The 106,572-nt window shown below is 50.1% G+C and overlaps 2 protein-coding genes across 5 annotated transcripts in view; both read right to left on the reverse strand.

Moving 5' to 3' along the window:
• ASB1 (ankyrin repeat and SOCS box containing 1) overlaps positions 1-15,339 on the reverse strand; it is a 15,676-nt gene extending 337 nt beyond the window's left edge. The window contains exons 1-5 of one of the 2 annotated variants that reach the window (XM_080798930.1): positions 15,173-15,339; positions 11,437-11,578; positions 9,102-9,404; positions 1,483-1,868; positions 1-247 (exon numbers count right to left, since the gene is read on the reverse strand). The exon at positions 1-247 is cut by the window's left edge and continues 337 nt beyond it. In XM_080798930.1, the coding sequence (XP_080655056.1) occupies positions 120-247; positions 1,483-1,868; positions 9,102-9,404; positions 11,437-11,578; positions 15,173-15,221 (1,008 nt within the window). In that variant the 5' untranslated portion in view covers positions 15,222-15,339 and the 3' untranslated portion in view covers positions 1-119. Of the gene's footprint in view, positions 248-1,482; positions 1,869-9,101; positions 9,561-11,436; positions 11,579-15,172 lie in introns of both variants that reach the window. The other variant, XM_080798931.1, reaches the window with a different exon arrangement.
• A 17,965-nt stretch (positions 15,340-33,304) lies between these two features.
• On the reverse strand, positions 33,305-91,538 carry TRAF3IP1 (TRAF3 interacting protein 1). 3 transcript variants are annotated; one of them, XM_080798766.1, is made up of 18 exons: positions 91,342-91,538; positions 88,045-88,113; positions 87,511-87,672; positions 85,551-85,694; positions 85,037-85,453; positions 83,558-83,629; positions 82,596-82,671; positions 80,210-80,311; positions 78,737-78,832; positions 73,674-73,775; positions 71,376-71,396; positions 70,095-70,179; positions 69,554-69,637; positions 66,832-66,955; positions 66,591-66,627; positions 63,928-64,004; positions 37,162-37,385; positions 33,305-35,170 (listed from the first exon to the last, which is right to left on the reverse strand). In XM_080798766.1, exons 1-18 carry the CDS (start codon positions 91,462-91,464, stop codon positions 35,005-35,007), a joined length of 2,181 nt encoding a protein of 726 aa, XP_080654892.1. In that variant the 5' UTR covers positions 91,465-91,538; the 3' UTR covers positions 33,305-35,004. The 3 variants fall into 3 exon arrangements, with proteins under 3 accessions (XP_080654892.1, XP_080654890.1, XP_080654891.1); XM_080798764.1 differs by lacking the exons at positions 78,737-78,832; positions 80,210-80,311; XM_080798765.1 differs by lacking the exons at positions 73,674-73,775; positions 78,737-78,832; positions 80,210-80,311.
• Positions 91,539-106,572: the final 15,034 nt, after the last annotated feature.

Genomic DNA, 106,572 nt, shown 5'->3' on the forward strand with positions numbered 1-106,572 from the left:
GCCAAATGGGATTCCGTCAGCAGCACAGACAGGATGTGGTTCACAGGGGCAAGAATCGGTGTCAACTTTCACTGCAGATCACCTTCCTCCTCACTGCAAGCAACTGCCACGCTTGAATTCTACTCATAAAGCAGAAACTTTTTTATGGGGTCTGGCAGAGGCAGCGAGGGAATCAGATGGAGTCGGTATTTGCCAAGAGCTCTTCTCACGGCCACACGGCACAGACTCAGCAAGGTCCTGGGGACACCTGGAATGCCATGGGAAGAAAAGGAGACAGAGGGAGGGAGGTTAACCAAAGGCTCGCTGAGATGGACAGACAGACAGAACCACACTGAATGCCCATGGCCAACTTCCCAATTTCACAGTGGAGAGAGAGGTGCCTGGGGAGGAAGGTCTTGTCGTCTGCTCCTCCTGTCTGCGGAAGGAGTGCGATCTTCACCTGGGGCACCTGCTCACCAGAACAGCACCACCTTGACCGAGTTTAATTTCCTAGACAGAAACAAGAGCTGACCACTGAAGACCCTAGCAGGTGTGAATGACGGACCCTCACCTCCTGTCAGCCTCTGCTCTTGTCAGTCCCAGAAACTCCAGGGGGATCCAGAAGAGACATGCCAAGCAGTCTACGAGGAGAGCAGGCTGACAATTCTGCTCTGGGTCAGAACAGCCCGGCCGGGCCTCTGCCTTGTGAAGCAGGCACGACACAGGCAGCTTCTCTCAGCAGGACTCCAAGTGACCATTAACCAGCCCCTTTGGGGGAGGCTCAATGGGAGCGTGTCTTAATGACTGGCTTAGGAAACTCCAACAACAAAAACATAATAAACTCAAGTTCTGTGAGAGGCAAGGGTTAGGGAAAGGTTTTCAACTTAGATGCCCTAGAGACCCAGACAAGGAGGAGGCAGGGTGCAGGCAGGTCACAGACGGCCCACAGCAGCCAGCAGGAGGCACACAAGGTCCACCTCTGAGCCCCAGAGAGGGCCTTGGACAAGAAGACCCAGACCAGATCAACTGCAAACAACCTGGCCATCGACTGATTAATTCATTAGCAAAATCTTCCTTCATAAATAAGTAAGCTATGGAGTTTATTCTAACAAAAACCAGAGTTATCACACAATAAAAGTAACGGTAATTTGAGTGGAACTGAAGAAAGGGAATGAGGACCCCTAGAGGAGGAAGGGCCTGCCACCTGTTGTCAGGCAACCATTTAAAAACCATGTGTAAGTGAAGGGCTTTGGGGTCACAAAGCAGAGTACAGAGGTAAAGAGACTATAATTCCAGGAACTTCCAATGTGTACTTTTATATACTTCTTTGTATCGATTCTTGGTGTCTAGGAATTTGAAAAGACCACTCTGGAAGTATTCTGGAAACGGCCTAGCCCTAACTGCACATTCTAAGTGCTTCGTTAGAAGAGGGTTTTTTAAATCACAACAGCTTGATTCATTCAACTGACCCACACAAACCAGAAGGGAACTCAGGCCACTTACTTCTGGCCTCTTTAAAGACCTGCAACGCCTCGGGGTCCACCTTCCTTCTGCCTCTTGACTCTGGGCCCAAGGATTCCCACTTCACCAGGTTCAGGTTGGCTCCAAACTCAACAAGCAGGCTCACGAAGGCCGCCTCACAGCCATGACGCAGGACAGCATCCATGACACACCCAGGGGAGCCCCGGTAGAAGCCCTGCGTGTTGACGGGACCATTGCAGTTGAAGTCGGGGTTCGCCCCCGCCTGGAGAAGCAGCTTGAAGCACTGGAGGTTGTGGTAGGCCGCGCTGATATACAAGGGGCAGACCACCAGGGAGGTGAGGCGCCGGGAGAAAGGGGGCTGGATGTCAGGAGTCAGGTGGTGGTTGACGTCGACGTCAGCCCCATACCTACAGGGGAGACACAGGGACAGTGAGACCTCGCTGTGGAACGACCGAAGCCACCAGACCCCCATAGCACAGGAGACAGGCCTGACCTCTGTGAGCACTGGGACGCCGCTGAGGAGACGCCACCGATCACAGCGGCCTCCTGACTTGCAGAACTGAGACCATTCCGAACAACTCGGAACCCACTCACACAAACACTCGTCAGGGAAACTCTTCAGAGCCTCTGAAGAGCGGACAATCTTATGGCTAGTCAAACTACTTCAAAACAAAGGATAAAAAAGGAAAATTTCCAAATTCATCTTATGAAATTAGCAGAACAATCCCAAAACCTGACAAAAGCCACACCATTAAAAAAAAACAAAACAAAAACAAAAACACCTACCAACTAATTTCACTTATGAGTATCGACTTACCCACCTTCAATAACATGTTGGCAAAGCAAATGCAAAGTATAAACCAGGACTTCATGCAGGTTATTCCAAGAATGCAAGGGTGGTTTCAATATTAGAAATTCTAAGAACGCTGTCCATCATATTCACAGAACTAAGGGAAAAATCATGACTACCCTTATAGATGGAAAAAAACACGGCATGGGACAAAACCCAACACTAATGCAGGTTTATAAGTACTCAATAAAATAAGAAGTGATAGACATTTCCTTCACAAGATAGAACCCAGATGTTGGTGTCTCACCTAATAGGGCAAGCCTCCATAGGAGGCTGGGGCAAGCCACCTACACCCACTCTCCAGCCCATTCTTATTCAGGCATTTTTTAAAGACTTATTTATTTACTTGAGAGAGAGAGAGAGTGCACAGCTTGATCTCAAGACCCTGAGGATCATGACCTGAGCCGAAATCAAGTCAGACAACCACTCAGGCACTCCTAATTCAGGCATTTTAAATAAGGGTATTAGGGCAATCTGACAAGAGAAAGCAATTAGCTGATGAAGAACATAAATGATGAAGATCATAAAGGAAGAAAAAAAAAGCTTTCCCTATTTTCAAAGGATATAACTATGTCTGGAAAGCCCTAATTAATGAAAATACAATAAGCAATGAATTTATTAAATACTTTAGTAAAGTTACATAACCAACAGCCTTCATACATACAAAAATAAGTTCAAATACAAAATGGAAAACACCTCACTTATGAAAGCTAAATAAATTTTAGAATGAGAGATCTAAGCATAAACTTAACAGTACATATCCAAAATTTGCATAAGGGAAGTTAAAAAATACTCCTAAAGTCAAACAAGTGGAACTCGGAAATGGGGAGCCCCACCTCCGCCTTGGAGAGGAGGCTCAACACTAGTAAGAGCTCAATTTTCCTTAAGTCTATTGTATAAGTGAAAATCCCATTCTTGGAGCTAAATAACTTGTTTATAAATATAAGCAAAAGTAACATCTCTGCAATTCTAGAAGCTGATGATAAAGTTCATTTGGAAGATCGAAGAAGAAAAGATGTAAAAGCAAAGCTTTTTAACATGAAAATTAAACAAAGAAAAACCTGTGTATGGCAAACAGCAAAGCAGTAAGTGAAAAGCTGGGGGGATGTTACAAGGGATTAATAGCCTTATCACAGAGAGAGCCAACAAAAGGGAATGATGGGGGCGGGCGCGGGCCGGGGTGGCACAGTCAGTTAAGCATCTGACTCCTGGTTTCAGCTCTGGTTGTGACCTCAGGGTTGTGATCCAAGGGGTCAGTGATCCTGGGATCGAGCCCCAAGCTGGGCTCTCTGCTGTGCACCCAGTCTGCCTGAGACTCTCCTCTCCCTCTGCGCCTCCCCTCTGCTTGCTCACGCTCTCTCTCTCTCTCTCTCTCTCAAATAAATAAGTAAATCTTTAAAAAAAAAAAAAAAAGCTCAACTGTTCTACAGGAAAATGAGCTAGAGACGCTGACAGCAGCATCTCTCAGTCATCTGAAAAGATACTCAGCCTCATCATAACACAAACACAAATTAAAACCACCTTTACAAAGAAAAAAAACCCACCTTTACACCTGAAACTAATGTAACATTTTACTTTTTTAATTAAAAAAAAAAAAAAACCACTACCCTGAGATACTCCTTCTCACCTATCACACTGGGGAAAATCAAAATTTTATTAACCAAGCTTTAAAGAAACAAGAAGTTTCATTCAGTTCTGGGACAATGCAAAATGGAACAATCCCACTAGCAGGAAATTTGGCAAGAACTGGGAAAACTACATATCCATTTACCTTTGACCCACCAATCACACCCTTAGAATCTCTTCCCAAGATGCATCTGCAAAATTCCAGAAAGATGCACATACGCAGCAATTCATTAAAATGTTATGTGTAACAGCTGAAGGCAAGAAACAACCCACAGGTCCCTCAAGAGGAGACTAGGTGAACAAACCGTGGCCCATCCACATAAAGCAGCACTGAACCGCCGTGAAAAGGTGTGAGGAGTGTCACCACTGCTCCAGAATGACCTCAGAACATACTCAGGCAGGACAGTCAAAGTGTGTACTATGCTACTGTTTATCGGAGGGAAAGTGGTTACAATACATTTGTGTATCTGATACACACCTAGACATATGCAAGTTATGCTTATTCAACAATGGAGGGATCAACCATGAAAGCTTAAAAATGGTCATCTACAGGGAAGCTGAAGGAGACTGACCCAGAAGCTAGACCTCTTTTAATATATGTTGTTTTACAGACTTGACTTTGGAACCACATAAATATGTCATAAAACAAATTAAATAAAAGGCAATCCCCAAAAACTAAAAGCAAAAAGAAAACCACTTTAGCCCAACTGTGTATCCAGATGGTGCCATGCAGTCCTGACTGCTGGCGGCCTCCTCTTTCTGAGTGTACTAAACCGCCAGACCCAGCGGCAGAGTCCCCCAGAAGGCCCTGAGACAGGAAGCACAGCTCGCCGGCCTCATGCTCACAGCTGTCCCCGCGATGATCCCTGCCCAGACGTTAGGAAATCATCTCTTAGGGGACAGGTGCGGGAGCAGCCTGACCTGCCAGCTACATTCTTCAGCAGAGCCAATCTCTAAATGACTCTAAAAAGGCAGGGGCTTTGGGTCCCCACAAGGGACCTGCCCTTGTCCCTGCCCTCAAGGGAGTCTAAATATATGACTTACTATCAGGAGTTTGGAGTTCTCCAGCCCAAGTGCAAACTACCAATCTCAGTCCCTTTCATCTAAGCAGAGGCCATGGACTCAAGCACAGAGGGCAGCCCAGCTCAGGGTATCAGAATCCTTGCAAAGTCGAGAGTGTGCTTGCTACAAATGCTGCCTGGCATGGGGTGTGAGAGCCCACATCAGGTGAGGAGTCATGTGTGAGAGGCGGCAGCAACATCAGACTGGTTACAGATCAGGATTGACAAAATAAATAAATGTGTTAAGGAGAAGGGGAACCAGGTCTCTGCTGGAAAAGCAAATAATAAAGTCAGAAATGGAGAAGTAGGATGTACCAGACTAGATTAGAAGTATCAGGGTGAACTCAACTGTCAATGTACGTAGATAAAGAAATATAGACAGAAATGTACATGTAACCTTAGCCCTGTCCAATTGGAGGGCCTGAAAACAACAACAGCCCATAACCAAAAAACACTATCGGTATCCAGATCTTGGCCTCTAAGCACTACTCTCCACTAAAAGAAACCAGGATGCTTTGAAGAAATGACTCATTCCAGGGCTAAGACAGGCACAGTACTAGATGAGCCTAGACTATGTTGTTACAAGAGAAAGTAAGAAACTGGTCAAAGGCTGCAGGGGACATGTCCTAAGGACAGAGCTAGGCTCCAGTTTAAAGACTCTGTGCAGCCAAATCGGAGACAATCTGAGCAATAAGTAATAACTACTATGGGATTATAACTCCCTGGATAATAAACAAAACTGTAAGTCTAACACAAATAAATTAAAAATCTGATGAGAAATACGATATATATGTGTTGCATGGTCCCTTGCCACAAAATACGAATTAAATAATTACAGAGGGGAAAAAGAGTAGCTTTACAGTGGAGAAACCCAACAGACACCACCTTAATCAAAAGATCACACTGACATCAGCAGTGACGGGCCCAAGGACAACCCTGTGCAACCGGAGAGGACGTGAAGAGCGCAGCCTTGCTCCTGGGAGAGCCCGGCCAGGCGCGCATTACGGGCTCCCCCGAGTCACCACTAGACAGACAGCACCAGCTTCCCTGAGCTTCCATCACGCCAGACAGCCCTCCAATGCCACCCAGGTTTCGTCGACAGCCCTCCAATGCCACCCAGGTTTCGTCGGCACGTGTTTCATGGAATTAGGAAATGCCAGCATGGAGAAGCAGAGAAGACGGGCGGGCAGGCAGGCGCCTAGGGCACAGGAAACAGCCCCATTTTCCAGGCCATGCTTTAAATGGCCAGCCAGCTGTCCTGTTCTCTGGACTGTCTCTTCAACACATTTGGAGTGTACGAAGGAACTTCTCCTTGAAACCCAAAGCCTGCTTGCAGGCAGCACAGGCCTAAGGAGGAGAAGGGAGGGGCACACAGACCAATGTGTTCCCAGGATAGTCCTTTCCCCACTGAAGACGCCATCAGACACCACAAACGTAAACCTTGCCCAGCCTCCTAGACACTCCAGCAGGGACAGGAGAAACGCTCCACACCACACACCAAACCAAGCAGAACTGCCATTTCATACACTTCATACACTCAACCAATAAAGAAAGAGAGAACTAAATTTTAAGCAGTGATTTTTTTTCCTTCTCTTGTTAAGGATAGGTCTTCCAAAATGTTTGTAATTTTGGGCAATATGACAATCTGGTATTAGCTGGGCTATGGGAAAGACAGCCCTTCATCCACTCATAAAAATACGCTGGATAGGATCCAGTTAATTTTAATCCTGACTATTTTCCAAAATTCCCCTCCTGTTTTTAATATCTTTGGCAAGGAACCACTGGGACAACTCAGTGAATCAATATAAATTTTTCACATACAGAAACATCACTCCTTTACCTTTTTTTAAAAAACACCAGCAACATTTATCAAGGGAATTTACAAGTAACAAAATGGAATTCACTTGCAGAGAAATAGCAAATCACGGCATGACAGCAGAGAACGCTGCGCGTAAGCACAATGACCTAGGAAGGCAGCTGCTGACATCAGATTTAGGTTGTAGTATTTGCTCAGTAACTCAACCATATCTCTCTCATTTTCCAACAGTCAACTAACTCAGTTACCTGGTAATTTAAAAAAAGAGAAACCTTTCTGACATGTGTTCTCACTACCTCATTATAATAGTAACGTTCTAGCTCCACGAGGGAATGTGATGTCTTCGTAACGGTAACACTTTCTCAAATAGGGCATCTGTACATGCACTTCTCAAAGTCAAGCCTGCAGTTAATCCAAAGCAGTTGTGCATCATGAACTGACTGAAAGGCCAGAAAGGGATTTCTGGAACCAAGATAAAATTTCATTGATTGATCCTATTCAAAAATATTTCCAAATTAATGACTTACATTCTCTAAGATGCAAAGATATGGGACTAAGGTGGCTTAGATGATCAGGCTAAAATTTTTTAAAGAGAAGGGAAATACCATAATACCCTCATCTGTCTTGCCAAAAGCCAATCCCACAGTCATTTAAAAAAAATAAATAAAAACCTTTTAATGTAATAAGTATATCCTCAGTACCTAATTCAAAAACCACGTGCAGCCCTAGGCAAGGGGACGCCAGGTCTCTTGCTCCTCAGAACCACGCCCACTGCCGCCTGTAACAACAGGACCCTCACCCAATCCTTTCCACACTGAAAATTGTCTACCTAAACTGTACTCTGTCCAACCACAAGAAATGCCTCCAGAGCAAAGCAGGGGAAAAAAGCATCTTTGGTAGAAAGAAGTCATTGGAGACACGGAAAATGAAAATGTAGTCTGGTTCAAATTCTTTAAAAATGTAACGACTGGTACAACTAAAATAAGACCATAAACCATCTAAAATAACAGAAAGGGAAAGCAAACAAATACAGATCATGGAACAAAGATACAAAATAAAGAACAGCTAAGAAACCGAGAGAGAGACATAAACCTAACATCAGCTGTGGCAATTAGGTTAACCATACTTAAAAAACAAAGAATCCTATATAGTCAAATAAGAAAGGTGAGCACCCAAAGAACTACTTAAGCCCATGAAGATTAAAATCTGAATGTGACGGAACGTGGAAACGGGTCTTCAATGAGACCTACAGTTCCCTTTTGGTTTGATAGTGAGCATAACTGACAGGAAACAACTTTTAGCATCAAAACATAGGAAGCAAAAAACACTAGAAATAAAAGGGAAAAATGACAAATCACAACAGCAATTAGAGACTAACAGACTTCTGTGAACTTGGGGCAGAGCTGATGGCTAAAAATGTAAAAAAAGAAAGGGACCATGAGTAAGGCGACTGAGGCTACCACACTGCCTGCTGCAAATAAACACCCGTGGTCACGTGCTGTGTTACAAGCATCCACAACATCGTGTGACAGTAAAAAAAATAAAAATAAAAAAATAAAAACTCAAAAGAAGCCCCAAAATGCAAATTATTTGTTCCACATTACCTGAGCACAACAAGATAAAAGTAGTTCATAAAAATGTGCATTAAATTTTTCTCCTCCATAACCACAAGAACAAATCAACTTCAATACCTAACTTAAATATGGGAGAAAAGCTTAGCAGGTAAGAACAAAGCTACAGGTGAAAGTAATAATAACCTTGAAAACAGACACTCTGAGAAGAGTAATGAATAATCTGTCCATCATTCAACTGAAAAAGGAGAAAAATAAAGTAAAATTAAGGAAAATGGGAAAAAATAAACTAGAAATTAGTAAGCAGAAAAAGAAGAGAACTGACAAGAGCGAAGAAGTAGCTCTTTAAAAAGACTAACAGACGGGGCGCCTGGGTGGTTCAGTGGGTTAAAGCCTCTGCCTTCGGCTCAGGTCATGATCTCAGGGTCCTGGGATCGAGCCCCACATCAGGCTCTCTGCTCAGTGGAGAACCTGTTTCCCCCTCCCTCTCTGCCTGCCTCTCTGCCTACTTGTGATCTCTGTCAAATTAATTAATTAATTAATTTTTTAAAAAGACTAAGAGACAATTCTTCCAACACATCTAAGTCTCCAGAGAGAGGGGGGTAAATACAGACAACAGGGAAAGAGACAGCCGCCATGGGAGGTAGTGGCATGGGGCCACGTCCCCCACAAGGGCCCGAGCCAGGTGACGGTGGCCAGGTGTCCACAGCACTGACCTGATGAGGGCCTGCAGAAGGTCAGCCCGGCCCACACGCGAGGCATGGTACACGGGGGTGCTGCGGTGGTGCCGGCTGCCGTTGGGGTCAGCGCCAGCTTCCAGGAGGATCTGAGCGCTCTCCAGGTGTCCGTTCACCACAGCCACGTACAGGGCGGTCTGTCCTTTCACGTCCACGAGATCCACCTCGGCCCCTTTCCGGATGAGGAAGTCCACACAGTTGCCGTGGCCTGCGGTGGCCGCGATTCTCAGCGGTGTGCAGGGGAGCCAGCCACAACACCAGACAGACTTCTCATTGATGCGGCTGAGAAAGAGCACAGGGGAGCCAGGCTGTGGGGGCAGCTGGGAACCCCACACACCGCTCTGCTTCCTTGCGGACTGGTCCATGCCGGGAACAGAGCGCAGGAGGGCAACCTCTTCAGACAGACACGGCGGTGCTTCAAGAATGCCTCCGCATGTGCTGTTTTATGAAACGCTGGCTCCATCTGTGGGGCAGAGCGGATCTGCAGAGCCCATTCCACAGCGGAGGGCCCTGAGGCACAGGCAGACTGATGGGTCCAGAGCTAAGACCTCAGACCTCCCGACTCCAGCTCCACAAAGGATGGAAGGGTCTCCCCAGGGAGGCAGCGCAGGATGAACGGCAGACAGTCGCTAGCAATCTGCCAGGGTCCCGAGGCCCCTTCTCACCAACCACTCGCTGTGGTGGCCTGAGGTTGGCCTTGGCACCCTCACCAGGACCCGGTGACCCCTGTGGTCCCCCTACCTGTGGCATAGCACAAATGCCAGCCTGTGGGAACTGCAAAGGTCACGCAGAGCTCCACTCCCAGCCAATATCAGCTGAAGAAAATAGGCTACGCTCAGCCCTCATCAAAAGTGACCATCAGACTGGGAATCCCTGTCAAGGAATGCCACGGCCATGCAGCCCACTGACCCACCATGTCACCAACTGAGACACAGTTCACTTCAAGCTCCCAGGGAAGCTGTGAACAAGCGTGGCCATCCAGCTCACGGCAGAGTGACACAAAAGGATGCAGTGGGTCAGGGGCTCCTCCTTCAGCTGAGCCCTGGCTCCCACTACCCCAGAAGACCAAAGTACTCACGGTCACAGTACAGAGCAACAAAAATCCATCAGCAAGAAACAGATTTACTAAAGCCAAATATAAGAAGAAAGGGAAAAAAAGTACTTGGAAAAGCAATATGAAAATACCTAGTTGAACTCTATTTTATTCTATTGTTTTTATTGTACTGTTGCATCTGCAAACTTAAGGCTTCCTTTGGGCTTGAGTCATCTGCATTAACTATTCATGCAGAATCCGTCTGCTGTCTTTGTATGACCATTCCTTTCTGGATATTTAGAGCTTTTTTTAAAAAAATACTGATATCTATTCTAATGAAATAATGCTAGGGCATCAGAAGTAAAAAAAAAAAAAGAAAGAAAGAAAGAAACCTATTCTTGAATTGTTAGGAATCCCTCCCTTGGGAGCTATTCACAAAAAGCGGCATTAATTTCAATATTGACATGCAGACATTTCTTCCATCAATTCACTACTATCTTAACCCCGAAGGGAAAAGAAACACAAAGCAGGAAGGAGTTTTGGGTGGCAGGTCAGCTGCTAATCTAGCTAGGGCTCCAATCTCCGACCCACAAAGCAATCAGAGAACACCTGGAGGGAAGGCAGACTCTGTGCTCTGCCAGGGGTCCCTGGCGGGGAAAAAAGGAGTACCAACACCCGCTGCTGTGAAGGAAGAGCCCGAGCCAGTGTGGAGGAGCAGGGAGGAGCGGTTAGGCTCTGGTGGGCAGCAGGCCGGGCACTACAGACAAGGGGAAGAAGAAGGTCAGCATACTGCATATCCCTAGGTGATGAGACAGCTGGTCTGAGGCTGAGCACCAGGCCCACGGAGGGCAGACACCTGGGGACCAGAGACACCAGAGGAGGGTACATCAGGAAGTCTGCACCCACAGTGGGGTAAGCACATGAAAACAACAAAGTCAGGTGAACTCATGTATACAGCTTAGGGTAAAGAGCCACAAGAGACTTGGAAGGAGGCAGGACCACTCTTGAAGAGAGTAACAGTGCTGCCATCAGGACTAATAGCAAGAAAGCTGACATCAGAGAGGGCCGGAAGTTTCCAGAAAATACCACGGTCAATGACCGAGCAGGACTCGAATTCAGGTCTCCCTATCCTCACCACTGGCTATCTCCTACTAGTCTGACCATTCTCCATCTCCTCCTCCACCCGTCTTCATCTGCTCACCAGGGAGACACAGCGCCCTCACGGATCACACCCCTCAGCTTCCAGCAGCAGCGGGCCCGCCCCAGGACAGCGATGCTCACCTCCGGTAGCTCTCCTCCTGCAGCAGGCTCCTGAGGGTCTGGAGGTCCCCCACGTAGGCTGCATCATGGAGTCTCGTGTCCTCACAGTGCTCCAATGGATGGTCACAAAACTGCTCCCTCAGCCACTCCTTCAAATTAGGACCTGCACTGAAGAGAGGGGCTCCTGTCAGCCAAGGGAAACCTTGCTGACACCAAACGGGGCAGGGCAGAGGGGTGCCATCTGCCTCAAGCCCTTTGTCTTCAGGCTGCAGGTCTAACTAAGCTCAAACGTTCCAGAATAAACCATTCCCATCCTCTAGAAATGCCCAGAGCTGAAAAAAATACAGAATGTCTCCCTTAGTGAAACAAGCACATTCCTGACACCAAACCTGACAAGGGCGATAATTTTTAAAACGGTGGTGGGACAGGAGGCAAGGAGTCAATCCTACTAAAGAATACGGAAGATCCTACATAAAATAGCAAGGTGCAACTTAAAATACATACCAAAAACCCACCACAATATTACTCTGCTTATCCCAAGGATGTAACAGTGCCTTGATATTGGGGGGAAACAAATAATCATCGCCTGTATTACAAGAAGACACTTGCATCTGGCAAAATTCAACAGGCACACAAATGCTGCTGCTTGTAACATGAATGACTATAGTGAGCCGGCCTGGGCCATGACCCCACAGGAGTCTCCATGCACAACAAATGAGACCGTAACCTAAGATGGGTGTACTGTACTGAATGTAAGTTACACCTCAGTAAGAGGGAAAATGTTAAAATATATGCATATGAACAGAAAGCCAACTTCACATAATGAAGACTAAACAACTGGAAAACAGTAAAGATAACTAGAGTCAACCATACCATGTGCTTGGACAGGGTGAGTCAATGCTAGAAAAATTTTAAATGATAAGAAATAAATTAAGTGGTTTAACAAATCTCTTCGGGGTTTTTATGTGAGATGTGACAAAAATATTACAAAAGTCTATCTGGAAGGGCACCTGGATGGCTCAGTCGGTTAAGCATCTGACTTTTTTTTTTTTAAAGATTTTATTTATTTATTTGACAGACAGAGATCACAAGTAGGCAGAAAGGCAGGCAGAGAGAGAGAGGAGGAAGCAGGATCTCTGCTGAGCAGAGAGCCCGATATGGGGCTCGATCCCAGGACCCTGGGATCATGACCTGAGCTGAAGGCAGAGGCTTTAACCCACTGAGCCACCCAGGAGCCCCAAGCATCTGACTCTTGATCTCAGCTCAGGTCTTGATGTCAGGGTCCTGAGCCCAAGCCCCACTTTGGGCTCCATGCTGGGTGTGGAGCTTACTTAAAAAAAAAGTTTATGTGGAAACATGACTGAAAAAATCACGTTTTTTAGTACATATGAGAAAAAAAGACCCAACCCATTAACAGAACGTATTATCTCTTATCAGAATAAAAAATTAAACAGAATCAGTTGCCCAAAAAAGACCTTAGTATAAAGATAAACGGGTATCAAAATCTGAGGAATAGAAAGAGTAGTTGCTATAGACTGAATGTTTGTCTCCCCCAAAATATGCTGGAATCTTAACCTGCCCAAAGTGATGGCATTAAGAGGCAGTGACTGTGGTAAGCGATTGCAGAGATCATGAGAGAAGAGCCTTCGTGAATGGGATTAGCATCCATATAAGAGAGACCCCAGAGAGCTCCACACACCCTCCACAGGGGAGGACAAAGTAAGAACACTGCCCCCTCGAACCAGGAAGCAGGCCCCTGGCAGACAAAGAACATGCTGGGCCTTGGTCTTGGGGCTTCCCAGCCTCCGGAGCTATGAAAAATAAGTGGTCAACAGATCTGTAAAATCAGACCCCTGTTTACAAATTATCGAGTTCTTCCCCTCACATTGGAGCCCAGAAATCAAGAGTTCTGCAGACATCGTTACAGACAGGGGCCTAAGGAAAGAGCGCGACCGCAGACTCCCAGCCCGTGACCAGGCACCAGTGGAAAGCACACCCCTCCATTGCGACTCCTCCCAATGATGAAGTTACTTTTACATTCACATCAAATCTCTGAAATACCTACTGCAGACAAGGCCTGACCGCTGTACAAGAGGGGTGATAAGAAGGCTTCCTTGCCCTTCAGGACTCAACAGAACACTGGCAGGTGTTCACACACACGCGCGCACACACACACACACACACACACACGGGTCACTCAAGCTGATCCCACACCCACGCCTGCAGCCGATCAACAGGCAGTCTCAAGGAACCCTCAGGGAACCCCCCAACTGATCTTCCTCCACAGCAGTTATTCTGCAGTTTCACCCGCCTGAGTGAAAAGGCTCAAAGCAGGGGCGAGTAAGATTCAGGAAGTATAGCGCCAGATGGACAGGTAAGTGGGAGCCACAGACGTTTGCTAAGTTTTTCTCTGGGCCTCCCTCTGCCGGCCTCTTTTCAACCCACTCCCTGGCCCAGCTAGGCAGTTTCCTCTACACCCAGCTCCAGATCCAAGGACAACTTCAAGTGAGCGTTTCTCTGATCAGCATCTCCACTGTCAACGCAATTACTCCACACAGGACTCAGACCTTACCTGGAAATCTGTGCCCCTCCACTCCCAGGCCTGCAACACTTACTGCAACACTGTAAATAACGAAACAGTACTGCTCAGACAGGATAGGTGCTGCATACTGGCCAGAGCAGCCTGTGTTCCACACGACTCCCCTCTGTACTGGGAAGCCGCCATCCATCCTCCTCTCGGTCCATCTCTCTCTCACGTTCAAATGACCTCCCAGACACTAAGGTCCTCATTCCTGCGGTCAAAGTATCAACCAAATTCTAGGAGAGAAGGGGCTTTGTCTGAACTGCCCTTGTTCACTTGGGTGTCCCCACCCAGAGCAAGGTCTGGTCCATAGCAGTTCCTCAAGGAAGGTCTGCTGAAAGCACGGATGGAGGGATGAAAAGCGCTAGTTACACCAGTCCCCAAGTGTCAACTCCTTGGAGGGGTAGCTTGCAAACACCCAGAGGAACGTGTGAAGTCCAGAGCACAGAAAAGCATTTGGTACATAGGGCCAATTCAGCAAGGAGCACAGAGGAAATCCCACCACAGGTTAAGAAGGAACCTCCCCTGAACACAGCAAAGAACACACTTGGCCTGCAACTTCACATCTGCTTAGTAGTAGGGTCTCAGGGTGAAAACCCTGCATCTGATGGCTATTCTGAGTGGCGAGCGTGAGCATTTCCAGCTGCCGGCTCTGCTGGTGGGCCACAGGCCCCTGGACATGCTGTGTCACGGACAGCTCGCTGAGGGTGCCGTTATCGCTGTCCCTTGCCTGTGCGTGTGCGGTAGCAGCCCAGGCAAGCCGTGGGTGGCGGCGCGGAGAAAAAGACACCTGCCATCCCGAGGGACGGGCCTCTGGGGGCTTCCCCGACCCTTGCGCTCTGAGCTGGATGACGACCCCTGTCCTGTTCTTAGGGTCCTATCACATCCCCACCGGCTCACAGACCGGCAGTTAGAAAGCAAGTTCCCAGCGCGACGACGTCCCCGCGAGGCCGAGGAGCGGGCACACGCAGCAGCCGGGGCCGCCCCGTCCGGCGTGCTGCGCTGATCCGACCCCGGCGGCAGGGCGCAGCTCCGTGGGCCTGGCCCTCCGGGGACGGAAAGGCACGGCCCCGGCCCCGGCCCAGGCGCAGCCATCGGGGCCCCTCAGCCAGGGCGCTGGCCCCTGTCCTCTGCCGCCCCGCCCCCGCCGCGGCCCGGCGGCTGCACGCACGTTACCTGCGGGCCCCGGCCCGGCCCGCCCGTGGGGGCCGCCGCCCTCCGCCATGGGTGCCCCGGACTCGCCCCGTCGGTGGCCCTGGCCCTGGCCCGAGCGCGCCCCGCCGACCGGAAGCAGAGCGGCAGCGGCCACTTCCGGCGCCGAGGGCAGGTGGGCCGCGTCAGGGACGCGGCTTCCGACGGGCGCGCCCCTCCCTCAAGGGCTTACGGGGTCGGCGAAGGGAGCCAGCGCCTCCGCCTCCGGGCTCCAGTCGGAAAGTAAGACCCAGCGAGGCGGGGCGCGCGCTGCCGGGAGGCGCGCCGTGTCGGGGGCGCGCGCCGGCAGCCCGGTGGTTTCTCTGCGGGAGTGGAGGAGTCTGGGAAAACACGCTCACCTGGGGGGCGGAGCCTAACTCATCCCCGGGAGCTTTGGATGGCCGAACCCGTCCCGCCCCCGCGAGGGAGGCGTGGCCTTGTGCCTCGCGGTTGTGGGCGGGGCTGCGGGCGGGTCGCGCGGTGGTTTGGGACCTGACCCGGTCCCGCGCCGGGCGTAGTTCGCGGTTCAGGTGATCTCCGCGCTCCTCTGTGGGTTGGAGCAGCCCCTCGAGCGCGTGGATGCGAAGGTGCCGGACGTCCAGCCCTAGTCACCGCAGCAGGTTGTGCGGGCTGGGCGCCGCTGCGGTGAGCATATTATCTACGTGCTGAGAGAGAAGTGCGTTCCCGGTATCCCATGAGGGGGGCCTCGTCTATTAAATACTGCCCAGTGCCTCACACTAAGCATTTATTGAATAAATTAGGGAACAAAGGAATGCATCTTCCCGCACTCTCGCGCTTAAACGTTGTCAAACGGTGTGTATAGAGTTTGCATTCTTGAGCGCGATTCCCTTGGCTGCAGAGCTGGCCGGCCCCTGCGAGGGTGTCTGATGCGGGAAGAGGGCTCCCTGCAATGCGTTCGCACTCGATAAGGGCAGAGAGCACCCCTGTCAGAGGCTTGGGGGTGACGCCCTCTGTGCCACAGGGCAGGGAGCCAGGGGCGTGCCCAGCCCACCGGCCCTCCACCACAGCTGCCACGGGGAACACCCGGGAGCTTCCAAAACACCCCAGCATGAAAACAAGCCAAGCCTCCGTCAGCAGTGCAGTCGGTAAACAGAGTGTGGTCTGGCCATCGTGGAATGATACTCAGCCTTCAAAAGGAACGGGCATCGGGTGGCTCAGTCCCTTAAGTGTCTGACTTCAGCTGGGGTCGTGACCTCAGGGTCCTGGGATGGAGCCCCTTGTTGGCCTCCCTGCTCAGTGGGGAGTCTGCTTGTGCCTCTCACTCTGCCCTCCGCCTGCTTGTGCTCTCATGCTCTCTCTCTCTCAAATAAATAAAATCTTTAAAAAAAAAAAAAAAGAGGAAGAATATTCTGACACCTTTTACAACATGGATGAACCTTGAGGACATCATGCTAAGTGAAATAAGCCTGTCACAAAAGGACAAATACTGTATGATGCAACTTATATGCGGCACCTGAAGGAGTCAAATTCATAGAGACAGAAAATAGCGTGGGTGCCCCAGACTGGGGAAGGGGAGAAAGGGGAGCTGTTTAAAGGACACAGAGTTTCAGTCTGAGAAGATGATAAAGTTCAGGAGATTGACCAATGTACAACAGTGTGAAGCTCCTTAACTGTACGCTTTTAAAAGGTTAAAATTATAAATAATAAAAAGGTTAAAGGAGTAAAGTTTATTATGTATATCTTACAACAATTGAAAAATAAATAAATAAAGGAAGTAAAGAAGCTAGCAAGCCTGGCCCCACCCCACCCCCACTGCAGAGGTCCTGACACAGCTGGTTTGGGGTGTGGCCTGGGAGCCCTGTCCCACTGGCTTCTGCTATGCTAGCTTCCCCAGCCACGGGCGGGCATCAGTGCCTTCCCACTGAGGAGTACATGGCCCAAGCAGAGCATCACTCTGTGCCGAGTCCTGGCCCTGAGGTTGCCCTCAGAACCCTGTTTCTTCATGAGAAAGATCAGAGGCCCCACTTGTATGCACAGCCTCCCACCCTCCTCCAAAATGCCTGCCAACGGGGATCAATGCTGTCTATACTGGACGTGGCACTAACCCTCCTCCATGAGCCTGAGGTTAAGAGGCTGGTGCTGTGCCCAAAACACACAGTGGCAGAGATGGGACTCAGACCCCAGGCTGTCATGTCTCACCTGTCTCCAGGGTCCCCTTTCTCTAGGCCTGTTAAGCCCCAAATACCTACCAACAAAAGGGTGCTCAGTGAACACTGAGGATGGAATTAATTCCACTTGCATAATCTACAAGCAACCACAGTTCATCCTCACAGCCCTGGGCACACGGGGCATGCCAGCCCACGGACACAGGGCTGGTGCCACCTCAGGCAAAGTGGGGGCTGTCTCTGCCCCCCGAAGTCCCAGCGGCACCCTCTCATTTTCCCACACCCATCAGTTCCTCCCACCCTAAAATTACCCACAGCCTTCCGCTGCCATCTGACAGCTCGGGTCGCCCACTCGTCGATGTCCCCAGAATCAAAGGCCCTGTGTCCCCAGATGATAACCTCCCTGAAGTCTAGCCCTCTTTCTGGAGGATAGATAGCTTGGCATAAAAGGTTCCTAATCCTTGATCAGAAATACCCCTTTGAGGCATTTATTCTAAGAAAGTAATCAGATGCGTGAGAGGTTTTGCCATAGTGGTGCTCAAGAGGCATAATTTTTATAACAAAAATCTCCAACAATAGCTTTCTGGCTCAGGAGGTCTGAGATGGGGCCCCTTGCCCTGTTCCCTTCCCTTGATGGGAACCAGAGGCCTCCTCTGGAAACACCAACTGGCGTGCCTAGTGGCCAAAAGCCAGAGCCCCACATGTATCGAGGACCCCTGCCCTGGGCGTGGGGTACTGGCAGCTCAGTCCCCGAGTGAGCTCTGGGAATGATCAGTAGATCCCCCACCCAAGAGGGTGGGAAAGAGCGGCTTTCCTGGTCCTGGGGCCCTTGGGCCTGCATCTGGAATGTCTCTTGCTAGGACTCTTGGGCCAGGTCCCCCTCCTCCCACAGCCCATCCTAGATTGGGGACCCACCTTCCTTCTCTGCTTCTCTGGAGAGAAGCAAGGGTCAAGTCCAGAGGCAGTGTCCAAGTAGGCCTCCAGCTGGGGCTGGGACAGGAAAAGATAGAGAAGGGGGGTGAGCAGTCAGTGAGGCCCACAAAGTCCCCTCGGACACACCCTTCCCTGGCCAGAAATGGCTGAAGACAGCGTGGACCCCTGGGCTGACCTGCTGAGCTGCCACGAGAGCCTGTCCAAGCGTGCTTCCCCACAGGGGTCAGAGACCAGATACCCCCTAGCCTCTCCTTTCAACACCCGTGTTAGGGATCTGCTGTGCCCCCACCACAGGGAGGGGGAGAGTCCCTGGCGTGGAAATCTCAGCCCTTATGCCTGAGTTGTGGGGGCAGGTAGTGACTCACAGCAGAAGCGGCAGACTCTTAGGGAACAACTCACCTGCTCCCGGGAGACCAACCTTACAGCTTTGCCCCAGACTCAGCGGGTTCCCGAACATAGGACTCCCAGTTTTAAAACCAGAGTGGGTTGGGAACCCTCCCCCCACCCCTCAGATTGCTCCCTACCAGCCTGCCTCCCACTGCCTCCCTCCCTCCCCACCAAGTTAATTTTTCCTGCTGAGCCACTCGCTGAGATCAGCCTCTGTCCCCTGGGGCTGACAATTCCTAAGCGATCCTCGGAAGTCCCACATGTTCCTTAGCTGGACACGTGGGGCCCTTCGTACACACTCTCCAACGTCCTCCCTCCTGCAGCTCCCAAGACACATCCAGCACCCGGGGTCTGCCCACCGCAGGCCCTCCTGTCCCCACATCAGCAGCCCAGGGGACCATGTCCCTCCGGCTCCCCAGATGCCTCCCCGTCCCACCCACCAGGCAGCTGATGCCTGGGCTCTCTGCCAGCCTCCGCCCGCACATGGCCACATCTATCTCTCCGCACCTGGGCTTACAGCCCCGCATGGCTGACGCTATCTCTGCCAGCAGACCCGTGCGTTCCTCGAAAGCTGCCTCTGGTCGGATGGGTACTTTGACTCTCTCGCAGGACTTGTTATTGAACAGATGGATAAAGCCATTTATTGGCCAGAACTGACAGGGTGCCTTGTCCAGGCACTGTGCCTGGACCCTCGGGCAGGCGTGAGCCCACCCGGACCCTGCCCACAGAGCCCATGGTCCAAGGCAGCAGGGGGCATGGTGGATCCCCAGGAGGACAAGTCCACCCCCTAACCCCTGAAACCTGTGAGCGTGATCTTGTTGGGAAAGGGGTCTTTTTTTTTTTTTAAGATTGTATTTATTTATTTGACAGAGATCACAAGTAGACAGAGAGAGAGAGGAGGAAGCAGGCTCCCCACTGAGCAGAGAGCCTGATGTGGGGCTCGATTCCAGGACCCTAGGATCATGACCTGAGCCAAAGGCAGAGGCTTTAACCCACTGAGCCACCCAGGCACCCAAGGGGTCTTTTTTTTAAAGATTTTATATATTTGACACAGAGAGACACAGCAAGAGAGGGAACACAAGCAGTGGGAGAGGGAGAGGGAGAAGCAGGCTCCCTGTTCAGCAGGGGGGCTTGATCCTGCCCGGGACCCCGGGACATGGGGCTTGAACCTGGGACCCCGGGACCATGACCCAAGCTGAAGGCAGACACCCAATGACTGAGCCACCCACGTGCCCCTGGGAAAGGGGTCTTGCAGATGTAATTATAATGTAATGATCTCAGGCACCCTGGACTCAGGCCCTAAATCCAAAGACAGGTGTGTTGATAAGAGAAAGGCATGATTTGAGACTGAGACACCCAAGGAGAAGCCACGTGAGGCAGAGACTGGAGGATGAGGCCCCAGCTAGGGGAGCCAGGGGCCATGGGGACCAGGAAGAGACTGGAAGGACGTGCAGAACCCAGCAGGGCACACGCCTCGATCAGTCCCAGACCTCTGCCCCCTAAAGTGTGTGAGAATACATTTCTGTGTTTAAGCCAAGTGCACGGTAACTTTGGGGGCAGCCACAAGAAACGCATTCACCCAGGCATGGAACCAGAATCACGGACCACCGGCTGAGCCAGGGCTGTGAGCGGAGTTGGGGGGCATGGAGTCAGAGAAGGGTGTGAAGTTCACCACAAAGAGACAGGAAACGTCGGAGCCCAGGGGACAGACAGTTGGATGGTTGGCAAAGGCCACTCCCTGGACCACGGAGGAGAGACTGACCGAACCTGTCCCCATGTTGCAGGGAATTCGTCAGGGTGCAGTGATGGGATCAGGTTTGGAAAGGGGCACGCTGTCTGCTGTGTGCAGGGAGAAGAGAAGGAAAGGATGCTGACTCCAAGGAGACCCAGGGTGACCCCTTGGCCCACACACCAGCCAAGGGGGTGCCCAGAGGACAAGAAACACCCACCTCCCAGCAGCATCAGGCACGTGAACGTTATATTTGTTCCTGTGAGGCCAGACCCACAGAAGCTGGTTTCAGTCAAAAAGAGTCTTCAGGGGCACCTGGGGGGCTCAGTTGCTGAAGTGTCTGCCTTCGGCTCGGGTCATGATCTCAGGGTCCTGGGATCGAGCCCCGCATCGGGCTCTCTGCTCAGGGGGTAGTCTGCTTCTCCCTCTCCCTCTGCCTCTGAGGCCCCCCTCTGCTGTTCTCTCTCTTGCTCCCTCTCTCTGAAAATAAAATTTTTAAAAATCTTTAAGTAAAAAGTCTTCAGTTTGGTTCAGGGACAGAAAGACAGGCCACCCTGGACCCAGAAGCTTCTCTGACTCTTGCGCTGTCTCTCTCACCCTGCTCAGGTACAGTGTCTCTGTCTCTGCCTCTGAGGCACTGTGTCTTTCTCTCTGTGTCTCCCGCTCCCTGTCTCTCCTCATCGATGACTGGTGGTGAACAAGAACTCATCAGCTTCCAAGGACAGTGATCACGTGTCCTCTCCCAGGGGCTATGGACGGGGCCCAGCAGGAAAGGCTTGTCTGTGCCTCAGGACAGCTGAGTTCGGCTGGCCCACAGGCTGGGGCTGTCAGTCAGGGCACCACATGTGGCCTCCCTGCAGGCTGGGGTTCCTCACAACGTGGCAGCTGGCTTCCCAGGCGAGTGTCCGAGAGAGGGAGAGGGCCAGGTGGGAGCCACTGCACTCCAGTGGTCAGAGAAGTCCCCCGGTTCTGCAGCTCAAGGGGTGCACAGAGCTTGCCCACCTCTCCGTCAGGACCGTCAATGTCACCTCCAGGATTGCAGTGGACAATGGACACACATTGCTGGAGCTAACTTTGGACGATTCAGTCTCTGCCTTTCCACTGACCCTTCCCTGTCACTTTGTCCGTCCATCTCTGCCTCTCACCGTCTCCCTGAGCCTTGGTCTGGCCCTGTCCCGATGGCTCACTCTCTCTTTGGCACCTAGACCGTCCTGCTCTCCCTCTCGCAGCTCACCAGTCTCTCCTCTGCCTGTGCCCCTTGGCCCTCTCTGAGCGTCAGCCCCTCTGAGCGTGAGACCCTTGGTCTCACAGAGTCAGAAAGTCCAGCCTGACCCCACGTGGCCATCAGCTCGGGCAGTCATCTCCACCACAGGGCTCTCAGTTTACGTTCTCGTGACAGAATCCTGGCTGGCCAGTCAGCCAGGGTCAGGTTTCTCTGGCCCAGGGACCCCTGCTCCAAGGCCTGTATTGACTGGCAGAGACCGACCACTTGGATAATTAAGAGCCTTGGCCGTGGTCCGTGGAAGAGGAGGTTTCCCTCACTCATACAGTGGGTGCATGATTTGTCAGGACTTGCCATTGCAAAGGAGAGTCTCAACTCAAAGCTGCAGACAAAAAGCATCATTACCTGCGAAGCAGATGCTGCTGGTGTCCTCAGGCTTTAGAACCACCACGCAAGGAGGCAAGAGAGGAAGAAGTACCTGGGCATTCCATCCCTCACCTGAGGCAGGAGTTACATAGTCATTTAGGGTTCCCCAGGGACACGGAACCAACAGGATGTGTGTGTGTGTGTGTGTGTGTGTGTGTGCGCCTGTGTCTGTGTGTGCATTTCTATGTGTATGTACGTGATATATCAAGACATACACATAACGCACACACATTTATATACTATACACATATACACATATGCAAAGAGATTTATTTTGAGGAATTGGCTCAGATGACAGTGAAGGCTGGCAAGTCTGAAATCCAGGCTGGCAGGCTGGAAACTCAGACAGGAGCTGATGTTGTAGTCTTGAGTCCAAAATTCACAGAGCAGGCTGGCAGCCTAGAGACTCAAACAGAGTTTGTATGCTGCAGTCTTGAGGGAGAACTGCTTTTTCTCAGAGAAACCGATTTTTGCCAGTGAGGCCTTCAACTGATGAGATGAGGCCCACCCCGATTATTAAGGGTAATCGTCACGTAAAGTCCACTGTTTATAGATGCAATCCCATTTACAAAATATCTTCCCTGCAACTCTAGACTGGCATCGCACCACATAACTTGGGGACCACAGACTAGCCGAGTCGACATAAAATGGAACCATCACACCCAAGAAGACATCTGTAGAACAGGGATGTCCAGGACGGGCTGGTGTTTGGGCATAGCTGGCTGCTGGAACTCCAAGTTTCGCCCTCGGTCTCATCCACCTTCAGGCTTGCTTTCCTCCATGTGCAGCCTCCACAGTGACACTTTCCTGCACGTGGCAACATCACACACACCATCGGGCACCTAGCTCAGCAGCTGCGGGAGAGACCACCTCTCGGCTCACATGCTGTATCCATGCCCAGGAGAGCTGTGAGTGCCCTGCTGTGGGTCTCGAGCCACCATGGGGGCTCCCACCAGAGCCTGGTGGTTCCCCCCACCCAAAGAACTGGACCAAGGGGAACAAGAAGAGGGCCAGAGAAGCCAACACGCCCACAGAGCTCCTCTCTGCCATGTTGCTCACAAGTGCAACTTGGTAACTTTTTCTCAGAAATCTATTTTTCTGCTGTTTGAAGACAAGATGAATTTATTTTATTTTCTCAAAGGTCACAGCCAAAAAACATAGTCTTGATCCAGGGGACCCAGGGCCACCCCTGGACATCTCCCCGCAGCAGTGGCCGCGCTGGGGTCATGGCCCAGGGCATGTGTTGGCTGCTTCTGAATCCATAAAGTAACAGAATGCCCTGGGTTACAATTAATAAGGATCATTGTTCCTGGACGTGAACAAAGCCGGCCTTCATTTCTTTATTTGGTGGCCCATTTGGTGAAGCAATTAAGAAGCGCCCAGGCCAACATACACACAGAGTGGTTTTCATTACATCCTGCGCATTTATTTTTCCAGAGAGAAATAGTTCTTGGGGAAATGTCCATAAAAGCAACCTTAGCGGCCGTGTGATCGTGTGTGTGCGTTTCCTGTAGGAAGTCTGTTGAGTTTAAGGCCCAGCTTTAGTACCACGTCTTAGAGAGGGAGGGGGACAGTGAAGGCCGCCCACAGCCTGGGGGATGGGGATGTCGGACGTCGTGGCCCCGGGCACGGGGGCAAGGGGGGGGGCGCCCCTGAAGGCAGGCAGCCTGGCTGAGGGCGGGACAGTCTCCATGGACTCCAGCAGCCCTCGGGAGCCCTTGGGACCTATGCCCACCCAACTGTGTTTGCTGCTTCATGTGTTCCTTAGAGACAATTCTAAGGGATCACTTTTACAAGGAACAATCGGACCCCAGATGGAAGGTCTGAGATGCAGGACAGAGTGATGAGCAGATATCAGTGAATATGTGAATAAATTTGGACAAAACGTAGCTGCCTAAGCAACAACAAAGCAAATCGTGAGCTGAAAAAAAGCAAGGTAAGATTAAAAGACCAGCTACTACAGCCTATCAGCTGGGGTTGTGCTTGTATTGTTGGAAGAAAGCTAAAGATACAGATAAATCATAGGCTTTGTAAGCTATAAGGAGTTCAAAGCAGCTAAGGTAACCATTAAAATAACAACTGTATGTTGGGCACCTGAGTGGCTCAGTTAGGTGAGCATCTGCCTTCAGCTCAGGTCATGATCCTGGGGTGCTGGGGTCGAGTCCTGCATCAGGCTCCCCGCTGAGAGGGGAGTCTGCTTCTCCCTCTCCGTCTGCCCCTCCCCCCATGCATGCACATGCTCTCTCTCTCTCTCTCTCAAATAAATAAAACCTTTTTTAAAAATAACAACCATAATTTGAAAGTTATGCTTTCAAACTAGACATATCTAGGAAAATGGAATACAAAAAAATAGGATAAAACCCTTTCTTTTTCCAAAACAAGGCAAAAAAAAAAAAAGTGAAGCTGAGAAAACGCGAAAAGTGGGAAAAATAGAGCCCACGTAATAAGACCGTATGGTACATCAAAATGGAATACACTCTGCAGGTGAAAACAGACTGCCTGACAGAATGCTTACAAGAGACACAATTAAAATATGAAAATTCAGAGAGATTTAAAGGCAAAGGATGAAAACACGTCCCAAGGAGAACTCCATTAACTATCACAGTGGGTGAGAGACTTTAAAATACATCCCTCAGGAAGTGAAGACTCAGCAGGAAAAGCATCTCCAAGAATCTGACTTCGGATAGGACAACCAACAGGCTTGAGGGAACGGGCATATTACCTACAACACGTTGCCCGGGATTCCTTTCCAAAGTATATAGAACATGACAATAAGCAGTGTGGGCAAGGACGTGGGGAGATTGGACCCTGTGCCCTGCTGGCCGGACCACAAAAAGGTGCAGCTGCTGTGGAAAACAGAGCAGAGTTTCCGCAAACAGACTCCCCATATGATCCAGCAACTCCAATGCCATGCGTGTCTCCAAAAGAATAGACACAAGCAGATTTTGCACACCCACATTCACAGCAGCTGTATTTCAAGAGCCAAAGGTGAGAGCAGCCTGGGTGTTCATGGATGGATGAAGAGTTAAACGAAATGCGGTCCATCGGCACGAAGAAATATTTGTGAGCCTTAGGAAGTGAGACCCTGACCCACGGGGAGACCTGAAGCTGAAGACACCATGCGCCCTGAAACAGGCCAGCCACGGAAGGATAAGAACTGCACGTTTGCAGTTACACGACGAACCTAGAGCCGTCACACTCATGGAGACAGAGAGCAGAAGGGTGGGCGCCGGGGGCTGCAGGTGGGCTGGGGAGTCAGGGTTTCACGGGGACATGAAAACATTCTGGAGACGGACTGTGATGAGGATTGTACAGCACAAACGTAGTTAATGCCACTGCACTAGACACATAAAAATGATGAAAATGTGCATTTTATGTGTATTTGGCCACAATAAAAAAAGGGGGATAATAACATGTCAGATGTTGTTTGTTACACCCTAGAAAGTGAAAAATTGTTGAAAAAAACTACTTGGAGCTTTTATGAACTGGAGTATGTGTGAGGCTCAGAGGGTGGGGACCAGGCAGGGAACCTTCTCTCACAGCGACGCAGCCAAACCAGAAGTCAAGTCAAGAATAGGTCGACCCGGGTCGGTGGGGGCGGTAATCTGTCAAAGGGCCAGAGGATAAATTACTATGGGCTGAGAAAATATTTGCAATGGAACCACGATAAGGTCTCCATTCAATGAAATAGTATGCAGCCATTCAAACTGTGGCGAAGAGAAGACCTGGGAAAAATGGGGAAATGGAACAAATTGTTTACTCACCATAAGACGTCAAAATGACATTGCAATAGAAAGTGTATGATCCCAAGAGCATGCATGTGTGCTTTTGTGTATGCGTTGTATATGCATAAAAAATAGATGAGATTCAGGGCACCTGGGTGGCTCAGTTGGTTAAGCCGCTGCCTTCGGCTCAGGTCATGATTACAGGGTCCTGGGATCGAGTCCTACATCAGGCTCCTTGCTCAATAGGGAGCCTGCTTCTCTCTGCCTCTGCCCGCTCGTGCGCTCACTCTCTCTCTCTCTCTCTCTGATAAATAAAATCTTTTTAAAAAAATAGACGAGATTGTAAAACACATATTTTAAAGATGAGACAGCAGCAAGCGGCATGTGGGTGGTGGTTGGTTTCAGAAGGCGAGACGATGAGCCATGTCTATTTCCTTGGCGCGGCTTTCTAACTGAACAAGTATCAAGCAAGCGGAAAGCTAGAACCACAAAGGTCTTTGAGATGGAAGCAGCAGTCGCCTGTCAGGGGGTCGGACTGGAAACTGGCGCCCACCCAACTTTTAATCCACTCAGTGCTGCCATTGGCCCAATGCCTGTCACACACGGTCAACGAAGGTATTGGTGGTCAGGGAAGGACACTGGCATCACCGCCCCTGCCCTGCCTCCCCAGGTGGCAGCACCCTGGGTGGGGGCAGCCTGGATCTGCCCTGGAGTTGATGAGGCATGTTCTGTTCAGTCTGCAGTGCCCCCCACCCCTTCCCATATCCCCCCAACCCCAGTCCTCCGGCTCTTTCCGATTCTGGACACACCCCTAGGAGAACCTCAGCAGCCTGGTGCCCGCTCAGTCGAGGGGAAGGCGGCCACATCCGAAGCCCCCCAGTGCACCTGTTCCAGAAAATGGAGCCTGAAGGAGCTGTGACCTCAAGAGGTGGTTTTGCTGGGCTCAGGGGAAATGCCACCTGAAGGACCAGTCATGGCAGAAGCTGGTCTGGGAGGGGAGGAAAACCCCACTCACAAAGGGAGATTTCTGGGGGCTGTCCTGAAGGGGGAGGAGACCCAAACTGGAGACCGTCTCCTCCCCTAGTCCAGGGGAGGCTCATTATAAAGATTAATGGTGATATAATATGGATGTTTTTTAAAAATATGACCGGCATAAAGATGTGTAGCACACAATTCAGAAATCACACACAGTACTGTTTACCATCAGTTCCATACAATCAGCCCCAGAAAAGCCTCTTGTTGATTTTGCTGAACGCCTGTCCCATAGCCAGAGGCTGCGATTCCCAAGTGTGGTTGTGCTGTGAATGTAGGCTGGTGCTTTCATTCATTTCTTTCTTAAGCAAGAGCAAAGCGAGGCCGGAAAGACCCACGGACAGGGACTGCGTACCCTGCGGTGACATGAGCAGGCCCCTTGCTGGGCTGAAAGGTAGTTTTGAATCCAGGAAGGCATCCCTGCGTGTGTGTCTGTGCTGTCCACGGGGCAATAGAGAGGGACAGCATCCCAAGCCAGCACGCACCGTCACCGTCCGTGGGACCAGACTCCCGCCGGGGCTGAAGGGGATGGGACTGGACCAGCCGCAGGACAGAGATGAGCCATCGGGGTACAAAGAGCCTCAGGGGCTCTGACAAGCGGAAAATGTGGAAGGTCACTAAGTGACGCATTTTCAGGATCGACTACCTTTGTTTTTACTATAAGGTCTCCCCAAAATTCCCGAAGGGTAACCCTTGCAGGAACGAACAGCTCCAGCCCGCCCTGTGCGAGCAACCTGGGGTGTCACCATCTGGGGGTCTGTGGGCAGCCCAGAGGGGCAGGAGGCGCCCCATGGCTGAGGGGATAGTGAGGGGAACCCCAACACGCATGGTCCACCTCACCCCAGAGACCACGTTGCCCCTTACAAACTGTGACCTTCCTCATCCCGCCGCAGAGGGGCCCAGGCCCTTTAGCCCCACATGGCTGTCGAGGCAGCTGTAAAGACAGGGACACACAGAAACGGTTTTGCAGGAGGCGAACCAGGCCTGGTGCGCAGGCCCCATGGGGCGGCAGGGGCAATGGGGCCAGGGCAGCTGGGGACACAGTGGAGGGGCGTGCACAGCGCCTCAGGCTGCCCCAGCCAAGTCCATGGCCGAGGCTCTGATTTCACAACGATCTGAACGAGCTGCACACTTAAAATCTGTGGTTTGGGAGTTTCTCTTTGAACGTTCTATTTTTAAACGCATCCCCGTGTTTGTATTGAAACTGCCCCAAAGACACTTGCCTTCAGAGCCATAATCCCTGGAAAGGGAAAACCTGCCAGAAGCAGGCAGCTCTGCTGGGCTCCGGGGGTGTGTACTGGGCAGGGAGGGGAGTGAGGCCAGCTCTGGGGTAGGTCCAGCCACACAGGGGCCACGTGCGAGTCCCAGTGCCCACATTACAACTTGGGCCTTTGTGGGCCCTTCCTCCACAAAAATTACTAAAAATTATATTATACAACTGTGTTGATATATTAATAGCATATATTAAAACATCTACTCTGACCTAGAAGTTCGTTCTATTTTCTGATTATAGAAGAAGTGAAAACACGTTCTTGGGTCCCTACAGTACTGGCGGCACCGTGGGCTCGCCCAGATGTAGCAGTCGGGGCGCTCGCATGGCTGGGCCGAGTGCCAAGGGCCACCCTGGGAATGGGGTCTGGAGCAGGGCATCAGGCAGCAGCCCCTTCCCGAAGGCTCCCCAAGGCCCTGGGGCAGCCACACTCACTGCAGCTCACCCCTGGCCCATTTACCCCAAAGGTGCCCAGGACTCAGAGCTGGCAGAGGCCGGTAACTTGGTTTGGTTTCTCATCTGTAAAGTGGGTAGAAGGGCTGTCTTCCAGCCCTGGAGAGGCTCATGTGGCAAAATGGGAGCGAAGGATCTTTGTACACAGTTCCCCACCAGGAGGGGTCTTTTTTCCTGCAGCCCCCTAAAACAGCAGAGGAGCATCTGGGGCATTTCTAGCCCTGACTGAGGTTCAAAGTGCTGAAAACCTACAGGGCAGCTTCAGCCAACCCAGGCCCCCAGCCAGTGCCGGGCACGTGACCGCAAAGGCCTCCCCCATCCCAGAGTTTAAACGACAATCCCGGAAGGCTCTCCAAAAGGCCGCTTGCGAGGGGGGCAGGAAAACCAGCAAATGCATTTGTCCAGATCAGAACCTGCTCCAGGAGAGGCACATCTGGTCCCAGAACTGCCTGCTATGTCCCCCCGGCTTCCCAGAGCTGAGAAGAGGGCCCCTGAAGGCAGCGTCTGTTCAGGGGCGAACAGGGACAGGAACCTCCTCCAGCTGGAGGAGGGCACACTGTATGCAGTGCGAGGGGCCTCACAGAGGCAGCGACCACAGCCAGGCTAGGCTGGGGGGCTCCTGAAGCTCAAGCCCATGAACATGTTGGGTCAGCCGCTAGGCCAGTAAGGGGCTGGGCGGGAGACCTGGGATGGTGGGGTGGTTTATTCCTTATCGGGGTAGGCAAGGCCAGGTAGTAGCCATGGGGCATCCAGTGGAATCCTCAGCAGCATCCCTGAGAACTGGTTGACCAATTCTGCTTGCACACCTCCTGTGATGGGGAGCTCACTATCTACCTGGACCATCCACATCATCTTAGAACCATCCTGTATGAAAGGAGACTCCTTCCTTATTCAGACCCAAGGTCTATCACTCCGCATTTCTCACCCATGAGTCAGTCCTACAGCCACAGAGTACAGCTTCCTCCTCCCCCTCTCCAGACCTTGTATTTGAAGACAACAGTCACGTCTGTTTCAGCTTTCTCCTGGATCAGGAAAATATTCCCGTCTTTAATTTTGAGAAGGACTTCCAAGATACCCTTTAAAAGAACTGGACAATTCACACCACTACATCCTCAACCACACCGTGTATTAATATAATTTTCTAACTTTCACCAGCTGAAAACTGTGCAGGTGTGGTATGAACAGAGATCAGAACAGCAGGCAGTATCTGTGCAGAGCGTACCGTGGGCCGACTGTCTGTCTTTGTGCTTTACAACTGGTAATGCATCTACCCTCCGACAACACACCATAAAGCAGGCGCCCTGCGGACTGACTCAAACACAGGAAAGTGAGGCAAGAGGTTTCGGCCACTTGCCCAGAGTCACAAGCTAGTACTTGTGGCGTCCACAGGCCGAGGGCAGGGCGCCCTGACCTGCAGGGATTCCCACCCAGGTAACTCCTAGCTGTCTGGATTCCAGACTCCCGGCCACGTTGTTTCCCCACCATAAGGTTAAACACGGGTCTCATGCACTAATTCTGAGAACTCTTTCTTCCGTCATCCAACTGGGACTAAGTATTTTTCTTATTATTAGAAGTCTGTCTACTATGACTATTACCTCCGCAAGAGATGTTGCAAATACTTCTCCCAGTGGAACATCATTTTTTTTTTCTTTTTTAACCTTTGCTTGGCTAAAAACGTTTAATTCTTATGAGCCTATGGTTGATTTTTTTTTCACCTCTGGCTTCTGAAAACTATGTCTATTTTAGAAAGCTCTTCTTCACTCCAAAACACATTTAGCACTTACTCTGCTCTCTCCTAGGTGCTTTGTTCCTATATATTACCTCTCACAAAATAAAAATATAATAAATAATAACATAAATGTATTAGCATGTCAATAAATAAAAATATATCTAAAAATATGATAAATACAAAATGTTCTTCAATCATTCTAGTATTCTCATATTTTTTAAGTTCTTTAATTTGGGGGGAACTTGTTTTTGTATGTGGTATGAGGCAAGGATATAACTTCATTTTTGCCATATGGATGACCATATGCTCCAATACCATATATTTGGACAACAATCTGAAATGCTTCTCCTTTGAAATACCATGTTTATCCGACACTAAATTCCCAATTTATATATCTAGTCAGAAGTTGATTAATGCTGTTTCATTAATGTGCATTTTTTTTCTTAAGATTTTATTTATTTATTTGAGAGACAGTGAGCACAAGTAGACAGAAGGGCAGAAGGAAAAGTAGGCTCCCCGCTCAGCAGGGAGCCCCACACAGGGTTCAATCCTGGGACCCTGGGATCATGACCTGAGCTGAAAGCAGATGCTTAACTTACTGAGCCACTCAGGTGCCCCAGAAAGGGTAAGTTTCTTTAAAAAAAAAACAAAACAAAACCATTCTTATACATAACCTTGCCACCAGGGTGTCTCGCTGGGCTCTAAGGGACCCTGGACTAGCAGGCAGTGGCACAGGGCCAGCCAGACCTCACGTCCTCCAGCGCCTCCCAAGATCGAAGCACCTGGCTTCTTCAGAGAACAACGGTGGCCGTGGCGGGGTGGGGAGGTTTCCACCGATGCTCCCGCCCATCACATCCCAAGTGTGGTGCCGCCTGGACACCCGTCACGGTTCTTCCTGTCATCTTTCACCGAGTCAGGGCTGGCCCAGTTTCATGTTCCCATGTCCTGAGTCGATGCTTCATCGCATGGGGCCTGCCCACTTGTTCACACCCGTTGTGAATTACAGAGCCACTTCCCCTAGCTTCGTCCAGATCACCAGTAAAGACATCAGAGAGAACAGGCCCACCAGGAATTCGCTTCAGGGCAACATCCGTTCACAGACAAGAGCCTTTATGGCAAGGTCCTTTCACCAGCGATGAAGGCAAACTCACTCCCACGTCTGCCCACAGAGAAGCAGAAACCTTGTCAGGTGTCCGAGGTCTTGAGAGCACATCCCCCCAATCCAGCTTACTAACTTCAGCAGTGGACCCCGCTGTGGGCCACAAAGTGCTCCATGGGTACCTGAGCGCCCTTGCTGCCTCCTGGCAGCCACACGCCGCCACCAGGCACAGCAGGTTTCCGATAGGAAGAGGGGCACGTCATTTGCTGTCCAAACCAGGATATGGCTGCAGGTGGCAGGGGGATGCTGTTAAATTCTCACCTCGAGAGAAGCCAGAGCTGCATGTGCCCTGAGCAGATCAGGATGGTGACCACCCTCCAGGGGCCTGCCAGCACCCCTGGATCCCGGGCAGGGACTGTAAGCACCACAAGTGTCCACACCAATGACCTGGCAAGGAGCCCTGCACATACCAGCTGGTGTCATCCAGTAGAATACTGGCCTTGATGGAGGTTTTGATGGGGAAACCTAACTGCTCTATCATGGTGACAGCAGCATCACAGAGCTGTTCCTGAGACCTGCACGGAGATGTGAGAGAACCGCAGAGGCCAGCACAGGCGCTGGGAGGTCCAGTGTGCTGGCCCCGCTGTTCCACCCCTCCCGACAGGCTGGCAGGAGGCACTGGGGTCTCGGGGAAGAGCAGCAGGCACTGGGACCACAGGTGCTTACAGAGCCTGACCACCCCCCACCCTCCCCGCCTACCTCACTGGGCCCAGCTTCCTTCTGGTTCATGGACTGCACTGTCTGAACCCCATTTTCTCACCAGGAAGACCACTTGCCTGGTTTAAGAAGCTGATCATCAATCTGGAACTCAGCTCTAAATACAGCTTGAAAAGGTTACAGTTTAAAAACCATTTACATTTCCCTTCACTAGCCAAATTAAAAAAAAAAAAAAATCCTTCCCAATCTTCCTTCATGAAAACCCCAAAATAAGCAAACAGGGCCTCACTTCTGCTCCACTGCAAGGCCGGTAAAACTAAACTTACCAAGACACCTTTTGGGAAAATAGAAAAGGTTTATATAAAGTGCATCGTGGGACGGTTCAACTCAGAGCCCAAAGGTAGGACACAAGTCCCCTCTGGTCCTGAGGGGGCGCTCCCACCTCCCACTTCCCTCCTCAGCGGATCACATGACTGCCCGGCTCCCTCCAGCCCCCTGCTGCATTGCGGGAAGCCTGCCCACCAGGCTGTGGCTGGCTCCTGGGGAGGCATCGCTGGGTATGCATGGAAGATCCTGGAGCTGGGCGCACCCTTGCAGCAGGCACGCCAACACGTGGTCTTGTTGTGCACGGCCTCCACTGAAGCCGACGCTCGTGGAAGCTCCTGCAGCTGGTCATGCCAAGCCTGTGACCATGGACATCTGCGTGTTCGCACACAGGTTGGTCTAGCCCCGCTGCCCTTGACCCACTCGTGCGCCCTGACCCTGCGCGCCAACAGACAGACGCAGTCAGCTCGGCGCAGCGCAGACAAGGAGGGCAAGCCCGCTCTGGGGCGCCTGTCAGGACGCAGGGTGGGACTCCAGACCACCCAACATCCCAAACACACTCCATGTCACTGAGTGACATCATCTCTCGTCACCAACCTGTCACCAGTATTTGTTTAAATTGCTTATTGAAAAGAAAAATAAGCATGACTATCAAAGCAGAAAGTTCACATTTTAGTCCTGAATTTTTTTCCCAAAGGTTTACACATTTTCTTTGAATATAAATTAATGTCAGCTCTACTTTTAGATTAAAGTTCCACAGTGAGATCCCATACTTCCTGGAAAGGTCCAAGCCAAAGCAGAGCTAAAGGCTTAATAACCCCCTTGCATACTTTCCCAAAGTAACAGATAATATCAGGACTTAACGAGTCTCTGATAAGATACCGTAATCATCACAGAGACTATCTAAAACTTCATGAATGACCTTGAAATTTCTGACAAATGCTTATCAGTTTTATAAAACTTTAATTTATACAGAAGATGGTAAGTGTCATGATAGGAATGAAAAGATAAATTTCCCTGAACTTGCTTCACAAGAAAAATAAAATATACATGTGAAAATACAAAAATCCAAATGCTTATATTTTCTCTAGCTGTGAACTGAATTGTGCAACCCATACACTTATAGAAAAAATATGTGACTGTTTTTAATGATTTATGTATAAAATAAAAATAAATTTTATGATACAATTTGATAAACTACTTCATACAAAATTTTACTCACATAAAATGTATGCAATGCAAAAATCCTATTCGTATGTACAAATTCATAAAAGGCAAACACATCTTGAAGCAAAACAGTCCAGTTAGGGTTATGTCTAAGTCATTCAAATCAGAAGAAGAGAGACAAGTACATGGGGGAACTCGTTAACGGACACCCTCCCGCCTCCAGTAATGCATTTAGTACAATCTGATCAATTTTACCGTGCAGCATAGAAATGACCAAGTTACCAATGTGTCAAAACAGCAGAGTTTCATAATCTGACGTTAAACTGATTCAGCTTGGAAAAATCATATAACCACCTCAGAAAAGGATTTCTTTTGGAAACTGCAGTAAGGAAACCTAATCTGTGCGTTTGTGCTAAGACTTAAAAGAAGCAGAACTTTCTCAGGCAATTCTAACATTTAAATGGCACTGCATGGTTCACACCACAAGTGTCTAGAAATAACAGTATCGGACCCAGACCTTATGAACCATATGCCTCCAAACACTGGAATCCCTTATATACAAACTTCAGACTTTTTTTAGTATTTACAATTATCAAATGTGAGTGAAAAACTTAATATAAACCACATTCTAAAAAAACCTTGCTTTACAAAATAATTTCCAAAAAAATGGTAACATCAAAAAAATGTTGCAAATTGGTATGTCCCCTGAAGTCTTCCTTTAGCTGTTTGCCTCAAGCTACAGGCCTCTCTAGAATGCACATCTACAGGAAGGACCAGGAAAGACATCGAGGCCACAGGCCCAGGCAAGTACAGGCCCAGAGCAGCTCACTGCTACCTACATGGGGAAAACCCTGGGGCTGAATGTCCATGAAGGACATACTGAAATCTCCTAAATATATGAACTTTAAGGCTGCAAACACAAGCAAGAGGCCGTAGGGACGAATGAGAAAATGACAAAGAGGTATACACAGTTGCAAAGAGCTTTAAAAAAAAAAACAAAACTCAGGTGTACCTTATAAAGATACAGACTGAAATGAACCTTTCCAAGGGGAAATGAACTCAAAACAGAGCGGACTCGTGGTCAGGCCCCATTTCTGTTTGTAAGTGCCGTCAGAAGGCAGCCACCCTTCACTCTACTCCCTTCAGGGTCCTGTCACCAGCCCTAAAACCCAAAATCGAGGACACGGCTTCCTCGTGTGCCACCCCCACTCACCTGCTAGCGACTTCTGGCATGGCCCTGAGCACAACGGGCCGCGCGGAGATGCAGAGAACACGTCTGCACGGTAGGCAACACCCCTGCTAGCAGAACATGGCCCTCAACACATGGATGTGCCTGTGTTTTCAGAGCTCTGCACCTCAGAGGGAGGACACGGAAAGCTTCATTTTCTCAGGAAACTGAACTGAGAGAGTAGTGACGTTCTATCTTCCTTTTTATTTTCAGACTGAGGAGGACTTCCAGCTTTGGAAACATGTGAGTTTCACCTTCTCGAGCTCAGGTTGATGCTGTAGACCATTTTCTGAATCTTCTCCTCGTTCTTCAGGATGTTGGCCTTCACGGCACAGATCTTGTCCTGCTGGTCTTTGATCAGCTGCTCCAGCTCCGCCAGCTCCGCCTTCAGGGGCTCGACCGCACCATCTGTGATGCTGGTGGGACACAACACAGGGGCTCATGAGCACCAGGCTCAGCTTAGAGCTGTTTTTTGTTTCGTTTTTTTTTTTTTTTTAAGATTTTATTTATCCAGTGACAGAGAGAGAGAGAATAAAAGGGGAGAAGGTCAGAGGGAGAAGCAGACTCCCCACGGAGCCGGAAGCCTGATGCAGGACTCTATCCTAGGACTCCAGGATCATGACCTGAGCTGAAGGCAGACGCTCAACCAACTGAGCTACCCAGGCACCCTAGAGCGGCTTCTTGATTGAACAATCAAAGATGACAAAAGTAAGTTATTCGCAGCATCCAAAGAAAAAGGGTAAAAATATAAACACACTCAGATAAGGATATAAAGGGATGAGATCCTCACACCTGGGAAAAACATTATTTTACCCTCCCACAGCCAAAAGTAAAGTCAAACATGCCAATCTACTAAGTGGCCTACTTTTTCTAAAGCCTCACATCACATAGAGCAGAGAGCCCTGGGACGGCAGGGAGGGGAGCAGCGCAGCCACCAACAAGGGCCACAGCCCCGGCAGCCTGACACGAACCCCACCTTCCCCTAAGTAGGTTCGTCCAACCACCAGGGCTTCCCTACCCAGCCCCCTCCGACTCACAAGTTCCAGGCATGAGGCCTTTCAGTGCCGAGTTACCTGCCAGTAAAGATCTAGAACATATTTGGGAAAGCAAAGGTCAAACTGGCCTCTCCTTTAGTTTTTTAAGCATGTAAATACAAAATAAGTACAAAAAAGAGTGATGGGGACACCTGGATGGCTCAGTCAGTTGAACATCTGCCTTCGGCTCAGGACATGGTCTCAGGGTCCTGGGATCGAGCCCCGAGTCAGGCTCCCTGCCCAGAGAGAAGTCTGCATCTCACTTTCCCTCTGTCCTTCCCCCTGCTCATGTGCATGCTCTCTCTCTCTCTCTAATTAATAAAAATCTTTAAAAAGACTCTATATAAAAAACAAACAAAATAAATGAAGAGTGATGATTTCCAACCATCCTACCACAAAGCGAACTCAGGTTCTTTAAGGAAGAAGCATCTGGGTGCTACTTCTCAGACCTAAAATCAACTGTAGGAAGGGCCGACAAACCACCATGCTGGGCTCGGCACCAAAAAGTTCTCGGAGATTTCCTAACTCTTCTAATGCTGGACATTTAAACTTTTAAGGGCTTTTTAGGAGTAAGCAGGCTGATAATAAAGACAGCAGCTTTCTTATCACACAGCATTTTATCGCCGGGCTTGCAAATGAGCACTGGGTCCACTCAGGTCGTTTCTGGACAACAAGTAATAAAGCGTCACGCATTCCAGATTCCCTGATTACAAACATAGAACATCAAACATTTCCCCCAAATAAATCTCTTTTTATAGTCATTATATTTCCTTTACGGTAGCTATTTCAAAATGGGCTCACCAGCATTTCTTTCTTTTCAGAGTAAAAAATTAAAATACTTTCAAAGTACAAACAGTTACCAAACTTTGGGGATTTTGGTAAGACACATAAAACAATAATTCCCATACTGCAAAGTTCCCCATATTGTTTACTGCCTGTACCACTTGCGTGTGAACGTTAACGCCATAACTTTCCTCAAGGCTGCAAAGGCGTGCCCTGTGCCATACAAAAGCAGAAAGAAAACACTTCCTTGGGGTGGGGGGTGGGGAGGTGGAGGGGTAGGGGGATTCCTTGGGAGGCAACCCCCTGGGCTCCCTGAGCCTCCACCCCTGCCCACCTCTGCTTCTTCTGCACAGCCTTGCCCCTGGCCCCCCACCAACCTCTGTTCCTTCTGCAGCCCCCAACCCTGGGTCCCAACCCCGCTCCTTCAACAGCACCCCCCGCCCCCAACCCCTCCACCCTGCTCCTTCTGCAACACCATCCCCCCCAGCCCCCACCAACCTCTGCTCCTTCTATAGCATCCACCCCCGCCCCCGACGCCCCCACCTCTGCTCCTTCAGCAGCACCCACCCCCGCCCCCAGCCCCTGCCCACCTCTGCTCCTTTTGCAGGGCCTCGGCATGCTGCTTGTTCTCGCTATGCCACAGCTGCAGCTCATTCTGCATGGCGTCCACATCCTCCTGGATGTAGTCCATGATCTTCCCCAGGGGGAGCGCGCTCTTGCACAGGGTCTGGATGGACACGCGCAGCTTCTCGATCTCCTTGGAAACTATGTCCTTCTCCTTCTTCCATGCAGACTCAAAGACAAGCGACTTCTCCTACAGTCAGTGGGGAAAACGGGCAGAGAAGGAAGCATCCTCACTCCTGAGGCAGGACGGGGACCTGCTGAGGGTAGAGAGTCATGGGAGCCGGGACCGCACTGGCTCGAGCCAGCAGCAGCCCCGAGGTACCAAGTGTGGTGCGGGGACCAACACTGTGCCAAGTGACGGTCCATCCCTTTTCTTCTCAGAGGTACAGGGGTCTTCACTTGGAAGGCTGTCAGAGGGGCACAGTTCTATGTAGCAAGATTTCTTTTCCAACTGGCCAGAAGCTTACTATAGTTACTGTTACCAGAGCTGCGGGACGCTGATGATTTTCCCAGACAGACTGGCAGAAAGTGGCCCTGACCCACTGCGTTTCAGTCCTTGCATAGGCCTCCTTTCCATCTCAAAGGACTCTGCCACCCATCTCCCCAAGAAAGGGGGAAAGGAACCCTTCAGAGAGGAGGAAAACTGCTGGTGTGGGAGTGAAGGGATGGGAGGTTTGCAAAGGAGGACATAATGGACAGCACCAAGCCAGGCAGCGGGCCTGCTGAATAAGAAGGGCTGGACAGAGCGGGCTGGTCAGGGGGCCCAGGCAGACTGGTGCCCTTGGTGGGAACCACAGGTATGGGGGCCAGAGGGGTGCAGGAAAAGAGACAGCAGCAACTGAGAACTTCATTCAGTTCTGGCCAGGAGTTCTCTTCATGTGAGCTTTTATCACAGGCCTCTCTGAATTTCAGAAGCTGATGCAAGTTGATGAGAAGCAATGAGTAGTTTGGCTTCTTGGAAAACCTTTCCTAGGAGATGGACATGATGCTCCCACTCCATCAGGCTGGCTAGGGTGTCATTGCCTCACCCACTCACAGTTTGAGTCAGCCACTGTTAATTCACGTATAACTAATGAACTGGTTTTATTAAGTGACACAACCATCTGCGTTACTGGTAACGCCAGCCTCAGGCTGCAAGCTCCGGGCGGGCAGGAGCCCCCGCCTGCATCCCCCCACAAGAGGTTCTCCTTAGATATTTGTCTGATGAACAAATGGAGTGACTGACTAACCCACCTGCCAAGAGGCCAGCTCCCCTGCCTCCCGGGCTTCGGCAAGCACGCAGAAAGCCCTCACGTGATGCCTGGCACGCACAAACTGTTCAGTAAACAGGGGGAGCAACGAACGGTAAAATTCATAAACCCGTCAGTTCAGTAAGGTGGCAGGAGACAAGATAAAACATACAAATATCAGTTATATTCCTATGTACTGTCAACACATGGACACTGAAATTAAAAATAGTGTCATTCACAACTGTATATGTAAACAAAAGAGAGAAATGCCTAGGTGTAAATCTAACAAAGTATGTACAGAACTTGTGTACTGAAAATTACGTAATGTGGATGAAAGAAATCAAAGCAGACCTAAATATATGGAAAGACATACCATGTTCCTCAACTGAACGATTCAAATATTGTAAAGATGTCAATTCTTCCCCAGTTGATATACAAGTTTAACAAAATTCCTATCAAAATCCCAACCAAATTTTTTGGAAACATAGGCAAGATTATCCTAAAATTTATATGGGAAGGCAAAGGAACTAGAATAGCTAGAACATTTGTTTTAGAAAAGAATAAAGAGGGAGGAATCAGTCCATCCAATTTCGGGATTTTATAGTTATATCAATCAAAACTGTGTGGTACTGGCAGGACAGACACACAGACCAATGGAACAGAATGAAGAACCTAGAAAAAGACCCTTCCAAACATACCCAACAGGTTGTTTTTTTTTTTTTAATTGGTATTTATTTGAAAGAGAGACAGAGCATGAGCACAGCATGGGAGAGGGACAAGGAGAGGGACAAGGAGAGTCCACCCTGAGCAGGGAGCCCAATGTGGGGCTCGGTCTCAGGACCCCAAGATCATGACCTGAGCCGAAGTCAGCCACTTAACGGGGTGAGCCCCCCAGGTGCTCCTGCCCAGCTGATTTTTGACAAAGGTATAAAAAGCAATTCAATGAAGGAAACAGAGTCTTTCAATATGTGGTACTAGAACAACTGGATATCCACAGGGAAAAAGGAACCTTGATCTAAGTCTCCTATGTTACACAAAAATTAACTCAAAATGGATCACTGACTTAAATGTAAAATGTAAAACTACAAAACTTTTAGGAAAAAAACTAGAGGAACATCTTTGGAATTTAGGGCCAAGCAAAGAGTTCTCACACTGTCCCCAAAAAGCATGATTCATTAAAGGAAAAATTGATAAAGTACACTCTATCACAACTAAAAATTTTTGTTGTGCAGAAGATCCTACTGAGAGGTTGAAAGACAAATTAGAGAGTGAGAGTACATATTTTCAAACCAAGTATCTGACAAAGGACTAGTATCTAAATATGTAAACTCTCAAAACTCATCAGCAAAAAGCAAACACTCCAATTAGACATGAACAAAAGACAGACACTGCATCAAAGGGGATACATGATGGCCAATAAACACATGAAAAGAGGGTCAAAGTCATTACTTATCAGGACAATTCAAAATAAAGCCACAGTGAGATACCACTGCCAGGATGGCTTAAAAAACAAAAAATAGGGGCACCTGGGTGGCTCAGTGGGTTAAAGCCTCTGCCTTCAGCTCAGGTCAAGATCCCAGGGTCCTGGGCCCCCTCAACAGGCTCTCTGCTCAGCAGGGAGCCTGCTTCCTCATCTCTCTCTGCCTGCCTCTCTGCCTACTTGTGCTCTCTGTCTGTCAAATAAATAAATAAAATCTTTAAAAAAAAAAATAGTGACAACGTCACATGCTGGTAAGGATGCAGAGAAACACGATTACTCGTATCCGGCTGGTACGAGTGTAAGGTGGTACGGCTCCTATGGAAAAGAGTTCGGTGGTTTCTTTAAAAACTAATATGCAGTTAGCATCAGACCTCACAACCCTTCTCCTGGACACTTAGCCCAGAGGAATGAGAAGTCACGTTCACACACTGCCTGTGCACAAACGTTTATGAAGCTGTATTCAGAGCAGCCCCAAACTGGAAACAACCCAGATGCCCTTCAGCAGGTGAACAGTTAAATGATCTGTGCTCCACTCACACCCCGGAATCTGCTCGGCAATAAAAACGGACGAGCTGCTGAGCCATGCAACCTCCTGGACGGCTCTCCAGATAGTTACACTGAACAAAAGCAGCCAATCTCCAAAGACGTGCTCTGTGATGCATCTGCAGAACCTCCTTGCGATGGCGGTATTACAAAAACAGAGAACAGTTACTGGTTGCCAAAGGTTAAGGAGGGGTGAGGTGGGAGGGAGGGAGGAGGTGTGGTTGTAGAGGGCAAGAAGAAGGACACTTGTGGTGATGGAGCTGTTGTGTATCCCAACTGTGTCAAGGTCAGCATCCTGGGGCTGACGCCGTACTGTGGCTTTACAAGATGCTGCCGGTGGGGAAAACAGAGTACATGGGAAATCCCCATCACGTCTTGCAACTGCACATGAACCTACAGTTACCTCAAGATACGTTCAGCTGAAGAAGAGTTAGTGGCCATAGAAATGACTTTAAATTAAAATGCTAGATGACTAACATGTATTCCAAACAATAAAAAACGATTTCTCAAGGAAAAAAGTGTTGTCTTTACACAGATTAGTAAATCTCTCATTAATTTAGTTGAACACTTTAAAATTCTAAAACCCATTCAAGGGCCCTGGGTGGCTCTGTCGATTGAGCATCCGACTCTGGATTTCAGCTCCAAGTCATGGAATCGAGTCCTGCATCAGGCTCCATGCTCAGCGCGGAGTCTGCTTGAGGTTCTCACTCTCCCTCTGCCCCCCCCACCCTGGCCCTCACGCTCTCTAATAAATAAATAAGCCTTTAAAAAATAAATACATGCAGTTCTACTAAAAGCCGTTCACAATGCTTATTAAGTAGTTCCTACGCGTTTGGCCTTTTGTGTTGAGTCTGATACAGAACAGATCGGGGCACGGAACTTAGGATGGGAGACAAAATCACGAAAAAGTCCAACAAAACTGGTGAGTTACAAGGCAGACCATGACACGGAGGGGTTAAGCAGCGCAGCTCCCTCCTATCCCAGGTCACCTGGTCAAACGCCCTCATTGTTCTGTGTCACAGCACCAAGCAGACTCGGGAATACTAGCCTTAAATTTATCACTTTATTTTTAAGGGATTAAGAATTCAAAACAAAATGCATTTGGGCTAGGGTTATGGCAGTCAGGAGAGACTTTTATTATTGCTGCAAACAGAGAGCCACAAAACACGAAAACTCTGGTATTTAAAAAAAATACTTTCACTTAAATGAACGTGGCAGGGTGGAGTGGATAAGTCAACGATTGTTTGCTTTAACAGCACACCTCTCTGACGATAGGCTGATTTATATGTAGCTCATACAGCTCTATCAGCAAATTTCCAGGCCAACATAACCATTATAAACCCTTGGTTTATAGACTTTTCAATATGTATAGTAAAATATGAGAAGCTACTACCATATTCACCACCCAGGAATGAGTCATATGAAATATGCTTAATTTCTGGAAACAGAAAAGGAAAAAATAATGAAACTACATCATTCCACAAAGTGGGACCTACAACAGCCTGCAGCGCAGGAGGACTCTGGGGAATTGGGGTGTGGGCTCCGGGACACGTGCTCGGCAGGTGCGAAGCTGGTGCCGATCTGGCTTCACCACCTCCTGACTTTACGGCCCTGGGAGCCTGACCTGACCTCTCTGTACCTCGGGTTCATCCTAATAAAATGGAAATCATAATATTTATCCTGCAGGTTGAGATTAAATGGGATAATATAAAACAAGCAGCTCAGTGTCTCGCACATAGTAAACCCTCAGTAAACGTTAACCATTATCGTAAATTCACCTAACACAGGAACCGGAGCGCAAGCCCCACAGGGGGACGCAGGCCCGCTCATCCCTTGGTGCCAGGACATGGCTCCCTTCCCGCGAGCTATCTCATCGGCGACAAACCGATCGGGGTCGGGCACGTTCAGAGAACAAGCTCGTACCGTGTCAGCACCAACCAGAAGCGGTTATGTCCTGCTTCACAGAGTTCTGCCATCGAAAACACCCCCTGCTCACTGCCACGCCCCCTTCCCCAGCTGCACTTCACAAACACAGATAACCCACTCCCACGAAACTCAACCTCAAAACCCCTTTCTGGAAGACCTGAACCTTGGCTCTGAGCCGGGCACGACCCACTGTGCCCCTGCCATGGGCCCCCTTCCCATGGGGGACGCACATAGGGGAGGCAGCAGAGCATGTCTCCTGGGGCCGCCTGCCCCCTACCTGCCTGACCCCTTGTCTGGCGCAGGCTGCAGACTATGGACTCAGCTGCTCTCCGTCTGGATGACCTCTGACAAAGTGTATTCCAGAGGCTGGCTGGCCGCTCACACCTGTGCTTTAGACAAAGTGACTTTCCAAGACTTTTCAGGGGACCAGGTACTTACTTCTGGGACTTAATAGGATTTGCATTTAACACACACACACACACACACACACACACACACATCCCCAGGAATGTGAGCATTTGTGTTTACTGTGAGTTTTAAGTTTACACTGATTTATTCTAAGTCATTTAAATAAAAACTATGAGCTAAAACACTTGTTTCTTTCAAGTTCAGTCGCATTGCTTCATGAGAAGAAAGTACTATTTTTAAGATCACGCCTTACAAGCCTAGCCCTCTGACCCTGCCTGGAGTCTCCCGGAAGCAGGCTCTGGGTACAAGCAGAGGGCCATGGATCCGAGGGGTCACACCCCTGAGCAGCACTCCACCCCACACTCAGCAAACCCAATAAACAAAGGCCTGATTAATGCAGGGGCAGGGAGGGAATCATAAATCACAGAGCGTGAGTATTTGCTTTAAATAACATATGCTCCCATGACCTCAGAAACTGATTTATATACAACCTGCCAAAAGTTCATTTTCCTTACAAACTGAGGAATGCCTGCATCCAAGTTACAAGAGAAACGCAGAGACTGACAGCATAACCACTCTGAGTGTCTCACTCATCCAGAAATATTCGCTCACCCAACTATGTCAACCGCGTCTCTCATGTGGGTCAGACCAGATCCCTTAAGCGCATGGTAAAATAAAAGTCTGCCCTCGAATACTCCAACCCTTCTGCGCACACACAGAAAAGCACGTAAAATGTAAATGTGTGGGACAAGATGGTAGAGTGACCCCGGCAACTTTTGCCTCAATCAAGAAAGCCAACTTGGCCAGGGTCCTGAAAGCCCAAGGCCACCGCCACGCTGCCCGCCGTGTGCTCGAGCAACTGGTCTGCTGGGCTCACCCGCGTGCCTGGCTCATCCGTACGGCATGGACAGAACCACAAAGAGCACAGCCACATGCATCTGCCTCTCCTGCTCAAGCACGTGTACGCCGTTGGTATTTTGTGACAAGAATACACCGTGACTTGTTTACCCACTCCGCTGCTGGACGTCCGGGTGATTCAGGGTCTGGGGCTACTGCAACAGCTGCCCAGAGAAAGTGAGTATTCTGAGCAGTGAAGTCGTCAGTGACAATAAAAATAAAACAAAACAAAAAAACAAACAAAAAACAGCTACGACAGTGGTCAGGAGGCACAACCATGAATAAGCTTCCTTCTGTCCCAGCATACACAAGTGCAGGACTCTGAGGACACGCGTGAGCAGTGGCACTGTGGACCAAAGGCTACATCTCCAACTCTGTGACACGGTATCAAATGGTTTTCCAAAACGGTTGTACCAGTGATGTCAAATAGTTTTCACGCACCAGTATTTTGCTTCTGTGCATAAAATATAAGAAGAGCGACACCTGCGTCATCACCACAATCCGACAGTGGCCGGCAGAGGAGCCACAGGACCAGTTCACGGGCAGCAGAGGGGGACCAGCTGCAACACAGAACCTTCCACAGGAGAGACACGGATCGCCTAAGCGCCTCCAGACCAGCACACAGGTGCAAGCAGGACATGGTCAGCATGCATGCCTATGGAGGGAACGCAGTGTGAGGGCCGCCCGGACCTGGGGAACATCCCACCTCTGCCACTGACGGTCTGCATCAGACAAAGGAACTCCGAGCCTTGGAGATGGGGATGGGGCTCAGCTAAACAATCACCACGGGCAGAGCGATGTTTACCTCTCCTTCGTCCTAAGGAGTGTGCAGAAATGGCAGCTGCTGGGACAACCGTCCACAGCTAAGAACTGGCTGGCAAGCCTCCACAGGAGGAAAATAGCATGCCAGGCACCTCCAAGCATGTGGCACAGGGTGGGTCTCTGGAGAGGTAGGAGTGGGAAGTGTGAGAAAGGCAGCTTAGCCGGCACCCACTGGGGTCACCGGGGCCACAGCCAAAGCTCCGTGCAGGCCAGAGAAGATGTCTCTTCAGACTGGCCTTCTGACTGCCCCGAAAATCCGAAGTAGTTTAAAATCCACCTTTGATAACACGGACATGGGCCAGATGGCCACTAACAGAGCCGGCAGGCAGCAGGGAAACATAGGACTCAAATTTTTAGCCCCAACAGCCCCTTCTCTATTTAAAGTCATGGAAGTGAAGAATACGATCAGACTGGCCTAAAACTGGTCCCGTCAAACATTTTTATGAAAGCCTATTCTCACATATTTATTCTTTCAGAGGAACTTTAGAATATTATTTGCCAAGGTCCAAAATATCCCCTGAATATTTATTGGAATTCCATTAAATTTATAAACTAAGTTGAGGAAAATCACATATCATATCGAGTTTCCCATCCAGAAACACTCTCTCGACTTTTTCCAGGCCTTTTATATTTCTTGGTAAAATTCTGTGGCTTCTCAAAATAGTTGCTATAAATCTCCTATTAAACACGTGGCCCTGTAAGTCACGTTTTTGTTTTCAGTTCCGAGGGGGACTTCATGCACAGTATTTTCAATGGGCTATCGCTGACGTGCAAGAGAAGTACAGACTTCTGAGTGTCTGTTTTGACACTGGGCAGCATACACATTTGTTTCAAACTATCAACCTTTCGGAGATCAACGTGGTCATCGTGGAATGACAGTGATCCCGTGTCCCCCATGAAGACCTACGTGCCTCGCGTGGTCCTGCGCTGGCTGGAGCCCCCAGCAGAGCTGGCAGGACTGTTCCACGGCCTCCATCCCGTGCTCGGGGGGAACACATGCAGCCACTCACTGCTGCTCAGGATGCTGACTGCCCAGGGCACGCGCTCCTCCATCCTCGCCCACTGCACGTGTCCAGTCATATGAGAAGCTGAATCCTACATGTGCCATTTATTCTTGAGAGAAAATGCAGCTCCCAGTGACCCCACTTGGTTCAAGAACAGCTTCTTGGTTAAGCAGAGGAGAAGTAAGCCATGCCTGAAGGGTGCGGCAGCCACTGAGCTGTTTTTAGCTGAGAAGGCCGCGGAGGCAGGGTAACAGGCAGTGCTGACCATCGACGGAAACAGAACCATACTTGGCTAACAGATGCACATCTTTGCTCCTAGGATACATTCTAGTTTACTATTAATTATATAATAAAATACATGCTTTAGGGGGAAAAAATCAGTTATTTTTCTAGTTCCTAACCATGAACTTTTGGTTCTTCTAACCCATTCTAGCTACAGATTTTTAAGGTTCTATACTTCTTTGAAAATAGAGCGAGTAGATTGTGGGCACAATAAGAAAATGGGAACCCAACAGGAAACATAAAGTGGAACCAACCAACCTGAGGGCCTGAGAACGGGCAGGGGCCAGCCCACCCTGGACCTTGCTGGCTGTGGGGGGATGACCTCCTGGCTCTGCTCAGGGTGTCAGGAGGCGGGGACCCTCCTGGGCCAGCTGACAGGCTGGAACCTGCAGACAGGGCGGGCTAGATTCCAGGAGGTCCTGGAAAACCATTTGAGATAATTGCCCACGGTGGAGAGAGCCTGTGCACAGGCCCCAGCGTCCAGAGGGGGAGCTCCAGCACCCCACAGTTCGGAGGCACTGACGAGGGCGAAAGAACAGTGTGACTGTACCTCCATCACCTCTCCCAGGGGGCACTGCGCAGGGCCAGGAGTGACCTCAGCTCCTGATTTCTCCTGAGAGGGTGAGTGACAGTGTGTGGGGAGTCCCTGGCCTCCCCAGCTGTGCAGGACGCTGCCCACGAGACCCCACATCTCTTTTACCCTCTCCAGACGACTGTCTCAGACCACAGGACTTGGGGGCAGGAGCAGTTGGGAGAGAGGCAGACAGGACACTCAGAGGACAACAAAAAGACAAAGGTCCTTTTGCACTGAAGACCCCATCAAGAAATCTGTCCAGGAGCTGCTAGGGACATTTTGCCCATGGATCCGTACCCCCTGCTGGTGCCCAGCACGCAACCCCACCCTATGGCTGGCCCCCTATGTGTGCCCCTGAGGGCGGCAAGAGTAAGCTTTGACAGGCAGCCAGAGAGTACACACAAAGCCAGCCTGAATCTGCGGCCGGGGAGAGGCCACAAACAAGAGCTTTAGCTCGGCCCTTTGGAAAGCAAAAGGGGGAACTGTCAGCACCCACCCTGGCAGGCTGCAGGATCGAGAGAAAGCACACGACCTTAAACATTCTGCCCCAAGAGGGAGCAAGAAACTCGGGGCAGCTATGTCCACCGAAGGTCTGAAAAGCTTTAGAGTCCCCAGCAGGGCGGACAGAAGGCAATGTGTCTCCCAGAGTCAGCGAGTACAGATGGACGAGGTCACTGCTACTTCAAGGCGAACAGAGCAACGCAAGACTCCAAGGAACATGACAACCAGGGAAACACTGGCACCACCAAATATCTCAGTAACTTCCCAGCAACTGACCCCCCAAACACGGAGATCTGCAGTTTATCTGGTGAAGAATTCAGAATGGGCATTTTAAGGAAGCTCAATAAGCTACAAGAAAACACAGAAAGACAACCCAATAAATCAGGGAAATCATATGTGAAAAAGATAAGTAGTTTAACAGAAAGACAAAAATCATACGAAAGTACCACACAGATTCTGGAGCTGAAAATACTATGAACAAAACAAACACCACAACGGAGAGCACCAACGGTATGATGGAAGAAAGAACATGCGAGTTCCGGGACAGACCTTCAGGTTATCCAGCCCCAGGAAAACTAAACAAAATGACAAGAGTGAAGGGGGAAAAGAAAGCCCAGGTGATCCGGGGGCTACCAGCAAATGAAGCAATTGCTGAATTACTGGAACCAGGAGGAGGAGAGGGGCAGAAGGGGCAGAAAGCTTATTTGAAGAAATAACAGTTGAACACGTCCCAAGTCTGGGGAGAGCGTGGGTATCCAAGTTCATGAAGCTCACCAAGTTCACCAAACAAACTCGACTTCGGGAGACCCTCTCCAGACATATTAGAACAGAACTGGAAAATCACAGGCAAAGAGGGGCGCTTGGGGGGCTCAGTGGGCTAAGCCTCTGCCTTCAGCTCAGGTCATGATCCCAGGGTCCTGGGACTAAGTCCCGCATCGGGCTCCCTGCTCAGCAGGGAGTCTGCTTCTCCCTCTGCCTCAGTGCTTTCTATCTCTCTCTTTCTCTTATACTTGCTCTCTCTCAAGTAAACAAATAATGTATTAAAAAAAGAAAAGGAAAAAAAAAAAAAAACACAGGCAATGGGAGACTCTTCAAGGCAGAGGGAGAAGAGTTTGTTTGTCCCAAGGAACTCCACGGGACCACAGTGGACTCCTGGCCAGGAGGGAGTGGGACGATGCACTTGAAGGCTGAGGGAAACTGAGCACTCAGGAGAACACGACCCGGCAAAGCTGTCCTTCAAAAATGAAGGCGAGGGAAAGCCGCTCCCAGACAGAGCTGAGGAGGAGGTGGCCAGCAGAGGCCCTGCCCCCCAGGAAAGCCTGAGAGGAGTCCCCAGGCTGCAGTGAAGGGCACAGATGGGAGCAGGAGCACAGGCACGGCCAGGGAACATGGGGGCAGAGGGGAGCACCTGTCAGAACTGGGGGGATGAGGAGGAAGGGCCGTCAGCCACTCTGTACAAAGGCAAAAAGGACAGAGTCCTGAAAATAACCTCCGTTATGACAGTTTGTTAACGACCACAACCTAAAGAGGTAAACTCCAACTTCAAGAACATGAAAGATGGACTAAAAGGGCAGAGCTTCTGAAATTAGCTTGTTATCAGCATGAACCATCCCTTAACCTATAAGACGTTTCATGTGAGCTTCACGGTAACAACCAAGCAAACACCCGCAGTCGATTCCTAAGAGACAGAGAAGGGAAGCAAAGCGTCCCTGCTGTGGAAAATCCTGATCACAAAGGGCAGAGCAAGAAAAGAAAATGGTAAGATGGAATTAGCAAGTCCTTACCTATCATTAATCACTCTAAATACAAGTGGATTCAAATCTCCAATCAAAAGGCAGAGTTGCTGGACGCCTAAAAAGCAAGACCCAGCCGTATGCTTCGGACAAGACTCCTTCTCCCTTTACAGACACAAAAACTGGCTCAAAGAGATGGAGAAAGATATTCAGTGCACATGGAAACCGAGAGAGAGCAGCAGGGGCTCCACACGTTACGCTGGCCAAAACAGACTTTCAGCCGAAAACTGTGATGAGAGGCAGGGAAGGTCGTGTCATTACCTGTGGATGGGGTTCCCCTCATCAAGAGGACAGGAGCGCTGGCACCATCGAGGGCCAGCGCTGCGCACCTGCACACACCACGGAAATACCGACAGAGGAGGAAGAGCACGTCTGGACTCCCACCGCCCTGAACCAAAGCTTTGTGCACTCAGAAGCCCCAGAGACACCGCACACCCTCCTGAGTGCACACGTGTGGCGAGAAACCCAGTGGCATTTTGCAAACAGGGGGCTGCCCTCGGAAGACCAGCAGACCGGGAAGACTGGAATCAAGTCCTGGCTGGAGCTGAAATCCCATGCCGGCTGCTGCGTTCCCATGGAAGCACCCACCACACGTCCACATGCAGCCCAAGCCCAAGTCCTGGATGTGCTCCTCTCAAGCTCCCATCCCACTGTGCAATGACCTCGTCTCTCTAAAACTGTGTATTTGTCACGCAGGTTTCAGAGGCCCAGAGACCAGCAGGCATGTGCAGGCATCCCTTCCACAGCGCTGCTGAGTGGAGTGCCGGGAGGACAGACGGTTCAGCGAGGGATCCATTCAGGTCCCCTCTCCCATTCATGGGAGCAAGCAGAAGCTGCTGTAACTGGCCTACACTGGGGCCACTGGGCAGGGCAGCAGTGCACACTTCCTACCAGTCGGGAATACACCCCAAGATCTGCCTCAACTGCCCAGCTTCCCCCTCGAATGAGCCGGGTCTACGGGGCACTGCCACCAGCACTGCCACCACCCAGGGACCCAGGTAGGGAGAGGCTCTTTCCTCCCCCGGTCTTCCAAGGGGTTCAAAAGATCAGCCTTTGTGCATAGGAACCAAAGGACAAGGTAGGAAGCCTCCCACCTTGCTCCTCCAGGGTCAGCAACCATCCGGACCAGAAGTTCTGGTTCCCGGCTGTGCGTCAGAATCACCCAGGGAACTTTCTAAAATACCAAGGCCAGGACCCTGCCCAAAGATGGATGTTCTGGGTCTGAGAAAGGGCCCTGGCTCCAGTGTTTCATAAAAACTCTGGATGGTTCTAACGTACCAGCAGCTCTAAGCAGGTGCGCCTTCAAGTAGCTTTCAAAGGACAAAAGGTTCTAAAGATCACTCGCTTTACATTTTTTTTTAAGATTTTATTTATTTATTTCACAGACAGAGATCACAAGTAGGCAGAGAGGCAGGCAGGGAGAGAGGGTGGGGGAAGCAGGCTCTGCACTGAGCAAAGAGTCCGATGCGGGGCTCGATCCCAGGACCCTTGGATCATGACCTGAGCCTTAGGCAGAAGCTTTAACCCACTGAGCCACTCAGGCGCCCCTCGCTTTACATTTTATAACCATTTCCCTGCTACGGGCAGTGACAGCAAAAGAATCTAAGTTTTAAAATATACTTTACTCTGTGCCCCCCTCTCACCCCTGCCACTAATGCTCTCTCTCAAATAAAATATTTTTTTCTAAGATTTTATTTACTTGACAGAGACAGACACAGTGAGAGAGGGAACACAAGCAGGAGGAGTGGAGGGAGAAGCAGGCTCCCCGCTGAGCAGGGAGCCCAATGTGGGGCTCAATCCCAGGACCCAAGGATCATGACCTGAGCCGAAGGAAGATGCTTAACGACTGAGCCACCCACGCGCCCCAAACAAATAAAATTAAAAAAAAAAAAATAGACTTTATTTCCCTTTTCACTATCATCTCCGGAAACATTAGGATTATTAAATTATTTTGCTTTTTATTTCAATCCCTTTATGAACTAATTGGATTTACTACTTTAAATGTCCTGCTAAAATATTCATCATTTTTTACCAAAGCTATTGCTACAATCTTACTTCTAATTCTGGTTCATTTTATTTTTACATATTTAGCCTCCTAAATTCTCTAAAAATACCAGACAAAATAATCACATCCAAATTAACCATCAATCCTACAAGGCAGTTTCTGGGCAACACAAAACCCACCTTCTGGTTGGCATGTGAACTGAAAAAGAGATGCTCAAACCCGTCGTAAAAGTCAGGATGTCAGAGCCTTCCAACGAAAATACATTCCGCAGAATGATGACTAGAAGGCATGACTCCAAAGACTGGAAGAGCAGAGGAAAATTCAAAACTAGGACAGTCAGATCCCAATACCTTGCAAGCAGCGGGGCCAAGATGGCAATGATGCGTTGCAGACGGTGTTCTGACCTGATGCAGATATGGGGCGGAGCTTTCACTACACTTGTGCTCACCATGCCTCGGTCAATCCAAAACCACAAAATTTCAGTGAGCGGTTGAGGTCAGGAAGAAAATGAAGTAGGGTTGGAGCCTGCTGGGCAATGGGGTGGAGGACTAACAAAGCTGGCCGGGGGCAGGGGCTCTCTGGAGAGGTGGCATGTGAGCAGGGACATGCATGGTGACAGGAAGTCTCTGACTAAACAAAATCAGAGTTTTCTCTGATGGGTCCACCAGGCCCAAGGGACCAGCAGCCCGCCTCCAGGTAACTTTGGACTGCCAGCACAAACAAGGGCAAGAAGAGACGTGGCCCGCAGGAAAACAGGCCTGTAATTCTGTACAAACACCTACTCTTCCCTACTGCCCACAGACATCCAAAGAGTAACTGGGGAAGAAACAAACTGCACAAATCTGGGATCCTGCTGAGCCCCTGCCATGGGGTAGCTGGACCCAGTGTTCATCTCATGGCTTCTGGGGTGAGGATGGGATGCAGACAGCACAAGGAGTCACATGAGAGCATGCTAGAGAAGGACCCTCCCAGGGCTCCAGGCCTCAGACCCATGTGCCCTGCAGGCAAGAGTCAAGGAACCTGCGACAAGTCATTAACAGTTGACCATGGAAGCATGTGGGCTCCAAGCTCCTAGGATCTCAAGCCATGGAACAGGATGTGAGCTCCTGCTTCTGACCAGCGGCCCTCGGGAGACAAACCCCCAGAAAGGATCAACTTCTTCCAAGAGGGAGGGAAGGGCATCCAGCCCCAAGGCTCCCCAACTACTGTAAACCAGGTCACTCCTCAGACTTCAACTGTTCTAGGGCACAGGAAGTATTTTTATAAGAATTAACTACATAAAATTAACATAATCTTGATTCTAACACCTAACAACAACAGCACACACACAAAACAGGCTAATGTCAGTTGACCATGGACTTCTGTTTTAAAAGATTTGTAAGTTGGGGTGCCTGGCTGGTTCAGTTGGAAGAGCATGTAACTCTTGATCTTGGGGTTGTAAGTTCGAGCCCCACAATGGATGTGCATATTATTGAAAAATAAATAAAACCTAGGAGTAAATAAATAAATATACTAGTAAACTGAATATTATTTTACATCAGATAAATGATAGACCATGACCAAGCAAAGGTTACTTTAGGAATATAAGAACTGCTCAACATCAGGAATTCTATTAATATGCAATAATCTCAACAGCTGCCAAGAAAATAATGTTTGATAACATTGCACATCCATTTCTTTTCTTTCCTTTTTAAAGATTTCATTTGACAGAGAGAGTGCAAGGAGGGGGCAGTGGCAGAGGGATAGGGAGAGATGTGGCACCGGGATCGCGACCCGAGCCAAAGGCAGAGGCGTAACCAAGTCCCCCAGGCACCCACTGCACAGCCATTTCTGATTATCGTCCTGCAACAGTGCCCACATATGGCAGGTGAGGGATAAATCCTAACTTAAACCACACAGTAACTTGTAATCACAAAATAAGTTTATATAAGGCTTAAAAAAAAAAAAAGGCCAAATAAATACCAGTAACGTAAGAGTCCAACTGAGAAATTAAAAGGACAACAGAATAAACACAAAGAAAGTAGAGGGAAATGAAGAAAACAGGATAAATTGGTGAAAAGAATAAAAATACAAAAGAGAAGGCCAATGACGCCAAAAGCGGGTGGTTTAAAAAGACTGACAAACTTCTGAAAATACTGCTTCAAAAAAAAGGAAGAAAAAGTACAAATAAGTAGTAGTATTAATAAGAACAGAACAAAACTAAATGACAAATAAAGCACATGTTTAAAGAATTCTATCAAGAGCTTTTGCCAGGAAACTTGAAAATTTAAAAGACACTGATGACCAAAACTGACTCAAGAGGAAAGAGAAAGCCTGAATCTTCCCCTAATGTAAAAATAACAGCCATGCCCTAAAAGTTCCCATCATGCTCAGATGGGTCTACACACAAGTCCACAAATTACCGAGAAACACACCATTCCATCATCTACCATTTTTTCTAGAAAAGACAGAAGGAGGGGCGCCTGGGTGGCTCAGGGGGTTAAGCCTCTGCCTTTGGCTCAGGTCATGATCCCAGGGTCCTGGGATCGAGCCCCGCATCGGGCTCTCTGCTCAGCGGGGAGCCTGCTTCCTCCTCTCTCTCTCTCTCTCTGCCTGCCTCTCGGCCTACTTGTGATCTCTGTCTGTCAAATAAATAAATAAATAATCTTAAAAAAAAAAAGACATAAGCTTTAAAAAAAAATTACTAATGAGACATCTTATATGCTTTTTTTTTTTTTTCCTAAGTCTTCAGAATCCACTGCGTATTTTATCCTCACCCTGTGTTCAGTCTGGCCTGGCTGCTTTCCACGTGCTCAACCCCCAGGGGACAAGCAGTGTCATGCTTGCTTTTCCTAGTTATCCAGGTAGGCTCTGTCGTAGGCCATCCTCCCCCAAGAACCCGAGAGTAGTACCTTTTGAGCCCTGGAATTACCCCGATGCATCGTTCCTTATTTCTACATGTGCAATGCCAACTGGACTAAACAACAGGAACCCTGAGTCAACCTGTTCCTCCACAAAGGTTGTGGCTATTGTCCCCTCTTCCTTGGGTGTTTACGGCTGCAGAGCACAGGTACAAGCAAATCCGACTTTTGTTCTTTTGAAAAGAACCCAAGGTTTCTTGCAATATGTTCTTTCCTGGAACATGAAAGCTCCTTTAAGGGTAGACCCACAGCAGGTTCCATTCTTGCTCTCTGTGAAAGTACCAAAGTGCCTCTAAAAAAAAAATCAGACTTCGTTTAACATCCCATTAATTTAGGTCAGGAAGCTTATCACTTTTATCACACTTCACTTTGCAATCTGTCTTGCTGTCTGAACTCCAATCCCCCCACTGGGGCAGAGAGCCACGCGGCAAGAGGGCTGCGCCTGCTCCCAGGGCCTGCGGTCAGGAGTCATGTGAGAGAGGCTGAAGGCAGCACCTGCTGGTCAGCAAGGGGCTCACTGAGGCTACAGGACCCCCGCCACGTCCTCTTCTCCTCCAGAAGCACCGTGAGAACATCCACCGACCTTCCAAATGCAGGTCTGCTTATTTCATTCTGCCAAGTGCTGCCTCATATTTGATCATTTGTTCCTTTCTGCCTCCCTCTGTCTCTTCTAACTTTTGTTCCAGGAGCTGAACTCATCTAGGCAACAAGTTAAAGAGAACTTACGTCTAGCACTGTGCTAGCCACGGAAGAGTCACGGGTCTCCCCGATTAGATTCCATTCCAGAAGAGAGTCAGTGGCTGGTCTTTTCCTCCTGAACCACTCAGTCCTAAAGCCTGTACACAGGCCAAGCACAAAAGCATCTGCACCAGGGTGGGGAGGGGGAGAGCCATGGGGCCCGGAGTAAGGACATCCATGTGGGCAAGAGGAGCAGCAGCCAGCACAGGGCAGAAGGAGTCCTACATGGGCAAATGGCTACCCCAGGGGTAAGCAGGAGCCCACCCACGCGGCAGGATTTGTTGGAGCCTGAGGTGGGTGAAGAGGGCAGGCATGCGGGCCAGGGAATCAGCAGCAATGGGAGAGGGGGTTCATTCACTAAGGCGATCTATCAGGAGAATGACTGTCATGCTCCTCATGAGTGGAGAAGGGAATTATCAATACAGAACGGGAGGAAACTAACACGATCCCGTGGTGTGTGCGAGCACATGGGCATGCGCACGCATACACACACTTTTCCTGCAGCTCTGACTACCAAGAGGGCCCAAGAGCCAAATACCACACAGGGACGAGTGTGCCCAACAGCAGATCCTGCTTTTGAGACACCAACCTCCACTAAAAGGAATGAGAAGAAATGGCTGGTTTTGGGCCTGGGGCAGGGCAAGGCAAGATGAGCCTACAACATCTCCGTGAGCCAAAAAGGAAGGAAGAACTCGAAGAACAACAGGGCAGACTGTGAGGACACAGACGCCAATCTGAAGGAGCCCCCGCAGGACAAATCTGGGGCAATCCGAGCACCAACACATGAGTCAGAGTGTGTCAGCCCCTGAGTAAGACTGGAAAGTGAGCCCACGATGACAGAAAGAGGTGACAAAACGGACAGAAAGTGAAGAATAGGAGACTTACACATCCCAGAACATGCTAGTAATTACAAAGGGAAGCGGAGGCTGGAGATGGTGGAGAAGCCGGCAGAATCCACCCCCACCCCCAACCCCACCCGTCATGGGACAAATGAAAACGCACGCCCGGTGACGGGGTGCAGGTGGAAGGGCCAGCCTCCCCCGAGAGTGACTGCAGCCCAAGAGGCACGAGCACACGTGCCTCCCTGAGGGACCCTCTCCAAAACAGCCTGCGCGGTCTCTGAAGCTAGCAGAGTCAGGAGAGGGAAGGACAGACAATGGCTCTGGCCTGGGAGAGCCTACAGTGCGGTGAGCACTGGGCGCCTGGACAGCGGCCATGGATCACGTCCCTGTCCTCGTCTGACACAGAATGACCCGGTTTGCAGAAATTCCTCACTCAAGTGCTCAGCAGTGAGGTCAGCAATCTGTAGTCAAGTAGTTCGGGGTGGGGGTGGGGGCGGCTTCTCCATATCAGACCCACAACCTCTCTGGCACGTGCCACTGCCCCAGCCCCACATGGCAGCAGCTCACCCTGCGCTGGGGCAGGAGGACTCTGGCTGCCACCCACAGGATGGGCTGTGGGGAGGGCTGGCCTTCCCAGAACCGGAGCCGCGGCGGGCGCTGTCGGCTGAACCCCGACTGAGCCAACAGGACCCTGGCAACAAAGACCCCACGAGGAGGACAGTGCAACGCACTCCCTCTAGACCCTGAACGTGGTGGTCAGGCATCTCTGAAGTAGCTGAGAGGACTCAACCTTCGTAACTTTGAATGTCTGACCTGCTTCTAAACCTGCTTGTCTTCAGAAGTTGTTTTTAACGTTGTATAAAACCATTAACTTTATTCAGTCTGTTTAGTTGTTCCTTTTACAGCATGATTTTCTATCATTTTCCCCTGCAAACGAACTCTCTATAGTACCATAAAGCTTTCATAAGCTACCTGGAAACTTAATCAGTACCAAAAATACAAGTATTTAAAAATTACTCCTGAGTTTCAAAATCTAACTGAACTTTCAGAACGCATCTTATGAGTAACACGGAGTGTGCACATCACAGCATAATTCAGACATGTCCACACACAGTGTGCTTTATTTACAATGCCTAAATAACTTCATATCTAAAATAAACACATTTCTGTTTTATTTTAATATCTTTTTTTTCCTGTAAGGGATTGAAGAATATTCTGTAAAATTTGGCAAACCCCTGACATAATGTAAGCTCCTGGCAAAGTGGCTGTCAGTCATGGCCTCGGGGACACGGCTTTTCAAGGGCTCTGTTAATTAGCAAAGGGGTCCCAGCTGGTGGGGAGGGCTCTTCAGCCAGAAAGAAAGGTTCGGAGAATTCCACCCAGAAACCTTGATCATGCTCCAGTATGAAAAATCATAACATGCATCACTGCTACAAGCAGGAATCAAAGTATTTTAATGTCCAGAGCTTCAGTCTCCCGTTACTATAAAAAGCCCCAGAAACCCATTTCCTGGAGAAACAGGACAAAGCAGTGGCCCCGGTTTGCCCATGTCAGCTCCTTCTGAGCCTGATTCCTCAGGTTCAGCTGAAGCCAAGAAAGCCTGACTCAGCAGCCGAGCCTGTCCCTCCAGCAGCAGCTCGCTTCACTGGAAGCCACTCCTCAAGTGAGAAGTCGACAGACAGGAACGACCCAGAGACAGGAACCAGGAAAATAAAATAAAGGCATTTCTCATTTCAAACAGTGAGCACAAATGGGTGTGTTTTAGAAAGAACAAAAATAACTAAGAAATAAGGGGAAAAGTTACCAGGAAATAAATTTCTTTGTTCAAAGAGAAGCCAAAGAAACGTGGAATTTCAGGACCAAAGTAATTCTGGAAGCAACTGCTCTACCAAACGCTGACAAAATCCCTGTGTGCCCGCTCCACACAGGACAGGGCCTGTGTCCCAACATGCACCTGCCATCCCCAAGGAGCCCGTGTGCCCGGAAGCTGGATAAGCAGCGGAACGCAGGCCTAGAGCATGAGGTCACACGCGGGCACACAGCTGAGAGAGGAAAGCCCCTGTGGCTCCCTGTACCGCTGTAAACTGCGAACCACCTGGGTGAGCAGAGACGTGGGAGACCCGGCCCAGGGCGCCACTCCCAGCAGAGGAGAAAGAAGCCAGACCACGCCAACAGCTCGCCCAGGCTCAGCCACAGTGCAGGGCTTTCCAAGATCCTTGTTCCCTTACACACCCTCCTCATGTCTCACCAGCTACGTCTGAAAGTCTTCATGCTTCTCCAGACCATCGAGAAAGGTTCAGCAGGACCAGGCCATCCTCAGTGTCCCCCTGCCGGGGGCCCACACTTGCTGGGAGGCTGCAGATTCCAGAACTCATGGGACAGAGTCCCTTCTGTCCCCTTACTGCTCTCTGCACAATCTGCATCAGTTTCCACTGAGCTTCACGCGTCTTTCACAGTCCCTGATTGACTCGGATCTGAATTCTAATCCTTTTCATCCTGAGGCCACCAGAGTATCAACCCTCCTACCTCAGGGATGCGCTGCAGGGACAGTGCCCACACCCACACCCGCACCGCCGGGGACCTGAGTTCCAGCTACACACGCAGGCTGGCGTCTGTGCACAGCAAATAGAACACTGACAGAAATAAGGCCAGAATGGCTTCTCAGGCCCAACTGACTAAATCTGGAAGAGTTATAAATACAAAATGATGTGAATGTTAAACTGGCATTTTGGGTAAAAATAAAATCTTTTCTTTTCTTTCTTTCTTTCTTTCTTTTTTTTGAGAGAGTGCACACACACACACAAGCAGGGGGTAGGGCAGAGCGAGAGGAAATGAGAGTCCCCTGCAGGCTCCAAGCTCAGTGTGGAGCCCAGCGCAAAGAGTAAAATCGTTATTCGCCATAAGATCACTCACTGCACAAACATACTACCCAGCAGGTAAGGACCACTCAGTCTGGAAATGTTTGTCAGGCCAGAGCCGATCACATCCTTAGAATCCTGTTTTCTTAAGTCATGTACACATTTCCCTGCAGATAAAGTATTCTGATAGTTTACCCATATCATGGCCTTTGTACATACAAAGAAGGCCTATTTACGCATAATTATTGCCATGAAGTTCACACACATATGAAGTTCGGATGCTTCCCAAACCACTGTCCCAGTCTATAATGTTTCCATGCCACACATCTCCAAGCATTTTTAGGTGATATTATTGGTTATTTGCTAGCAACAATTTTATATCGGAAACCTAAAATCCCCCACCAGCATACTGGAAGACACTGTGCTACTTGGGAACAGAAAACTATCGCCTTGTTTCCTAAAATAAATAACTCACTCTTTACAGCTGAAGTCAGTGTCAGCAACAGCCAGTTTTGCTACTAACGTCTCATCAGCGAAGAATGTCATAGCATATGTCCCCTTTATTTCACAGCAATTTAAATGGAAACAGGATTTCTAGCAAAAGAATATCCATCCAATAATACTAGGACCACAAACATGCAAACTAAAAATACTTTCATCGGGTACAGACTTTGAGCTAAGGCATGATTTCTCAGGAGCCTTTTTCTAACACGGTTCAAGTATTTGTGATGAAACTGCACCACCTCGTGACCAAAATAAGAAATAACTGGAAGGTCTACTCAGATCACCAAAGAGAAAATCAGAACCCCTGCCTTTCACAGAATTGAGCTGACAATTGTTCACTACACACTACTTGCTGTAATTGAAACAGAACATGTTCAGGGTAAAGTCACTTTATCCACCAAGAGTCATTTCAAGATGCACATTTCCAAATACACGCTTCTTTCAGATCACTGTCCAGAGACCGCAAGCACAACTCCACGGGGCCCGCAGCACAACACTCACCGAGAAGGACATCAAATACATACATTCACGTCAAATTAAGCGCACGCCAAGGTCTCATCTGAAATGTACAACCTCCAGAGGACACGGTTTATGTGAGCAAGAAGGGGGAGAGTAAAATCACACAAGCTTTAAATGAACTAAAAAAGAAACCCACTAAGAGAAATACTCTATTTCAAAATAAAGAACTTCAGTGAAAAGAAAAAGCATCTAAAACTGACATTTGATTAGAACTGACCCAAAGCAGAGAAGCCCAACCCAGAGAACGTACAGGATCAGGAGTGAGGAGTGAGGGCACCGTCTCTGAAATGGCCAGCTAGCATCCAAAGCATCTTCGTTTATAAAGTTCAAAAAGCAAATACTTTTAAAGCAGAAGAAACACTAATAAAACTGCTTTTCTGGTTGTTTTTCAAAAACTTCCTCATAAATCTGAAGGAAAAAAAAATGCTGGCATGAGCTAGTACCTTACTATTAACCAAGTTTATATTTCCTCTTGAGAAGACAGCGAGTCGGCCAGGATAATGAAGACAATGCTCCGTCTGATGCACGTTTGTTCTGTAATGGATTATTCAAATCCGTGGGTACAATAAGAGGTAGCTTTCCTTCCAAGGCAATGCCAAAGGCTGGCCTGAGGGACGGCTCGACTATAAACTCCTATCTCTTCAGCACTGAAAAAACAGTGCTCCCCCAAAACAACAGGAAGTCCAAGAGAAGAAGCACAATTTACATGAAAAGCAGAGAAAATATCTACCATCTGAATGTTTACGTGAGACCGAAGACAAGCAATTATGACAAGAGGCCTGAGCACAGAGTCTCACCACCACCTCTTTGCAAAATCCATCAGGAGCACTGAAGTCTGGACCGAAAGCCCAGGAAACAGACGGTCTGCGAGCTCTCAGAAACAGCTGTAAAAGCCGACCTCAGACCAGACCCCAAAGAAAGGCTTCAGTCCAAATAATCAATAACACACAGACCGTATTCTTCGAACACGAAATTATATTAGGAATTATCCATAAAAAGATTTTCTAAAAACACTTATGTTTCAAAACTAAAGAACAGGCTCCTAAATAGCCCACACGATAAAAAGAAATAAAGTATTTCAAATTAAAATTCAAAGAATTTTTGATATTAATATTTAATAAATTTAAATAAAGCATGCTTAAAGAGAAATGTATGGCCTTGGGGCACCAGGGTAGCTCAGTCGGTTGAGCATCCGACTCCTGATTTCAGCTGAGGTCATGATCTCAGGGTCCTAAGACCAAGCCCACATCCAGCTCTGTGCTCAACACAGAGTCTGCCTGAGATTCTCCCCCCACCCCCCACTCCCCCTCCCCACCTCACATGCATGCACATGTGTGCTCTAAAACAAATTTTAAAATTAAAAAAAAAAAATGTATAGCCTTAAACATTCATTTAAAGTGACAAAGACTAAAAATGGACAAGCCAAGTATTTTCCACAAGAGACTAAAAACATAAATAACCAAAGAAATTATAAGGAAAAATAAGGAATAGAAATCAGTGAAATGAAAACCAAAGCGAGTATCTATGAGACCAGAAGTTGGGTCTTTGCTAGAGGGTGACTTTTTTAATAGTTTCTTTAAAGTCTCATCAAAGAAAACAAACAAACAAACAAAAAAAAAGATTTAGCAGGAAAACTGGGAACTATAGATATATTTTTATAAAATCATAAAAGCACAGGTGAACCATCTTGATGCCATGACTTAGTAAAAGGAGAAGGAACAGTTGGCTGCAGAGAGGCTAGGGAGGGCCTGGCGACGGTGGCTTCTGCTCTCCCTCCCACGGCCAAGGGTCCTCCCCTGGGCGCAGCCCACACGTGGGGGACAGGTCGCTTCCAGAAACCCTTGGCCCCCAGCCAGGTGGCCGGTCTCCTCTACCCACCCACGTGCCTTGCAAATACCGTCATTTTCTGAGCACACCAGGCAGCAAGACGACTGGGCAGATCTATCCTGGTTGCTGGCTGAGCAAACCAATGCACCGAATAACGGTTTCACTTCACATGCCTTCGCGGCGAAGATCTGACCGGAACCACAGACGTGGGAGTGGGACGCACAACTTCTGAGAAGCCTCAAAGGAAAGGGGCGGGCTCCTGTCCTCCGCTGCTCCTCCGTCCCCTCCCTTCCTGCTGGCCGCACCTGGACGGCCTCCTTGGGCCACGAGGGGCCAAGACGCAGAGGTCACACACATGGGGGATGGGCAGAAGATGCCTGGGCCACTGCTACATCCACCCTCTGGCTCGGGAGCTGAAGCGCTCCCCCCTCATCTAAGCCACTGACACTTGGGGTCTCTCCTTCACTCACAGCCCAACCCAACCCAAAGGAACAGAAAAACAGAAAACACCCACTCAAGAAACTGCCTTGGTTAGACAAACAAAGGGTCAGTCTGAAAGAACAGAACAGCTACAGCAACCCAAGTCGTCCAGCTAAGAAAAGAGCAGGAACTGGCAGTTGGACAGAATCACGTCAGCCGTGAAGGAAACTCACATCACAACACAAGAAATTAGGGACACTGAGCACCGCGAGTGGGGCGTGGGCGGGGGAACTGCGTTTGCGGGCACTGTGGCGGGAGCAAGGAGGACACAGCTGATTCTCAGAAAGACCCACGCACGCCAGACTCTTGCTCATCGGGTCCGCCCCAAGGGACCAGTGGTCTCCGTGTACATAGGATGCACAGGATGCTCTCCACAACTTTCCCTCCAAAGGACTGAACCCCCAACAACCCCTATGCCCTCACTCAACAAGCGGACACACACCCAGGGCATGTCCGCATCAGGCACGACCCACAACAAAAGGAAAGGAGCTGTCCCAACAGCATCACCCCAACGGGGACAATGACAGAGAGGGGCTAGCCCGGACAGGAGCACAGGTACCGAGCCCACACGGCCACACGTCTGGGAAACAAACCAGAGGGACCAGGAACAGAGCAGCAGCCGCCGGACTGGGCAGGAAGGGGGTCCCCCCTCGCCAGGACCTGTGGGCGGCAAGGTCCTCCATCCCCAGCGCAGGCAGCACAGCCTCTCAGCCACGGGAGCACACCTGGGCACCGCCGGCACCAGTTCCTAACTCTGGGCCCACACCAGCGCCAGGCTGCAAAGCCTTCCCGCCACACAGCCACACAAGCTCCCACTGCTGCCAGCACTGCAGCCACTGCCAGGCTCCATGTGTAGGGCCCAGAAGCCGTGACAGCCCATGTGGCCCCCCATGAACACGTGCGCACCCCTTCCCCTGGCGGACCCGTGGGCACCTGAAGGCCAGCCGATGCGCCCTGGAGCCCGAGTGCAGGTACACCTGAGCCCCCGGAGCCAGAGCTAACGAAGACCAAAGAACCAGGCGCCCACGCAGGGAGGGCCTGGGAACAGCACACCACCCGAGACAAGCACTGGCCTCATAGGCCCGCCCCAGGCGAGACCCATGACTGCCAAGCGCAGGCGGTGGCCTTTCGGGTCAGGCTGGCACCAATTCTGACCCGGGGACCAAGGGCCCTGGGGACAGCGGGGCTGCGGCCAAGGCAGAAAGGACATCAAGTCTCCCCGAAGGTTTTAATTTCTTTTATTTCAAAACCTCAAAGCTGTTTTTTGAGGGCCCCCGAGTGGAACTGCAGCCTGATGCCCCTGTGCACACCAATTACGGCAAGGCTGGCTCATGCCCCAGCTGTGACGCACATGCGGCCCCAGCTCCGACCCGACTGGCTGTGCTGTCTGAGAGCGGCCTATGTCCACCACCGAGGACACGGATTCCCTGCCTCTCCTGCAGTCAGAGCCTCCAGCCTAAAGCGCACCCCAGCGGGCAGCCTGTGGCATGGACCCAGAGCACTGTGCAGGGCAGGCACAGGCGGTAAATGGGGACCCCCGGAGCCTCACCCTCACCCACATCACAGCCCCAAGCGACACACTCGTGGTTTCCAAGCGGCTCCCAAAAATACCGCCAGGGCCACAGGGCAGCCCTCCGGCCACGAGAAGGACGAGGCCCTGCTAAAACCCCACAGCAAGGGGCACCTGGGTGGCTCAGTCATTAGGAGTCTGCCTTCAGCTCGGGTCATGATCCCAGGGTCTTGGGATCGAGTCCCACATCGGGCTCCCCGCTCTTCGGGAAGCCTGCTTCTCCTCCCACTCCCCCTGCTTGGTTCCCTCTCTCGCTGTGTCTCTCTCTGTCAAATAAATAAATAAAATCTTAAAAAAAAAAAAAAAAACCACAGCAAGAGGCCGCGGCCCGTGCAAAGGCAGTTCTCCCTCCAGACGAGCGAATAGGGGTGCCGCCAACTAAAGCCCCGGACAGCACTCTTCTCCTGGGACTGTTCCCGGACCCCTCCAATGTCGCTCGCAACTACACGATCCCCTCACCAGCTGTTTCTGGCCACGTATTCATGAAAAACTAGGACATTTTGGGCAGAATCATCTCTGCGTGTGAGTGTATAAAACATACTGGAAATGTCGGCTGCCAATAGAACTGTCTTTCTGTTACAGAAGTGGGTAAGTGAAGACATATTCTTATTTTTGAAAGTAGCTGTGACTTCTGAGGCTCACTGCGTGGCCTGCAGGTATTTATCCCAGGGTCACAGGCCCAGGGGTGGCGGCTGGTGGGAAGCTGGGGGTCCCAACAAGACCACAACTACAAGGAAGGCAGTGGGGAGGCCAGGCTCCAACAGCACCTGGATTTAAGCCAGACATGAAAACTCCCCCATCTCTTATTCTGCAATCAGCCAGAGCCAGGTGGCCCGCCTCCCAGCTCTGCAAGCAGGGAGAAGGGACTGGACAAGGCAGGAAGGGGACAGCCATGGGGTCAGAGCAGAACAGGCCTGTGACCTTGACTCCAGGACACTCAGGAGCAGCCCTGGATTTTCTATCCTTCCAAATGAGGAGGTGGGAGGGAGCACAGAAGTCTATCAGCACATGCGCAGACATCACCCCTTACCTTCTCTCCAGGTCTGGGTGCCCGCTGCAACTTCTCATAATCTTTCTTGGTCTCCAGAATCTTTTTCACAAGTCCTCCTGTTGAGAATCAGTGGTTTTATGTTATTCTCTAAGGAGCTATTCTACTCTAAATGGGTGGAGGGGTGTTCTTCCTCTTTCTATAATGAACACAGCTTCAAATAATCTTTTTTGATAAAAGAGTCTACTGCAGACTGATACAGCGGGTGATAGAAATTAACTACAAAACTTTAGAGTGTTTCAAAGAAATCAGCTCCTCAAAGGTTAAAAAAAAGACAGAGAAAAACTTTGGAAATAGAAAACAATTAGGAGGAAATAGCTTAACATTCTAGATGATAACCATTTGTCAAACAGGCGTGGCAATCCTAAGCTGTTTCTAAGCACAAATACTCCTTTTATATTAGGTCAAAAGTCTTCAACTTCCCTAAAAAAAAAATAAAAATAAAGAAAAAGGAAGAAAAGAATTGCCTATGGGGTAAATATCACACAAAACATTGTCTTTGGTACACAGCCTCATCCAAACACGCATCCACATGAAAGCGGCCGTGGACGCTCGGGTCGGCGTCCCGTGAGCAGTGGTGAGGGCTCGTCCACACTGCCAAGGGACAAATGTCAGCACACACTGCCCAGTCACAAGAGCAAGAGGGACACACGGAGATACTGCCAAATACACACACACACACACACACACCACACACATGTATTAACTTGTAATTTTTTTAATCAAAGTGTAAGCCATATTCCTTACTGTTACCTACAGGGGGAGTGAGAGGACAAGGTAGAGGCCCCTAATCTCAGAATATGCCTCCTCTGGTACATTTGACCTTGGAAATGGGACTACTTTACAGAAATAAAACAAAATTGTATCAGATTTTTCAATGCCTAAAAACTGAAACCAAAATGGAACCCATAAACCTAAGAACATCACGCTGGCAAGCAGAGCCTAACAGAATTGTTCTGGAAACTTACAACAGAGTAACTGGCTGTCCATCCCTGACAGGACATACCTGAGCACAGACAGACCCCGACAAAAACCCTACACTGTCTCCGGCAAACTGATGTCGCTGATAGCTGGTGGTGTTCCAAAGGTGCTGTGCATGCATGCCAGCCACAGGGTGAAGCAGACAGATGCCTGACACTGGGAGCCAGGATTTTTGGCATGAGATAGACATTCATGTAAAAATCAAAAATTTAGAAAAGAGTCTAGAATAGTAAAGCTGCACTGGAAATATCAGTATGAGCTTGGATACATGTTCTCATTGTTTTTAAAAAAAGGTAAGAATACCCTTACGAACAACCACGCAGAAGTAATGTACAGTCAGGCATCTTGGAGAAACGGAGGGCTCCAGCCTTGGGGCAGGAAATACACCAAATGAGCCTGGAACATCTGGAAGGATGCAAAGGAAGCTGCAAAGTCTCCCAGGCTGTGTCAACAAGCCCCAGAGAACGGCTCCAACAGGCGCCCACCAATTACACGCTGGGCAATCTGAACATCGGTGAGAACTGATCTGGTGTGAAATGAGGCCCCTCAAATGCATTAGAGGAAAACCCATGATTTCACACAAATATCATACAGCTATCAGCAACCACCACCCCACACGACCTCTTCAGTCACAATGATGGTGCCAAGACACAGATTGACTCTGAGGAAAACCCTCCTCCTAGGGGCTGTGCCACAGCACGGTCAGAGGCTGGGCAGGGTGGGGAGCCCTGCACCACGGCATCCTGAAGAACCCTGAAGAAGGGAGGGTGCATGAGAACATCACCATCCTGCAGCCCTTAATGATCCAGGCTAACGTCACAAGCAGACATCAGGAAAAACCAACACCACCTGCCAGTATTCTTGCTCAAAACCTGCATCTGACCAAGTCTCTGGGACCAAGTTACAAGAATAAAAGAATGTGTAAAAAACCATACCATGGGCATGTAATAAGCAACACTCAACTATGGGAAACTCTAAAGGACAACCAGTTTCCTCTGCAAATACATTACAAGGGAAAGGGGAAGGAGGGAATGTACAGGTTAAGAGAGACCCAAGAGTTCAATCGACTCCAATGGTAGGACTTTATTTGGATTCTGACTCAAACTAGAAAAAAAATACACAAAATAACTAGAAAAACTGTGATGATATCAAGAAATTATTTCATTTTTATGGTTATGTTTTTTGAAAGAGAGCCCTTATCTTTTAGAGCTACACCTAACATGTTAACCGAAGACACGATCTTCTTTAGGACTTGAGAACAGTCTAGGAGAGCAGGGGTCTGCAGCAGCCAGAGGCTTACAGAAAACATGAGCCAATCACCATGGACACCATGTGACGGGTACAGGGGGTTCGTTGGACTACTCTCTCTGCTTCTGCAAATGTTTGGAATCAAAGAAGATACTTGAGAAAAGGAAAAGTAATATTACAAATACCGTCGATTGGGAACAACTCCAGAGGTCTAACCCTTAATCTGAAGTGCATGCCACATCAGAAGCCACTGACAGACGGTCCCAGGGTCCCAAGGCCCAGGGCCCATCGGCTCTGAGACTAAATCCACCAACCGAGGAGGAGCCCATCCATGCACCAGTATACCACCAGGACCAACACAGGGCGCATGGAGCTCCCGTGTGCGAGACCCTCCCACAGCCACGCCTGCCACTCACCATGCTTCTCCTCAGCCTCCATGTCTACCGCAGGCACCTGGGCAGGAAAGCAAGAAGGAAAAAGCTGATTCTTGACATGCTGCTTCCATGGATCTCCTCAAGGCAATGACACAATTAAAGAAGGCAGAAATCTGACTGAAAAATCAGAGGCTCGTTTTGTCTACATAAACCTCAGTGCTGGATCAGGAGTTCCAAGGCCAGCCAGGGGCAACGCCAGAAACAGATGCTCCCATTAACTCACCACTTCCAGCTCTGATGTCTCAGGGAGCTGGGGGGCAGCCTCTACCACAAACTGATTGTCGTCCTCGTTGTCAGAGTTCTGCGCATCTACGATCACACTGGCAATGATTTTCCCACTTCCTGTCCTAAAGAGAAAAAGAAATCAGGTTATATAGGAAGGGCTGCTGATCGCAAGTCTGCATCAACCCCCTGCATCCCAGGCTCCAAGAGAGGAGTTTAACCACTACCTGCCTACCTGCCTCTAGAATGTCACAAAACCCAGGTGTGGAAGCCAAATGCAGACCCACGCCTGGGTCTCTATGAGAGTTGCCCTCTGTGCTCTCTCCACCCCTGCCCCCTCCCTACACCCCTACCTCCCGAGGGCCCTCGGAGCCTCACTCCTCCCCTGGCTTCACTCTCTGGACACCAGCCCTCCACCTGTAGCCCCTCACCCGGGGAGCCCTAGTCTTCGAAGTCACAAACATCAAGGCAGGGGTGGCAATGCGGCCCCAGACCCCTGCCCCAACACAGAAGCCTCCTCCTGGCTGCAACTCCCTGCCCAGCACCTCTTCTCCACCAAGACCTACCATAACTCTGGGCCAGTCCAACACCAACTGCCTGGCCCGTAGGCCTGGACCTGTCCTTGCAGGTGACTATGTCCATCCAAGGGCTCTCTTAGACCTCCTGCGGCCACCTGCTGGAACTGCCCTACCTACTGTCACCCCACTGCAGGCCACCGTCAGCTGCCCTCTGCTTAGGCCCTCACGCCGACCACAGTGGGCCCAGGTCACAAGGTTCCAGACCCAGACACTCACCAGCTCCCCATCAGTCCCACCTGCCTTCACTTCTCCCCTAGCAGCGTTAACACAACCCTGCTTTACTGAGTGCCCTTAACCCCCCATGCCCTACGATCACTGGTACACACACAGACACACCCTCTCCCTTGCTTCAGGGCAACACACAAGGTCAGTAGGAAACTGGTGCACTTGGGTATGAGCTCTCAAAACAGTACACATTTCCCCCAAACACCCTCAGCTTCTTCGCTGGGCCCTTCAATCCTCACAGGCAATGTCCTGCCTCCACCAGGGCCAGCCTCACCACACCCCATATCTCCCCCAAGCCCTGCACCCCTCGAGCCCCTCCCACACACCATCCCTCATCAGCAAGCCCTCTCCATTCTCCCCTGCCTCAAGTAGCAGCCTCCCATGGCCAGGCCCAGAGGGAAGGCAGTTTTCTTGTGCTAACTGTGTCTTCCAGATCATTCTCTCTCAAGTCTGCCAACTCTGACTCCACACCACAGCCTCTCTGGCCCTCAACCCCTTGTCACCGCTGCCAGCTGCCAGGCAGCCCCCCTGCACTCCTGGCTCCCTGCCAACACTGCCCACGTCTTTACTGAGAAACAGCCCTTCCCAAAGCCTGGCTCTAGGGTCCCCAAGCCCTCCTGCCACCATCCTGCTTCCATCACCCAGCACACGTCCAGGGTCACCCTTGGGCACTGCCACTGGCAGCAAGCCCCCAACCTCAAATCTGAGCACCCCACTCTTGGACCACCATCGCCCACATTTCTGTTTTTTGTCCCCGCCCAGTGCCCGCACCAGGCACCTGCCCACGGCAGGGGAACAAAGTCCTCGGCAGCACTTCACACCACGTGCACTTCACACCGGAGGCAGCTTCGCACGTTGCGCCACAGACCTCTGGGCCTACAGTCCTCCGGGTGGGGCTGCCAGTCCAAGGGGGACTTTCGACCTCACCCCTGCCCCACTGCCCAGCTAGATACCAAGAACATTCCCTCTAGGCCCTCCCAGTCCTGACACTACTCGGGGTCTCCAGACATAGCCCCACAGAAGGCTGGGGGCTGGGGGAGGACATGACCCCAGATGAGGACCCTCTGCTCAGTCTGATGCCCGATCTCTGGGAGTGGGGCTCTGGGCCTCCCCGCCCAGACTTGCTCTGAGTTCACAAGACAAGTGGAGCTCTGGAGTGGGGGAGAGGGAGATCAGCTTCCAGAACTCACCTACACACACCATCCCCTCCAAAGCCAGTCCCTCTGTGTCCCCCCACCCCTCGGGGACGATGTTGCAACAATCCTCCCACCCCCACAGCTCCTACCTCCCCAGTTCCCCGTCTCCGCAGATCGGTCCCATCACCAGAAACATGCGCCAGTCTCCTTATCTCAGAAACAGTAACAAGTAACGTTCCCACAACCTCCCCCTCCTGCCACCTCCTGTATCAATCCTTCGTTTCCCTGACAACGCAGCCACACCTGTCCCCAGTTCCTACCTCCTGCTCTATTTCAAACCATGCCGGTCTGGCCTGCTTTATTTTTCCATTTTTATGTTTTGATTTTTTGTACTTTCCTCTAAAGATCACACTACATCCCCAGGGATAGTTGTAACACTTAGAGAACCCTGTCTGTGGCTTGCTTTCATATACTTTATGACTTTCTGATCTTTTGTCTTACATTTGTGTGCAATTAAGCCTTGAAATCTTTTTTTTTCCTATTTTCCCCCTTGTTGCTTCTATGCTTAGAAAATACTCCCCCCCGCCCCCAACTTCTCTCAAAGAATAACTCCCCCACCCCCAACCCCATGCTATAAATTTAAAGCACATTTTCTCTTTAGCTAACTGAAGTGTGTGGCCGGGGGCATGTGGCCTGACCCGGCTTCCCCACAAGTCAGCTGGCAGTGGCCCCACCCCGCCCCGCCCCCACCCCACCCAGCACAGCCCACCAACAGAGGTCTCACCTGTCTGGTGTCAGCGCCTCCACGCTGTCCTGGCGCTTCACACGGGGGGGTGCTGGCCTCGCACTCCCAGGCCGAGGTATTCTTCTAAACCCAAACAGGGAAAACCAAAGAGGGGACATGACACACTTGGACATTTCAAAGTAGATGACAAGAAACAAAGATCAACAAACCACTAATTTCCCGCCATCAACATGCTCGTTGGGACACAGTCTGCAGAATGTTAAGAACATCCCATTAATCTGACAGGTTTAAAAGTGTCCGTCTCTTAATCTTATGTTTCCATTAATTTTAAAGCTCAAAAGGAATCATGTAACTCTCAGTAATCAAAACATAATTTACCATAATTATGAATTTCCCTAAATCTTTATAATGTCCTATGTGTAGTAACTTCTATCCAATACAGGAAAATTAAATTAAATGGTTTCTGCTTTCTTTGCACCAAGTATTTCCTCATAACTGAGCTCAAGCACTAAACGAACTGTGGGAGGTGCAGAAAGAAGCAGGCGGTGGCGGCCTGGGCATTGGACAGGGGCCCACAGACCTGAGGTTGGCTGGAAGTTCGCCCGGCAGCTCGGAGCTCTCGGACACCTCAGGCTTCTCTGGGCCAGAAGGTCCAACTTCTCCTTCTGAAGCATGACAATTCAGTGAGCAGTTCATGAAGGAAGAAACACAAACAGATAATCAATACTTGGAAAGACAGCAATCCAATAATCGCAAATATACATGAGTTTTATTCATCTCTCATTTTCATCAAGATAAAACAGACAATTCATGTCTAGATTCAGTGAAGATCTGGGGAGATGGGTGTACTCAAACCCTGGAAATACAAACTGGTTCAATTTCTTAAGAAACGGAATTCAAAAGGTAGGTTCATCCAGTCAAGCAATTTAACATAAAGGAAATACAACCCGAGAGGGACGGACGCGTGCGATCTGTGCGTCCAGATGTTCCCCACCCACCACCTGTATTAGTGTCAATGGTGGGTCACGTCAGCAGACTACGGCAGCCACTCGCCAGACCCTCGGCATAAAACAGTGTCACCATCCTAACACATAACTGAGGACAGTAACGTATTTAATAAGACACACACACACACAACGGGGGTCCCTAGATGGACATTCATTTAGATTAGAAACAGTGTTTTTCGCTTCCTTCTTGATGTTTTTCTGCATTTAAAAAACTCTACTTTGGGTATGTGCCAAATGGTTTTTATAATCTGATTTCTTCATTTTAATAAAAAATTTAATAAAAAAATTAAATCAGAAGTTTAATAAAAAAATTAAATCAGAAGTAACAACCCCTAACTACTAAGGCACTTGAATTTACTCCTGCATTTTAAGTAAAAGGGCTTTGTATTTTAAAAATAGGATAGGGGCCCCTGGGTAGCTCAGTGGGTTAAAGCCTCTGCCTTCGGCTCAGGTCATGATCCCAGGGTCCTGGGATCAAGCCCCACATCAGGCTCTCTGCTCGGCAGGGAGCCTGCTTCCCTTCCTCTCTCTCTGCCTGCTTCTCTGCCTACTTGCGATCTCTGTCAAATAAATAAATAAAATATTAAAAAAAAAAAAGAAAAAAGGATAAATCAGACTTTGAATTTAGAAATACACATTTTATTCTGGGAAGAATAGTGAAATATATTCTTCCGGAACATAAGATACATAAATTAAATCTTAAAGTAATATAGTTAAAGTTTCTTTAATTTACTTTCACTAATTCAGTGTGTAAAACAAATCTGAGGGTACATGTTAGTATCTACACACACACGCGCGCACACACACACACGCAAAATTTATATCAAATACACCCAGTTCAGGCCATTCCTCACCTGCATCACTAGGAGAGTCACCTGCAAAAAAAAAATAGTAATAATAAGGTACATCAGAAAAACGACTTCTGTGTTGGTAAAGCTCAGTGCATTAAATAGCAGGACTATGGAAAAACACAAACCAAGTAACAGTGGACACCTGTCAGGGAACACAGAGCCATTCCTAGTGTCCCACTGCCACGACTTTATTTTCAAAAAATCGAAAGACAGAGAACAAAGCAAACTATGAATTCCAAAATGCTATTAATGAAGAGAGGCAACAGGAGTATGAAGAGAGCGGGTCACAGACACAAATGAGAGAGATTTGAGATGAGGCAACATCCCTGGTAAGCCAGGGTGCGTGAGGGACAAGAAGGTGTGACGCCCCTTCCATGATGGGGTGACAGCAAGCAGGGCCCTCCCGCCCGAGCTCATCAGCAAGGGTTCTTCCATCAGCTCCTGAACAAGGACATTTCTCCAGCTCCCCATGGCCTACTTCCTTCTTCAAGTGCTGTGTTTTGGGGACAAATGGGACCTACGTGGCCACAAGGACATGGGCGGGAGCCACTGTGGTGGGGGTGGACTCAAAGTCCCAAAAGGATACTCTCTGCATGACACACTTGAGACGCAGGACCACATACTCAGACGCACCAGGATGGCACAGGTCCAAGTCGGAGCCAAGGACCCCGGGGAGCTGCCGGGCATCCCCCATTAACTACAAGCCCACCTCCACACAGGGACCTATCCCACACACGAGGACCAGGTCCAGGGCTCCCGAGGGCACACGGCACTCCTCAGACACCACAGTCTGTCTGCTGAGGCAAACTTCAGATCTCTGTTTACTAGTCCGAGACCGACACAAATGGTTCCCTAAAGAAGGTGACTCTGGGGAGAAGAGGAGCCAGGCCTATGGGGCAAGGGGAAGTGGGAGGCCCTGCAGGACCTCTGGGTATGGGACACAGGAACCTCCCAGAGCGCACACTGCACAGAGCAGAGGACAGCCCAGCACCCACAGAGCCTCACAAACTGTGGGTTAGGAGGGGCCTGGAAATCACGTTTCCAGACAGCGCCACTAGAAGGATGGGATGACAGCAATGCGAGACTGGAGCTCGAACCAGGGACAGCACTGCCCCGGCTAGCGGCAGAGTCTCTCCTTGACGCCACGCCATCTGGAGTGTGCTTGACAGAGCCCAGCATGTGGCAGACAATGTGCGGCATGGGGCCCTGGATTCCAGACCCCGGGGCTCTCTTCCAAGCTCCCACCATCAGTGTTGGGGACAGACTGCAAGTTCACATGCAACTCCTGGATCTTAGGGCCGACACCCAAAAGGGTGAGTGTGCACAGCGGACGACCCCCTCGTCACAGATGGGGTCTCCCACCCTTTTGCAAGGGCTCCTGCCCCCCAGACACTCGGGTCTTCTCTGGACCCTTCACCAGCGCAGCCTCTTTCCAGCAAGGCACGCAGGCCTTCTTTCCCTCGCCCTGGAAACCACACCCTGGGCCACTCAAGGCCTATCTCTGGCACAGCCCTTGCCCAAAGTACCCCGGAACCTGCCCATCCCTCCATCCCCCACTCCAGCCCAGGCCGCTAAGGCTCCTAAACTAACATGACACATATGGGACTGGGCCTCCTGCAGGGGCTTTCCCTGCCCCCACGCCGGGGCAACATCCCTTGAGCCCTGGGCATCTTTCAGGCCGGCTCTGCCCACCGAGGCAAACACACCGACAGGCGCCGGCCCCGGGGTGCCACACGCTGGGCCAGCAGGTGCCAGCACCCCACCACACCTGCCAGGAGCTCCGGGGCCCAAATGTGTCCTTCCCCACAGCGTAAGTGCTGGGAACGACGGTGCCAAAAACAGAGTATCACCTAGGCACAGCTGAAGAAACCCAGAGAACATTACAGAGAGAAACACTGGGTCAGGACGGCGTTTCCAGCTGCTTCAGAGTCCTCTCTGAACAAGAAATGTGGGGGGTGCACGGCTCAGCCCGTGGGCCTTCCCGCCACAGACCCCGAAGCTTGTGTCTGGGGCCTCTCGCCACCGCCGGGCTTCACACGCGACCTCCACGGGAGCACCGGGGACCCGGGAGGGGCGAGGGCCACCACAGCAGGACTGCATGCCCTACCCTGGCTGATGTAAGACGGCACAAGGGGGTCATTTGCCACATCTGGTCCTGCTAGTGTGAAGAACCAGGGCCTGGACCCCATGCGGGTCAGAGAACCACGGGGACCCCATGGTAGAGAGGTGCCCCCAGCGTGCAAGTGCAGTGGCTCGGTCTCCCTCCCCAGGAAAGGGGCAAAGACAGGGCATCCTTCTTACCTTTCTGCTTCACTGTTGGCTCAGGCTCAATGTTCTCCCGCCACATACTCGCTGAGTTATCATCTGAAACACTAGCTGAGTTAGTATTAGCTTCTTTTGTTCCTGACAGAAAACAGTGTAAAACGAATCAGGACAATGTCTACAGCAGGATGGTCCTCTAGGCTTCGACAGCAGAGAGCACTCCTACTCGTCCATGCCTTCCTGCACTGCGAGCTTACACACACCTGACCAAAGAATGTTCCTCCCAGCTGCCGCTGTGGGATCAGGAGAGGAAAGGGGTGCCCGGAACAGAAGAAGGCCCCAGGCCCACTCAGCCCAGGAGGAGGTTGGGATCCCCAAAGCCAAAAGCAAACTGGTCCCTCTACTCCCATTTCCAGAAACTTCCTGACGCTACCTGTCTCCATCCACCACCTCCTCCCCATAGCCAGGCCCAGATGGGAAGCTGCAGATAGGTGACAACTGTAGCAAAGCAGGAGGGAAAGAAAGATTCCTGTGCCACAGTCCACAGTCCTAGACACACTGAAAGCTCCCAAGCCCCCGTGAACTACTAACTAATGTATCAATGTCTATGAAAATCGAAAAAATATCAAATACCCGAGAAATAATACCTTTTTTATATTAAAAATAAAGGAGGGGGCAGGGAGGTGCTGGAGGAAAAGATTTTTAATGTGGTCGGACTCAGGGTAGAAAACTAATCCAGGGGTGCCTGGGTGGCTCAGTGGGTTAAAGCCTCTGCCTTCGGCTCAGGTCATGATCCCAGGGTGCTGGGATCGAGCCCCGAATCGGGCTCTCTGCTCAGCAGGGAGCCTGCTTCCTCCTCTCTCTCTGCCTGCCTCTCTGCCTACTTGTAATCTCCGTCTGTCAAATAAATGAATAAAAAATCTTAAAAAAAATTTTTTTAAGAAAAAAGAAAACTAATCCACCACTAAAGGACCCCCACTCTAAAACTGAACCAGGAGAAGACAAAAATAAAATTCAAAAAATGTCCCCTTTCCTAAAATACAATCTTATAATTTCTTAAAAGTATTCAAATAAACAGTTTATATCAGAATCAACCTATCCTTATCAAAGAACTGAATTTATGTAATAGAACTTCACACAGTAGATGACATAATTTTCCAAGGAAATTTTTTTCAATCTATAAAAATGATCATATAAACAGTGATTCAAGTAATTATTTATGAAATCTAAGGTGGCCAAAGAATCAATATGAAATACTAAACTCTAAAACAAATGTAAAAATAAACATAAGATTGGCAACTATATTTTAAAAGAACACATGCAAGAATTTTAGATTGTTACATTTTATTTGAAAGTGTCAAAAATTTCCTACACCCATTCAAAACCTACCAGCACAATAACTAACTTCCAAATGCAACATCTTCTGTCCAAAGCCCAAGGAGACTGATGACACTCTGCACCATTCCTCTTTTCAAAGGTCTAGTGGAATTTTTTTTTTTCCCAGAGGCCTATGATGGTTGTTTTAACATCTTTCCTAATATTCTTAAGTAAGCTTTACTAAAACTCCAATACACACAGAGAAACAGACTATATGTACTGATAATACCACAATCAATTCCTAATCAGAAGACAGATTAACCAGTCTGCAAAATAACAGCTTTAAAGAAAAGAAATAACATACCCTTAAAAAATAAAAATTATTATGAACTGGCAAAAAAATCTGTTGTCTGAATCATCAGGAATGAATGAACCCAGCCGGGAAGGGTGTGGTCCCGGCGTCCTGATTTCCTAGCTTGGACGGGCTCCTTGCCTCTTCAGAGCCTCGGTTTCCCCCAGTTTATGCGCTCCGGTAATGGGAGCATGTGCTTTATAAAGCAGGGAGCACTGTGCCTGGCCAAGCGCCCGCCTGTCAGTCATCATCCCTGAAACTCACCAGGTAGAGCCCCCAACACCGCCGCAAGCCGCTTCCCACTCTGTCTGCGTGCTGTGCAAATTCTCACAGCACAGGGCTGCCGGTGACATCTGAGTGTAAACGTGAACGGATACCCAGGCCCTACAACGAGGGGCTCTGCCTGGCCTGGCGACCAGTCTGAGCATCCTGTTACAGGACACGGAAGCACTAGTGTAACCAGTCAGAACACAAGATAAAGGCACAGCTGGCCTATGTAGGGTCAGAGTGAAGCCAGATGTTCAACCCAAAGCTAATGAGGCCTTTAGATCAAACAGAAACACGGGGAGAAGCACGGGGAGAGGTATGTCATAAGTGAAGTGACATCACAAGGAAATGGACGAGTTTCCAGAGGGTGGAGCATTCTACAAGGTTGGCCACCTCATCTCTTCCACAGCCAGCGTGCTAGACTAAAAGACTAAGGCGGGAGCGTACGGGGTCAGGGGACAGTGGAGATTCGAGTCATTTAAAAAGTAAAAAAATAAAAAACAAAACAAAAAAAAAGAATAAAAAACATACAGTGTGTTCATCTTAATGGAATCCTGTTTTTTGTTTTTTGTTTTTAAATAACACTTCGGAAACACGAAGATTTCGACACTACCGGGTAACAGTAACCCTGCTACAGAGCACCATGTTGGGGTGTGTCCCAGCACATCTCTCTTGTTTTCTGAGCTGATGCTGAAGTATTTAAAGTGTCAGGATGTTTAATAGACTTTGAAATCATTCATAAAAATATATGGCTCTAGACAACGCATGTATGATGAGACATGAGAACCGGTGAATCTGTGTGAGGGGTCGGAGGGGGTTCAATGTTCTTCCTACTCCTCTGCATTTTCATAGTAAAAACCTTTACACAACTGGACAAAATAACGTAAGTGACAGAAGCCAAGTGGACGTGGACGGCCCAGCGTTCCAGGAGAACCTGGACCGTCGAACGACTGTAAACAGAACAAGGTTCATCACGCCGCAAGCATTCCGAGATGGAGCAGGGAAGAAGTGGCTCATGTTTGAGACAGAAATGGGTAATTTTCTTGTTGAGCTCTTCAGTGTCCCTGAAAGAGGAAGCGCACAAGTGCTCCTGTGACGGCCCTGCGGCCACCGTCAGGCCCAGGGACAGCGGGGGCATGGCGAGGCTGGCACGCACCAGCTCAACGTGAAGGGCAAGCAGGAGGAAAGGCTCCCAGACCAGGCCCAGCAGCACTGCACCTGGAAATCACACTCAGTGAGAAACTCCGCAGCTCTGACAACTGCCGACAAACCCTGAATCCCAAAGTCAAATGACTGGCAGCACAGGTGACCTCTGTCACTGGCATGACAGTGACTGACAGTGACGACAGGGACCCAGGGCCCAGGCAGTGGCAGGGAGAGGGGAGGAGGCACCAGGGATCACAGGACCACCAGGACAGGGTGCAGGACTCCACTCTGACCACCAGATGGCACCAGGCTCCGTCTGAATCTCCACCCAGAACCACGCTCCCTGAACACTGATCAGTCAGTAGTGTCTACAAAGTGAGGGTACTTTGGTAGTACTGGGTACTACAGTAGTAGTCAGTACTACTGTAGGCTGAGTGGCCTCTGCACGTTATTCTGGATCCACGTTACCATCCCAGGATGCGATGCCTCACCCTGACGTGGGGCTCGCAGTCACTAAACTGGAATCCACGAAGCAGATCTGCCAGGCACACATGCGACATGCCAGCCACTTTGTGGACAGACCTTGCTGAGTCTCACGGCAGGCGTTTAAAGACCCACTTACCATGAGGTCACTGTGGCTCAGAGGACGTGCCGTGAAGCTAGCTCAAGGCCAAGAGGTGGGCAAACGGGAGGCATGGTATCTTCCCACTGGTCTGGGATTTGGGCACATCTGCCCACATGGGCAGCACTACCCAAGCCCCCTCCTGCTGCACATGGACCACCTGGTGCTTCCCCTGCTCAGACCGGACTGGACCAGCCTGCAGCCCAGACAAGGCCCCCCGAGGAGGACTGCATTGCACCACACGGTGCAAGCCCGAGGTCAAGTGAGAACTCATCCTCTGCTCCCATTTGGCACCCCCAGTCCCAGTTACCCCACACCGGTCACCCCACACCACTGAGGACCTACATAAACCATGAAAGGCTGATCTGCTCAGAATAAGATCAGTGGAGACCACCTCTCAAGAGGCCCACCTTTCCCTGCGCCCTTGCTGAGCCCAGGGAACACAGGACAAAGCAGCTGCCCTGCCCAAAAACACAGCTGCTCTCAGGGGCCCAACCTCTTAAAGGGAAAGCGTGTGCCCAGAAGATGTGCTTCCCATGATTCTAGCTACAGGCACAGAATTTTTGAAAGTCAAAAAGATACAAGTTCAGCCTAGACAAATTCTTATCTTTTCCTGGAGTCAAGATTTACACTCTATTTTCCCCTATATGTCACTCAAGATTTTTAGTATTTCTTAAGAATTTAGTTTGACATCACAGCAAATTCTGCTCTTCATCAAGGATCAGCCCATCTGAAATCCCCAGTTCACACGTCTCACTGCTCCGGGGGGGGATACACGCATACCCCTCACACCGCCTGCCACGGAGAACAACCTCCCCAACGTGCCCTGGCAAGCACCTTAAAATCCTTATTATGGGGCATTTTCTTACTACAACACAGCAGAGCAGGATGGGAGACCATTTCTCTCTCTGACCATCTACATCACCGTGCGGAATCCCAACAGCAAGATAGAGAAAGCATTTTTATCTAGATGCAAAAGTAAGTCACACCTAGAAAGGCACGTAAGAGTTAACTAAAACTGAGTTAATCTTTCTCATATAATTTAGGAAATTAAAGCAAGTGGCGTATCAAGTCATTTCTGATCTTCACTATCTTGTGGTTAGAAGAATAAAAAAATATTCTTTTTTTTATTGGGGCGCCTGGGTGGCTCAGTTGGTTACGCCACTGCTTTCGGCTCAGGTCATGATCCCAGAATCCCGGGAATGGGTCCCGCATCAGCTCCATGGGGAATCTGCTTCTCCCTCTGACCTTCTCCCCTCTCATGTTCTCTCACACTCTCTCTCTCTCTCTCTCTCTCAAATAAATAAAATCTTAAAATATATACATAACTATGCTGAGAGGTAAATATTTCATATCAAGGTGCTGAGAAATATAAACTAAAGAATATCTTTTTCTTACCAATTTCTGAAGTCATAGTTTCCTGATCTGCTTCATGATTTAATCCAGACACTACAGGATCTAACGTTTTAGCTGAAATATTATCTTCCTTTTTTCCTGATGTAAAATAGTGACAGATTAAAACACTACAGAGGTTTTTGCCTGTGGGAGGCCCTGGTCAGGACAAACAGGGGTTTATACCAGACTCACACTACCTGGTCCCCTTCGGGGTCCCAGGACATGCCCCTGACCACCGCTCCTCCCTCCCAGGGCTCTCTGACCAGGACCACGTGCTGGATCACCCCTCATCATGGGTCCTGGCTGGCTCTGGGGCTCACTGTCTTGGTCTCCACGCTCCCCTACAATAACTTCACATGGATCTTCGTGTGACAACAGGAAACACCATCATGGAAAAACCCCCCACCTTCTTTGATTTTACCTTCAGTCGCCCCAACTCCCTCCCTGAAGAGCAGGCCTCCAGCTCCACTCTTGTCTGGACATACTGCTGGGCCATGCAGTGGTGGGTGCCTCACATTCCACGTGTGAGAATTCCTGGCACTGCCCCCCCAGCCCAGCAACAGGCTTCCCCCAAAGCCTTCGCACTCCAGCAACAGCACCGCCTGTCTGGGTGCCCAGACCCCTCCATGGGTCTTCTCGCTGTGCCCTCTCCTCTAACAAGGGCCACCCAGTCACCAGCGACTCCGTCATCCCTTCCATCGAGCATATCCTCAGCAGCAATGCTCAGGTCCCAGTCGTCAGTCTCACCAGGACACGAACTGCTGTCTGGCCTCTATACTTGCCTCCGCACTCTGAAAAGGGTATGCTTCTAACACCTGTCCAGTCATGCCTCAGTCCTGCTTACTGTCCTCCGAGGATGTCTACTCACGCTCACTACAAAACTCTCAGCCTGCGTGGCCCAACGCCTCGGCCCTGCCTATTCCTGCAGACCCTATCGCTTTGCCTCCCCACCCAGCCTCACTGCCAGGCCTCCTGCCCTCCAACAGGCAAGGCTGTCCCCAGCCCAGGGCCTCTGCCCTGGCCTGGACACTCACAGGTCCTCCTTCCCCCGGTCAACTCTCTGTCCAGACGTCCCCTCCTCAGAGCCTCTCCGCCTGTGCACCCGCCCCTACATTTGCCATCAGAAGACTCATCGCTAATGTGGAAGGGCACACGTGGTCTCCTGATTATCTGTCCAGTCCCTCCACACTGTGCACTCAAAAGGGCAGGTCCTCCATCAATATCTGCAGAACAAAGAAGGGCAGACCCGAGTGCACAATCCCAGCCCGTGACTGACCCGTGCTAGGCTGGTGGCTGGGGTGGCCCCGCCACTCAGCAGGAAAGGCTCACGGCCCTTCTGCCCCTGCTCCGCTCTGGGCCCAGGCCCCGCGTCCAGCAGGGCACCCCCCACAGGGCTCCACCTGCTCGGTGGTCAAAGGGAAGCGAGGTGCCAACTCCCCGACAGTTGCAGCCTCCACTGGGGCCGCATCGTCTTACCAAGCTGTTTCACGGTGTGCTCCTTCTTAGCTTTGCTGTAGGAAGAGTTATGTTCTTTTTCAGGGGAAAGACTATTTTCACTGGCTCTAGAGCCCCTTCTTCCTGATACGAAATTGCATAATGAAAGTACGTATTAAGCTTAATTCATAATGCTGTACAGTATACTCATTCTTAGTACCTTATTCTGCTATAATTGCCACTTAACAACAAATCAAAAGTATTGAACTTTTGAGAAGAATGTTTTTTGGATTCTATAGAGATCCTAGAATAGCTTTAAGATTCTAAATATGTTTAACAAACAGGATACTCCACACTCCAGTAAATGCAAGGCTGATCCCCTTGGGCCGCAGGGTGCCTCCCCCTCCTTCCAGATGCTGGAGAGTCACCCAAATGCGACCCATTAAAGTCAGGCAGAAGGTCAGGGTGGAGCACGGGCTGTGCTGGGTGCGGCCACACAGTGAGGTCTGCGCCCAGCTCCCCGGCAGCGTGAGCCATCAGCTTGTTGGCTCAGGAAGGCTAGTATCGGGAAGCCTGCAAACCTCAGTGATCATCTCTCTTAGCGGCCACAGAAAAGGAGCCTGTGGGCACAAGCTCGCCAGCAAACTCAGATGCACATGCCAAGATACTAGAAAAGCAGACAATAGCAACTGTCCGCTTACCAAAAAACACAATTCAACAGAAGAGCTGCGGGCTATAATTGAACACGAGGCGAGGTGTGCGGTGCAGGCACCATAGTCCACGACGCTTCTACACTCCAGCAGTCACCACAGAGAAATGGGCAAGGAGAAGGAGATGCCACTTTGAAACCAACCAAAAATAAACTGTCATGATCCATGATGAACAGACACAGCCCCACACGTGCACGGGAAGACACCCATACTAACTTGGGGTCAGAAATACCCAATCTTCCCCAAATCCGGAAAGCATAAGTTTAACATGGGTCCGACTCAAACCTGACCAGTTTATTAGTTCTGTTTATGGGAGGGGAGATTCTTTGACTCAATGGTTTTAAAATAATCTGGAAGAATAAGCACATAAAATGGCTTCAAATTAATGATTCTGGAACACCTGGTGAGTTACTCTGAAAAAATAAATAAATGTCACCTTATACCATGAATTAAAATAAGAAATAACTAAAAAGATTAAATACAAAAATGCATGACAAAACACAAATCTTCATCTCTCGAATCTCTGGATAAACTACCAAAAAAAAGATTGGTCACTTCCAGTGCATAAAAATTAAACACTCAGGCAAGTCAGGAACTAACATAATAAGTAGAAATGAACTTGGGGGTGGGGGGAACACTCATGTAAAAACTGGCAAATGTTCTTAACATAAAGTGAGCTTATGCAAATTAAGAACAACACTGGAACGGCCAGCACAGCAGTGAGGAACCCTGCAAAGGACAGACAAGCCCGAGGAGTCAATAAAAATTACAAACACACATAAAAATGCACAATCTCCCTAGCAATTCAAAAGAGCCAGCACTGCTCATTTTTCACCTCCCAGACTCAGCAAGCCTTGGAAACCGTGGGAAAGGCGTAGGGCAGAGGGCTCGGTCAGCGTACCCCACAGCCAACACGGCCAACACTGCCCTCTGTGCCAGGCCTCCCTGGGGAACCTGTCCCTGGAGATGGCCTGCAGAGGGAAAAGCTCATGAAAGCATTACGTACTATTCTGAAGGAGAAATTCCAACCATGGCTCTCCTGCCATGCTGCTCTAACTCTAACAATTTAGAAAAAGAACCCCGTTTCAGATATTACCAATGCTCAGAGTAACCTCATGCTTCATCTGAAAACCTGCAACAGCACTGGCCCCCAGCAGCACTTGCCTACCCTGGACGGACCCTTCTGTCATGTGTGCTGGTTGGGCTGAACCAGTGCGACCCTCAGGCAAACCCCCGGCCAGGCCTGCTCACTTCAACCTCAGCTCTTAGGAGCATGATTCCCAGGAGATGGGGCCTGCTGTTTTTAAATGCAGGAACATCACCTACAAGTGGGATGCCCCTGCTGGCCACTGAGTCAGGATTACACTGAGCCACCACTTCAAAGACACGAGTCAACGAAACAAGGGTGACTGATAGCTATTTCTGGAAAGTTACAGTTCGATCACATCTTTTAGATCGTGACAGATCTCCAGCAAAGAGGTGGTACTCTGCCGCTAGTGTCATGTGCTCACACATGTACACATGCACGTGTGTGTGTGTGTGTGTGTGTATGCATGTGAAATAGAGAAAGAGAAAGAGAGACATATCTTCATCCTTTTCACATAGTCTTTGTTCCCCCCAATGGCAGATCTGCGTTCTGGCCACAGGGTGGTTTTTCTACCAGATACTATGATATAATACCCATATTTTCAGCTCCTTATATGATAAATCCTCAGTACCTTCCACTGCATTTTTGGATCGCCGTTTTGATGCTTTTGTTGCCACTGACCTGGATGCTCTAGCGGAAATCTCGGTCTTAAAGAAAGGAGAACAGATAGAATTAGTTGAGGCACGACACAGCAATGCATCGAGCAGATTTACTAGGCAGCCGCTGCTCGAGGAAGAACAAAGAGGCAACAGGACACACCACCCACTAACTCAGCACAGCTCAGCAGCCCAGACCTGAGGGTGAACAGAGGACACTCAGGCCTCTCTCATTCTAAATTCAGAAATCCTTCTTTCTGCAAAGCTCTCCAAAGCCCAGCAATCCGCCAACCACACTGAGAATGGTCTTACTGGATATGTTTATGAGGACCCCACCTCCCTTGCTATCTGCTAATTATTCACATGCATCGTGACAGCTCTGGGTGCAAACACACAAGTGTTCAAACCGAGCACACAGCAGCCCTAAGGTTTTGCTCAGCCTGCCATAACGCCCCCTAACCGGCCTCCCAGCCTCTGCGCCATGCCCGGTCCACCTTCCCTGCAGCAGCCTGGACACGTCCTCAGAAATGCAAAGTGCTTTAGGGAAGTTGGCCTGAGTCGAACCTCCAGGGCCTGGAGGCAGGGAGACGATCCACTCCGGCCACAGGACGTGCGCGACCAGACCTCACACAGGCAAAACAGAATTTGGAGGGATCCGTCCGGCGGCCTAGCTATCCCAGTCTGCCTGGAGACTGGATCCTCACCCAGACCCTCTCCCAGATGACTCCCACATCCCTCTGTACCCCCACGTCATACTCGTCAAATAAGTATATAAGAGAAGCCCAGAACCCAGCATGGAAATTGGGGCCCATGCATGAGCCTGCACCACAACCCCCCCACCCCAGGGTCTTCACAGACTAGAGGAGACCACAGCATGGTGTCACCACATCAACACAGCCATGATTTATGTCTCTGGAAGTTATTCTTCAAAGTTTACCTCTGTTTCAGCTTTGGAGTCTTTCAAAGATCCATCTGGCATCTTTTTGAACACCTCCCCTGAGCTTGAGGACTGTTAAGAAAAAAATTCATCATATTCTTAGAATTACTCAAATCTGTGACACCTAAAAGCACATCGAGGTGCAAGATGTTTCTTGCTGAGCAGCAGTAAGAGCACCCTTCTCTTACGAGCATCCGTCCCCCTCCAGGCCAGAGTGCCCGCGGCTGGTATACTGCCTGCTTCCGCAAGGGCCATCTGGATGATTCCCAGTGGGGCAGGCCAGGGTCAAGGGGGTTGGGGCAGCACCTCCCAGGAAACTCTGGGACAGCGGGACACGTGGGATGCCCACCCCAGGCCAAATCTCTTGGACACGCCCCCATAAAACAGGGGGAAATCTGGAAACAAGGGAAGGAGTGAACAAGAGAAACTGCCAGCCACCAGGAAACATAGCCGAGGCTCATTAGGGGGCGGGGGGAGGGGGCAACTTTCCAACAGAGGGTTCTCGTCAAGCAAAAGCTTCAGACTCTCCATCAGGAAATATTCCCAAAGGGAAGTACAGGGCACCCGCAAGCCCCAGCTCAGAGCCACAGTCAAGTCTCTGACCAACACGTCCTGACGTAAGGTCTAGAAGAGACTAGGCCACAGACCCTGTGCCCGGTGAAGACTGAAAAGCAAGGGATGACCGTCAAGCTCAACGATGGTTCTGAAACTTCCTGCTGGAAACACCAGGCTCTGCTGCAGCCCAGCCTGCTGTCCCCTTAGGGTGAAGGACACCGCACCACCAGCCGGACACCTGGTCCTTCACCGCAGGAGTCATGAGCGCTGCACATGCCCCATCCCCTCCCCAGGTTGCTGACCTTGACTCTGTCCAGACCTCCACTCCCTCCTTCCTGGCAGCTGGAGACCAAGAGACTTTCACAACCCTCCAGAGACACTCTGTAACACACTGTCCCCATGAGAACAGGCATGTGCAGGACCAGCCCCTAATGGAGACCTGAACCACCTATAGTGAACCCAAAAGTAACTTGCACATTTAGAAAACACGGCAACTGAACAAAATTTCTGGCCAACCACAAATTTACCTGAAAATTTAATTAAGCAAAAATTACAGTAATCGGAGGTCTGGTATGTATCTGCTGACACCCACAAGACCTATAGAGGAGCCCTGAAGCTCCATACATTCAGCCATGCCCAGGAGCACATACACAACCGGGGCAGCTTGGAAGGACGGCTCCTGTAGCTACAGGGTGGGCCCCCCATCTTCAAAAAACACCCAGATGCACACATGCAGCCAGAGGCTCAGAACCCCTGCAAAACTGGTGTCAGTTTGGGTTTCTATTGGGAATGCTCGAGTGGCATCACTTTATCGAAGCGCTGGAGAGGAGCAGAGTCCCCATCGTGCTGCGACAAAGATAGGAAACACCTTTGAGAATAACACAAAGTCTTCTTAAAGACGGAGGTTTTCAAGCAGGACTTTACCTTTTTCTCAGGTCTGTCATGCTCTCTGCTCTTCTCCCTGTCAGGGTCCCTCGAGTGCTCCCCATCCTTCACCTTCCGCCTGTCCCGGGCCTTGTCTCGCTCACGCTCTCTCTCCCGGTCTTTCCACCTCTCTTTCTCCTTTCCTCCCTCGTTCCTCCTCTCTCTCTCATGGTCCAGGTCTTTGTCGCGGTCTCTGTTGCCTCGGTCTCTGTCCTGCTTGGCCCGGTTTCTGGCTCGTTCTCTCTCCCCATCTCGGTGCTTGTCTCGCTCAGGATCTTTATGTCTCTCACGGTCGTTCTCCTTCGTCTTCTCCTTCTCTTTGTCCCTCTCTCTTGCTTTGCTTTCTTCCTTCACTTCTTCCTTCTGTTTCCGATCTCTGCTTGTACTCCTCTCATTTATTTCAGAGTTCCTTTTATCCTGAAAAGAAGGTCAAACAACAATATCACTTATAAATGTCTTTACCTGAACTATAAAAAGACTCATTATTTTCAAATATGTGCAACTTACAACTTACCTCTTTATCTTTATGAACTCTGGGCTCTTCTTCTTGTGCATTCTTATTGTCCAATTCCTGAGATTTTGACATCAGTGAGGACCTTCCCTTCAGATCCCCCTTCTCTCCAGCTAACACTCTCTTCACTGCCTCGTCGCTGGAGAGCTTGTGGTCCGAATGGGAGGAAATGGAACACAACATGAAAACGAGACCAGCACAAGAGACCAATGCAAGTGTCCACATTCGTGGACAGGTCACTAAACACGTTAAAACACGCAGACGTGAAAGTCAAAGGATAAGCTACTAGAAGGAAATGCTGTTATCAGTCACCAAGGATACCACTTCGGACATGACCAGCAGAAACGACCCAAGCTAAGCAAATCCCACTTCAATTCCCCCCAAACTGGCTCAAGTATAGACATGCGTGTCATTGGAGGACAACAGGGCTGCCGCGCGTGACTCCACAGATGCCACATGGTTCCTGCAGGATCACAAAGGCCCAGCACTGAAAGGGTCTCCCAGAATGATCTGACTCAAGCTTGACTGAACCCCGAAACCCTCCCATGGCTTCCCTGACTCCACGCAGAAGCTTCCAACACCTCCGGGCAGGCATCCCGTTCACTGACATGCTCACTCGCTCACCAAGGATACACAGAGCCACCATCACACCGGGCACCAGTCGCCATGCTGAGGACGCACTGGGTTTCAGAGGAGAGGACAGGTGCAGCAGCTAAACACCAGTGTGCCTACCCAGCCTGGGAGAGGGGAAAGGCCAGGGCTCCAGGAAACAACCTATCCACCACCGCAGCCAGCCGAAGAAAAGAAGGGCCTGACCAAGGCCAGGGACCTCAGCATGCAGGCGTGGGTGTGGGAGCTGAGAGAGAATGGGAGGGGAGAGGGTAGCAGCAGCTCAAGGACCCTTGTGAGCCAAGCCACAGAGCTGGCTGTGCCCAGGCAACAGGAAGCTGGCAAAGGATTAAGCAGGGAATACGGGAGTCAAAAGTGTTTTGAAAAAGAAGTAACAGGCAGGATGCAGGGGTGGGGACTGGGGACGAAGCCAGGGCATGGGTGAAATCAGCTGTATGCCTCCGAACCTGAGATCTGGATGTAAATCAGGGCGAGACGCACCGGAGGCCTCCTTGATGCCACTAGCTCCCATCCCCATCCCCACCCCCGCCATACGGGCTGAAACCCACCCTCTTGCCTATTTTGGAAACGTGGAAGGTTAGCCCCAGCCCACAACCCATCAGGTACATGAAGGGCTGGATTAGCTCTGTCCTCTGACTTAGATCCCACAAAGAAAAAAGGCCCTGGAGATGCCCAGCTGGCATATCCAAGCCGAGATGCCCTCTGGCGTCCCTAGTAAGCACAGCCTGGGCTGGATCTAAACAGAGAGGCCAAGTCTCTGACCCACAATGAGGATTTCAGGAGGTAGCGAATCAGTCCCTATGCAGTGATACCGGCTTTCTCTGAAAGCAGCACAGCTCCGCTGTTAGTAGCCAGAAGGGAGAGGACCAGAAAAAGAGGGCAGAGGGGAGAGAGAAGAGAGGAAGGAAGGAATGGAAGGAAAGAAGCAGACACCAGAGGCTGCAGAGGCAGACAGAGTACAGGGCCATGCCATGAGCACCGAGGAAGCAGCCCAGCAAGTCATCCAGCCCCCAGCCCCTGCCCTGGAAGGAGGCTCTAAAGGAGAAAGCTGGCAGGGCTTGGACGCTGGGCACGCCACCCCCACCCCAAGAGCCAGCGTCCGTGAAATTCCCTCATTCATACTTAGCATCTGAAGAACCTGGTATGGCAGACCTTTGTTTCACTGTATAGTTTTGACTCAGTCCTCCCGGAACTCTGAGGCTCCAAAGCACTGCGCTTGGCAGACACCACCCAGGGCTCCCTTCTGAGACACGGTCCCCCACCCTGCGGGCGCCTGTCACCCCGTCTTGTCTCTCAGGACTGCTGTGTCTGCGTTCCGGCCCCTCCGCATTACCTTGCTGAGACAGCATCTGCCAATTCTCTGCAGCAGCTCGTTTGTTCTTTCAGGCTCGTGCCCGGCCACGATCCGTGCTGGCTTTGCTGACAGTGGCTCTCCCGAAACCATCACCACCACGTCTATGGCCTTTTGAAGGAAGCTAATTTTTGCATCTTTATCCTGAAAGATTTCCATTTAAAATACAAATGAAAAGCCCATCCAAGAAAGTCTCCATCATCTTCAGTTTGCTTAACAGACACACTTACTATTTAAAGCAGGTTAGATGTGGAAATATTCACTCTTTGTGACAAAAGAAAAACAAATAAAGCATTTAGTTTGAGGTGGGAGGCTAGCAGGGACCTTTAAAACACTAGTTCCCTTTCTCAGTGGATAAAATTAGCAGGATATGCAGCTGGCAAGAGTAAGAAAATGAAATGAGAGGGAGTACAGCACAATTCACGAATTAATCAACCTTGTATTTCAACACCCATCAGCATATAAACGATACACATCCACTGTTAGGGCGAGGGGTGCCCCCCACCCCCAGCCTACCTTAACGTTATCGGACTTCATCTCAGCATCTGTGTAGAGGCCCTTCATGAAACCAGTCATCCTAATCACCTTCAAAAGATCAAGGCCATGGTCAGCACCTATCACGGCAGCCTCTGCGTCAGCCTCAGCCCCGGAACCTCACACCGTCAGAGCTGCCGGAGTCTATTCATATCCAGGATTTAACTCCCTCACGTAACTCAGCCAGCTTTTTAGTGTCTACTGTCCGGGAGACCTTACACAGGCAGAACCCAGCCTGGAAGTGTGGACGGGTAAACACTGCAACAGACCTGCAGAGTGCTGAGGGAGCACAGGATCAGTCCCTGGTCTGAACACAGGAGGGGCCAGGGTGTCAGGGGAAGTTTCCCAGAAGACGCTGGATCTACACTGAGCTCACAGCATAAGTGGCAGGCGGGGGTGTTTAGGACCCATGTGCCAGGATAAACAATCCCTACAAAAGGTCCTGGGCCCAGAAGGTCCTGTTCAAGAGAGCAGAACAAGTTCAGGGCAGGAGGAGCCTGAGGCCAGAGTCTGGCAGGGCCGGTGTCAGGCAGCGCCTGATCCAGATGGCTGTCAAAGCCACCAAGAATACGGACTTTCACCTAGGACCCCGAGGAGGCCCTGAAAGGTTCAGAGGCAGGGGGACAGCATCTTACGAGGGCCACTCAGGCCCAAGGGCGAAAATGGACTCTGGAAAGAAGAGGAATCTCTCAGCCTGGGTTTTGAGCCTGGACAGAAAGGTCTTTCTTCTCATTCACTTTACTACAACAGCGGGGTGCTCTGTGCAATTGTCACTTTTGTTTTCTCCCATCCTGTCCCTCCCCTCGGTCAACCTGTAGCTCCCCATTACCCTGAACCAACTTTAGGGGTGGTGATTTTCCCTGTTCCTCCCCAAACCAATAGATAGCCAGGCTCCTCGTTCTCTTGGACCAGGGCTTTTCAAAATGCGAGCAGTCCCTGTAAAGTCAACAAAATGAGTAGTGACAAGTTTTTTTTTTTCTTTTTTTTTTTTTCAAAAAACAAACCAGAAAGGAAAATGTCAGCTGCCCTGTACGCAGGAAGCATGAATATACCTACATGTATATGTTGTGGGTGGATATAAAGCACATGTATTCATGCAAGTCATGTTCGTTGGAAAATGGACGGTCCCATGCTAACATGAGGCAATTTCTCCGAGACCAAGCATACCTCACTAGTAAGCTGGCTCTCACGCTCATCAACTACCTAAGAGCCGTGCTATCATTTCTCCTGAGAAGACAGACGGAATATTAAGAATATCCTACACTTAATACTCCTAGAGCCTTTTCATTTTGTCTCTTCAGAGGTTTTTCTACATTGCTGGCAAGCAAAGGGACCAGAAACATTAACCTTACAAGATCAATGCTTTGATTTATGAAAGAAACAGTTTAGCTGTGGCTAAATTACTAATGTGGTGACTTGTGAAAACAATACTGAGAGTTAAGATTTTCAGGAGGCTCTTCACCTCTTACACGAAAATGCTTTCCAATATGCTGATCATTCTAAAATCCTTAACAAGCAGGTGACAATTAATGTATTTACTTTTCCATAAGCAGAGAAATTCATTTCAGCATTAGATTAGGAAAAAATCATGAAAGAAAAGCAGACCACTTGTTCTTAACTGCCTCCACACAACCTGACTGCTGGTTCACCAACTCAGTTCCTGCCTGAATGCCCCTCCCCCTTCCCCATTTTAAGGCACTCTGACCTTCCAGGAGCCCAGTGCCACACCAAGACCCACAGGAGGAGGCCTATCCCCGAGGCCTGCCCCCCAGCTCTCCACTTCAGTGGGGAGACAGGACTAACAGAAGACAAAAGCGTGAGGGTATGGTAAGTGCTGCAGTCACTGCTAACTCACTTCTCCCCTTCCGGGTTCAAGGGCACTACCTGCCTACTTCGAAAGTAATGCAGCACACAGCCGTGTCCCTTCCCCAAACACTGTCTAGTGACAGGTGGAAGTGTTGCCCCAGCTACAGGAGGCTTGACAAGACAGCGCTGGGATGTGTGTGGGATTCCAGAGAGTTCTAAGCACAATTAGGGTTTTCAACACAGAGGCACACATTATAAACTAAGTTGAGGCAGCAAATGATAAAGCAAAGCTTGTGGAGAATAATATACCCAACCTGTTAGCAAGAATAAGAAATGAAGTTTAAGGACCAATATGCGGAACCCTTGGAAATCTGCAAGTTCAGCCTGATTCCTAACTCCCAGAGACCAGAGACCACGCCCAAGTCCCTGAGTTCAATGTCCTTCTTAAGTGCACCATGGAGATGAGTTACCAGGAACCGAGACAGCCTCCTTCAACAAAGAATGTGTGCTGTGCACCTTCTGTGTACCTTACCCAGTTCAGCTCATCCAGGATATGGCAACAAACAAGTACAGTCTCCATCAGCCAGTAATTCACCTTCCACTGGGGAAAAGTTACAGACGACCAATCTCAGAGGAGGTGAAGCTGTGCCCTTCATCAGCCAACATCAACCGGCTCTCTTACAGTTTTCCCCTGTGGGTCCCACTACAACCACGTTCAGCAAGTTTATCCACAGGTATTATTAAGTATCCAAAACGTGGACAGAGTGTGCATAAAAACTGAGGATATGAGGATAAAAAAATAAATCACTTAATTCCCCAACGATTTTTGATCCTTTCACGAGCTAGGCACTGAAGGGGGGAAAGAATCCCAGAAACGACTCTGCCAGGCAGGGTATTAGAAGAGTGCGAACCGGCACAAGGGGAGTCTGGAAAGAAAGAGTGCTCAAGGAGCCAGAAGAGGCGGCCCAGGAGAAGGGGTGAGAAGAGGAGAGCAGAGGTGAGGGCAAGGAACTCAGTACAGAGGCACCACAGAACTGGGCCTAGTGGATGCTCCTCCGGCAGGGCCTGAGCTAAGCTATAGGAGGTCCGACTTTGACGTCAGCTCTGATTCTGGGCCCGGCCCAGCCTGCACCCCGCAACTGGGCCCTAACCTCCACCTGGGCCCCGACTCCCGGCTCGGACCCCAGCCCGCACCCCACACTTAGGCCCTGACTCCCGGCCCCACCTGGGCCCGCCCTGCCCCAGGACGTCTACCCTTGACCCTTCCCGGCCCCCCCGCCCCCGCTCCTGGGCACTGACCCACACCTGGGGGCCCACTCCGGCCCGCACTTGGGTCCTGAATTCCGGCCCTGACCCCCACCCCGGGGCCCCGACCCTCAGCCCGCACCCCGGCCCCCGGCCCGCGCCTGGGTCCCGACCCCCACCCAGGACGCTGACCCCCGGCCCGCACCCGGCCCCCGGCCCAGCACCCACCTCCGTGATGATGTCGTGCAGGTAGCGGAACGGGGGCTTGCTCAGCAGCTTCTCCGTCAGCGGCGGCCGCCGGATCACCTTCCCCAGGGCCTCCTGCGTCCGCTTCACCACCGCGGCGTTCATGGCGGCGCCGCCCGCGCCCGCGCCCCCGCCGGCCGGCCGAGCCTAAGCCGCGCTCCCCGGCCGCCGCCGGCCCCGCCGCCGCCGCCCGCTCCGGCCTCGACGCGCCGCTCGGGTCCCATCCCACAGTGCACCGGAGTCGGCCGCGGCGCATGCGCGGGGCGCCGGGTCCCCGTCGCCAGGGCGGCGCGACCTTAGCAACGGACGCTCCGCGGCTCCCCGCCCCGCCCCTGCCGGCAGCGCGCTGCGAGAGGTTTGTACCCAAGGTCCTGCCCGCGCCTGGCTACCGGGACCAAGCCACGCCCTTATTCATCTACCAGGTGTCGCTGATTCCGGGCACCTGTCTTCCACCCGCCGAGCACAGGCTCGCCGCGGAATTCCTTCCGGCGATTTGGAGACTTTGTGACCTGTTTCTCGTTCTTTTTTTATAAAAAGGTGCCGATTGCCCCTGCATCTTCAAATCTTTTTTTATTGACAAATAATTGAGAGAGGGGACATTATTTTCAAGTGTACGACATAATTACTTGATATTTGTGAATATTGCAAAATGACCACAATGAGGCTAGTTAACATCTTCCACCATAGTTACAAAAAGTTTTTATTGTAATGAGAACTTTTAAGATGTAGTCTTAGCACCTTTCAAATATATGACACAATATTGTTAACTACAGTCATCTTGCTGCACCTTATATCTCCGTGACTGACTTTATAACTGAAAATGTACATCTTTTGACCCCCTTTATCCGTTTCGTTCTTGTAATGGTATCTTTATAACTTATTAACATTTATTTTTACCGTTTTCAATGCTCTTCATTCTTTGCATAGACTCGAATTTCCATGTGGTATCATGTTCCTCTTGTCTGAAGAACTGCCTTTACTAATTTCTTTATGCAAAGGTCAGCAGGTGATGAGCTCTGTCGCTTTCCTTTGTCTGAAAGTGCTTACCACACCTTCACATTTGAAAGATTGTTTCACAGCATTTGCAAGCCTAGGTTAACATTTTTTCTCTTTCACTACTTTACAGATTTTACTCCACCGGCTTCTGGCTTACATAGTTTCTGAAGAGAAGTCTTCTCTGGTCCTTTGTTCTGTGTATATCTGGCGCCTTTAAGATTTGCCTTTTATCCTTGGTTTTTATAAATTTGCCCGACGTATCTAGGTGTGGGAGTTTTTAAACTTAAAATTTATATTTTATTATTATTTATATGCAATAAGCTCCACCTATTTTACCTATTTTAAGTACACTGATTGATGCATTTATGTTCAGGCACCACAACCAAGGTATATAACAGTACCTGCTCCTTAAGTATTTCCTCCTGCTCATTTGCAATCTACTCCTCCCCCACCCCAGCCCCAGGCAACCACTGATTCACTCCGTCACTATAATTTTATCTTTTCCAGAGTTTCATATAAATGAAATCATACACTACATAGTCTTTTGTGTTTCTTTCTCCTATAATGACTTTGAAATTCATCCATGTTGCTACATACAGTAATACGTCATTCCTTGTTGTTGCTGAGTAGTGTTTCATAATATAATTTGTTTGTCCATTCACCAGTTTATCGATACCTGGATTGCTTTGGAGTTTTGATTATTTTATTATTTAGCGCTGCTAAGAACATTCACATACAAGTCTTTGTGCAAACAGTTTTCCTTTTGTTGCAGAACTGCAGGGTTCTTGTCTCTGGGGGTTGAAGAATGAATCTTGAGAACACAAAAAAGGTGGAGTGAAGTGAAAGTTTATTAAGTGAAGTTAAGAACAGAAAGGAAAAAAAAAGGAAAAAAGGGAAAAAAAGAGGAAAAAAAAAAAGAACAGAAAGGAAAAGTTCTCTAGAGTGAGAAGTGTCCCAAGTTGGTTGCCACTGAAGGTTTCAATGGTCGGTCTTTTATTGAAAACTGACCAGGGAACTGAAATCTTCTTAACGTCTCTACCTCTGATAGCACCAAGTTTACCTCTCCTTTGAAGTTTAGTGGCTTTTAATTGTCAGTCTGTAACTGTCATAAAAATATCTCATCTCCAGAGACACCTGAGTGGCTCAGGCGGTTAAGCGCCTGCCTTTGACTCAGGTCATGATCCCAGTGTCCTGGGATTGAGCCACACATTTTGAGGCGGGGGGGGGGGGGGGGGGGGGAGGATCTTCTGCTCAGCAGGGGGTCCACTTTTTCCTCTGCCTCCCCCTCCCTGTTCCTGCTCGCTCTCCCTCTCTCTCTCTCTCTCAAATGAATAAATCAAATCTTTTAAAAAAAAAAATCTCATCTCTGACATTTAAGACAAAAGGGGCGGTCTGGTTACGTTCTCTTATCTCTGGTTTCTTACCCCTCAGCATTTTTCCACATCTGGGATTTCTGTGAGCCTGGTCATGTAACCCCCACCTCTCTCTCCCTACCTAGCCCCGCCTGTCCCTTACTCACTTTCTTTTGGATAAATACCCAGGACTGGCATTTCTGGGTGGTATGTTAAGATAATGTCCAACTTTACAAGATGCTACCAGGTTTTCAAATTCAAGTCATCTTTCATTCCTACCAGCAATGTCTGTGATTTCTAGTTGCTTTGTATTCCTGCCAAGACCGGATAGGTCAGTCTTTTTCCTTTTTTAGGTCAGTCTTTTTAACTTCAGTCATTCTCGGCATGGTGTAGTATCTTATTATGGTTTTAATTTACATTTCTCTAGTGACTTGTGATTTTGAATTCTTTTTCATGTACTAGTTGGATATTCATTAAGTGATCGGTGAAGGGAGCTCATGAAGAAGTGTCCTGGCATTAATGAATCACCTCTGTGCGCCGTGGAAAGTAATAAAAGGAAACGTAGTTCACCGTAGAGAGTCCGGAGGCCAGCAGGAGGAGCTCTCACTCCCAGCACTGGTTATCAATCGCAGATCCAACAGGAACAGGACCTTGCTCATGCTTTTGATTCTATCATCCCAGCCACAGGAAGAAAGCTTTCCCCCTCGCCAGGCACCAGCCTGGTCAATGACAGACAGTCACGGCTCAGCCCATAGGAGGCCACTTGCAGCTCTCAGTTGCCTTCCACGGACTTTTTTGTTTGTAAGCACCCTCCCAACTCCCTCTTTCCTCTATCAAAGAGAATTTCTCTCTTTTGTTCTGGGGACTTGCCTATGGTTTTGCTGTGGCGTACTTGTTCTTGAATTCTCTGCTATTCCAGAATCAACCCATTTTTGCTGGTACAATAACTGACAGTTTTATTTTTAAGATTAACGGTGCAGAGGACTCGCTAGGCGCTGGGGACTTCATGGAGAACCAGGTTCCTGCTAGTAGCATCCATCCATGCCGCCCTCTGCTGTCCACTGCTCCGGGAAATATCACTGTCCCTGGGGCTAGCTGCATCCTGGACCGCATGAGTTTGGTCACCTGGACAGAGGCCAGGCGAGCCACCAGAGCTCATCTCCCTCCAGTAGCGCTGACCTGGATTCTGTCCATGATTCACCATGCAGGCAGGCTGCCTGTCTTAAGACTTTACTGAGGAGTTAGGAGCCACCTAAGGGAATGACGACCCAGGAGGGAAGAAATTTGGCAACACTCACTGGATAGAGCTATTCTGTGCTCCGTGGGGAAAAAGCACCCAGCAAATTGCACTCTCAGACATCTTCCCTCCTGGGTGGCCCTGAGTTACCAGCCCTACTCCCCAGCTTCCAGCTCGACCCGCTTAGCCAGAGCACCTCCATCCTCTGACCCCTCCCTTGTGAAATCTTCCTGACCTTCTAGAAACCCCACCATCTACATATGTATCTTCCCAACTACCCCTTCTCTTTCAGCACAGGGTTCTCCATTCCTGACTCATCCCAAGGCAGGGGCAGGATAGTTCAATCCCTCGGAACAGTCCAGGGTCATGGGGGACACTGTGACTCAGGCTCCTTCCGGTGCTCCCAGATCTTCATGGTTCTCCTGATTGTCTACATATTTATCTTTAACACACACACACACACACACACACACACACGTCCTGTTTCCCAAGAACAAATGTTCTCAAACAGTTCATCAGACTCCAAGAAGAAGAATAAAATGGTTTCCCAAATGTTTCATCATTTCTGAACATCTTTGTATTTGTAATATTTTGTATTCACATGGAGAACAGTGTTAGCCTTCTTTCTTCCCCTTCCCTGCCCCTGCTGCCCCCCACCCCCACCCCCGGCTTCCCTGGAAATCTTCTAAATAGGGGAGATGGGCCTTAGTGAGACTGCGTCCTTCTTCAGGCCTGGACCCTTGGTCCACGAGGGCTGGCCCAGAGCTCCAAAGTAATTAAGCCTTTAGACTAAGCGGCACCAGCTTGCTGCCCTCTGGGTTAGGGATCTGGGTTAGGGAGAGAAGCGGCAGGATGTCATTCTCACAGGATGGCCAGGTAGAGCTCTTCGGGGGCCTCACCAGATACACAGGATGATGTGGTGTGTGAAAGCTGAAACATCCTGGCCCCGATGTCTTCCCTGATCTGCTCACCATGGCTGAGCTGGGAGCCCAGAGACTTCTGTGAGGAGCACCACCTCTGAGCTCTGAACGGTGTCTATATTGGCCTGAGTAAGGGTGGTGGGGGATCTCAGGGAGGTCACCAACCCTGGTCTCTGACCTCAAGTGCCCTGCCTTCCCAGCAGACACTACCTAGCCCCCTTCCTCCAAAATTCATGCTAGACAGAAGCCTCCTCTGGGCCTGGGGCCCTGGGACAGCTGTGACCTGTAATGGCTTGTCTGTGAGCAGTCAGTCCCCTGGAGTGGTGGGGTAGGGGCTATGCCACACATGGGGAAGCCTGATTCTGGTTTCTCCCACAGTGTGTGGGAAAGAGGGGAGCCATCTAGGCCGAGGAGGCCCTATGAAGGCTTGTAGGCACAGGGCTTTCTTCTGTCTTTGAGGCTGAGGGCCATGAGAGAGAATCTCTGAGAGGATCTGGGACAAGGAAGGAGCATCACCAGACCCTAGTGAGAGCCTGTCTGAGGGAAGCAGGCCACAGAGTGGGTATGGCAGCCTTTGGGGACATGCCCCAACCACATAAAGTGTCCTCCTGAGGCTTCCACATTGCCCAGGCAGGTCCACGCCCTCCACACGGGGACTGACTGGGCCAGGGTTGCAGGGCCCTGGGGAAGCAGGGCCAACAAGACCCAGCTAAGGATTCCCAACTCTGAGAGAGAGAGGTGGAACCACCTCCAGAGAGTGGGGAGCAGGAGGGGGCCCAGAGGCCAGTGGGGAGTCTCTAGTTCCCGGGCTGGTGGGCGTGGGGCCTCTGAAGCCGAATTACCTAGAGCGCCTCAGGGTCATGTGAGGATTAGCAGAAAAGAAAACATAAAAAAGAGTCACTTGTGAAAACACACAAGTGATTACATAACTATAGAAAATCACAGTAGAGATGTGTTTGAGACATAAAGAGCTGGTAGGAGATGTACTTGAAATAAGCAATTTCCAAATGAATGAAAGAGATGACAGTGGCCATGACTCACCCCAGGAGAGGGAGCTCCACAAAGCAAGGGGCTTCCAGACCCTGCCTCTCCTCCCCTAAGAGGCAAACATTCCCAAAGACAAAGGCCTCCCTGGGGGCGGGGGTGGGGGTGAAGAGCCCAGGATGTGGGTCAGCCTGTGGGAAGGACTGGGCAAAAAGGAGAAGTGGCCCAGAGCCTGGACACAGTCTCATCAGCCCTGGATCCAAGACTGAACTCCCTGGCAGGCTCAGAAAGGAAGGCATCAGTTTGCATGGCCTGTCAAGTGCCTTGCTGTGTGCTGCACACACACACACATACAAACACCCCCACCATCACCACCCACAAGCTGGAAGGTGACAGGCACCATGGTGTGAAGCATGAGGGGTCGGGTGGTGTGGAAGGCCTTGTTCCCTCCTCTCCCAGTGAGCCTAGAGAAAAAGAAGACACAACCTTCCTCCTAAGCTTGCTAAGATCATTCCTGCCTCAGGACCTTTGCACTTGCTGGTCCCTTTAAATGAATAAGAAGAACACTCATTGCCCAGATCTTCATATGGCTGGATCCTTGCCATTAGTTGGGTCTAAGCTCACAAGTGACCTCTCAGAAATATGAAAAATAGACTCCATCTGAATTCTGCAGCCTAAGGCTGTCAACTTACCTTATTTCCTTTAAAGTACTTACCATTCTGTGAAAGCAATTTTTTTATTCATATCTGCCCTTTTGTTTTCTGTCTCTTCCCCCACCATGATCACCCCTGGAAAGGGAATGCAATAAGTAGAGGGGCCTGGTTGATTTGCTCCCCCCTGAATCCCCTATACCTTCAACATTGTTAGACACAACCAGGCACTAACTATTACTGACTGTTGAATAGACTATGTTCTTATTAAAACGGCTCTTTCCCAAGGGCTCTTAATAATATGGTTTATATCAAAATTTTAAATGAAAAAAGTCCCCCCTGGGCCATGAGGGCAGAGACCCAATCCATAGGTTCCCTTAAGCCAGGTCTCCCAGGGCCTGGGAGTCTGACAGGAAGACCCCTGAACCCCTGAAAACACAGCAGAATGATTCCCTGACAGTAGATTCCTGGAGGAGGCACCATGGCTCTCATCCTATTTGCACAGCAGGCTGGTTCTCCAACAGGGGCCAAGAACCCTCTGCTGTTAGAGTCCCAGGCAAGCCCTTTCCAGCAAACTCTGGTTAACTAGCATCCAATGTCAGTCACTGCTTGCTCTTTCTAAAAACAAGTAAGGCCAAGGCCCACGAATGGCCTGGGAGCTTTCCACCAGCAGCCGTGTCAGCAAGAGCAGGGAATGGGGGATCCCACCTGGGCGGGGGGGGGGGCCCAGAGCGGCTCCTGGAACCCACCCCTCCTGTGAGTGCCCCTTCCCCCACCCCCACCAGACCTCAGGGAGGACTCCAGGAGCACGACTTCCCTTGGAATCACATAAACACTGAGGCTCCCTCCTGAACTATCCCGACCTGCATCCCTAAGAGTTGACTCCCAGCGACCCATGGACCCTTCCCCAGGCACCCCCCCTGCCCTCCCCCCACCCCCCGGGACCTGTGCCTCATGGGGCCTCTGTCCAGCTTCCTCTGGGCCACGATGGAATGAGAATGGTGTGACTGGCTGTGCAGTGTTGCCTCCCCACTGGGAAGCGGGCTCCAGGAGGAGGGAAGACACCCACCAGTGGGAGGCTGACACTGTGAGAGGCCGGAATGCAGGCCACGTGAGCGCCCAGGAGGAAGTCTTCCAGCTCTGTAGCGGGTGGGGCTGGCCACCAGATGCCCTGGGGACCAAGGCCCCCTCAATCCTCAAGAGCTCATGGCTCAGCTCCTCTCTACACCCCCAGGGGGCAGGCCTCACCTCCAGCTCCTCGTAGGCAACCCGCACTCCAGGGCTGGCAGAGGTGGGGGTGCAAACCTGCATTCCTGGGGACCTCCAGCTCAGAGAGTTGCCTTCAGAAGCCGCCTGAGGAGGCAGCCCCTAAGCTGAGGTTTTGGAACTGGATTCCTCCCCTTTCGCTGCTCTCACTTGGTGTCCCCAGGCCCCGGTGCTGCAGTCACACAGCCTTCCGGCAGGGGGCGCCACCGCAGGCCCTTGGGAGGCCGGGGTTGGGGAGCGGAGCTCACAAGGCTGTAGTAGGGTTGGGGGAGTCGGGAGCACACAAATTCTGGGAAGCGCAGGGGACGCTGAGGGTGAGCGTGCCGTCCCCCGCAGCCTGCAGGGAAACTTGTCTCCTGCAGTCGGAGGCCAGAAACAGCAGAGGACGATCCGAAATCAATTATGGGAGCACTGGAGCTCTAGTTCTCAACTTGGGGAACTTTGGGGGGATCAGACACCAACCTGATGGACAGAGGAAGGGAAAGGGAGAGGAGAGTGGGTGGGCCAGAAGGGCCAACTTGAAGGGCTGAGGGCTACACCCCGTGCTACAAGGTGCATGAGGCCCAAGGACATCGTGCCACATGAAACACGTTGGCCACACACAGGTAAATACTGTCGGAGTCCACGGGCATGAGGTCCCCAGAGCCGGCCAAGTCACAGAGGCATAAGAGGGGTGGCTGCAGGGCTGGGGACACGGGGAGTTGGTGTGGGTCTCGCATGGTGGAGACAGTCCTGGAGATGGCTTGCACAGCAAGGTGAACGTACTTAATGCTACAGAGCTGTAGAAAAAACACCCCTCCGGTGGCTGGAGGGAAGGTGGGTGGGGGGATGGGGTAACTGGGTGATGGGTATGCAGGAGGGCACAGGATGGAATGAGCCCTGGGTGGGCAATCAATGAATCACTGAGCTCTACCTCTGAAACAAATAATACACTGTATGTTAATTAGTTGACTTTAAATAAAATAAAATAAAATTTAAAGAAAAACCCTCAGGAGGGTCGCCTGGGTGGCTCAGTCAGTTAAGCATCTGACTCTTGGCTTTGGCCCATGTCATGATCTCAGGGTTGTGGGACCAGCCCTGCGTTCTGCTGTGTGCTCAGCCCTGGAACCTGCTGGTCCCTCTCCCTTTGCCCCTCTCCCCCACCTGCTCCCATCTCCACCCATACTTTTGGGTGCACTTTCTCTCTCCGTGGAATAAATAAATTAAATCTTTAAATGAAAATAATAACAATAAGGGACACCTTGTTGGCTCAGTTGGTCAAGTGTCTGCCCTCGGCTCAGATCATAATCTCAGGGTCTTGGACTCCAGCTCCAGGCTGGGCTCTCTGCTCAGCTCCCTGCTTTCCCTTTCGCCCCTCCACCACTCGTGCATGCTCTCTCTCTCTCTTCCTCCCTCTCACTCTCAAATAAATAAATAAAATCATTTAATAATAATTAATTAATTAATTAATAACAATCCTCAGGATAGGTCCCACTGTTCACCCCACTGTACAGGAGAGAACACTGAGGCCCAAGAATTTTCCAGCATCATGCCCCTAGTCAACAGCAGGACTGGGACGGGACTTGCTCCAGGGTCGACTCTCAGCAACCATATGGGACTATCTTGAAGGTACTGGCTCTTAGCCGATTAGAACATTTCCCCTTAGATGACCCTGCAAGAGGGAGAACATCCCCATTTCTGGGTCCTTACTGAGACAGAAGCCCAGACATGATGTGCTTCTCCAGAAAGGCAATATTTAGCTAACAGTTTCGACATTAGGACTCTCAACATTCAGTTTGTTCAATCTGAAGAGATAAATTTTGTATGTGCCCAACAATTAGGATAAATGTAAGACAGGTAATACTAGGCATAATGCCAGTGTCTGGAAGAAACGGGGGCGGGCATCATGGAGCTGGGCCACTAAATGACGCAGCTCCCCACCCCCGGGACTCAGGATCCACCTGCAAGAAAAGCACGGAACATTTCGAGGTTAAAGCAATTGTTTTTATTGTAAGTGCAGTGACACTTGACAAACAAACCAAAAACAATTCACCTTGCGGGATTTCCTAGGCTCGGACAAAATGCTGAGTGCTCCAGGCTGGTCTTTGCACGAAGCTCTCTTTGGGAACATGGGGCTTGGCTGTGTGCGAGAGCTGACTCGGGGCCTGCATAGGGGCTGGCAGCTGGCTCTGATTCCCAGTTAGCAACCAGGCACTATGCTTTCAGGATATTTCCACTGTCTGCTGCGGACTTTGTGTCTGAAGACAGGCTTAAGCTGTAACAGAGAAAAAGGAAACCAGAGTCTTCAAAATTTTCCAGAAAGAAAGGAGGTGAGCTTTGACAGGAGAGCCAGGGCTGAGCTTCCTTTCCCACTTGTTAACCCCACACCATGTCTCTTAAACACAACCAGACACATTTCAGGTCTCCCGTACCAACTGAACAAAGGCTTCACAGGCCCCAAGAAGGCGGTTACTAGAAATGGGTCAATCTTCTGATTCTGATGAAAGATGTTGGTCCCCAGTGATAGGCACCCTCACACGTACACACACACACACTGCATGCTCACACCGGGCCAGGCAGCTGGAGGCCCAGAGCCACGAGGGACACGGCCTTCATTGCCCACAAAGGGCATCTTCGAGGGTCGCTCATCTCTGGAGTTACAGCAATGTGGCCTGAAATCTTGACGACCTGAATATTGAGGGGAGGGAGCCGTGGGGATCAAAGGGTTAATAAAAAACCCACCCTTGGGTAGGATGAGGTGAGGCTCCTCCTTGCAAAAGGGGGAATTATTCTTACTTGGAGTGAGTTTCAAACAGATTTGGAGAACACTTCTAAACCCAGAACCCAAGAATTAAAGAGCCTCCATTATCTTGGCATGCATGCCACTGAAATTTGCCTCGGAGGAGTCACTGGATGATGAGTTCTGAGTTTGGGAAGTCTGGAGTCCTGAATGAGGACAGAGAGGAGGGCAGGGACGGAAGATGGGGTCCAGAGTGGGGAGGCCAGGGTACACAGCGTCCCCATCTCAGGCACTGGGAGAGGTAGAGACTTCCCATCAGGTGACCAGCTTCACACTAAGCATCTCCCACCCAGTGCTGACCAGCGGTGCTGTCCTCTCCCAGATGGCACACAGGGTCCTGCCTCATCGTCACTTGTAACAGAGAAAAAGGAAACCAGAGTCTTCAAAATTTTCCAGAAAGAAAGGAGGTAAGCTTTGACAGGAGAGCCGGGGCTGCCCTGGAAAAGCAGGGCGGCCCCTGATTCAACCCTGGAGTGGGGGGTGGGGCACTGCAGGGCATCAGAGGAGAAAACCACTGCAAAGGGACCCGGTCCGGGTGGGGCAGAAGGAGCCCACCCCCCCCAGCCAGGGTCTCCACCACACCACCCACCCCAAATCCCTACCTCGGGGGCCTGAAATTCCACTCATGACATGTGCAGGACCTTCTAGGGCTGTTCGTGTCGGAATCCACATAGGAATTAACAACCCTGTACTGTGGATTATTTGCTCCATCAAAACAGAGCTTGGAAAACACTTCCATTGCACCCGCCCCGACAGAATTAACTCACTTTTATGTATTCCCTCCCAATGGCGTGTATGTTTCATATGGTTGTATATGTAAGATAACGTACCCCAAAAACCACAAATTCTGCTCCCTCTTTCACAATATCACTGTGTCAGCTTTATTTTGGTTGCATGGGTATATCCATGTCCGTCGTTTTCTCTTTTTACCTCTCTGTAACATCTGTGTCTTGCTGTGATTCCTAAAAGCCTCCAAATATCCAGTATGTTCCATCCCACGGTACGTCTCCATCCCCGCCGAGAGCTCATGGATGTGTCTGCTGTACCTCACTGGATTGTTTTCTGCAATTTGTTCCTTGATCCGCCATCTGACTTTCACTCTGTAGACCATGTCGGTTCTTATTTTTGCAAAGATTTAAACAAGAAATATAAGCATGGTAAATCCCCAACAGTGGTTGTTCCTATTTACCTGATTATTGAAGACAAACGCTGGGAAATGAAGAGAAGCCAGACAAAAATAATAACTTTGCAATGAGAAAAATCTAGGATTTTTGCTTTTTCACTGCTCAGATCCCTGTTTTCCGTCCCCATGAATAGAGCCCCGATCACAGAGCACGCCAGTCTCATCAGATACTGAACACCCTATTCAAAATTAATTTTTTTATTTTATATTTAGTAGTTTATAGAATTTAAAACTATCGTTTTCTAATAACAAAATGCTTATTATATGAATGCAGGTTAGATAGACCTTATAACTCACATATTCAAATATATGTGAGGTACTAAGTCCTCGTTACGGACCATATGAAGGGCACTGGAAAACAGAAAGAACAAAACTAATGTCATTCATGTTCCACAACCCAGAGAAAAATCACTGTGAGAGTTCTGACATTCCTTTTTGTTTTTCTGTTTCGTGCACATTCCCAAAAACACGCTCCCCTAAAAACAAAGATTGTCAGGTTACGTACCTTGTCTGCAAGGGAGGTCCATTTTCCTCTCCTTAATTGCTGGTCTGGATCTCTGGGGCCAATATTCCACATCAAGGGCGGGGCGGGATTCTGGCGCAGGGGCTGGCAGAGCTTACCCTCCTGGCCACCACGGAACAAGCTGTTGGGAACTGAGACTTTCCGGGACCTCTGCCTGGCTTTTGACCCTGGTTTGGGGCTGGAAAGCCACAGTCTGCCCAGACTCCCCGCTCTCCAGGCTCAGAAGCAAGAGGCAGGCTGACAGAAAACGTCTGGAGGACCAGATCATTCCAGAAGGATGAAGCAGGCATGCCTGGCAGCCATCAGTCCCTCAGTGGAACCCTAATGACTTGTACCAACACTTGGGTGAGCAGGGCCCTTACCCAGGAGACAGAAAGTTGAGTGGCTTCCTTTCTGCTGACAGAAGATTTTAAGGCCAAAGAGAACAGGGACACCTTGTCTGGGGACCGGTCTGTCTCTGCCCCAAACAACATCTTGAGAGCCACTATTAGAAATCCACTGTGGACTGACTTAACAGCAATCCTTCTCCCACAGGAAGCCGAGGTCTCAGTGACTCAGAAATACTCTTCCAATGGAAACTTTAATGAGATTACTTGGTAACAAGAGCCCCTTTTGAGGTCACCTGAACAGTCTGGAACAACAGTCTCGTAGGTATGGAACTTTGGGAGCTCCCTCTCTCCTTGTGACCGAGCACACCCGAACTGCTCTTCAAAGCAAGCCTGTGTTGGCCACCTCAGGCCGGGCCCAGGGTGAGGCAAGGTGGGCCTCTTCTCTTCACGCGTTCGGCCCTTGTAGGCATGGCCCCTTTCATAACAGTCAGGCTGGTAGCTTGAAATTGGCCACAGGGTGGGTATTGACACCATAAAAATTGGCAAATGCGACAGAACTTTTCCCCTTCAGAGGGCCAGCTGTTAAACTTTTACTAGCACACTCGCTGGAGTCATCCAGAGAAACGATGAGAACCAGTTCCTGGTGTCCTGGCCGAACCACTGGCTGCTGAATCACAGATGAGTGCTCCTAGGCCAGAGAGTTCTTCTCGAGTCTGCTGACATGTGACTTTCTGTAGAGGCTTGGAATCGAAGGCAAGGCCAAGGGGGGGTGGGTGGGAGGCAGGGAGGGAGCAGAGGGCAGGTCTTGAGAACAAGCATTTAGCAAGGAGCCTGCACCAGGTGGGGTCTCTACCCAGAACCACCTGTTCTCCGGCAAGGAAGGAGGCCTAGCTTCTGCCAACTAGCAGGCTCCTGGGAACTCGGGGCTTTGAAATTCTCGGCTCATCTCTCCAGTGGCCCACATCCACAGCCCAGGATCATTCCCTGTCCAACTCTTGACCTTGTCCAGGGGACCTGTCAAGGCTGTGGCTTGGGTCTCCTTGGCGGCTCCGTGAGCCTTGCAGTCAGAGTCTAGCCTGAGTTCCAACGGTCTACCCAGTGGCTGCAGAAGATGGGAATTTGCTGAGCTGCCCTCAAGACCTCCGGCTTGCAGACTGTCTGAGTTTGACAGACTAGTAAGCCTAGGTTTTGCTTTTCAAGGTCTCTGGAACGCACACAGGGAGCCGCCCTTCTCGGGGATCAGCCTCATTACTGTTGTGGCCCGCTGAAGTCCTGCAGCTTCCTGGTCCCTCAGAGCCCGGCTCTCTGCTGTGCCCCCATCGTAACTGACCACTGGTGAAAGCTTACATAATTGCAATGGGACTAAGGATTAGACAGTAAATAGTTTAGGTTTTGTGGGCCTTGTATGGTCACTGCAGCATATTCTTTGGCCTTCTTTTTTCCCCTTTACCTTTAAATATTGTAAAAACCATTCTTAGCTCAATGGCAGTGCAAAAACAGGCCAAGGCTGAACCCTGGTTGCTGCCGTCCCACTGAGCATTAGGAATGGGGTCCCTATGGCTTGGAGACGGGCAGACAGTTCAAGTCCAAAATGAACCCCTGAGAGTCTGCTTTCTAGAACCATTTTCATTTTCGGCGTGTTTGTGTAGATTTTCCCTAGAAGCACAGCCCCAAGAGAGCCTTAAGAACGAATGCTTTCATCTGGAGCTACAATACCAGGGCAGCAAGAGTGAGGAACAAGGGAGGAAAATGCAAGAGGAGGCATTTTCGTGCGGCTTCTGCTTACTGAGGGCCATGTGGGACTTTCAGCAGATTCACCTGCTGGGCTTATGGGACTTCTCTGGCCTGGCTGCGGGAAAAACCATGCCCAGGATCTCTGCCCACCAGAGGGCAAAGGGCGAGGAATGGATTGGCTGGTGGCCTCCTGCCTCTCACGGGCTAAGCGTAAGGTCAGTCTCACAGTGCCCATAGAGGAGAGAGGGGAAGAACCCCTGGGTGATAGTGACAGCCCCAGACCATCTGGGACCCTTCCCTTTTCTGACATGTGTGGAGTGGAGCATGCAGTCTGCGACCTCCCGGAAGGGAGCCAGGGGAAAGGGCCTCACTCCTCATTCTTGGCTTGGTTCCTAGGACTCATACAGGGTGCAAAGAGGCCGGTAGAGGACTGGTCTCACAGGGTGGGCCCAAAGCCGCAGGCAGTCCCTGCCAGAATGTGGGGTGCTAGCCTTTTTGGCTTCAACTGCTGAATCCTTCAGAGGGGCTAGAAGCTTTGCAGGGTAGGCCTCCCAGATGAGAAGGACAGGCTCTAATCTCCTAGTGACCCCTAGTCTTTTTTTTTTTTTTGACCCCTAGTCTTCCATGTGTCCCCTCCCCCTAATTTTCACCATCCCCCTCCCTCTGCAGCCCCTAACCTCTTGCTGCCATAGACCCACCCCCTCTATCGGCCAATCCCTCGGGGTCCAAGGCTTGGCAGGCTTCCCCTTCTTGACGCACTTTGTTCCCAAGCCATAGACACACAGCTTGGGAGAGGCAGAGGTCCTCCCTGCTCTGCTCCCCTTTCCTATTTGAGGCAGAGACCCGGGAGGACTGTCCCATCCCTAGCCCACCTCCTGAGGACCAGAGCCCATTGTGCAATCATCCATTGCTTTCTGAGTCCAGAGTGTGTTGTCAGGGGGGTCTCTCTGGACCCCCACCAGTTCTTTCAGGGTCTCATGGCCTCCATAGGGTATCCTCAATTCTGCTCACAGTCTGAGGGAACTCCCCTGGGACAGGTATGCCAAATTCCCTCGAGCACTTGTTCTAAGACGCCAGCGGGTCCAGACCACTGACTCAGTGGCAGTGGCCCTGGGTTGGTCCCCACCACCTGCCATTCGTTCTGCTCAGCAGCAGTGACGGGGCCTTTCATCATGCGGACAAACCACGCAGGCTTTCCGAGATCTCCCAGGTGCTGATAGTGGCAATGCCAGGGGGAGTCCATCTCCCCTCCCCCCCCCC

Source organism: Martes martes (assembly GCF_963455335.1).
Source record: "Martes martes genome assembly, chromosome: 3".
NCBI lineage: Eukaryota > Metazoa > Chordata > Mammalia > Carnivora > Mustelidae > Martes > Martes martes.

Excerpts from the sequence above, each read along its gene's own strand:
- TRAF3IP1 (XM_080798766.1), bottom strand. The coding sequence starts at position 91,464 with ATGAACGCCGCGGTGGTGAAGCGGACGCAGGAGGCCCTGGGGAAGGTG. Across the intron at positions 83,630-85,036 it reads ATGACAGACCTGAGAAAAAG|TCCTCAAGCTCAGGGGAGGT; the intron begins GTAAAGTCCTGC and ends TTTTCTTAACAG. Across the intron at positions 69,638-70,094 it reads GAACTTCCAGCCAACCTCAG|AAGAATACCTCGGCCTGGGA; the intron begins GTCTGTGGGCCC and ends GTTTGGGTTTAG.